The sequence below is a fragment of the Pleurodeles waltl genome, chromosome 12 (genome assembly GCF_031143425.1).
Source record: "Pleurodeles waltl isolate 20211129_DDA chromosome 12, aPleWal1.hap1.20221129, whole genome shotgun sequence".
Classification (NCBI taxonomy): Eukaryota; Metazoa; Chordata; class Amphibia; order Caudata; family Salamandridae; genus Pleurodeles; species Pleurodeles waltl.
This window is the reverse complement of record NC_090451.1, coordinates 252,849,056-252,993,234: the sequence shown is the minus strand read 5'-3', so window position 1 is coordinate 252,993,234 and position 144,179 is coordinate 252,849,056. Positions and strand designations below refer to the sequence as shown.

Genomic DNA, 144,179 nt, shown 5'->3' with positions numbered 1-144,179 from the left:
GCAGGGGATGGGCTGGAGCCTCCCCCCACCACCACCACCATCTCCACCAGCAGCACCACCACCACCACCAGCAGTGCAGCACCAGTGGGCAGCCAACCGAGGCTGCAGGGGATGGGTTGGAACCTCCCCCTACCACTACCAGCAGCAGCACTACCACTGCCACCACCGAGCAGCCATCACCGCCGGCAGACAGTGTGTAGTCCTGCCTCCATAGGCTGTTGTGTGGCCTGCCCCTGTAAATCCTGTGGGTATGACACCCAACTGAGAGACTGTGACCTTGCATTCCCAAAGCTCAGCATCACAGGGCACAATGCCCCCGCCAGAACCAGTGGAGAAGCCATCCACTCACCACATCCTCCCCAAGATGAAGATCACAGGGCACGATGCCCCCTCCAGAACCAGTGGAGAAGCCATCCACTCACCCCATCCTCCCCAGGATGAAGATCACAGGGCACAATGCCCCCTCCAGGACCAGTGGAGAAGCCATCCACTCACCCCATCCTCCCCAGGATGAAGACCACAGGGCACAATGCCCCCTCCAGGACCAGTGGAGTAGTCATCCACTCACCGCTGCTTTATCACCGACCGCCAGGGTTGTAATGAGGGCCTTTACATATTACCTGTTGGAATTTGCCCTTTTGCAGGGCCATCCCCAATCTTTTTGCCTCCTTCCTCCTATTTTTGTTTACCTGTTTTTGTTGGCTTTAGAACTCTGAACATTTTACCACTGCTAACCAGTGCTAAAGTGTATATGCTCTCTCTATAAATTGTATGTGAATGGTTCATCCATGATTGCCATATTTGATTTACTAGTAAGTCCCTAGTAAAATGCACTAGAGGTGCCCAGGGCCGGTAAATCAGATGCTACTAGTGAGCCTGCAGCACTGCTTGTGCCACCCACATTAGTAGCCCTGTAATCATGTCTCAGACCTGCCACTGCAGTGTCTGTGTGTGTAGTTTTAAACTGTAAATGTGACTTGGCAAGTGAACCTACTTGCCAGGCATAAACCTTTGCTTTTCTTCCATGTAAGACACACCTAAGGTAGGCCCTAGGTAGCCCCATGGGCAGGGTGCAGTGTGTGTTTAAGGTAGGACATATACTAATGTGTTTTATATGTCCTGACAGTGAAATACTGCTAAATTCGGTTTTCACTGTTGCAAGGCCTATCCCTCTCATAGGTTAACATGGGGGCTACCCTTAAAAATGATTAAAGGGTACATTCCCTTTGGGAGTGGATAGACATGTGGAGTTTGGGGTCTCTGAGCTCACAATTTAAAAATACATATTTTAGTAAAGTTGATTTTAAGATTGTGTGTTTGAAAATGTCACTTTTAGAAAGTGAGCATTTTTTTGCTTAAACCATTTCTGTGACTCTGCCTGTTTGTGGATTTCCTGTCTGGGTCAGTTTGACAGTTGGGCTGTTTGCAACTCTCTCTAGACAGTGACACAAAGGAAGCTGGGGTGTAGTCTGCATTTCCTGATGATCCATCTTACACCTGAAAGGGCTGTGCCTGCCCTCACACAATGCGGTCTCCAAACCCCTGGTGTGTGTCTGGGGCCTGACCTGGGCAGGATTTCACAAACAAGAGAGAATTTTATTTGAAGTAAGCTTACTTCAAAGGACAAACTGGGTATAAGAAGGGCACCCAAAACCGCAGACTTAAGAACACTTCTGGAAACCAGGAGGAACCTCTGCCAAGTGGTGCCCATCCAGTTCCTGGGACCCTGAAAGGAGAACCTTGCAGGACAAGAGTGTGAAATCCAGGCACCGACCACTGTGCGGGGAAAAGATTGACGCGACTCCGATCTGTGGCTGAAAAATCAACGCGCTGCCGGCTTCGCGGCTGAAAATCTACGCTTGCCTGCAACGCGACCAGAAGATCAATGCCGGCGGCTGGAGAAACGCTGACGGAGGCTGGTGAGATCGCAACCCGCGCTGCGTGGTTTTCAGATCATCGTGCGGCAGGATTTCTGACACAAACATTGCTGGGCGTGCAAATACGGCCAAGGCCTGTCCAGACCCAAGAGTGCTGAATCGATGCATCGCTGTCCTGCGGAGAGAAGAAATAGCACACACCGACTCGACTGAAGGAGAAACGACACACGGTCTTGCTCGTGAGTGATATTGACGCATCGCAAGCCCTTTTTCACGCACACTCGCCCATGCTGGGTTATTTTTGATGCATCCAGGTACATTTCCACACTAACAGCGTTAGCGTTTCGTTTAAAATTACATGAAGACTCTTTTTGGTTTTTCATTGATAACTTGACTTGTGTATTATGGATTTTTGTAATTTTGGTCTTGTTTTGTTTAGATAAATATTTTCTTTTTTTCTAAACCTGTGTTGTGTCATTTTGTAGTATTTTCATTAAGTTACTGTGATGGTACAAATACTTTACACCTAGCACTCTGAAGTTAAGCCTGCCTGTTCGTGCCAAGCTACCAAGGGGGGTGAGTGGGGGTTAGCTGAGGGTGATTCTCCTTTACCCAGACTAGGGTGAGTGTCCTTGCTTGGACAGGGGGTAACCTGACTGCTAACCAAATACACCATTTCTAACATTGCCTGTAAGTTAAGCCTGACTCCTTTTATGCCAAGATACCAGAGGGTAAAGCACAGGTTAATTTAGTAACATTCTGTGGTTCACCATAAAAACGTTTGTGGATGTTGCTAGAGTAGGGTTTCACCTCCCCAGCCAACATCCTAATTTCTCACAACATGTAATCCCTAACCTCCGTTTTCCAGCAAGCCAGCCTACCTCACCAACTCTACACTGCTGGCACTCAATTTTACATCAAAATCTCTCTTAATGACATGCTTCACATGAACCACTCCCTAAAGAAAGTACAGTGCTGGTTATCCTATGGCCTCTTAAAGCTCAACCCACAGAAAAAGTAACTCTTCCTGTTCTCTCTACAATGCAATTGAGCATCATTCCATGACTGGACCGACTATCTAAACATGCTAAACTGCACCCCCAAAATCATTGACAGTACTAACCCACTAAGAATAGCTCTGCGGAAGAGCACAAATAAACACGTTGGCCAGAAGTGCCACGCATAACTCAAGACTTTCTAAAAAAGCCAAACCATTAAGTCCTGAACACAATCTCGAAAACATAGTCCTGGTGCTTATCATAACCAGACTAGACTATAGAAATGCAATTGCACAGGCACCCAAAGAATGCATCTGGCACTCATCAAAGCCACTCTCAAAGCAGCAGCCAGACTCACCTGAGAATGTGACGATTGTACCACATCACACTCACAATGCTAAACTGTCTCCTAATACAAGCACAATGTATCTCAAAATGGCATGCATTACACACAAAGCACTGCCCCCCGGAGTTCGAAAATACCTTGCTAGGAAACTCAGCAGATTAGGGGGATAATGCTTTCTATGCAGCACCGACTTACTATTACTCGAGCCATACAGATTCAAAAAGGAAAGCTGTTATATGCACTTGTTCACTGGAAGTCGTCTCAACATCTGGAACTCCCTCCCACCCGAAATACGAACAAACCTCTCTACAACATTCTTCAAGAAAAAAGGCAAAGCAGTCCTGATTGAAAAATAACTACCACCTAGGCAATCCACTAGCCCATCAGGAGTATGAACCTGGATACACTGAGCATGTCAATAGTACTGATTCATACATGGATGGTGCTCAAGCATTTCAGTCCTACCAATGCATCCCACAGATCAAGCACATTCAATGTAGAACAGAAGATGTGACTTTCCTACACAGAACTATATAGAACAGTGCAGAGAAACTTTTTTCATGTATATGCACTATATATAATTACTATGCATACTAATCAGCCTATGCTCTATGTAAACTTCACCATATGATGGCAAGTTTGTTGTTATTACTGTACAGAGCTATGATAACCGTGGGTCATATTCATGATTAACAAAACTCCCAACAAATAAATATTTATTATAACTTTCTCTTTAACATGGGCATCTGTGGGGGTTGTTGTAGCAGTGGTAGATCATACTCGTATCAACTGTCAGTGTTATGGCAGTGTTTGCTACAGAAAAAAGTTTTTTATATGAATGCTTTTGTAGCTTTTCATTGATTTTCTTCTACCTAGTACAAGGTCTAACAAATAGTTTACAAAAGGCTATTATTGTTGTACATTATGATGATTTGTACTGCATTCAATAGAATGACCAAGTCGAAGTGTGTTCCTCCTTATTTTTTAATGTCTGCAGAAGAATAAAACTGTGAAGGAGGCAAGTCCATGAGTTTTCTATTACCAGAGTCACAGACCACCTTTATAAGTGTTACTGCTAACCATAAGATGTCAAAAGATGGCACCGAAAAAAGGCTCATTTTATGAAAGGTTAAGTAGTCTGTCACCACCTCTGGAAGGAGTAATGGCATCAAACTGTGCAAAATAGCATTCCTGTTGCACCTCTTCTGGGAAAACAATGGAATCAACCATAGATCAACAATAGCACCCCCACTAAAAGCAAATGTCCCTCAGTGCTTCAGTGACCACAGTTATGGCTAAGGCAAGTGAGTCTGAAATTGAATTGGACCAAAGATCCAAATCTTTCTGGAAAATTGAACAGGAACACACGTCTGCTGCACCTTATTTTCCTGGGGTAGGTGCAGGTTAGAATGTTGTCCACAAATTACAACAAGATGTTGTGCCTGCTCTTACACTGGAAACATCTTTTTCGCTGTTTCTTCCTCCATGAAAAGAAAGAAGATTTCAACAATTGTCTCCAAGTCCCTTTCAAATGAAAGTATCATGGAGCAGGCCCTGGAATCCTGTCATGGGAGACAGATCAAAAGAAAGATTCCTGAAAGCTCAATTGGCAATAACAAAGATAAAACAGTCACTGGTTGTGTCAAGAGTAGCACTGTGGAAGCATACATTTCCTCTAGTCTGCCTACTCCTGTACCACTCCTGCTTGCTTCCATCTTATAAAAAGCCCCAAAACAAGCACCAGCGACCTCCACCAAAGGCCCAGCCCAGCATAAGTAAAAGCAAATGCTTGTGCATGTTCCTCTGGATTTGGCTCCGTAAGGAAGCTCTTCTTCTTGTCTTGGGCATCATTATAATTAGGCCAAATGAGGATTGCAAAAAAGACTGCATATTATAGTGAAAATCAGTGTGTCATGGAAGCCAGGCAGATGTCTTGGTGCCAGGGGCCTGTTGCCCTGTATGAAAATCTATGTGCCTGATTACGACCTTGACAGATATGGAACTTGTAATATGGCAGATGGGATATCCATCACATTTGATACGGAGTATCCCCTCTGCCAAGGTTGAAATCAGGCCAAACATTTTATTCTACAGGAACAACACCTAAAATAAAACTGATGTTCATGAGAAAGAAGAACCTGAACTGATAGAAGGAGATAATAATTATGAAGCTGAAAATGTTGTCAACAGAACAAGGAGCCTTTCTGCTCCTAGTGTGCATTAAGCACTAGCAGCAACCTATTTTTGGCATAAGGACGTGGAGTATATTGTGGTTACACTAAAGTATCCAAGCAACCTACTTCCATGAAAGTCACTTGAGGGCGGACTGTCATTATTGACAACATTGCCACAAAAAAAAAGCACTATACCACTATGTTCAAGGGGTGTTTGGGCAAAATATCAAGTTTTAAATATCGAGATACAGAAATATTGGAAAAAATATTGTGATGCAGATCTATTGTTGACGAGAACATCAATTTTTTCGGTGAATAATATAGTTTTCAATAATATCTGTGTTAATTTAGTTTTAAAAAATATATTTGTAAAATTAATTGTTTTTAATTATTTTTATGTTTGAGTTCATATAATAATTTTAAATTGTAAACATTTTTTGTACAATTGTTGACAATATTTTTAAATATAGTTTGTAATTTTAAGTTATTTATACATTTTAAGTTAATTGTAATTTAGAGTGTTGTAGCGGGTTCTAAGATTTGTAACTGTAAAGGGTGGGAAGTTATTTCAGTGTAATTAATTAACAATTAATTATGAATTCACTAATAATTGTCTAATTGATTAATAACTATGCTAATTGTGTAATTGTATTTTAAGTTATATCTTAAGTGTGGGCTGCTGGGTTTATGGGACTATATGGGTGGAAGTTATTTAAGTAAGAATTTCTTAATATTTAATTATTAATTTATTACATATTTAATTGATTATTAACTGTGTAATAATTATATTTTTCAAGTTATATAATAGATGCGGGTTTTTGGGTTTGTAGGGGTATAATTAAATAACAATTGTAACTTGTATAATAATTATGGGCCTGATTTAGATTTCAGCAGATGAGTTACTCTGTCACAATGGTGAAGGATAGCCCATCCTCAGAAATACAAGTCCCATTAGATCCTATGGGATTTAGATTTTGGCGTATTGGTTATCCATCACCGTTGCGACAGAGTAACCCGTCTGCTGACATCTAAATCAGGCCCTATATTTTTTAAGTTATATATTAGGTGTGGGCTGTTGTGTTTGTAGGGACATAGGTAGTGACATTATTTAAGCAATAATTACTTAGCAATTAATTGTTCATTAATTAATAATTATTACATTGATTTTTAAATATGTTAACTGTGTTAAACCAATTTATTTTTGTTGCATTTTAAGTCTGGGCTAGCAGGTTTGTGGGAGTATACTGTGGGAACTCAAATGATAAATTAATATGCTTTTAAATTCATAATCAATTAAAAAATGTAATATTCACGAGAAATTTTAAATGGTATATATATATATATATATATATATATATATATATATATATATATATATGCTATTCCTATTAAGAGTTAAATATTTCTGGTCAACTAATAGGGTTATTCAAATATGTTATGTGTTAGAAATGAAGTACTTTCCACAATGTTGCATAGACTGGAAATGGAATAGTAAATTTTACCTCTCTGGAGTCCAACACTTTCCCTAATGTTACACAACTGGAGTGGGAATAGTAAAATTAACTCCTCCCAAGTCCACAGATTTCCCTACTGTTGCACAGACTGAAGATGGAATAGTGAATTTACCCCCTCCAACAACTAACACTTTCCATACTGCTGCACAGACCGACGTTGGAATAGTAGATTTTACCACTCTGAAGTCTAGCGCTTTCCCTACTGTTACACAGACTGGAGTTGGAATAGTCAATATAACCCCTCCGAAGTCCAACACTTTTTCTACTGTCACACAGACTAGAGTGGGAATAGTACATTTCACTCCTCTGGAGTCCAATGCTTTCCCTACTGTTGCACAGCAGACTGCAGAGGACATAGTGTATGTTTTATTTTCTGATTTAAATACTTTTTTTTAAAATTGTTGATATATATATATATATATATATATATATATTGTGTGTATACATACAATAATACATACACACACATATATATGTTGTTTGTTTATTTAATTTTAAGTTGTTTGCATATATAGATTTTTGTGTTTTTTGTAAAAAGAATTATAAATATTTTTTTAATTTGATAGTTTTTTATATGTCAGGAATTGGGTAATTTATTTTGATCTTTTGCACTTGTGTTTTATTATTTGTTATGTTTCATTTAATATAAATATGTATTTATGCTTTTTAGAGCAGTAAAATAAAGAACAATCTAAAATGTATTATAAATTAAAAATATATTTTGGTAATAGTGTTACATTACATCTATGTATATATAAAAATGTATATAAGTGTGTGTTTTATGCAAGTATATATTGAGAATTATTTTAAATATCACCTAAAATTATTTTTTTACATTTTATTAATGTTATATGTTAAAATATTTAGGATTTACTTTTTTAGGCTATATATATATATATATATATATATATATATATATATATATATATAATGAAAATCGATTTGTTTGTATTATTTTTAATGATACTAGTGTAAATAATTTTGTTACAATATTTTTAACTTAACATTGTAAGTATAGGTAGACAATATTGTTGTCATCAATATGTTTGACTTGATATTTGTGTGTCTCAAAATTTGTTGTTCCTGTATTCTGTCAGATGTCCCTTCAGGGATGGAGGGAGGAAATATATTTTAAATATTTCTGCATTTAAAGTATATATAAATTGTAAGAAGTTGGGTTTTTGGTTAAAAGGATAGCAACCCCTGATCAAAAACACCAGCCTCAATCCCTGTGAAGGTGAACCACAAAAGTCACTAAATTAACCTGTACTTAACCCTACGGTACCTTGATACAAAAGAAGTCCACCTTAACATAGAGGCAATATGTAAAGTATTTATGCAGCACTCAAGCAGAAATGAAGTTACTGCTAAACATGAAAAAACAGTAAAAAATCTCACAAGAATTTTTTTTTAAAGTCAATTTTCATAAATTCTTTGACACCACAATGACAAAAAAAACAATCAGTAGAACTGGAGTTATGCATTTGTAAAGTGTAAGGTAAAAGCTAGTGCCTAAAAGATCAAAGTGCCAACTACAGACATTAGTCATGTGAGACCAGGTCAAAGTTGAAAAATATTGGCAGATCACGATGGAGCGCAGGTCAGATACAAAGAGTGATTTTGAAACAGTCAGCTCTTACCTTCAGATTTTGAAGAAATGAAAAGGAAAATGTTCTGAGAAGGTAAAGATCAGCAGGATAAGACAGGGGTGGTGTGGGAGGTGGAGGAGATATTGTCAGGAGATGCTGGCTGAAGTTGTGGTGAAGACTACTATGTTGGGACTTAGGGCCTGATTAGGAGTTTGGATTTCCGACTGCCAGTCTGCTTTTGCAGTGAAAGGTACCAAGCTGGTGCCATCCTGACTGCAGCATTACAACACTACCGCCAGGCTGGTGGTGTGTCTTTGGCGGTGGCACTGTGGGGGCATGCTTCAGCTCATAAGGTGATCCTGAAACACATGTGCCACAGTGGAGCACCAGATGCAACTTGGGCGCACTGTTGCCCTGCACAATGTTGTACATGGCAAACAGTGTGCATCAACAGTGCAGACACAGGGGGTTTCAACATGTGCCCCCAGCCACACTATCCAATGGGCCCCTTCCCTGCCTTTATGCCAAGCTGTTCGGGGTCCCCACCATTAACATCTCAATTAAAAATCAGTTTGTGATCAGCATGACTGTGCTGGCATTGGCACTGCCACAATTGATCACGCCTTTTCTTACCGCCGCCGCTGCAGTATTCAAGAATTTGGCAGTTGTGTCAGACGTTTGGAGGGCCGACCGCCATCTTCATGTTCTGGCAGTTGGACCGCCGAGGAGGTGGTGGTCAGACTGCCACCGTAGCTACGGCAGTCCCAGGACTGCTGTACTTGTAACCAGTCGGATAGTGATTTTTTGGAAGTCAGAAATCTCCAGCAGGTACAATGCTGGATGCTGTAGTGACAAGAATTCCACAAGGCTGTTTGTGAAGGATTGCTAAGCAGAATTTGCTTCTGAGAAAAACAGCAGAAACAGGGTTCAAACAGCAGGGCAGGCCTTTGATAGTTCAAGGCAGTCTTCCAGCAGAAAAGCTGTCCATACAGGTGCAGTAAAGCAGTACTGTGGAATGCACAGAAGGACACAACAGCAGACAGTCTTCTGATAGTCCTTCCACAGGTCCAGAAAGTGAACTGAAGTATGGGTGTTTTATACCTGCTGCCTTCTATGAAGTAGAAGAAGCTTGTGGATGATTTCTTTTCAAGTACTTAAAGTTTCCTGACTCCCCTGCCCTGGTTCCAAGCAGGCTGCATGAACAATGCAGGTGAGATAAGTCCTTTATGTGAACCAGGGCACAGCCCTGAGTAGCCTGTGCCCAGCTCCACCCTATCCCCCATCATGCCAGCTGATAGCTCATTCAGGTCTGGCACACCTAATTCCTCAATTATACGACTTTCCAAAGTCCAACTGACAACTACACCCAGTCATGTGACCCAAGAACAGGCTGCAGGCCCCAAATACTCAAGGAAATAAATTACACATTTCTAAAAGTGGCATTTTCAAAATTGTGAGTTAAAATCTGACTTTACCATTAAAGAATGTCTTAAATTAAAATTTCTCAGACACCAAACACTAAATATTTTCCTGTTCCCAATCAAAGGTTAGCACTTATTAAATATAATAAGGCAACCCAATGTTATCCTATGGGAGTGGCAAGCCTCATAGCAGTGTGAAATATATTTAGGAGTCTTTCCCTACCAAGATATGTAAAACGTAAACGTACATGTCCAACCTTTTAACCACAATGCACCCTGCCCCATGGGGTACCTATAGTCTTAGTAGTGACTAATGCAATAAAAGGGGAGTGTAAGGCTTAGCAAGGGAGTTATATTGCCAAGTCAAATTGTCACTTTAAACTTGCATTCAGTCTGCAATGGCAGGTTTTAAACATGTTTTAACAGGCTATTTGGGTGGGTGGCACAATAAGTGATGCAGGGCCGATAGTAGTATTTATTTGCAAGCCCTGGGTATATAGTATATCACCTTACTATTGACTTATAAGTAAATTAAATATGCTTAAAGAGTGTAAGCCAATGGTACCATGTTTAGAGGAGAAGAGGAGGGAGCACAAGCACTTTAGCACTAGTTAGTAGTAGTAAAGTGTACAGAGTCCTAGAGCCAACAAAAACAAATTTCAGCAAAAAGTGGAGGGTAAAGGCTATATATACATATATTTATATATATATATATATATATATATATATATATATATATATATATATAGCAATTTCTATTAACGATAGTTCTAACACCTGTAGTATATTATTAATGAACAATTATCATACATTTCAACAATCCAATTGTCATTTGCTTATAACACTACAGGTGTTAGAATTTTTGTTAATAGAAATTGCCACATAGTTGTTATTTTAAATGTTTATTTTTAGTATTTGTATATAATAAGTGCAAGGTCCAGAATGCCACATAATGGGCATTAAAGACCGACACTATTTAAAGCAAAAGAGAAAAAGGACTCACTAGCTGTGAGCAAGACTTAGAATTCAAAACGCGTTAGTGGTTGCTGGAAAAAATAAAATAGAGTCTTCAAAAACCTCCTGGAGTGCGGTGAATATTTAAAATTTTCATATATATATATATATATATATATATATATATATACACACACAATGCAAAGCAGATAATTAGTAAACATTCATCCCCATGGGGTACAGCTGTTTCCTCATCTTTATGTTAGTAGCTTCAAGCCATAGACTCCAAGATCGGCTGTGGAATAGAAAAAGAGGGATGTCAGGTATTTTGACATCTAAATCCTAACTGAAGTCTCTGAATCTCCCCACTGTCAATCCTGGGTCTCTTATATATCTTAAGCAAACCAGAGAGGAGTTTTCTAGAACCCCCTTCTCCTTGTTATTCAGAAATGCTGGGTTCTTCAGGTTAGTTTTGAAAGGAACACGTCGAAATTGGCCAAGATTCCAAGGTGCCCTCTCTCAAAACAAAACTGTTCCCTGCCATACCATAAACATCATCCTAGTACATTCTTAGCACCCTAAACCCTTGGTAAAGAAAAACATGCAGACACGCAGAATAAAAACATGAGCAAAAAGCACATTGTACAACATGGGCATGGAAAAATACTAGCAGCTTTTAACGTGGCAGTGGCTAACGCTAAAATAAAGTCAATGGGCAAAATGAAGCTGGTGGCCACTAATGTGATGGTGTGCTGCTAAGCTAAGTGCAACGTGGAGTCAGTGGTCAAAACACAAATATCATTACAGGCGGTCAGACCGCCATTGAAAGGCTGGCAGAGTACAAGTTTGTAATCGCTGATCACAAACAAGACCACCGTCATCCTGTCAGGAACAGAGATCCTGGTGGAGATGGTGGTCCCCTTGCAGTCGGACCGTCAGAGTCATAATGTGACGGTTGACTGCCACCGTGAGTCTGCAGGCCCAAAGTCATTGAAAAACAGAAAAGTAGAGTTAAGTCAAGAGAGTATAATAATAATATTTTGAATGCAGCCTCAAATGGAGTGAACCATAAGAGAGAAGTGGTACTTTTTACAGCACAACATTTAATAAACAGCATATTGGCACCTCATTAGGAGCAAACCTATAGTTTGTCAAGAGATTTCCAGACTTAATATTAAGATATTTAAAACACTGTTCAATGGGAACATCGAGGTTCCTGGCAGACTGACATGTAAAAGCATACATGTGGTATACCAGCTACCTTGTCCTTGCCCAAGAACGTATATTGGTAGCATTACGCTACTAGTGCACAAGAGAATCATCGAGAATCAACATCATAGGGCAATCAAAAATGATGATTTTAGTTACCCAGTTACCAGACATTTTAGTAGATTTCATGGAGGTGATGAGTCTCAGTTGAAGTATGCCTTAGCACAGGTACCTCAGAATGTGAGGTGAGGTGAGAGCATAAACTGAGGTGATGGTAGACTAGGCCTATTCTAGGCATGGACAGTAAAGAACAGCATGATCTTAATATTGCTGAAGAATCACACATGTACTTGAGATAAATGTGTTGCTAGCTTTCATCAGAACAGCAGATTTCCACAAGTAGGTACATTTTGATGATGATGTAGAGCTTAGTAACTTAAGGAATTTGGTGATAAGCCACTTACTTTTATTTACCAAAAATTATTTTTGCTTACTTGTTTATTTCAGATGCTAACACAGAAAAATGATCTAGCATAGATGTTTTGTTAGTATGCCCACTTGGGCTCTATGTGAGAAAAAGAATTAGACTAACACTTGTAAATTCTGTTATTTTTTGGTGTTTCCCAGTCAGTCTAATCATGACATATCAATGTCTAAGATTTATGTTCGATATATGGAATTGTAATACACTTGTGCATTACAAGATGGTGCCCAATTTTCACTATTGTAATTGTCCTTTGTTTTTGTGCATGTTTTACGAATGGTTTAAATGTAGTAAATATAAAAATAAAAAGATACCTTTATTGTGACTGAGGCTAAACAGTGAAGCTGAAACATATACATACATGCATTATTATTGATATATATATATATATATATTCACTAAAGAAACAAAGGTTACAGGGACGTCATAGTTAAGTACAGTTTTAACACGCACAAAATTATAGAAATTCAGCTGTTAGAGTTTTTTCCAAGTAATTATGCCCTAAGGTAAATATAATTTGTGCACTCACAATGTACAGTTTTCTCATCAATAATTTTACTGCACTAAGTAAATATTATCGATTATGTCATAGAAGATGTCATGAGTGATGTAATATCTGGGGTAATTAACAATTCATGGTGAGGGCGCGGGTTATAGTTTCCTTATAGCACAAGTTATAGTTACTTGAAATAACTGTAAGTATAACAGCTGAATTTCTATGGTTTTGTGTGTGTAAAATCTGAACCTAACTATAAAGTCCCTGTAACTTTGGATTTTTAGTGAATTTCTAATGTTTTTTTTAATTCTATCTCCAAGCTATAACATCCCTGTAACCTTTGTTTTTTCAATTAATTTCTAGTTTTTTTTTTAACATTTAGTAAAATGTCCATCTGAATACACATTGCGGGGGGAGTTGAATGCAGGACCTGGCATTGTGCTGCCCCCTACCTAAGCTTGCTGCTCCTGCCCCCCTTCCTTGCCATCCATTATCCAAGTCCATGCCCCTGTTCCTTCATTACTGCCCTGTGTAGCCGTTGTTCTGCCACTGCCCTTTGTAGCTGTCCTGAACAGTTATATTGCTACCCTATTCACCTCCACCCTACCCTCTGTTGTCTGAGTCCTTGCACCAGCACCCTCCATCCTGCCCTCAATGGTCCGATGTGCTGCCACTAACCTCCATTTATTTTGATGTCCATGCCCACTCCTCCTGTCTTCAATTGTCCAATTCTATGCCCCATCATTGCCCTCTGGTTTAGCCTTTGTGCTTAGTTTGCTACACCTATCCTCCTTCCCCCTGCCCACCAATGTCTGTGTGCTTACCCCGGCTCCCTCCTCTTTGTTTACCATGTTCCATGGACCTGCCACTTACCCTCCTATCTACTCTGGGAGCTCTGTTGAGCTGGCACTGCCCCTCCTACATGCTGGGCATGGTTACATGACTGCCACCTGTTGCTGCCACCTCTACCCTGCCTATCTGAATTCCATGCCCCTATCTCCTTCCTCCTGTCCTCCATGGTCCATTTTGCTGCCGCTCCCTTCTGCCCTCCTTACTCTCTTCTGCTGCAACTGCTCCTCCTGCTTACCCCACATTGTTTGTTGTAAAGCTCCTTCTCTGCTCTCTCTTGCCCATGTCCAGCACCTACCCATCCCTCTGTCCTCCATGGTCCTTTGTGCATTGCCCCTGCACCCTCCCGCCTGCCCACCATGGCCATTGTGCTGCCACTAACCCTCCCGCTTGCCATGCATGGAGTTCTGTGCTGCCACAGCTCCTCCCACTTGCCCTGTGTGGTCGGCCTCCTGCCCCTGTCCCCACCTTATCTCAGTTGATTGTGTGTATGCCATTATAGTCTCACTGACTCCCTCTGTTGTGTGATGTGCTTCCAGTAGCCATCCTGTCTACCCTCCATGGTCAGTTTACTGATCCAGCCCTCCCCCATGTCCCTGTCCTCCTTTTTCCATGTGCAGGCCCCTATCCTCTCCATCCTGCCTGGTCTGGTCCGTTGTCATGCCCCAGCCCCCTCCCTCCTGCCCTTCATTTTCTGTTATGCTGCAACTGTCCCTCCTGTCTGTCCAGTATGGTCAGCCTGCTTCCCTTGCCATTTTCCCTCTGCTCTCTGTTGTCCATGTGCATGGCCCTGTCCCCTCCCTATTGCCTTCCATGGTCTGTTGTGCTGCACTGCAGTATCCCTTGCCTTTTGTGGTGTATTGTGCTGCTGCAACCCCTTACGCATGCCCTGTAAGGTCAGGTTGGTGTCCTTGCCCATCTCCCTCCTACCCTTTGTTATCCGAGTCAATGTCCCTACCCCATTCCTCCTGCCCTCAGTGATCCAATGTACCGTACTTACTAACATTTTGAACTTAGTAAGAGGGATATTAAAACATAGAATTGAGTTTCCCATTAACTTACATTGAAAAAGAGGAGAGTTTAGGCATGAGACAGATAGAATAAAGACCTTTTAGACCTAAATACAACAGGAGTCTCCTTCCTGGAGTGAGTCTTCTGGCATCGATGGTTGTACTGGCACAGCCTCTTTCTTCTGCCCCCAATGGTCTGTTATTTTGTCACAGTCTCTCTTGCATGTCTTTCTTGGCTGGTTTGTTTCCCCTGCCCCGTCTTCCTTTCCTCAGCACCTCCAAGGTCCCTTACGCTGCCACTGCCCCTCCCGCCTGCCCAGCGTGGTCAACTTGTTGTCTCTACACCTTCCACCTTGCCCCTAATTATCCGAGTCTGTGACCCTGACATATGCCTCCACATAGTAATTTAATGAACAACTACGTTGCTAACATTCTATATGTATTACAAAAGTGTGGCACGCCTGACATCATCTTGATGTAATCAAAACTTTAGTAACTAAAGCATTTCCTTTACAAATTATAAAAATTAGAGAGTCTTATTCCTATAGGAATTTTGGTTAGTGCTCTATCAAAATAAAATGAGGACATATTTTCTGAGTTCTCAGCAACAGCGCACTTTTAAATTATTTGTATATTGATTTTTTTTATCCAGTTGATCACTTGATTATATTTTGCATTTAGGGGACAGAATGAGGTGTTACGGCCACAGCTGCAGACTTTGCGGATGGGGAACCGGGTTCAAGTTTCAGCGTCAGAAGGTATTACGATTTCTCCACCAGTCTGACTGGTGGGGAACATTGCATTACGATGTTTCTGCCAGTCAGACTGGTTAAAACAGTGCCACAGCATTGGCCTCAGCTCCCTTAAGGGAGGGCACATCAGCACCCTCGGAATACACACTGTCTACAGTTCTCATTCCAAAGGTGCTGGTTGGGGGCCCATGTTCTACCCATGTTATAGGTAGTGCAAGGGCTACCATAGGGCCCTCAGCACTGTCTTTCCACCAGCCTTTTCATGGCAGGGACCATGCCATGAAAAGGCTGGCGGAAAGAGGACTTGTGATCAGCATGGTGCCAATGAACTAAGCGCCGCTATGGCTGACCACGACTTCAAATGCTTTCAGTTTTCCACTTTGATTCCATCAAGCTAGAAGTCAGATATACCACATTTTGGCATACATTCAGAATGTGTATGTTGCAGTCTGGATGTCAGAATGTTTCAATTGAATAGATGAGGAAGATATTTGAGAACTTATTTAAAGTGTGTCCAAATGTTTCTACAGCACTAACCATAATTTCTCTGATAAATAAAAACTTCTCATTTTGTTACTTTCTAAATTAAATGTTTACATTTTACCAGTTTGATTTAATCAAGATGACTTCAGGTATGCCACACAGTTGTCAAAAGTAAGGCTGTTAGCGCTACAGTTGTTCTTTAGAACAGTCTAGAGACTGCAGTAGAACACAAGGGAATTAGCTGACAAACTGTTCGTGTTGAAATACAACAGGAAGATATTTGAGAACTTGCTTAAAACTTGTCCTAATCTTTCTTTCTACAGTACTAACCATGACTTCTATAACAAAGTGAACCCCCTCATTTTGTTCCTTTCTAAATTAAATGATTTAAGATTTACCGGTTTGATTCAATCAAGATGGCTTCAGGTGTGCCACACTTTTGTCAGAAGTAAGACTTTTAGTGCTCTAGTAGTTCTTTAGAACACTCTAGGAGGCTGCAATAGAACACAAGGGAATCAACTGACACACTGCTCCTGTTGGAAGTTAATGTCTTACTGAGAATGGCAGACTTAATTCTCATATAGCTGAGAAAGATAGTGTGAATTTACAGAAAGTATGCTTTCATTTTACCTTCTGGAGCACCTTCCATATCCTCTATGGGAAAATCATGAGAAAACAGTTTTCTCTCAAACACGATTCATGATATCCCAGCAGAAAACAGTTTTACAGGGTAAAGTCACCTTAGTAACAAATGATTTATATAATAACTAAAAACTGTTATCACCCCTTATACGTTCTCCTTATTGTGACCTTCAAAAGCTCTGTAGGAGAGGGGGCATCAGTGTCTTAGTGAGTACATCAGTGTCTGTGTGGGTCTGTGAGTGGGTGCTTGATGGTTTCATTGGGTCTGTGACTGGGTGTGTGTGAGAGTGAGTGGGTCTGTGAGTGGGTGCATGAGAGTCTGAGTGGGTCTGTGAGTGTGTGCGTGAGGGTGTGAGTGGGTGCACAAGGGTCTGAATGGGTCTGTGAATGGGTGCGTGAGTGTCCGAGTGGGTCTGTGAGTGGATGCATAAGGGTCTGAGTGGGTGTGTGAGTGGGAGGAACCTTGAAAAAGAAAAACTGAGAGAGAGAAGGAAAGTGAGAGGGAGAGAGAGGTAGTTTTTTAGGCTTTGGTGAACAATATACTTGGAATGAGATATTTCCGGACAAATAAAGTAGAAACATGTATTTGCCAATTGAAAAGAGTGAGATCACCTTTCAGTATGAACCTTAAACTTTTAAAGTTAAAAATAAATTAAAATAGTAAATGACTACAAACACACCTGGACTAGAACCCTCAAATGTCAGAGTGCAAGTCTGTGACCTTAACCATTATGCCACAGGAACCTCAACTGTTAGAGTCACTGCATGTAGAGACCATTGCAATGACTATCTCTCTCTCTTCCATCCCATTATGGGGCCTCTTTCTGGACCAAGAGCTACCTTTCTGTCAAATCTGGTGTAATTCTGTCCAATTGTTTTGATGCTGTCACTGTTCAAAATCCCAATGGAACAATTATTGGGGAAACCTGAAACCTTCCAAACAGCAGCTGAAATGACCACGCTTTTTTGGGGAAAATTCTCTGAAGAATTATCAAACGGTGTCAAAGTTATTAGCCAAACAAAAACACTTTTTTTATAGACACTCGATCCTAACTATAACTACCTAGTGGCCACTGCCACTATTTTTTTTTAAATATATATATATATATGTATACACACACAATCTCACTTATATGTATATACACACACACACATATATACATATAGGTACATATAAAAATAGACAGATAGGTAGATAGATAGATATAGATATAGTTATAGATAAATATATATAGATATAGACGTAGGGAATGCCTTAACAGTTCTTAAGGCCAAAGAGCCTTAAAGGATGCAGTGCATGATCAAGTAGATTGTAGGCCTCATTTCATCTTAGGTTAAGACCGCCGCATTGCTGCCAGCTATAAGACCGCCATGTTGGCAGTAATCCGACTGCTGTATTAAGAGTTACACTGTGAAGTTCACCAAAAACCCGCCAATTTTCCGAAACAGCCAGGACACTGGAGGATGGAAAAAAGGAGGTCCCACCACCAGCACCACCACTCCGACAAAAATCCTCCCATCAGATTACGATCCATAAATCACAACACCGGTTATTCCATGGCAGAAAACAATTGACGATGCGAACCGTGGTGGTCTCAATTCACAACACCACATTGGATAGTTTGAATACCCCACACCTAACACATATCCACACACCCAAAACACCTACACACTCACATAAATAACACTCCCCTACACGACCCACAATCCTTTGCAAACAAAACACCACACACAGCCAAACACAACCTACATATTACACAGATACAAAAAGTAAGAATAGGCACCCATAAACACTTCACTAAGCATACATCACATACCTATACAACATATGCAACAAACAATTTACTACCAAACATAACCCACAACAATCGTCACCCACTCACATCACAGCACCTTCCCCTCACCATTTACCTAAGTCTGGAGCCTTTCACTTTGAACACTACCCCACTGTCATCACTACCACTACCATTTCCCCACAAAAACACCCATGTTTCACGGATGAGGAGTTGAGGGTCATGGTGGATGAAATTGTAAGGGTAGAGCACACGTGTTCGGAGTACAGGTCCAGCAGACATCAATAGCCAGGAAAATGGAGTTGTGGCAAAGGATGGTCGACAGGGTCAATTCTGTAGGCAGCTATCCACACACAAGGGAGGACATCAGGAAGAGGTGGAACGACCTCAAGGGGAAGGCACATTCCATGGCCTCCAGGTACCAGCTGGTGGTAATGAAGACTGGTGGTGGGCCCCCACCTCCTCCCCCTACTTTCACATCTTGGGAAGAGAAGGTCTTGTACATATTGCATCCTGAGAGCCTGACAGGAATACTTGGGGGAGTGGAATCTTGTAGTCACTAGAACATTCATGTCCTTCAATTGTCAGGTACTGCACGCTCCCTCAACAACTTATCTCACCACAGTTAACACAACACCCATGACATCTCTGTCCAAATAACCTAATACCCCTCCCTGGCATACCACATGTCCACTAAAGTCACCTGGCCCCACAGCCCTTGAAAATGGCACATTAAGTACTGGCAAATGATAGCACTACACCTCCCAGAATGCAATATCCCATCATGGTGAAAACCTGGAGAGTGCACCAAATATGAGATGTCATGCATGATAAACTATCTATCTAAACCTTCTTGAATATCATAGTGTGGAACAGTATATGGCAATGACAGCAGTGCAATGACTCACTCACACCATCATCACAAGCAAAACACAGCTATAGCTAAGTGCCCATTCATAATGGTCTCAGATTAAAGATTTATAAGATAAAAATGTATACATCTGGGTTGGAAAGTGAGTGGATGCACATGCAGTACATCCAGATACAGGTCAATGTCTATTGCCTACTTACATACTGTGTCCCTCCAATGCACTGATGTGCATTTTACAGCTCTTATTTGCACTATCTATCATGCCAGATAGTTCACTAGGTAACAGATCTGAACAGACATGTCAACAATCAGACAACATCAGATGGCATCAGCAGTACAATCATTACCAACACAGTTTAAAAACTCTAAACATGGAGTATGGAATTCAAGTCACAAAGTTTAATGTTGTTCTAAGTTATTCTGTGCAGCAGCTGTCATTGTCATTGCTAGGGATCATGTTAAGGCACTGTATGCATCTCACACTACTGCAACAATACCCTCAATGTAACCACTTCTTCCACAGGTAACCTTGCCAGTATCACCATGGACAGGATGCCAGAGACTGCCACTACCCCTCTCGATGAAGGCCCCAGTGAGGACAATACCTCTGGATATCTGGACACTGACGACGAACCTGGCCCATCAGGGACATCTGGTCAGTCAACAACTGTCAGTCTCACTCTGCCCACATCCACTTCTCCCACCTATGTTGCATCTAAAACACAGGCAACCATTCTCCCCCCCAACCTGTGTCCCAATGACAGTTCCATCCATTGTGTGCCACACTGTACAGGTACCTGAGTCTCTTCTTGTTACCCTTGACAATGATAGTCCTGCCACCACTCGGAGTGGGCACACTCTGCAAGGTGCATAGGCACGCGGGGATATGGTGTGTGGGAGAGATGTTTGGGGTCTCAAAGGGACAATACTGACCAGGAAACCATCTTCCAAATCTTGGGAGCCTACTAAAATTCCCAAAACATGATGGGCCAGGCAATCACCATGTTGAGGGAAATACAAAAGTTGCAGAGGGACAACCACCAGAAAGTCATGCAGCAGGGGCAGGTACGAAATACCATCCCGGCTTCCAATGCTGGGGTGATGAGGGACATCAATACTACCCTGAGTAGGTATGCATCACAACATCAGGCCTCTTCCATTAGTAAAGACTCTTCAGGCCCTTCAAAATCTGCTGCATCTGGTGGAATTGAGGCCCTGCCAGAGGGAGGACATGCCTCAGACACCCCACTCTCTGTAGCAGAGGAACCCCACCGCAAACATGGACGTCCAGCCAGACATCAAGCAGGAGCAGATGCCAAGATCAAACCCACTGCCAGGAAGTGAAACTCTCCTGACTTGTTCCCCTTGTGTGCCACAGATACACCCTGTTGACTGTTCTACAGCCAATTTTAATTTTCCCTTTTTGCAAGGACACTGGACTTGTATAGGCTACTGGTGTAGCATCTGACCTCATGATTCCAGCTACCATGACTGAACTATTCACTGTTAATTCTGTGTTTCATTTAGTTACTGGTCACACATATTGTTCAACTGTCCAAAATAAATTACACAGAAACGCAGATCCTGTGTATGTGTCATGTATCAACCATGTACAATAGTTATGCATGCCAGCTCTAGTATGAATATGTCCCTCTCCATTGGACAACCTTTGTTATGGACATCACACTTGGAGGAGACTCATTACATTAGGATTGTAACATGGACAGATTCCAAAAAATGTGTATACTACATCTACACACATGTTTTAATAGATATGCAAACAGCACATACAGCATAACTGAGAGTAACATCAGGATGTTTGCTAAGGTGTTACACAATGCTGAACCACAGGATACAGACATTAGGATCATGTTAGTCTTCCTACAAGGCAGGAGGCACAAAGATTGGTCCTTTGTATCACCTGGTAAAGCCTTATCAGGTACCCATACATAAGCTCCCAATAGTCATATCCCATGGTACAGACAGAGATCAGTACTGATGTCTCCAGTCCAGGGATCTCTTCATTTGGTCACATACCTGTAGGCGTGTCACTCACCTATGTCAGTCCACAGTGACATGCACATTGGTCTGCAAAATAGGAACACACTGACAGCTAGGTTCAAGTAAGAATACATACCACAGAAACCATTGTGATGGGAGAGGCTATGGTCCTATATTTACACATGAGCCAGACATGTGTGGAGACACAAATGACACCATTTGACCACCTCCTGTACCCTAATGGTGAACTTGACGGGAAAACACATTTCCACCTCAGTGTCCTGACAGTCTGACAATGTTAGTTACACTCCACACACTCATGACTATTAGTACCTGGTTTCAGCCATGTCCATTTCTCATGTCTCATTGCAGCTGACACTGTCTGTCACTTGCAAGGTTGATTAGCCAAACAGGATCTCTGCAAATCTGTGATTGTAAGAGAAAAGGGGTAGGATATAGCAGAACACATTCTTCAAATCAGAGAAGTCATATCCTCAAGTGTGACTTTGCTTCTGTTATAACAAAACATGTTACTGTAGACCACTCTGTCCTGTATACAATACAAATTTTTGGTCTGCATGCACAATTCACTCATAGTCATTGGAGCTACCTACAATCGCACAGATGCTGCAATAAAGGAGGTGGCATGCTACCCATCAACTTAAGGTTACTAAATTAAATCACAACATTAATTAAACATCACATACCTGTTAGTCAATTGAAATACTGATTGATGAGATATGCCCTTGAGTCTCCTGCTTCATTTTCTTCCGGCTCATCATCACTTGGCTACTCTGCATTTTCACTCTCAGGTGCTGCTGGCACTCCCTCATCTCATAGAAATGGTATCTGACATCTCAGGGCAAGATTGTGGAGCATGCAGCAAGCAACAATTATTTGACATACCTAGTTGGGTGAGTAAAGGAGGGCCCCCAAATCTTGCCTTCAGGAGCCCAAAAGTCTGCTCTGTGACACACCTTGTCCTCTCGTGGGCCTTACTGTAGCGGACTTACCCTGGTGTTGTTGGGTACCTCACTGGTGTCAACAACCAAGGACGGTTAGGATAGCCAGAGTTACATGTAAGCAATTTGGTAGAACAACACAAACATATACATGGGACATGCAACATTGTGATGGCAGGAGACATACTTTGCAAACACACATTTCAATTGTAACTTACCAACCAGCCAGGCCCTCTCTGTGTTGAGTCGTGTCATCAGCAGTGGGACATTGTTGTTCCGCATGATGAAGGAATCATGGACTGATCCTGGATACTTAGCACTGAATTGTGAAATGTACTGGTCTGCCAGACACACAACTTGGTCATTGATGGAGTGGTAGTTTATTCTGTTCCTATACACCTGTTTATTAGCACTCGAGGGAACCAAGGCTACATCTATGGTCCCAACCACATGTGGAATGTGTCACATAGCATATAACTCTGCCTTCACAGAGGCCAAATCCGCTCGTTGGAGAAACCTGATGTAGCTGTCCAGTAATTTCAACAATGCACACAGTACATCCTTCAAAACCAGAATGAACACGGGCTGAGACATCCCAGCAGTTAGGGACACTGTATTCTCAAAGGACCCAGTGGCCAGGAAGTGTAGCAATGACATTACTTGAATGATGGGAGGCATGCTGTAGGGATTGCATATGGCAGGCATCAGATCTGGCTCCAACTGATCACAAAGGTCCATGATTGTATGCCTGTTCAGCCAATATGTCTGGATAGTATGTCTTTCCTCCATGGTGTACAGGTCTACAAGTGGACGGTGCACTGGTGGTCGTTTTCCTCTCCTCATGGCACGGTAACTATGTGGAAACATGTAAATATAGAATGTGACATGAAGCATGCACACATCATGTACATGTCTATATACAAGTCACACATATCTATTGTTGTGGTTGGTTAGAACCTCTGAAATCTACAGTGCAGCACATAACTATGCATCCTATGACACTCTCCTTGATGCACATTCCCTCAATTACCTAATGTATTACACATGCAGATTCATACATTGGGAAATGTGAAGTTTGATCAGGGTAGACATCATGCATAGTGAAAATCAAGGTGGTAATAATACATTGACATTGCAAAACATAACCTTGACATGTGTTCAATATCTTTTATTCTGGTGTATATGGTGTTGAGAAGGTAAGTGGATAGGCTGCTAATCCCTTAGCCCATGTATATTTTATCCATGTTATAAAGGGCAGTACCATGCCTACATGGGTGCAATATATGCTGTTGTGTGCCTACATCATGTGTCAATTGATAATTCGTGCCTACTGTTATGTTGAAACCTCTTCTTTGCCAGACTTACCTTTGCCAATCTAAGGTTGTTTGGACAGTTCAAGTAATGGATCTGCTTATTTCTTCCTGACTTAATAGTGTAACAGGGGTTTCATTTGACTAACACATGTTTCTGTTAAGGGCTATGTTGTCATTCAATTTGCTTGACTCTAGGTGTATGTGTCATTCATGGTTACATTAGTAATTGGTTATGAAAGTATTAGTTCTGTACTACTGTAACAGGATTCCCATGTCTGGACAGTTGTCCAATATGTAGGTGTTTAGATGTTGTCATGCAGAGGTTTCTAATCAGCATGTATAGTGGAATGGTATGTGGCCTTCATGCAAATTGTTTAGTTTCCATTGTATTGGAGGTGTTGGTATTCTCCCTGTGGTCGTCTGTAGTTGTATACTGTATGCTAAGTAGGCCCCTATTGCAGGACATAGAATTGTTGTCTATGTGCGAATGAGTGAGATAAGGGGGTCCAAATACTCTTTATAAATCTTTTTATAGTATTTAGATAGATGTTTCAATGTCATGCTATGTCATTTTGTGAATCACACTATTTGTGTGTGCCATATGTTGTGTATTCATCTGAGGTATATAACACTGTGAAAGATATGGACAGATTCACAAGTTAGGTATGTGACTGCAAAGCAACACGCTGTGTTGTATTTGAAGTGAGATGAGTTTACTTTCATGGAACATGGCTACTGAAGATGAACTGGGCAAGTGTGGAGTAGGGATAGGCATGGTATTGCGTTGTTAGTAAATTGCATTTCCTAAGAATGATTGGTTGATACACAGTGATGATCTGTATGGGGAGAGACTTTAGATGTATCCAGTTAATCTTGTGCATGGTCTTTTTGAGTTACTGCTGAATTGCCAGGATGGTGACATAGTGGTTAGATGGCTGGCTTATGTTGTGAGTGAGACTGTGGTCATAGGGAACGTTGGAAGTATGTAGTTGTGACATGATGTAGGCTCTAAATGGTTCCTATCTGGGGCTTTATGTGACATTGATGTGTTGTTACTGTTGTGCATGGTGTAATGTATGTATATGTTAAGAATCTGATGTCCCTTTTTCTCTCTCTCTCTATCTCTCTCTCTCTCTCTCTCTCTCATTCTGTGCATCAGCATTAAAGGGCATAGGAGGTGGGGCACAACCAAGTAGGGAAGCTGCTGGCCACGGGACCTGGAGTGATACCACTGACACTGAGGGACCCAGTGGCCCAGAGTGTGAGGGGAGTGCCACGGAGGAAACTGGATACAGTTCTTCATCATCAGAATCCTACTCCAGTGGGCACTCCCTGGTAGTGGCAGACCCATCTGGGACCACCCCTGCACCATCTAAGTCCACCTCTGCCCCTGTCACACCCTGCTGCCCTCAGTGAGGAGGCTATTGACCTCCTGAGGTCCAGCTATGTGGGTCAGTCAACCATCTTGAATGCCAACCAGGGACTGGCAACTCAAGTCCAACAGAGTAATGCGTTCCTAGAGGGCATTCACGGTGCCCTGGCTGGCCTACAGCTATCGTTTCAGGCTCTGGCCTCCAGACTGACGGCAGCCAGTCACCCTTTGTCTACGTTCCCCCCACTTTCCTCTTCCCAATCCCAAACCCCTCTTCCCTTACCCAGCCAAAGCACACAGACAGACAAGCAAACATCCACTTCAACATCCCAGGGTAGCTCAGACAAACACAAGCACCACAAGACACACCACCGGCATGCACACAAGCAATATATACCTGCACACACAGCAAGAGTCACAATCTACCCTGACAGCCCCCAAACCCCCAGCATCACAGACAACACCACCTGAAACACCTGCAGACACCACACCAACATTCACAGATCCAGCCACTACACCTATCTTACCCACAGACAGCATTACAGCAGACCCTCAGACATCCAATCCAGTCACCACATCCACAGACACCATAACCACAGACAAGTCTACAGGCAGCACATCCACGATACCTGCAGTCACCACCCCAAAAGACAATCACCCACCACATCTTCTCCCAACACCGCCACCCCCCTCTTCTCAAGATACATAAATACCCACACTCACCCACCCAAGAGACACCCACAGACATACCTCACACAAACATGCACCCAGGACATCCACACAAACCCTTTTGCTATGACCGTCCCCGATGTGTATAAAAAAGCTTTCCTTTGAAGTTTGCCCATTTCCCTACTCCTTTCCCACCCTGTGATACCCTTCAATGTACTGTGTCCCCAAATCTTGCCCTTCCACCTCCAAGACCTCCCCTGCCCCCCAGCAAGTTCCCATGCCCCTCCTCCTGCCAAGAAGTCTACCCCTCCACCTAAAAGACAACCCTCCCATAAACCTAAGCCCAAGCCCAACCCCCACCTCCCAAGCCATATCCCAAAAGCCCTCCTCCAAAACCCAAATCCCCCCTTTGCGCCCCTCCTAGATACCCTTAAAGTGCCTGCCTACCCCATTAATGCCCCTTCCTGTGGAGGTTACATGGCAGTCAGGAGTCAAGTTTGGGGCACAAGTATGTGTACTGTGTGCATTGTGTTAATTTGCAAAAGGACTGGCCTATGGCCTTTGTTTTTAAAATTTGATGCTACAAATAATAATTTGAACCAACCAGTTGTTGGTTTCCTGGTTACTCCTTTGTCATGCATTTCTTTCCGTAGTATATAGATATTCCTGGCTGACATTAGTTGTGTGTCTGTATGTGTGTGTTCTGCTTGGGCTACGTGTGTTGTTTAGACAGTATGTAGGTTGTGTTGTAGGAAAGTACCATCTTGCCAGGCATATTACCCCCATTTTTACTGTCAGTCAGTCAGTCAAATAACTTTATTCGACGTATTGCCATAAAAGTACACATACATACATATAAATCATCATAAAATACAATACTTATTGCATATTTCAAAAAGCAGGACTCTTCAATCTACAGGTCTTTGGAACCTAAACGTGCCACTTGAACCTACTAAATATAAGATAATAAATACTTATAAAATCATATACAGCAATAAAACAATACCTAGATTCCATTAAAAAATAATCACATTACTGATTCATATCGATTCCTAATAATAATAGCAGATTTGATAAAACTTAAAATGGAGCTACATATTTGTTTGGACGAGAGGCTTTGAATGCCAATCAATCCTTCTTTATAGGATGAGGTGTGCAAATTACGCAAAATGGGTAGTAAAAAAGTTTCCCTAGGAACTGAGTAAAGTGTACAAAATAAAATGAAGTGACATGTGCTTTGTTTCGAAAAATTGTCACAAGGGCATGGTGATAACGTTTTTTCCCACACGCATTTTATTGGAAACGCCACTCTAAAATGTATCATATTAAGTCTAAAAAGTACAAGTAAGGAGTATAGGGAGGGAATCGGAAACCAAATAAAATAAGGTTCTAACAAATTTGAGGATGGAATTTGTACATATGAACCAAAAGAGCTCAAATTCTCTGCCGCTTGATATCTAGAATTCATAACATACTCTTTATATCGTAATTTAACAATTTCCTTCGCATTGGCGGGCAAGGGCTCTGGTTTAAGATACATAGACTCCAAGTCCAAGTTTCGGAAGCAGTTATGAACAAAGTTTAACCATGGAATTTTGTTATGGTTTGCTAATGAAATACAATCTTTTACACACTCATGTGTTAAGGTAGCCACCGGATTTAACCATACTTTTATCCATAGCAGAAGGGGGGCAATATCTATCAAATCTGTAATGTAACCAATCCCCAGCTCCTCATGGCATATAATATTCGCTACGTTCTTAGGTACCATAAGTAGCCGGTGAAGAAATGTATTCTCTGCCCGTTGTAGAATAATAGAGCTGGTATATCCCCAGAGGCCAACCCCATAAGTGGCCGCCGAGACACATTTAGACTTATAAAGCGTAATGATCTGGTGTACCAGTCTGTGCCCCAGTCTGCGAGAGAAGCGAAAAATTGCTTTGACATTTCTTTCCATTTGTTGAAGTTTAAAATTCAAATAGAATTTCCATGACAGAGAAGAACTTAGGTGCAAACCTAAGTAGCAGAAATTATTTACCTTTGTTAGAATGTTCCCTCCCATTATAAAACTTTTAGTGCGTGTATTCTTAGAACCGCAAATCATAACATGCGACTTTCTGAAATTGACTTTCAGATCGAGATCCTGAGTGTGTATTAAAAAAAGGTCCAAGAGGATCTGTAGGCCATTGGCCGTGCGAGCAATTAAAACGGCATTTTTACTGTATGTATGTTTGTTTTTGCCTGTGTCACTGGGATCCTGCTAGCCAGGACCCCAGTGCTCATAAAGTATGCCCTGTGTGTGTTCGCTGTGTGGTGCCTAACTGTATCACTGAGGCTCTGCTAACCAGAACCTCAGTGTTTATGCTTGCTCTGCTTTTAAAATTGTCACTGCAGGCTAGTGACAAATTTTACCAATTCTGATTGGCACACTGGAACACCCTTATAATTCCCTAGTATATGGTACCTAGGTGCCCAGGGTATTGGGGTTCCAGGAGATCCCTATGGGCTGCAGCATTTCTTTTGCCACCCATAGGGAGCTCAGACAATTCTTACACAGGACTGCCACTGCAGCTTGAGTGAAATAACGTCCACATTATTTCACAGCCATTTTACACTGCACTTAAGTAGCTTATAAGTCACCTATATGTCTAACCCTCACTTAGTGAAGGTTAGGTGCAAAGTTACTTAGTGTGAGGGCACCCTGGCACTAGCCAAGGTGCCCCCACATTGTTTAGGGCAATTTCCCCGGACTTTGTGAGTGCGGGGACACCATTACACGCATGCACTATGTATAGGTCAATACCTGTATGTAGCGTCACCATGGTAACTCTGAACATGGCCATGTAACATGTCTAGGATCATGGAATTGTCACCCCAATACCAGAATAGTATTGGGGGACAATTCCCTGCATCCCTGGGTCTCCAGCATAGAGCCCAGGTACTGCCAAACTAACTAAGGCAGCGCAGTCCCTGGAAGGCAGTCCCTGGAAGGCAGAACAAAGGATTTTCTCAGAGATAGGGTGTTACACCCTCTCCCTTTGGGAATAGGTGTGAAGGGCTTGAGAGGAGTAGCCTCTCCCGGCCTCTGGAATTGCTTTGAAGGCCACAGATGGAGCCCTCCTTGCATAAGCCAGTCTACACCGGTTCAAGGATCCCCCCAGCCCTGCTCTGGCGTGAAACTAGACAAAGGAAAGGGGAGTGACCACTCCCCTGACCAGCAACTCCCAAGGGAGGTGCCCAGAGCTCCTCCAGTGTGTCCCAGACCTCTGCCATCTTGAGAGGCCAGTGCCAGCAGGTGACGTCAGAGACTCCTCCTGATAGGTGCTTACCTTTCTCTGCACCCAATCCTCCTCTGAGGGCTATTTAGGGTCTCTCCTGTGGGTATCTCACCAGATAACGAATCCAAGAGCTCACCAGAGTACCCCTGCACTTCCCTCTTCGACTTCTGCCAAGGATCGACCACTGACTGCTCCAGGACACCTGCAAAACCGCAACAAAGTAGCAAGAAGACTACCAGCAACATTGTAGCGCCTCATCCTGTGGGCTTTCTCAACTGTTTACTGGTGGTGTATGCTCTGAGGACTGTCTGCCTTCACCCTGCACTGGAAGCCAAGAAGAAATCTCCCGTGGGTCAACTGAATCTTCCCCCGCCAATGCAGGCACCAAACTTCTGCATCACTGGTCCTCTGGGTCCCTTCTCATCTTGACAAGCATGGTCCCTAGAACACAGGAGCTGGATCCAGGTGTCCTCAACAGTCCAGTGGCCCTTCTATCCAAATTTGGTGGAGGTAAATCCTTGCCTCCCCACACCAGACATTAATCCTGTGTACTGCATGAACTGCAGCTGCTCGGGCTTCTGTGCACTTTTGCAAGACTTCCTTCATGCAGAGCCTGGCCCAGGTCCCCAGCACTCTGTCCTGCATTGCCCAACTCACTGAGTTGGACTCTGGCTTTGTGGATTCCTCTTTTGTTGTGCTGAGTCGACCATCATGCTCAGATCTTCTGAACACCTGTCCAGGTGCTTCTGCGGGTGCTGCCTGCTTCTGCATGGGCTCTCCATGTTGCAGAGTGCCCCCTCTGTCTCCTCCTGCAAAGGGGGACCTCCTGGTCCTTCCTGGGCCCTGGCAGCACCCAAAACCTTCAACTGCGACTCTTGCAGGTAGCAAGGCCTGTTTGCAGTCTTTCTGCACGGAAACAACTCTGCGTCCTCCAGGACGCCATGGTACATCTTCTAACCAAAGGAGAAGTTCCTGGCACCCCCGTTGTTGCAGAATCTTTGGCTTCTTCCTGTTTACTTACCTGATTTTGGTGTGTGTATATTTTGTGTATATTACTTACCGCCTAAGGGAGTATATCCTCTGAGATACTTTTGGCATATTATCACTAAAATAAAGTACCTTTATTTTTAGTAACTCTGAGTATTGTGTTTTCTTATGATATAGTGCTAAGTGATATAAGTGGTATAGTAGGAGCTTTGCATGTCTCCTAGTTCAGCCTAAGCTGCTCTGCTATAGCTACCTCTATCAGCCTAAGCTGCTAGGACACCTATAATCTACTAATAAGGGATAACTGGCACAAAGTGTAAGTACCACAAGGTTCCCACTATAAGCCAGGCCAGCCTCCTACATATGTCCAGTGATTTTTTCCGAAAGTGGTAGGGTATGTGTTGTGTGATGTACATTTTTGTATTTAAGGGGTTTAGTTGTGTTGGTATAGTGTGTTGGTGGTGTTGTGACTTGTTTGTTGGTGTGTTGTGTGGCTTTGTATGCATTGACTGTGTGAGCGTTATGTGCATGAAATGTTCGACAAAAAGTTATTTGTAGGTAGATTGGTAAGTGGTTTGACTGTGCATTTGTATGTGTGTTTTACCTATAGCTCTTATGTTGTGAAGTCTGTGTGATGTGTCCCTGGGTAATGTCCCCTGAGGGTACCTGCCAAGTGATTGGAGATGGTGAGATTGTGTTGTTTTTGTGACGTGTTGTGGTGTTGTGTGGTACTGTGTGAGTGTGGGCCTGTGCAGTGTTTCTGTGTGTACCTGTGTGTGTTTGTGAAGTTTGTATGTGTGTATGGTGGCCTTGCCTTGTTTGTTGTGTATATTTGAGTGTGTGTGTGGCTGTCTGTGAGTATGAGTGTTAGTGTGTAGTTGCGTGTGAGTGTCCTCCTGGAACCCCCTTCCCGAATGTATGTTGTGTGTGTATACAAAAATTGACAATATACAATAGTAACTGGTAAGCATGTATACTTACAGTTGCTGTCGTCATCGTCGTAACAGATTCTGAAGTCTTTGTACAAGCAGGAGCAGTGGGAAGAGGTGTACTTCTGGTTCCATGGCAGCTGAAGGCGGGTGTCTCCTTTTATGCAATTGGTTTCCACCTGGGTTTCCGTGGTGGTGCGACTGTGGCGGAAATCTTGGTGGTGTGCAACCTCGTAATCTGTCTGACAGAAACATGGTCTCTGTCGGCCTGCAGGTGGCTACCGTCGTCTGTGGCAGCCAGACCGCACTGGAGGTGCCAGCTGTGCTTTGGCTGTATTCTGTTGGGAATACCGTCATGGTCATATTTTGCGGTCTTCTCCACCAGCCTGTTGGCAGTACGACGCTGCCGCCAACATGGCGGTCCTGGGGCCGCCAAACTCGTAATGGCCCCCTGTGTGTCCATTTCCTGTACTATGCAATGCCAGTACATGAGCAATGTGTCATAGCACTTGCAACTTTATGCAATCCTCAATACAAGACTAGAGATCATGGGCTGTTCTTTGGATGTGGCCGGGCGTGGCAAGCTTGGGTGTGGTTGAGCATGGCTAGCTTGGGTACAATCAGGTGTGGTTGGCTATTTAAGCTTCACCTAACCACGGAAAAGTGCTTGCTATTCAGAACCTTACCTGAAGGAGGAAGCAACTGGTGCTCTGTCTCCGGCATTGCAGACTGTACTCCGTCTTCAGCACTGCAGCCACGCTCCATCTTCTGCATCGGGATCCAGCATCACAGACATCCAGACGAGAAAACTAGAATCACATGTGGAACTTTCAAGTTGACAACATATTAGCCCTTGAAGTAAAAAGACTTACCTGAATAATTTAGACTCTCCAGCGTTATGGCCTAACAGCTTCTGCAAAAGAGACAAAAAGGGAAAACTCGGTTACAGGTAGCAATTATAAAGTATAAACTCACTGTCGTTTTTCAGCTTCTGCAAAGACACTTTGTTATTAGTGTCTTTCTCTTCTAACTCACAGAACAGTGGTTGTTTTACAGTAATATTGATGGATATTTTAGATGCTAAGCAATCATGTAAATTGAATACCTGTGTGCTACCTGTGTGCTATCATGCAGATGTAAAATAAAATGTGTCTAGTATGAGACTCCAAAAGTAAGGAGTGAGAAAGATTTGTGTATGAGACAGTATCAATGCACTCTAAAAGAAAAAGTTGTGAAACAACTTTTCTAACAAATCCAGTGATGACAGCATAGGTGGGGATCATCCGCATTTGAGTCCCATTGATTGTTGGGAATTATGAGCTAGAATCAACCTAATGTATTTCCCATTTATATAGAGGCAGGCCCTCTCTAAAATCATCATCAGAGAGAGTGAGGGAGCCCATTAGCCAATACAACAGGGAAGGGGGTATTCAAAGGTGAAGATAGGTATCTTTGCAACTTAGCAATAGCAGCAGTGAGGTTTACACTTATTGAAATAACTCATGACCTTCATTATATTTTCAGCCAACAGCAGACATGGAACATCAACCATCCACTCCGCCGCTTCCAATCTGATACCTAAAGTGAACTGAGAATTGACCACGTTCACAAGAGATCCTTTCCACCCCCTTTCCCCTGTCAAACTATTGGGGTCTGCAGAATTATCACGTTTTGGGGGTGGAATTCAGGTTAGTGCAAGTGATTGTCTGACAACCTTTGTTTTTTAATGAAAAAAACAAATGTTATATTTAGGTGACATTTTCAGTAACAACTTAACATTTTAAACTCTAAAAACCACAGAAATTCACCAGTTATATTTATTGTTATCTCAAATAACTATCCTAAAGTAACTACAACTTGTGCCCCGCCAAGTACATTTTTCTCACCAATAACTTCAAGGCCAATGTTGCAATGATAATATCAATGATGTCTTTGAAGATATAATGAGTGATGCACTATGTGGGGGTAATTAGCATTGCATGGCGAGTAATAGTAACCTTAGGACACGACTTATGATTATTTGAGATAACTATAACTGGTGTATTTCTGTGTTTTTTTTTTTTTAAACGGTACTTTGTTACTAAACTTTCATCTAACCACAATGTTACTTTAACCTTAGTTTTTTCATGAATTTCTAGGGGACGTGGTAATGTAAAGTATTTTATTACCAGATGTAAATCCAAACCACGCTGCTTGTCATGTGGCAGCCCCCTTGCAGTTGGTTGTGCATGGTGGAGGTTGGCCACAGGGCTTGGCCTGTAGCGAGGTCCTGTGACCAACTCCCCCAAAGGTACTTAACCCCATGCTATACAGGGCCATCAGCCATGTGGGGTGGGTGGTTGGCCATAGGGCAAGGCCCTGCAGCCAATCCCCCTGCAGGAGCCAACCCCACACCACTGTCAGCCTTTGGGGATATGGCATGGGGCTGGTGTTTGGGCCCTGAGGACCCCATCTCCTGTGGTCAAAACATATATAGTAAGGGAGTGGGTATGCAGAAACCCCTTCCCAAGCTTTAATAGGTCCTGGGACCTCATTTCCTAGGGCCAAATTAAAAAAGTGGGGGAGGTCACAATCCCTCGCCCAATGCTTAATTGGCCTTGGGGACCCCGTCTCCCAGGGCCTAATTCTAAGGGGAGGGGTCATGGGGCCCCATCTCCATGCCTTATCAGGCTCCAGGGACCCCATCCCCTGGGTCCATATATAATGAAAGGGGGAGGGAGGACTGCATGGCCCCCTACCTGAGCCTTATTAGTCTTCAGGGACCCCATCCCCCAGGTCTGACTAACTAATAAAGGGACTAAGAATGCTGTCCCTCTCCCTGAGCCCAATTAGGCTCTGGAGACACCATCACCGAGGCCAAAATATAAATAAAAGTGAGGGGATCTGTGGGGCCCTCCTTCCTGAGCTTATTTTAGCCCAGGGACCCCATCCTCCGGAGCCTCAATCACTTATAAGTGGGTTCCCCTGTGTCCACGCAAGGCACCCACAACAGAACATTGAGAGCCATGGGGGGAGTCCCTGAGGCTCCCACGGCCCCAGCCATCTCTTTAGGTGGTGCTGGAGCTGGTATTTCTCCCACCCAGAAAAGCAGCTGCATTTCTACTGCTCCCTTTGGGCGGGAGCAATATGGGTTCTGTTTTCTTCCCCACATCAATGTGTGAGGGTAACAGAAACACAAGTATTCTCTCAGCCGGTTGGGGGCACGTTTAACGATTCCAGCCAGATGGGAGCAGGCTTTGAATTCGCTCGCTTTTAGCATGGGATTTGAAAATGCTCCCACCAGGTTGGAGCAAGCACACATTTCCCTGCCCATGCTGGTGCAGGCAGGGAAACAACTGTGTCCCAGGGGTGGGCTCTAAGTAACACAGTAAGTGAGCTAGCCAAAAGGATGGGGTCCCCGGGCCCATTAAAGTTTCAGAGAGGGGGAGACGCATGGCCCCCTCTCTTCTCTTTTAAGATGTGGCCCCAGGGGATGGGTTCCCTAGGGGCGTTTTTAAGGCTCGGGCAGGCGGCTGTGTAGCCCCCTCCTCTTTAGTATACATGTCGATCCTTGGGGATGGGCTCTCCTGGCCTCCAGTTAATTTTGTAACAGTCAAATGTGTCCAATTAAATCATACTTTTAAAATTAAATAAGTAACTTTGAAACATTTTTCTAACTTGTCCCAGTGAAATGGAAAATATATATTCTAATATCAATAGGCCTGTTCAGGGCAAAGCCTAACAACACCTACACAATGAAGTAGCTTTTGAGTGTTATTTCACTGTGGTAGCACAATAGCCCTAATATAAATTATGCCCTATTTTACATTTTAGCAACCTGCTCTATGGACTTATAAGGCACACTCAAGGGGTAACTTTGCTTTTAAAATGCAGCCCATCCAGAGCAGGGTGGTGCTCCTTGCAGATATATTCTTTTGACATATATGTGGGTGGTGTAAATACACAACTCATCCAACATATGACATTTCCATGCCATAGGTGCATTTTAGGCACTATCGGCAATGGACTTAAGGATAAGTTAAATTAACCAAACAGAGACTAATGCACAGCATCTATGTTATAGGTGAAACACAGGCTCTTTACTACTGTGTAGCATTGGCAAAGTCCACAGAATCCTAAAGCCAGCAACAGTAGGTGTCAGTAAAAGGCAAATGCCTGGGGCGATAATATAGAAAAGTGAGTTTGCTACATCGACTAATAACCTTTTGAATTTCAAAGCTGTTAAAACAGAGGTGTTGATTTTAGAAATCCCCCTTAGACCTGCTAGTCCAGCACCTGGAACTGTGATAAAAAATTGTGGTATTACTATCAGCTGCCTACATGTCAACAAGCTGCTGCTATGTTACTGCCTTTTGAAGAGCTTAAATAACATTTTTGTTTGCCTCTGAATTGAATGGACAATGTTGCCATTCCAGAGAGTTAAATGTTGGTGATCCAGAGAGTTATCCCATCCTGTTTGGATTAAACAAATGCAGTTTGCTTGGCTTCCCTAAATTTCTTTTCTGACACCACCAGGCTGTGAAAAACCCACCTGCTGTGTTGTTTATTTGATTAATTTACCTTAGCACACTTCTGTTAGCTTTCCGTTTGACTTCTTCCACAGATTACCAGTGAATACACAGATGATGTTTAAGACATTATGCATGGTACAAAAGACACTTGCTGCCACTTGTCCTCAGCATCCCAGCTCTTGTCTTCAACCCTGCTTGCTTTCTCACGTGTTCTGGTCCTCTTGTGATGCACTCTTGGATCTTGCCATTTTTGAAAGATCTATTGGCTTTAGGGTGCTCTTCTCTCAAACCTATAACTGACTCCTCAATTGTTTGCTGATCTCGTGTCTGCTGCCCATAAGACTCTGCACAGTTTACCACTGCTAACCAGTGGTAAAGTTCATGAGCTCACTCCTTAATACATGGTAACATTGGCTTACCAACAATTGGCATATCTAATTCACTTGTAAGTCCTTAGTAAAGTGGCAATACATGTGCCCAGGGCCTGTAGCATAAATGCTACTAATGTGCCTGCAGCTCTCATTGTGTCACCCACTTAAGTAGGTAACCCTTTAAAAATGTCTCAGGCATGCCATTGCAGGATGTGTGTCCACTTAAGTAGGTAACCCTTTAAAAATGTCTCAGGCATGCCATTGCAGGATGTGTGTGCACAGTTTTTAAGTGCCATTTTGACCTGGCAACATAACTCTTAATTCATTTTCACACCTGCAAGGCCTGCCTCTCTCAAAGACCTCCTCCTCATTGTACCTGTGAGAGTGCATTGTGCAGACAGACCATCTGGCATTCCTAACGCTTTTAATTGTTTTTCTGCGATTGTAAGACCTCAGGTAACCAAACAAATACTTTTCAGATCTAAAACTTGAAAGCAACCAGAAAGTAATTTTCACTCACTAAACTACATTGAGAACACTGGCTAAAAAAGCTTCTCCGGAAGCGTTGTCATATAATGTGGAAAAGTCAAGCGCATCTCCACGGTAAAGGTCTGCGCCTTCACTTGCCGGCACAAATAACTGTTTTGGTCAGAAATTGGCGAGCCACGATTCTTTGCCCATTCGAGCCTCCAGGAAAGCAGAGCGCCAGTTGGTATTTTCACAAAAGTAGAGAAATAGCAAGATAATTAGACGGCTGCTTTCTATGTAACCTTTAAAAAATTGCAGTGAAGAAACAAAGAAGCATGCTTTTCTACATCATTGTGGCCTGACATGTTCATGAGTAACAGCCGACGGAATGTTAATTTTCAGGACATTGAGCACACACCTTTCTGTACAAGGACTCTGTAAAAAAGCATTCTGTAAAAAGGTATTCCGTTCTGTTATAATGGTTGTTTTTCTCATCATGACCCAGCAGCCTTATTGCTATAAATGACCCCATAAGCTCATTCAAAAGTACCTCAAGGCCAGGCGTCTAAACTAAAGCGTCTTGCTTAGCATGAATGGAAAACATCCAAGGTTTTCATATTTTACTCGAATTTTTGCTGTCAAGTGTACTTCCATTATTTGAAACACATTTCTCTTCTCATAACCAATTTGAGCCTCTATGCATAATATTACTATCACAATGAAACCTAATTTTTATCATGTTGTTAGTTGTCAACGTAAAGAGGGAAAAATATTTTAAAAAAGTGAAGGAGAATGGTGTCTCAGAAAAGGAGAATTGCCACCAATCTGACATAAAAAATATTCCATTTCATTTGGCAACTGTATAAAACAATATACTCCAATGTCTAGCTTTCTTTCATTTCTTATGCCATTAGAGTTTACTTTTAGGTGGCTGTTTCGTACAACTTAGAGGGCCACATTTGGTAAAATCTGTATCCACTGCACTTAACATTTCTGGTACTTTAGGGGAGTATTTAGGATTTGCCAGAAAAGGATCAGGGTTCGGACCACTGTGGCAACACTACATTTGGGATAACGGTACTGTCACATATTCTCAGTTTTCTGAAGATAGTAATGTCGGCAGCAGTGCTTAAGTTGTAAAAACGATTCGTGCAAGGGACCTTAGCAAGGGGCCACTGCAGCTTGCATCACCCAATGTCCCTGCCAGCACTGCCAATGACAGAACCACCTAACTACTAAAACGTACATGTGCACAAGTGTGAGAAAGCAGGCTATTGGGACACCCAAACTATAAGAATGGCTTGGACAGTGGGGTGGAGGAGGGGACTGAGGGGGGAGGATATATGTCAATTTTAAGGCATACTGATATATTGAATTACTGTCGTGCTCATCTCAAAATTAGGCAAACAGCGCCATCATTTGGTGGACAGTCATAACTGCAGATGTTAGCAATTAAGTACCAGTGCTGAGCACTGGAAACTACAGGCTCGAATTAAGCAGTGTTTATAGCACCAGAAATGGGAGAGTGGTTTCCCAGCAGGCAACCAGAAGTCAACGATAGGACCATGGACCATGCACTGCTCAAAAAGCATCTACAGCGTGGCACATGATCACAGTAACTAAATTATACAAAGAACTTCATTAAAGAAGTAAACATTAACTGAAATAGAGCTGAGATACCACTTATATCAGATATCTAAATGGAGTAGATCACATCACTAGATTAACAAAGGATATCGTCAAGGCAAATAGCATAGCAACATGTCCTCCCGACACCTAATGGTTCAGGCTCCGGAGTCTTGGTAAAATGGTGGCATGTGCAGCTTCAGGCTGCCGAGAAATAAATGTGCCTCCTTTCTCCCTGACTAAACAGGACCATCGAGAAAAGTAAAAGTCTGATGCAGTAAATATATAATCAGGAAGGTAGCAAGTGAAAATAACAGCACCAAGCAAAATTTGAGGAAAGAATCAGTCCTAATATTTGGGGGAAGAGCAAGGTGAGAAAGCAAGGCAGGAAAAGAAGAGTACACAAAAACGTGCCAAGGAATTAAAAGCAGCATAAAGCATTATGGGAGATCATTGATGGGAAATGCAATCTGAGGATTTGCCTTATAATGGATTTCTTTAAGATGTTGCTGCAAATTAATAAAAACAATAGCACAGCCACAGCAGCTATATAAACTGAGACCAACTTTTGTGTATGCTCAGAATATATTCCGTGTATTCCCCTAAAAGAGTTGTCATTGGACACACTTTACATTCACAGTCATCATTCTAACATCTGGCAGGCCGCAGACAGACATAACACTCAATGGAAATGCTTTGCAAATATTGCTTGCTCAGTTCCTTTCACTATAGGTGGCACTCAATGCACACACCGTTGCCTAAAAACCAGAAAGGTATAAAATGATATGGAGCTAGTATATATTCACACCATTCTATGCACCTTGTCGGGCACTCGAACAAGGAAGGTGTCTCATTTAATAATGATCAAAGGTCCTGCTTGTCACAGATTGAATGGCCATGCACACTAGGAAGACAATATTCACTGCACTTTTATTTAGGCACAGAACACTAACAGCTATGTATTTTGGCCAACTTGCCATTTTCACTGTCAGAAGCCATGTTTTTTCAATGAAATATAAACAAACCCCTCACAGGGCAATGATTATAGAAAGTGAAGACATACTAGCGTAAGGCCAAGTGATAATTAACTATAGCTTAAAATATTTATGTGTACATGCACCAGTGTAGTCAAACTTTAATACAGCAAATACACCAAAAATGTCAATCAATTATTCAATATTGTCAAAATAATTCCAACAAAAGATATTTTTGTTATCAACACTTTTTAGCCACATTAATGTATTTATTCATGTATTTCAAATGCTGATTCTTCAAGTTTAGTTTTGCTCATACACATTTGTCATGGTATCTCGCTGCCATAGCAAATTAAACTTCAATTAATGGCACAACACTATCAGCAAATAGATGATTCCTATGCAATAAACACAATTTCACTTCAAAGGTGCTCATATTGCATACTCATTCAAATATAGTAATGTATGCACGTTATCTAGATTTGTGTCTGCATTATCAATTGACAAACTTCTAATTCAAATTCTGCAATATACTAAGTAAACAGTGTTTGTGACAAAGCTTTTCTAGTCAATCATGCAAATGAGGGCAAAAATACCTTGAAAACATACTTTTTTCAAAATTCATTTTGTCTTTTCATTTCTCTTTGATACTGGAGACCCTTTAGCACAGCAGTTGCAAACACCGAAAAACTAATAAATAACATCTAAAAATACTCAAAACACATCATCATGTACTAGCTTCCAGAAGAGACTCATTAGACTATATTACAAATGTATGTACATTTCTTATTCCAAATAGAGACCTCTTAGTTCATTAATTACTAGTAGAATCATGTACTTCAACTCAAGTCTACTTAAGGTCAATTCTCTAACATCACCTCTTCTTTATGGTAGGCAATGATCTGTTACGGAAAATCCCATTTCACCCACATTGCCCTCATGATACTGGTGAAAATGATGGGCTCCTGGATAGTTCTTATCATAATTTTAATGGCCCAACATGTTCTAATATGTATTTATGAAATTATAAATGTGTGCTCCCCATATATTGTTTCTTACATGGGCACAATAACATGTGTACAGCATATTCTGTCTTGCTATTGATTCTCCACATTTTCCCTAAGTTAGGGATATATATTTCTGTGCAATGAATGCTAAACTTCCAAGCTAAACATTTGTTGGATCCTGTGACTCGCCTTGGTGTTTCAGGAACCAGTGTTTTTTTTTGTAAGCAATTAACTCCCTTTTTGTAGTTTGTCTCTCATAGATGTGGTTTGTTGAGTAGTAGACTGCCAATAATAAGAGCCACAGTAATTATATGCCACAGTTTTCTTATTATTTTTACTCATCGCATTATTTTTCATTGAAAAGAAAGTTATCAATCTGGATGCACTTCATGTCTTTCTCCCATTGAGTATTGTCAAATATCAAAGGTTTCCTTTTCTGTCCATTCACCTTTTATAATGCATTATGTTACATTATTTCCTGCATCCCCTTTAACCTAACCTTCTGTAAATCACTTCCTGTTGATTATTATATGTGTCAGAAGAATTACAAATATATTTGCTCACAGTAATTCACAGTAGGTGACTTTCTGTTTTGGGGGTTCTGAGTGAATGCTTTGTACATGTAGAATACTGGTCCCAGAAGTTAACTTTCTAAAAAAGGATGTATTAAATTTTGCTGTACACCACCTTCACTTTCACAACACAAGAAACAATTTCTCTTTTAATGCATATAGCAATGAAGCTCAAATTCAGATCATTATTATTGATTCTTGTCACAAATGCTCTCAGCTTCTTTGTCATTGCCCTTTCAAATCACAAAGAAGTCATCGATGTAAAGTAACCAAAGCACCTCCTTGGCTTCAAAGATTTCAGTAAATGGATAATAGAGCACCTGTCCCTCCCACCACATTAGATGCAAATTGGCAAGGCTGGAGGAAAAAACAGGTGCCCATAGTAATGCCTTCTGATGGTTTGTATAAGTGATTATTGAAAGAAAATATTCTCCATTAGGCAGAGCTTCAAGATCTAAATCAACATGTTGTGTATGTAAAAGCAAATAGGTCCAGATCTCAGGAACTGCACAGAGGCCCTAACCTCATCTTAATGGTGAATATTCACATACAGGTGGTCACATCTAAAGTTACTAGGCGGTAGGACTCTTACCACACTATGTCATAAATATGTACAAAAAAAGGAGGTATTTTGAATGTATATTGGTAGTGTCTGTACATATAGTCTTAAGAAATAATCAATATAGCTCAATACATTCTCAAGAACATTCCCATTAGCAGATATGTGTTAACTCCCTGATGGTCATTTATTGTCCTTGTGTCCCTTTGGGAGTGACTATAGCACTAGGATAGTTGGATAATCAGTTTGTACTTTACTTCTTCATATGAAATAAACTCTGAACATACTGTTCTTGTGAATTCATATAGACTCTTTGTTTCACCTTTTTATATTCATCCATATTCACCCTATCCTACTGTTCTGGTTCGTTCAGCTTGTCTGCCTCCTTGATATACAATGTCTCAGGCCATAGCACAATATTTTTGCCCCTGTCTGAGCGCGTAATGAAACTATGAGATTCATTTAATAATTTCTTGATTATACTCAGATATTGTTCTGTCCTTATGTTCACAGTATCTTTGCTAACTTCCAGTTTTCTCAGATCTATTACCATTAGACCTAAAAAGGTATCTAGAGAATATAAACATATGCATGGGGTGGATTTTGATTGTGATTTAAATGGTTTATCAGCGCCATCACTAAATGTAGTCCTGGTACTCTGAAGGGAGAGTTCTCATTCTCCAATGATCCAGTTTCAAGAGCAGCTAATGTTTCCATTAACACAATATTTCCAATTTGTAAATGAATTTGTGTAATATTACTTATGTGTTGTTCTATTGGCTTAGGTGCTTTCATTGTATGTTTTAACGGTTTCAATTTCTGTATGAACATGAACACATCTATCCTTGTTTGAACATAATCAAAACATGATGCAGCACAAAAAGAAAGTCCCAGATCCAGTATTTACTTCTCTGCATCTATGAGAATTTTACTGCTCAAATTAATAATAATATAATTATCCATTTTTATATCACATATGAGATTTTGTTCCCATTTCTCCATTGATTTTGTTTGGCTTTCCTTTGTTTCCGTCCTGATCTTGATTGCTCTCTTCTTCTTGCATATCGATCCTTCTCTTCCACATTTCCTTTTCGTTTTGCACTCCTTGATGTTGCCAAATGCATTTCAGACTGTTTGTTCAGTCTGATCAGGTGGACTTCCTCTAAAACTATTATACATGTGGCAGCAGTGGGAACCACAATCCAGCACAATCCTTCCTAGCAATATGGGCAGTAAATAAGACTACAAATATAGGTTAATATGCTGCTACAGACAGCAACCCTGCTGAAAAAGGTGCAGCGAGAAACACTGCCTTAGCAGGGACTGATACTACTTTCAATGAATGTCTGGAGCACATACAAGAAAATGGCAGTTGAAACCTACAAAGAAGAATAGGTCTAATAAATATGCATTACAAAAACCTTCAATGAGACAAAACCAAAATGAATAGGATGTATATCATTGTTCAATACACTGTATAAGATGAATACATCCCTATTTTGGAATAACATTTGCATATAGTAAAAAATTCAGTTTGTTCAAAAATATCCAATGTAGCTGATTAGACCTATTCTTCTTTGTGGTGTTTTACTATTACATGATTGTGATTTAATAAATTACTTCTATTATGATTAATTGTGCTTTCAACTAACTTTTCCTCTTATGTGCTCCAGACATTCATTGAAATAATCACTGGGTGTATTGTCCAATGATGCTTTCAATGACATCTAACAACAGCATACCATGTCTGCATCTAAACTGATATCAGAGCCTGATTACATGGCACTGGACAGGTCTTTCTTTAATTTATTTTGTGCTTCCTGGTGTTATTTATTCAGATAATCAACCCTTCATGTGAAGGTATCCCCCCTCACCTTATCACAATCTAATCATTTTTCTCTTTTTAGTATTTCTCAGATTTGCGATTTCTGATATCTTTTTCTCTTTTATCAACTGTTTCTCCATTTCTTTACTCTAATGATTAATGCATTCCTTTTGAAGCACTTTAACTTTTTCTGTAGTAAGAATCCCCAATTATTGCATTATTTTCTTTCTTTCGATGATTGCATATTTCATTAAGATCTTTAGTGTAGTCATGGATGCAGCTGCATTGCTCTGTTCCCACTCATTGAGCATATTCAGGTTTGTCATTGTAGCTCAGTATCAAAAGTATCCAAAGTTCCAGAGGGATTCTACCAACATCAACATATCTTTTTAGTGATATACTTTCCAACCATTTTGTTAGTTTCAATTGACTTTATTTCTCCAGTTTATTCATTTTTATTTTAAAATCAATTTGCCCTTTTGTATTGTATTAGAGGTACCACCAGGTCTCGATGTACTGATGGCTAGGTCATTAAACATTTAATTTGCAAGTGCTTGGCATCTCTCCATGATGGTTTCTGTCATTTTGATAGTCATGTACATAAACTGTAATATGCTGGTCACAATTCTAATCACACAGTACCATCAGTTATGTTATCTTCTCCCTCTTAATACGATTAAATATGAGAAGATAATGTTGAAGTACTCGCCTCCCTGGGGAGCTGATTGTGAGCCGAAAGACACCTGAAAAGCATAAACTATATATATATTCACTGAAAAAACACAAACATTAAAATGACTTTATAGTTAAGTCAAAATATATGTTAAAATGCAACATTCTAAACTGAAATACCCCTGAAATTCACCAGTTTTTTTTTTTAATCAAGTAACTACTGCTGTGTAGCCATTTTAGCTATAGCTTTATGCGTGTGATTTTAGCGAACTAGGCATGCCGTTGTGCACTTTAGCCTAGATGTATTTTATTCAGCTTCGTTTTTATTATTTTAACAGTAGCCACATTTGCAGTCTTGTTTTATTTTCTTTGTCTAGCTGTTCTTCGCCTAGGCCAGCACTGCATTCTCAAACAAGACATTTCTTTCACTCTGTGATTTTCCCAAGGCTGCAGTAAGATAGGTTGCTAGCAAAAGTGGTACACTTTGCCTCTAATGTGCACAGAAAAATACACTCTCTTATGTTGGGATCCTTTCTTGGAACATCAGTTGTTTTATTAAAAAAACACTACTTTGACCGGTGTACATTAGAGGGAGATTCTAGCCAGATGACCATGACTGTATGCTGATTGCTGAGTGCTTGTCTGCAGCTACTTATGTAGACTGCAGGCCTCTTGCTCAGGTATGAGGGATGATGTCTTCCCAGGGGAACAAGAACAGCAGAATTAGAGCTTAAAATGTTGTGTTCCAACATAGCCTAGGTAGGAGCTATTCCTAATGATCCTAGTGACAACATGGTACCGTTATGTTTATGATTTACTCTCCTTGTCGCAATTTTAATCCTGTAATGCTTCATCATCCTAGTTATTGCAATACATGCTTTATTATCTAAGATGCAGTTGCTTCAATAAAATCTTACTGGACTATACTCTGCCTCTGATTGTCCTTGCATATGTGAGACTACTGTAACTGAGAGAAACGGATGAGATCCGAGTGACCACGATTCCCCTGAGGAGTCATTTATGTCCTGCGCCCGGTTGCCCTAATCATCCCTACTCTCAGGTGGAGATGAGGCACTGCTAGTTAACCAGAACAAACCCAGATTAGGCCCACAGGCGTCACATGGTGCGGGATCAGACTCAGTCTCCCGCAGTACAGACGATTCTGCTGTCCGAATCCAATAGTCTCATTAGGATAATGAGAACCTACACAACACTTCAACTTGTACACTTGCCATGCACAGTGATATCATTAATGGTACAAATTCAGTGGTCATCAGTGATGTTATCAATGATACCATAGAACATATCATGAGTGATGTAATATGTTAGGTCATATGTGAGTTCATAAGCAGTACATTAAATTTTCACTTACATTTTCACTTAACTATAAATATCACTTTGATCTTTTTTTTCAGTAAATAGCTGATGTCTATTTTAATGTAAAGCAAGATATGTTTACCACACCTAACTATGACATCACTTTAACCATTGTTTTTTCTGTGAATTTCTAGTTTTTTTTTTTTTTTAACACAAAGTAATATGTTATTACCATTCCCACCCTTCTACAGCTGTCCTCATCGTAGTGTTGGGGTCAGGTCCTGGTCTATGGGCAAGCCCTCAATCTAACTCCTGATGGGTGGCCAAATCCTTAACATGCATGTCCTTCAGCCATGCACAGCATAGAGCCTAGTGGGTAGCAGGTGGCTTAGGTGTTTGTCCTTGGGCCTGGTCTTCCCCAATTGACACCCACCCGCTAAATTATTTGTTTAATTGTTTTCCAATCTTGCTAGAGCAAGTAGGTTGTGCTGACTTCCACAAGAGTTCATAAGCATCATAGGAATTCATTTTTTTCAAAAACAATTGGCCCCTGTGGAGTCCTCTTCTTAGAATCCATAATAGTAGTGAAATGCATGTCCCCAAAGACAGCAAGGACTGAACTGTTATATTCCACGTCAGTCAAGGGAAACAGACGTGTACCCTTTTTTGGAGGGTGATCAGTACCAAAATCCATCAACTGATCTGCTAAGTATGACTAAAAGGTATCATTATCCAAAAAGACAAACTCTAGGAATGGACACATGCCAAATAGCAGAATCCAGGGAGGCTTTCCTTAAAAAAAGACCACCATGTAAACCACTGAGTTAAGTAAAAGTGAGTCTTCAATATTCATAATAATGGCTAACCAACTTGACACCAAACTAATATTAGCTATTGATCAGAAAGAGGCAGTAATGCAATGTTGATTTGGTAGATGAAAACCCAAGTTTCTCCATTATTGGAGTTCTGATCTCAGAATGCTTCTCTAACCTTTCAATATAACTTGATTTCAGAGGTGAAGCAAGCAGATGCAGCAGTTATTTGTCCACTATGATAGTTTTACCATTAGAGAGGTAAGAGATGATTGCTATATTTCTATAGCTTCCTTGTAATTACAAAACTGTCTCATCCTTCATGCTGAGGGCTGCAAACTATTAGTTAGTGGGAAACAAAACCCATAAATAAGTGGATGTGATAAATCGGTCATCAATTTGATCCTCTGGGGATCCAAACAATAACAACATTACAGTGAACATTGTGAAGTATATCTGGGTTAAAATAGCTCCTTGTGGATGAAGTCTTCAAATAAGTCACATATCTCTGAATTCTAACAATTATTTCTGAATAATTGTGTCATTTAATTAAGGAGTGTTTAGATTGTACAAATTATATAGTTTCTAAGGAAGTAGGGTTTTTCTGAAGAGGGTGAAAGCATTTTATTTAGTCTTGTTTATCAAGCAAAGTACAATTAGAAGTTACAAGATGTTTATAGTCACTTTCAAGTCTGCCAGCCATACAATTATTTACATGTACACTGCTTAGCTACATATTAACAGTTATGATAGCCTCCCAGTACTGCTGTACCTGTCAAGGGGTGAATTCTGCAGTGTACACAGACATGAATTGTTCATTGGTACCACAGGTTATCACTAAAAAAAAAAATCAAAAATTTTGGTGAGAAAGTTTTAAAAACCTGCATCATTTATGAAAGAACGCACAAGCATACTGCAAAGTTTGCTTTTAAATGCTACAGTAGCAAAAACGTTATTGTGGTAATGAAGCATCCGTGATACAACAATGAACATGGATGGCAGGTTCAGCAATGATTCTAAATACCTATTCTATACACACTATGAATAGGATAGTCGAATGGTAAGAGAAAGAAACGAAGACACTGAATATCACCACAGTCAATCATCACATGCTGGGCAGAATACCTTTCTGTATTCAGCTTTAACTTCAAACATGCTTCCAAAATGAAAACAAACACACTCCTTTTCTCATTTTCACATGGTCTGGTAACAAGGCCATGGCTAAAGCTACAAGGTATCTCAGGTGACTTGCAAAGATGTTCTGGATCACAAGGAAACGTATACTTCAAACTTGAAGATGACCACCGCCATTTGCAAACATTATGAGAATTCTGTGGCCTCATGGGAGATGTAGCTTTGTAAATTGAGCTCTGGGACTAGTGTATCTTCCAAAGATGTCAAGTCTTTTGCCAAGTGGCATCAGCACTTCATGTGCACCACTAGTCTTTCCTTTCCTAGAGTTCAGAGCACTGCAGTCACACAATAATAGATTTCTGAAAGGTACATATAAAAAACAGACCATGACAGTGCCTGCCTCTCACCTCAAAGTATATTGTCTCAGGAGTGGGGCTCCTGGTTTGCAGGTTTCATGGCATAACATATAAGCGACATGAAGACTGGAAGCCTGGTTGCCATAACTGATCATCCTGGCTGAGTCTTTTCTAGTCTACCAAATATAAAAGTTTTTTTTTTAACAATTCATACATCAAGAACTTGATATACTTCATATTGTTTTTCAGCTTTCACCTGAACTGGCACAGGATTTAAGTCAAGCCATGTTTGCCCAGAACAGTATTTCAAGAAAGATACATGGGATGCAGGCTGGATTTCCATGGACAAGGGCAATTTAAGCAGTACAGTACAGGGACTCATATTCAGTTTAATTTAAAATAGCCCAACAAGTTATAGTTGAATCTTAGAGGATTTTGTTTCAAATGTACATTCTTAATGAGCAATCATACTTGCACATTCCCAATGTATTCAGGTGCAGGGATAACTGTGAGATCAGCATGGAACTTGTTATAAGCTTTAGATCTATTTAAGGCTCCTCAACTCAGTTCTTGTACTGAATTAACTTATATAGATAGCAAAACATCTAGTGGTAATTTTCTAGCATGATGCCATTACTTACAAAACAAAGATGGCATGAAGGTGGCTGATTGTTTATTATTTGATGTGAATTCTGCTTCCTATATCTTACTCCAGTCTTCTTCTTTTTGGAAGACTTGGCATTTCAACTGTTGTTTGTTAAACTGATTTAATCTCTCTACGTTTCATCTGCTCTGAGGGTGATAACAATTATACAAATGAACTTCCATATCTAATTCTTTACATAAAGCAAACTAATATCTTGAGTGGAATTCAGGCCTCTTGCAGTCATTTAAACTTGGTAGCATTCTTCTTTGTTTACATAGACGATATTCTGATTTATTCTGATTTTCTGGAGACATACAGTCAACATTGGTAGGGTATATTTAGAATTTTTAAGAGATCATCATCTTTTTGATAAGTTGGATAAGAGTGTGCTCTTTATTAGTTCTTATTACTACTGCAGAGTTCGGCTTTACATAATTACATTTAAAGGCATTAAGATGGACGAGAAAAAAGTTGCACCAATTGCTCAATAGTCACACAAACCACAGCCAAGGCTATACAATTTTTGGGGGTTTTGACATTTTCTATATAAGCGTCATTCATCATTTTTTCTGAAAAAATAAAGACCATCATCAAGTTATTATGTAAGGGGTAAAGAAGCAATTATTGGATGGATTAAAGAAGCTGAACAAAAGCTCTTTTTCTCAAAGAACATTTTTAAAGCTGTGAGAAATTGGGTTATTAGAAGTGCAGGATATGAGTCCTGCTTGAGTAATAGTTCCACAATTATCTCCTTACTTAGAACTGGGTACCCTAATGTAATACTTTACTCTCTCAGGGTAGTGAAGCAGAGCAGTCCAAGGCCTACTCCGGGGAGATGGTATGTGCTAGTAATCTCCACTTTCTGGTCCAGTCAGTGCTTTTTCTATAAAAAAGGAAACATACATATTACTAAATATTATGCATTAATTTATACAAATATATATAAGGTAAGTGGGGAATACCTTTGGTGACATTCTTAAATCACATTTGATCCCTAGTGGGTCAATACCCAATAATCATAACACCTTGAACCCATACCAGATGCAACATCACCATGTAATGTGGTGTAAAGCAGGCCTATTGGTTTTGTCAAAAGGTCATGACATCAATATATAAGGAAAGCCTTTTGTCTTTGTCAAAGGGTCACCACATTAAAATCTAATGCAATGAGATGGAGCTCGAGTCGGTTAAGGGGACCAGGTTAGTCTTGATGAAAACTTACCGTCTCAAGTCTGTTCGCAGTGCAGGAGGCCATAGAAAGGAGGCAAAGCATCACAGATGTACAGCACTGTAGCAGGAAGAGCACATTCTGCATTGTGGATGGGTGCCACTGTAGCGTGAACAGCCAATCAAGCATCGCAGACAATTGCTGCAGTAGCTTCATGCTGGTGGGTGTCACAGGATGTCGTTGCTGTCCCGTTCCTCCTCTCTTGCTGATGGGGGCTTCTTGTGCGGCCCCTCAGCTACTAGCCAAACACTGTCCTGCCCACCCTCTCAAGCCCAAGATCCCTTTTGCTGTCTTGCAGGACACTTGGATTGGCAGTGGAGACCAGCTCTTACCCCAACTAACCCTGAGGGGGTGTAAGGGAGCCAGTGCCACTGGCCATATAGAGATTTGTTCGGCCCTGGAGCTCAACTGCAGGCAAAGTCCTTAGGGCATCAGAGGAATTCTCCTTCTAGCTGTCCATGGTATTGCTGCTGTTGCTGTCCAGGTCAAGAGTCCTGTTCACTGTTTCTCTCTTGTACAAGAGTGGGTGGAAAATTCTAGATGCCAGGCACCCCTGGCTAATCTTAAGATGCCACATCATTCCTCCACCCCATCTCAACCTTCCTGCACAGTGTTGTGGGCCAATACAAAATGGTGCTGTCAAGTATTCTCTATGAAGGGGTCCACTGAGGGCCTTAGCTCCACCCATAGCTGACATCACAGCCAGATACCTTGCCAGTAAACTTCAAAGGGGATCCCCTCCATTTTTTGCTTCATATATATGGCTTCCTCATTTGTTCTGCAGGCCTGGGCTGAACAAATCCAGGTGCATTGTGGCAGCTAATTATCAGATGCAGATTTTCCTCCCTACCCCTTCCTTTCCCGAAACGGAGTCAATGACTAAGAATTGCTCCCTTTATATGGAGAGGCCTTTGATCCCTTTTCTGGGTAGCAGAGAATCGCCACTAATATTATAAGGCCTACCCCGCGTTAGCACGTACCCTGGAAGGTTATTGTCTGTGTCAGGCTTCCTGTGTGCAATTACCAATCTAAGCACAACAATAGTCTCACACGTATAGCCTGTATCATAGAACATATTTTTAATTGCTGGCTAGAGGGAGGGGAGTTAGAAGCAATACGGAGGGAGTTAGAGCATGTGAGGGGCAATATAGACAACACAGGAAGTGGGAGAAAAAGTGCTATGATGCATCCAGCAGTGTCCTTGTCAGTGCTTGTTTTTTATTGTTGGGTGGGAGGAGACATGGAGGGTAGGTGGAGGTCAAGGCAGACAACAGAAGTGTAGGAAAAAATGCACTATGACAAGCCCAGCAGTGTTTGTGTCATAGTGCTTATTTTTATTATGGCGGGTGGGGGAGCAACATGGACAACAGAGGGGGCAACGTGGACAATGCTGCAGCATAGCCAATGGAGGAAGGCGAGGTGTGGGGGAAACATTTAAAATGCAGGCAGGGTAGGTTGTTGGAAACAGTGACAATGGAGGGAAGGCAGGTGGGGAGAAAAAAAGACACAACAGAGGGGGTTGGCAGGGGCTGGCGGCAAGCAGACAGACAACACAGAGCAGGAGGGAGGCACTGGGGCAGGCAGATGGACATCAGCAAGTGGGAGGTAGTTGTTGTAAGCATTCAGATAGACAGCAGAGGGTCAGCGCTCACTCTTGTGGAGTGTTTAAATACAAAGAAAAAAGTAGAGCTTAAAAAATGAGCAGTGAAGGGACTTGAATAACGCATCCTCGCTCCAGGGAAGGGACAAACACACAAAGATGAAGGAAGCATATAGCAGCTGACAGATAAGAACCAAGCAAATGAGGCTGCCAATGAAGCCAACCAATGGTAAACCATGGACTGGCTTTAAGTCCACTTAGAAACCTAAAGGTCTCACAAGAGAGAGAGCCAGAGCCTCAGGTGAGACCTAAAAAGCAGGCACTATGCACTCTCATTCAAATCCCAGGTTAAGCGTAATGCTGCAAGAAAGAACATTAAAAGAGTATGAAAGAATATAGTTTTGTGGTTTCTCAAAGTGCTGTGAAATAAAAAGATAGAGAGGAACTGAAAATGTATAATAACAAGCATTTGCAATGCAACAGGTCTCACATTTTCTTGAGTTAGAGCTATTGGCATTGTAAATTCATAACTGGACTTTTCTTGCCACATAAATTTGTCAACACTGCCTCATACTGTTGTCTTTTCCTGCCATATAATTCCAGTAGCCCAGCATTTAACCAAAGTACTTAATTTACCTTCTTCCTCTATCTTAAACCATATACAATTATAATATAAACCTTTATCAGAAATAAAGTTTTGGCATTAGAGTGTAATGCTCAAAACACCATAACAAAAATATAATTTGGGATAGTTTGGAGGGTGAAAGGAAAGAAGGATTCGTGAGTGGCGTAGTAAAAGTGTCAAGGGCCCTGGAGTAAGAAAGGAAAATGGCTAACTGGAATTTTGGTAGAATAATTAGAGTTGAGTGAGGTCTGTAGGTCTTTGGGACCCAGTGCCACTGCACCTGTTGCTCCATTGATAACTAGGCCTCAGGAGAGAAAGTGGATGGAGCAGAAAAAGAGAAGCAAAAGGAATACAACAGAAAAATGGAAAAATAAGGGGTCACAAAGAAAAAAGAAAGAAGGGAAACAATGAATTAAAACATTAAAACACAACTGAGAGAAGAAATAGAGCAAAAGTGCGGGAAGAAAGCTAGCAAACAAAAGATAAAGAGGAAAAAATAATGGAAAGGTGTGAAAATAAAAATAAAAATTAATATTAGAGAACAAAAGAGAGATGGTGAGAGAAACAAGCAGCGAAAGAACCAGGGCATGTATGTACTGACACATTGCCCACAGACATATAATGGGAGAACTACTTTGACACTTCGGGTCCCAACAAGTAACTTAAGAGGGATTAATAGTAAAATGTGAATTAACAGATAAAGATAAGAAAAGCACCAGAGAAAGTAAGGAAGCAAGATCTAAAAAAAAAGTAAAAGAACTCATTCCGAGTCAAAAGAAAGAGCAAATACAAAAGACAAAGAAAGAATGAAGGGAGGAAAAAAATAGTGAAAGAATAAACGCTTAGTAAGGAAAAAAGAGAGGAACAAAACAAGGAAAGAAGTAACCAAGTTTTGCGATCTTGAAAAAGGAGGTAGGAAGAGGGAAATAAAAAAAGGGAGATGAGTAGAAATAAACAGTTGAAAGAAAGAGAGAAACTGTAAACATGGGTATTTAAGAGCTGGAATGAGAAAGAAAACATTGAGAGAAAACAGAGTGAAGGAAAGAACGGAGTGAGATAGGTGAAACAGTCCTTCCCAAATAAAGATAGCAGCTTAGAATAGATTTAATTGGCTCCCCCACTTCCTCAAGCAGAAGTCAGAGTGTGGGACAGCAGGGGACACTGCAGAACAGTAGGATGTGCATTAACAGAGATGTATGTGATACAGCAATATTGGGGCACTTCAGATCAGCATTGAGGGTATAGACAGAGCTGTGTCCCGACCCAGTGCTGGAATAACAGAAAGGCAACAGATGAGGCCTGAGAATCGGGGCACCATGTAATTCCTGGTATTGGAGTAATGGGGCACTACAGGTTAGGGTTGAGGTGCAATGACAGAGTTGTATGTGGGCTGCAGTACTGGAATAGTAACGGGCACACAAGGTCGAGAGTGAGGTATGTTAATGGAGCTATGTGTGGAACCTAAGATTGGCGTGCCAGTGTTGCAGTGTGTTAGCCTAGAGGAGCCCTGGTAAAGCTGCGACTGGGGCCCAGCATGGAAGTGACTTTGCCTCTGAACAACAGAAACGAGGTGTGTGTGTGTGTGTGAGCCTTAGTGCTGAGAAGAAACATGCACTGAATGTTAGAATTGATGGATACTGGCAGAGCTGTGGTGGTCCCCATCAACAGTGGTGCTGGATGTTAAACTTGAGGTACACTGGCTGATATGTGTTTTGCTCTTTTGTGTCCAGTATTGGCTTGGCAGTGGGACTGAATATTAGAATTGAGCTGCTGTAATGGAACTGTATGTGAGCGGGGTCCCAGTATAGGAAAGAAAGTGACCTCGTTGCGGTAGAACTGAGGTGCACTGATGGAGCTGCACACGAGATCCCAGTACTGGAACATCAGAGAGTACTGATTGGAAGAACCGAGGTGCCCTGGCAGACAGCGTGTGTGGGGTTCTGGCACAGCTGAGGGGCTTGAAGTGTGTGAACTGAAGTGCACTGATGGAGCTGGCCCGAGGTCCCAGTACTGGGCCAGCAGTGTGTTCTGACTGGAAGAACTGAGGTGCTCTGGCAGACAGCGTATGTGGGGATCTGGCAGGGCCAAGACTGAGGGCCTTGGAGTGTGTGAACTGAGGTGCACTGATGGAGCTGCAGCCGCGGTCACAGTACTAGAACAACAATGTGTACTGACTGTAAGAACTGAGGTGCTCTAGCAGGCACAATGTGTGGGGTTCTGGCACAGCTGAGGGGCTTGGAGTGTGTAAACTGAGGTGCACTGATGGAGCTGCGCACGAGGACCTAGTACTGCAACAGCAGTGTGTACTGACTGTAAGAACTAAGGTGCTCTGACAGATAGCGTGTGTGGGGTTCTGGCATGAGCATAGCTGAGGGCCTGGAATGTGTGATGGAGCTGCGAGTGGGATTTCAGTATGGAGAAGTGGCCACTGTCTCCAAGGTCTGCAGAGCCCTGGTAGTGCTGCATGTCTAGGCCATAAGCAATTACAAACAATCCTCTGCCATGGGGACCCAAGCAGGCACACTTGGTAAAGAAACAAGCAAAGGAAGGAGCCAGGCAGCTGAGAGAAGGTGCAGAGAGCCAACAAAGACCAAATGTGGCCAAGATAACAGCTTGATTTATAGCCTTATTTACAGCTAAACTCAGAGCAAGAATGCTTTGCAGATGAAAAGGGAGGCCTCCCTGGACAGGAGCAAGAAGCAACATAAAAAATATGTCCCCTACAGGACAAAGTTAATTTTACAGTAGTTGGTCCCTGCTCCCACACATCAGAAGGAGGGACAAAGAGGCATGACTGACCACTAGCAATCAAGGATTTTTAAATGACACTGAAACTAACACATGAAATAGCTGGAGGCCCACAGAAGAAGTATACTTAAAAGTATACAAGAGGTCGCAGGCTTACGCTCAACCTAATAAAAAAAGGTTGTGTATGCCACAGCTGGGATGAGATGCTTGCAGTCAAGAGTCTTGTCTCACCTGGCATGGGTAATTATAACTTTAACAGAAGTGATGCAATGTTTTAGCCTGAAAAGTGAAAAGAACAAATAATGCAATTGTATGGAGTTTAGTGTCAGTCCGATTCTTTTTATGCGTCAAGCTGTAATTTTGAATGACAACTAAAACTCTAAAATCTTCCAAGATATAGGGGTTCATTCTGACCCCGGCCGGCGGCGGTAGCCGCCGGCCTGGCTGGGACCGCCAGAAGACCGTACCGCGGTCAAAAGACCGCAGCGGTCATTCTGGGTTTCCCACTGGGCAGGTGGGCGACCGCCAAAAGGCCGCCCGCCAGCCCAGTGGGAAACGGCCTTCCACGATGAAGCCGGCTCCGAATGGAGCCGGCGGAGTGGAAGGTGTGCGACGGGTGCAGTGGCACCCGTCGCGAATTTCAGTGTCTGCTGAGCAGACACTGAAATTCAAAGTGGGGCCCTCTTACGGGGGCCCCTGCAGTGCCCATGCCATTGGCATGGGCACTGCAGGGGCCCCCGGGGGCCCCACGACACCCCTCACCGCCATCCTGTTCCTGGCGGTCGAAACCGCCAGGAACAGGATGGCGGTGAGGGGGTCGGAATCCCCATGGCGGCGCAGCAAGCTGCGCCGCCATGGAGGATTCCCATGGGCAGCGGAAAGTCGGTGGTACACCGCCGACTTTCCGTTTCTGGCCGCGGCTGTACCGCCGCGGTCAGAATGCCCAAAGGAGCACCGCCAGCCTGTTGGCGGTGCTCCCGCGGTCCCGGGCCCTGGCGGTTTTTACCGCCAGGGTCGGAATGACCCCCATAGTTCCTAGACGGGTTAGCAAGTGTAGCATGTTGTCTTACTCCAGATGGTGACTACTGGGCTTGAAGCTAGTCTATCTTCCTGCACTTTGTACTGACATAGTTCCAGAATCTTGGTAGGTCTCTGTACTGGTCCCCATTTTTGAGAAAGATGATCCTTCAAAACCCAGTAACTATAGGTTTTGAGCATGTTGAGTTCAAATAGCAGACTTTTATCTTCACATGCTAGAGTAGACACAGGACCGTTTTACTTCTTCTTTTGATCCCAAAAAATCAGGTATGTATATCTGTTTGGTGGTTTGTAGCTCTAGCTGTACTTGCTAGATGCCTTGCCTCCATTATACTTCTGTTGACTTTAACTCTTTAGTGGGTAGAATAAACAGGGGCATTTGTGGGACAAGTAGGTGAATTTAAACATTTTCAAACCGTTGTTGAAAAGTCTTTGCCTTCTTTATATCAACAGATGGATAGTAATTTGAAAGTCTAACAGTGGGTTTACCATCAGTTTTAGAAATGGGGTTTCTGGTTGGCTAGGGTATGCACCAAAGCCTGGCAGAACCCAACCACTCTAGTCAGGGCAAAGGAGTTACACGTCCAAGATAACCCCTGCTCACCCCCTTGGTAGCTTGGCACGAGCAGTCAGGCCTAACCCGCAATGTGTAAAGCGTTTGCACAACACACACAACACACGTGATGCAAAATGTACACCACAAAGTAAACACAACACTAAGCTATGTAAAAATAAACTGTATTGCACAAAACATAATGAAACCAACATTACATATTAGTAATACCCTGCTACCTTAGCAGTTGTCAGAATGTTACACAAGTTACTAATAGTCTGCAGGAATACGCAGTTGTCACATTAGAACACGTAAGTACTCAGGATTCTGCAACATAAGCAGTAGCTAGGAATTACAGTAAGAATTCTATGCACTTGTCATGAATACCTCATAAATACCCATAAAAGGAACATTAGAGAACATATCAAGTCATAAAAATACATATCAGCATGTCATGCCCATAAAAGGAACATCAGCACATGTATGTAATGGCTGGAAAGCAGGTAGGAAACCTATAAACCACCCAAGGTCTATACTAGGCTCCTGGAGCCAATATCTCCCAGAAAGTACCTGGTGTCCTGAAGAAGAGACACTCCCTGTGGCTAAAAGAGGAGCATGGGGTGCCCCCTGCGCTCCTGTGTGCACAACGGGGGCCAAGCGGTGCTCGTGGGGGAGAGGGGTGGTCGGCACCCTTTCCTTGTGATAAACTCTGGGGGCCCGCCTTGGCCTCCTCACACCCTGTCTGTGGGGTGAGGGCCAGGCAAGGCCCAACAAACAAGTAGGGGGGCGAGAGGAAGGGGGCCTCCGTCGAGGTCTCCCTTCCCCGTTTTCAAAGAAAAATGCCTGTTTCCAAAAAGAGAGGAGCGTCCTGCTCCTAAGACAGAGACCGGGGGAAGGGGGCACGCCCCGCGCCTTCCCCGCATCCTGCTGGTCTGTTTTTAAAGCTCGGTCCCCTCCTGGGGCCCGAGAAGACACTCTCCTGCACCCGATGCGGTGCGTGAGTGTTTTCAGAAGGTTCCCGGGCCGCCGCAGTGATTCCTGGAGAATCGGAGGTGGCTGGTGCCCTGGCAGCACTCTCAAGTGCGTACCGTGCCCCGGGAGCACCGACAGGAGCACGCTTGCTCCGCTTTGCTTCTTCTTGTGCCCCGGGGGCACTGGAAAGAGTGCAATCCTCGCACTTGATGCTAATTAGATGCCCAGGTTGCGGCGGTGATTTTGGGGCATAAACAGAGCGCTTTTAAAAGCGCAAAGGCCAAATCTGTAGCCCGGGCTGCAGGGGTGATTTTCTCCAGTCAGCAAAACGCGCACTTGGAAAAACGCTTTATGGTCACAAATGAGCGCTCCCAAAGCGCCAGGCAGCAACAGCAGCACTCCTCATGCTGGAGAGAGTTTACAGAGGTCAGGGACCACAGCACCCTGCTTCTGGAGACTACAGATGAAGGGGGCGCAGGACTGGAGAACCCAGCAGCAGGTCAGCACTACAAGGGGGTGCAAGCAGTGGCAGTTCTTCCTTGTGACCAGGCAGGTCACAGGTCAGCACAGCAGCAGCAGTCCAAGGTGGTCCTGGTGAGTCCTTTCAACAGCGTCCTGTCCAGATCCAGGTAAGGTTCCTGGAGTTCCAAGAATGTCCAAAGTGATGTCTCCAAATGATGTCTGAATGGGGGGAAAATTCCCCTGTTCTTATACTAGGTTTACAGTGTGTTTTGCAATGGGGAGGAGAGGTGGTTCCAACCAGTTACAACTAGTTCTGTGAGTGCCATTTCTCTACTCCAGCACAGGCTCCAAACATCAGTGGGGGATAAACGACCCCATTGTGTGAGGCCAGGGAACAGCCTTTACAAATGCAGGTGTGTCCAGCCTCTCCCTTCTCTCAGCCGAGGAAGGCTTTACAATACGTAGATGCACCTCTGTGACACCTCCACCCTCCCTGTGTTCAGGCTGTCTGAAAAGTATGCACAAAGCCCCAACTGTCAGTCTGCCCAGAAATGGATTGGAGGCAAACTGCCAAACACCAGAGTCATAAGCACAGATAAATGCACACTTTTTAGAAGTGGCATTTCTGTAATAGTAATAAAAAATACACACACACCAGTAAGCAGCATTTCTCATCACTATCGCAACCATACCAAACATGCCTATTCTACCCCTCATAAATGAGAAAATACCCCTTATACATAAGGCAGGGCATTTCCATTGTAATCCTATGAGAAGGCAGTACTCACAGCAGTGAGACACCAAGTTAGGCTGTTTGTCACTACCAGGACTGGCCACCCACTCTGGCACATGTCCTGCCTTCTACATACATGGCACCCTGGCCATAGGCCTAGCTAGGGTGTACCTTAGGGGTGACTTATATGTAGTAAAAGGGGAGTTCTGGGCCTGGCAAGTAAATTTAGATGCCAGGTCCCTGTGGCAGAAAATTGCGCAAACAGGCTCTGCGCTAGCAGGCCTTAGATAGGTTTGACAGGCTACTTCAGTGGATGGCGCAAGCAGCGCTGCAGGCCCACTAGTAGCATTTAATTTACAGGCCCTGGGTATAGGGATACCACTTTACAAGTTACTTATTGGTAAACTAAATATGCCAATTAGGTTTAAGCCAATCATACCAATTTTGTAAGGGAGAGCACATGCACTTTAGCACTGGTTAGCAGTGAAAAAGTGCTCAGAGTCAAAACGTCAGCCAACAAAGGTCAGAAAAATAAGGAGGCAAAAGGCAAAAGTCTGGGGGATGATCCTGTAAAAGGGCCAGGTCCAACAATTAGCATCTTGGTGGGGTTTAAGCAACGATGCATGATTTCACCTTTAGCATTCAACATATTTGTAGCTTGCATGTACGCGGCATTACTCGATCCCTTTCTGTGCAATGCCCTGCAGAAGGTGTCTGTGATTTTCCTTCTCCCATCTTTACCGGATACATAACCTCTAAAAATCTAAGAGCTGCTGCATGGATCACAGACAGTCTTTCTCAGAAACACAGGGCTGAAATTGTCCCTATGTGTTTTGGAGCTTTGCTGTCAACAGCACATGCACTAACCCGTTGATTTTTCGAGATAATGGGGGTCATTCTGACCCTGGCGGTCTTGGACCGCCAGGGCAAGAATGACGGAAGCTGCTTCATTCCCTATTCTGACCGCGGCGGTAAAGCTGCGGTCGCACGGCCGGGGCTGGCAGTGTCCCGCCAATTTTCCCCCGGCGCTGCCCTGGGGATTATGACCCCCTTACCGCCAGCCTGTTTCTGGCAGTTTACACCGCCAGGAACAGGCTGGCGGTAAGAGGTGTCCTGGGGCCCCCTAACAGGGCCCCGGCCTGCTTTTCACTGTCTGCATGGCAGACAGTGAAAAGCGCGACGGGTGCAACTGCACCCGTCGCACGGCCACAAAACCACCGGCTCCATTAGGAGCCGGCTCCTGTGTTGGGGCCTCATTCCCGCCGGCCCAGCGGGAATGTTGGAATGGGGGCCGCGTTATTGCGGCCGCCTGGTGGGCGGCAGTAGCCGCCCGCCTAGGTTAGAATCACCCCCAATGTGTGAGCTCTAAATGGGAAAAAAAACGCCCTGACCACTTCTGAGTCGTCACAGTACAAAGAATGGGGTCATGATACAGCACTGGATATCAAAAGCTACGAACAACCAACTCCAAGAATAGGACTGGTAGAATTCTATGTTATTATATATTGGCGATACTGTGCTACTTACTCAGTCATTCTCTCATTGGTTTGTAAGTTATCCTGACCAAATTAGTTAGATTTACAGAGACGTTTTACGGTGTGTGCAAAGTGGACAATTACCCAGGGTCCCCACCATTGAGGGGCTCCCTGGGCAGGGGCTCTTTCTGTCTGTAAATGTAACCTCTTTCTATTTATTTATTTCAACCTCTCTCCCTTTCTGTGCCTATCTCTGCTTCTGACTCTGCCCCTCTCACTCTCTCTCTACCCCGTGTCAATGTAAGGATTTCTAGGGCCTGGGAAAATCTTATTTGGCTATTCCTATGTGAGCCCATGTCACAAGGTTTAGGCTATAATTAAATATTGTGTGGCATTAGCAGATAAATGAAAATAAAATTCAAAGTGGATGTTAACAGAGGAGTGCAGAAAATGTCTGACTCGGGCCTCAACAACTCTTACGATGACACTGGGCAGATATTGGAAGATAAACTATCTAACATTTAGGAGACGGGTCAAGACTTGGTTGTTTCCGCAATAAGTCTGGTTGTCTCCTTATTAAGTCGACTCGCTTCACCCAGTTAGCGCTTTGATGCCCTTGGGCCGGAATGCGCTTTATAAATACTCAATACATACATACATACATACATAAAGAACCTTCCAGTGAATTTTATAAAATTAGCCTTTAAACTAGCAAATTAGATAATAATTTATAATAAAAACACTTCATGCCATTTTACCCAAGGAAGTAGAGCTCTTGGTTATTGCTAACTATGAAATTACGAATCTGCCATTTATATGGGAGAGAAACAGAAATTCCTGATCACATTTTATTTGTACACATCTGAATACCTCAAAAGAATCTATGATTCTACAATTCTTCAATAAAAAATCATGTTGAATTGATCGCCCAGACATAGTTGTTGCTAATAATAAACTTAGAAAATGTGTTTCTTGTAGGAAATTGTGTGCACCTTTTAACAAGGTATTGAGAGAGATGAATCAGTGATGGAAAAAGGGATAAAGTTACATTATTTTCTGGGGGCATGGCCTGATGAGCCATCATGGTGGACACACAGTAAGCAGGCTCCCTCACAGTCATATCTAAATCCAACATCATCCTTTCCACACTGCAAACATCGACACATCCTGCAACCACCATGGCAGCCAGAAACCCAACAACAGCCTCGGAATGGCCAAAAATAGAAGCTCTGGCCCCAGGAATGGGAAGAAGACCTGGGACAGCACTGGTGGTGGCATGGCAAAGGTCCACGTGGCATCTTTGGACGGGCCATGCACTGAGACGTGGCCACAACTTCGGGCAAGTGTAAACGAGGGTCCAAGAGACCTTTGGCTATGGGCCTTTTTGCGGTCCAGACAAGGTAGTCTCACGGCAGATGAGGACACTACTGCTCGGCAACCCCCACTGTCTTGGGGTGGCATGAGGTAAATGTGGCCAGGCATTGGTGGAGGCCGGGGCAGCTGTAGCTAGCTGCTATCATATTGCCCCGGGCCTTCTGCTGCCATTTGGGGCCTGAGGCATGCTGCTGCACAGCGCATCAGTGTCCCTTTGTTTGCCTCCTGTTTGGCCTGGTGGGGATCTGCTGGGGCCGCGCTGCAGGCACCCAGAGAGCTAATGGCCTCCCCTGTTTGAGGGACTGGACAGATTATGTCCCATGTTGCGCTGCCCTGGGTGTGTCTAACGCAGCCACGATAACATGCCTCATCATACATCCCTATTGGAACTGCCTCATTGGGTTGTTGACGGCTGGTGCCCGGGCTGTCTTCATACTACCTGCCTTTTTTCTGGGGTTCTCACCCCTCGGTGTCCCTGCGAGGTGGCTGAGGCTGTGGGGGCTCCAATGGGGTCCCCCTGCTTCTGCCACACCACATACAGACATCCAGCAGAGGGACAACAGACACCTGAGGAACGATAAAATTCCACCCATTCGCTACAATCCTAATAGCTCACTACTTGCGCATCATTGATGTTGCGCCAACTGAGGGACATCATATACACATCCTGCACTGGACTCTGCCAGGAAGCCATCTGGAAGGCCATGGCCCTGGTCGCAGAAGCAGTCAGGCTGGGTCCTGGTGCAGCTTGTGATGGGGTGGGGCAACAGCCAGGTGCTGAACATCGGGCGCTGGTCCTTGTTGAGTGGGCCACCCTCTTTCACAGGTTGTAACTGATAATATTTAGCCGCTGATTGCTCTTGCCACTCCCGACGTCTACCATTGGGAGGCCTGGCAGGTTATGCTCTCAGTGGTGAAGACCAACACAGCATTGGTTCAGATGAATTGGCTGCTAATCATGATCAAGGACAAGCCACCTCCAGCAATGGCCAAACAGAGTACCATAGACAAATACACCAACATTGCTTCTGCAACACTAAATATGAGTGGATCAGGAAGTGGTGAACTAAATAACACAGCACTGCTGGCAGCCATCACACAATCCAGGGACATGCTGGATTCCAAGATAGGTGCAGTCAGCTCAGACCTCACCATAATGTACCAGGACCCCAGGAAGGTGGTCGAACAGATCACTGAAGCGAAGACCAGGGTATCTAGCATGAAAGACTCAATTGCGGCACTACAGCAAAAGGTTAACACCCTGGTGGTTGTCACAAGGGAACTGGCTACAAGTTTAGAGGACACGGAAAACCATGCCCAGTGCAATAACATGCGATTAATGGGCTTTCCAGAGGGATGCGAAGGCCCCCTCCATGACATGGACAAATTCCTGACCACCTGGCTCCACTATGTGGTCCCACCAGACTCTCTCTCTCCCCCTCTAGGGAGAGAGAGAGAAAGAGAGAGAGAGAGAGAGAGAGAGAGAGAGAGAGAGAGAGAGAGACAACAGGCCCCTTGTAAGTAAACCTCCTCCTGGGGCAAAACCACGTCCAGTTATTGCCTAGATACTCAACTACATGGACAGAGAGGCTCGCCTTAAATGAGCCCCAAGCCAAGGCAAAATCATATATGAATCATGCCACATAATGATATTCCCAGACTATAAGAAAATGGTACAACAACAGTGCCAATCCTTCATGGCGGCGAAACAATGCTGAAGAGAGCTCAAAATTCCCTACATGCTGCTTTACCCAGTGCACCTGAAAAATGCCTATAAGTCCTTTATAGTTTTCTTCGACTTCCCAGAGGAAGTCTTTGACTGGACAGATGAATTACATTGATGAAACATATACCACCCCGATAGACTCCGACTTGTCACAGGGTGACAGACGGGCCGGCCTAGTCAAACCCACTGGAAAGCATTACAATCGGTACCAATCATCCTGGTGAAGCTCAGGCCGTGAAGATGCATCATAACCGTATCATACTATAAATGGTTCTGTACCATATCTTCACTATAATGCTTTATAACTTTAGGGACCCCCTGTTGTAAAATGGGTTATTGGTAAGGGCAGGTAAGTACCTACACTTAGCAACAGGCCACTAACCTCCACTTAGGTCCAGTTAGGTCTCGGTAAATTAAACTCAGCTCAACCCTTGGTAGCTTGGCAACAAGCGACAAGGCTTAACTTAGGAGACAAAGCATAAAGCATTAAAATAACACAAAACAGTAATTAAACAAAAAACAGGAAACAGTTTAAAAATTCAAAATCAATTTATGAAAATAGGAAATATTTTTATCCTTAAAATGACACCAAAATGTATAAAATCGGATAAGGGGAACCGGAGATATACATTTTTTAAGAATTATTGCTTTCTAGCGCATAGAAACAAAAAACGCCAATCTGATCATCTGGTCGCACCTCGACCGGGGCAAAGTCAAAGCTTAAGGCCGACCGCGATGGAGCTACAGCCCGCAGGAGGCCTCGGTTTAATATTTACCTTAGGACTTAGGGGCATATTTATACTCCGTCTGTGCCGAATGTGCGTCAAATATTTTGACGCACATTCGGCGCAAACCTTGCCCCATATTTAAACTTTGATGCCTGCGGATGTCAAAATCGTGTGCGTCATTTTCTGGATGCAGGAAAGCGCCTTGCATTAATCATATGCAAGGTAGGCGTTCCCGTCCAGAAAATGACTTAAACGCCTGTGCGTCGTATTTATGCTTCCGGGCACAAATGCCGCACAGCCGGGAGGCGGGGAAGGAAAATGATGCACAGCCCGATTTGCGTAAAAAAATAATGCCTGGGTCAGGGCAGGCGTCAAAATGGGGCAAACACACCTGTATTTAATCGGAACACACAGAAGCAACAGCAGAGCAGCAAACGGGAGACATGGAGGTGCCTCTCATCCAGCGTGCACACAGATGCAGAGCCCAGCAACAACAACAGCAGCTACCACAACACCAGCAGGGATCCCAAAGGCAACGCAGGAGGCAGGAGAGGATATTCTGCACCAGGACAACCCTTCATGGCCTCAGGGAACATGACATCATCCAGAGGTACAGGTTCAATTGGCAAGCCATTCAGCAGCTGCTGCGCAACATTGAGCCACAGTTGGCACCCACCTTGCTGACACCCCGCACCGTCCCAACAGAAACCAAGCTGCTAGCTGTACTTCACATGTTGTCAAGTGGCTCCTTTCAAACTACTGGTTGCGGGATATCAAAGCCATCATTCTCTGCCTTCTTGCCCAAAGTACTGGAGGCCCTCATTGGACTCACACCCCGCCACATCTGCTTCCCATATACACAGCAGAAGCAGCAGGAGGCAAAACAGTGGTTTTACCTCATTAATGGATTCCCATACGTCCTTGGTGCCATTGACTGAACACATGTACGCCTTGTGCCACCTGCAGCAACTGAACACCTATACCACAACAGGAAGCACACACACTCCATCAATGTGCAGGCCATTGTGGATCACCAAGGATTGATCACCAATATTGTGGCAAAGTATCCTGGGAGTGTCCATGACTCATTCATCTTCCGTCACTCTACCATCAATCAACACTTCCAGGATGGACGATATGGCAAAGGACTACTTGTTGGTAAGTACAGATTTACTTATATACACACTGCACAGCAATCCTCTAGGACACACAACACATACACCACGACAGCAACATGGGGACAGGAACACACTGAGGTTGTCACACCGCTAGCCATGTTTGATAGGTCTGCAGTGAACGTGTCACACATCTGAAATTAGTGTAGTCTAATGTCAATACGTTAATGATCACAACGTATGGAGAGGCTTGGCTAATTGTCACCTTCCAAAATGTAAGCGTCTCACTGATGTTTAAATTAATCCATTGCATGTGTCTAAAGGTATGGGATGTCCAGGGTACATAGATGCTAACGTGTTACCACCACTGTGAAATTGAATCTGTGTATGGAACTATCATCTCACCTCCAGTGAAGACACAGGGACACCTGTATCACAAGTCACAATGCTAGGGAGTGCACACTGTACTGCAAATCCCAAAACATACTGCTGACAACCGGTCAGCAGGCAAACACTTGTTCAGCCAAGGAAACAACCCAATGCAGATGGTACATCCTAGAAGCCTGGCAATCAACACAATAACACAAAAGAGCCACAGACAACACAAGAAAACGACTGCCATGCAAGGTGATATGAATGGGGCAAGATACGTCAACATGATCCCAATCATTTTCTCTTTCAGCTGATCAGGGGTATGGGATCCAGCCATGGATTATGACACCATTTTGCAACCCAAGCACTGCAGCAGAGTGTGCCTACAATGAGGCACATAGGAGGACACGCACCATAGTCAAGAGGACCTTCGGCATCCTCAAGTCGAGATTCAGGTGCCTCAACATCACTGGTGGCAGCCTCCTATATTCACCGGAAATGTTCTGTAAGATCATTTTAACATGTGCTATCCTGCACAACATTTGTATACCAAGGAACATTCCCCTACTAGAACCAGAGCCACAAATGCCTGAAGAGGAGGATGATGGCCTGCAACATGAGGGGGAACAACAAAACACAGCTGCTGGATTGCGTAGGCGCCAACATATTGTGAACAATTTCTTTTGAAACAACTCACCATCACCACTGTAGCAACATATGTAAATAAACACCGATAATAATCACCATATCATGGTCTGGGTAATCCTTTTTGCTCACCTTTATCTCTAACTATCAGAATAAGAGTGTAGCCTTATGGAGAATTGCTGATATACCGATCAGGACACAGAAACTTACAAAGAAATTGTGATGCATATAATTCAACAGTCACATTCACACACACTGTAAATGACATATATCCTGTACATTTCACCTTTGAAGGGCAATAGCAGAGGCCCACACCTATTTCACACATACATGTTGGCAACATGGTTAATCGCAGCATATGGCACACAACTAAGACATCACCAGTCTATAAGGGAAGAATATGCCTCATACATGAGGCAGTGGATGTGCTATTGCATTGGTAACAGGAATGTATGACCAGACCCTTGACAGCAGTAAGTCGTACAGCACCTATCTTTGCAAGGACTATCTGTGACTAGAGTTCCATATAAGCAGAACATAGACAGCACAAGTGCCACACCTATGACAAGCATTGCACACATGACAATCCATGTACATGTCAGCCCATGTCCTAACTCCTGACACGCCCATGCTCCTGATCTCACCCCACCTGTCTGAAGAGGTCCCTGGAATGGTAATGTGTACCCAGATATTCCCTCCTTTCCACACACAGACTAACAATAGTAATCCAGTGTGCTTCACCCTTTCGTATGGTATGCCATAGTCATTGTACATCTGACTGCATGGTCGTCAGGTCAATTAATACACTGGCTTGTAGTTTCTAAGCCCTGTTCTCAGCTGTAGATTGCTTCCCATGTGAAATTTTAGTTGGCCATTTGAACTAGAATCTCACCTACAGGACTTATGAGAAACTGATGCAGTACACACCTGTGAGCACCTCCATGCACACCACCCATTTGAACATGCACTGCCCTTACAGATGCTTGGAACAGCATAGAAGCTGCCATTTAGTCGATTACACTGTTATGCATTGCTAGAAAAATAAGCCGTGTAACACAGCCCTTGAGTTTATGTCTCACCTTCCAAAACACAGAACAAACACAGTCTTCCATGTCAACTGTCTTGTTCTTCCTCCGACCAGTGTAAGTCAGGCAACTGAGTATGTACCGTGTGAAATTGCTGAATCCTGATTGACCCTGTATCCTGTCAGCCTGACTGGCACCTGTCTGTGCGTTACCCTAAAGGTTCCTTGTGTCTACATATGTACCACACTTGCTTTCCCAAACCTCACATTCCTCAGGTGGTAAAAGACAAACAAACAAGAAATGCAGCAAGCTCATAAGCAACGCACAATCCCTATTAGTACCCAATAGTAAAAAATGCAAATAGAGAACAACAATGATACTATTAAGTTTCAGTAAGCGTGCAACTTCACCAAAGTTCCTGCTGCAAGAAGGAACTAAAACAGGCAGCCCCACACGAAAATACTCAAATAGTCGGTGCACCGCGAAATGGGCAAATGAATAAATAATATAAGGAAGAAACCAAAGTCCAGAGTTCCAGTAGTGCAGATGAACAGTCCTTTTTTAATGTTTCATAACAAGTCCAAGGTATTGATTCCACACCATTCCATGGATGAAAAAGTTAGAGCCAAGAGAAATAACATAAAATAACCATATGTTGTTGCAATTCCGTAAACAAATTAGATGACACTCGAGATGAATAGCCAACGCGTTTCGCCCAACAGAGGGGCTTCTTCAGGGCATCAGAAGTATCTAGTCAGTGGTAGTGATATCAAATATGTAGGTAGGTTCATAGCCGCAAGTGTTGTACAGCGGTTTATCACGTGTTCAGAAAGGGTTGCATCAGTGCGATCAAAACGACCGCGAGGGATCGTGCGCATCTGGCCCAAGTGTGGAGCCGGACGCCAGATAAACAAACCCGTGGATGAAAGCCTCCGGTCCGGGTGTGCCGAGGGGGTATTTTGTCAGGTGCTTCCTCAATGCATACTCAAATACATTGTATAGCATCATCTGCTTTTTTATCGTACCATAATTGTAAATTTGCCTCCAAATACCAAAATCATGGCCTATCCCTTGTCTGGATCTCATGTATGCATGAACGACAAAGTGTGACAGTGTACCAGGGCCGTATGCAGGGATTGGGTATGGTGCCTCCAGCAGAACCAGCAACCTCTGATAATGTGCATGAAAATTCCACACATGTTAGGACCCTGACAGTCCACACGCTGAATCAGATTGCCCACAATATATTGATGGTCTGCGCGTGCTGAATAGCTGCAATATTAATCAACACAGAGGCTATGATGTTCCCAGATGCAGTGGGAACTTTACAGGCCAACCTGTGTACAAATGTTGTAATGACACCTGCCGGAACATGACTCCTGAGATATGATCTCACTCAGCCCACTAAGGTTGCCCTGTTGACAGTCTCATAACATGTCTGCAGTGACAGGGTGGGACCATCCCCATGTAGGTTCTCATGTCCTCATCGAATTTGCTTCCATTGATCTCCGAAGGATACTCAGTAGATACAGGAATAGCCCCCACTGACTCATGATGAGACCTGAAAGTAACTGTGACAACATAGATCCCTAAAAATATATAGGATCAACTTTGGACCACACACATGAACCAGACACCTCTGTGCAATTGATCACTGGAAATATGTGGCCACGTGCTGCCTCGTCTGCTGGTCCACCACTGCCACAGGAGAGTGGTGATCAGTCATATGTCCACAACTGTGGGGTGATATTACAGTTGTGGGTCACCTTTGGCTTTCCGTGTCAATAACATGGTTCACCAACAAGTGGCTAGAATGCAGTTTCCAAATTTCCAAGACATGTGATGGGCAACTTTTGGGCCATTGACATGAACAAGCGTCTGCCATCTATTCGGTGCATGCTTTGTCATTTGTGGTGTCTAGGTTGCCCAAAATCTTGGAAGTTCACACAACAGATGTTGCTACATGTATGAGTAACACATGTCCTCTCTCATTTTCACACTGACTTGCACCTGAGGTTTGGACACATTGACTTCACATTCATACAAGCATATTTTCAATAATGCATCTTGTGATGCACACACACTGGGTCAACAACTCCATTAGTAGCCAATGCACACACATTGAGCCATAGGCATTGAGGTATTGTACTTATGTGCGTCACATTGCTATCCTCTCCTGACGCCAAACATCCCCAATTTGTGCAATACATATATGAAAATCCTGTTAAGGACGTAACGGATCATGGTCCACAGCAGTATGATGTCTCACATGTGCCCATACACCGTCAAGACCAAAGTGGGTGCAATCAGCCTATCTCCGTTGTGTCACATATGTTACATGACATTGAAATGGTAAAATGACCCAAACCCAGTTAATGCCCTGAAATTAGACGCATACGCATCAAAAAATGACGCACAAGTGTCAAAAAATGACGCTTATGCCCGAAAAACAACACATAATGCCCTGAAAACACCATTGACTCTTCCACACTACCTCAGAAAATTGGTTAAGTATTAGACTATTTCCAAATATATGGATGCGGGCTCATTTTTACTCCTGTGCATTGAAAAAAATGACGCCCAGACTGTCTATGTCAAACATTTTTGACGCATAACGATAAAAACGGCCGCCATTTTAGGCAGGAAGTGATGTAATAGGATATCCTGTTTACAGAATATGTACAGTAGGTGTACTTTCACTTTGCTCTCTGTGATTCTTCTAGACTGTGTGGCTGTGTATTGAGTTTTGTCTGGTCAAATTGTGCTTTTGTCTCCTGTGTGGTCCATTACTTGTCATTTTGTTAATAAAATATTGTTGTTGTATCCTGTCTGAGTGTTTATTGTGTACAGTTGTCTAGTATTGTATTGTCTTTTTTGTTTTTAGGAGTCTCTTCTGGGTAGTGATAGTTTGGGGATAGTTGGGCTGTTTTAGTTGTTTAGTTTACGTTTTTCATATTCTACTTTCCCCCTATTCTCCTTTGTTCGCCTTTATCCCCTATTACCCTTTTTTCTGCTAAGATGTTGGGTAGGCCTCGTCTTGGCAAGATGGGTGAGGAGGAGCTTGGGGGTTTCATATGGCTGGTGTGCCATTTCCTCCCCTTATGATTGAGGCAGGTGGGCGGGTGATACAGGGGTATCACACCGAGGCACGGAGGCTCCGGTGGGGAAAGGTATTGCATCACTTGCAACGCGTCTATCGGACCCCAATGAATGACCACCAGCTGATGCACCGCTGGGCTGACCTCATCTCCAGGGAGCAAGATCTGCTGGACCACCTGGGAGTTGTGATTGGTGGCCCTGTTGGTGAGTACAAATCATGTAAATGTGCACGATTAAATGCTCTGTAGTGACATCAGATGATTTGTGCAAAATCTGCCGGCAATGTTGTTGAGTGTGTGAATGCTTTGGAAACATACAGGGTCATTCATGGACTAAGTTAAGGACCACAATTGCAAGCTGTTAAGAAGCAAGTGCTCTACAAACTTACTGAATACTTTTGCTTAATGTAAGTTGGTGCCGCCTTTGTGTCAAACAGCAACACAAATCAGGAGCCAATTATGTGTAGAGATAGGTCACATTTGCCTGTGAGATATAGATTTTCTAAATCATTACCAACATTTGTTGACGCAGCAGCTAGACTGACTTTTGAAACACTACATTAGGCGGAAAATGAGTGCAGGCTTCACGTCAATTGATGATAGCAATGTGGCCCAAACATATGCCTCATGTGTGTCTGGTGAGTGTGTAAGGAAAGTGATCACGGAAATTCGAAAATTCTTAGAGATTATTGTGGCCCTTCGTCTTTTCAGATACATGTCAGATCTGGATTTGGATCAACCACTGAAGGTGTGGGGTAGTTGAAGTTGAGGGTGGAATTCGACCAGTGTTCCCTCAATTATTAGTACCGGCTAGGTAGGGATTCATGATAGGAGGAGAGGAATGTGTGAAGAGTGTCTCTAAACGGGTGGCTGTGTTAAACAACGGGGGGAGTTCCTTTACGGACTAAGTGGTCTCACACACATAATAGTGTCCTGCTTCATCATTTGACCACCTAGCCCCACCCAGGTAAGATAATACTACCTGGGCGGACTCAACCTCTTTGTTAAAAGAACTAGAGGGAGTGCTGAAATTAATCTTACTGGATAAATATCAGGGATCCAGATAGGGTTAGAATAAAATTACCATACATGTCACCTATTTCAACTGATTAAATTTAATAGAGGTGCATGTCGGTAAAGTTAAAACAGTGGGGGAAGACTCAATAGAGATTCATGTCTCTTAGAGTCTAAAAAGAATCATGACCAACATGTTTCTGCCCTCTCAATGTGCTGGAAGGTCAGGGGCATTCATCAGGGTCTAGGATCCCAGAGCACTACTACTAAAGGGTGTGCTTGCTAAGTGAAATAAAGGAGGTCTAAAGGCCTACCGGAATAGGTGGTTAATTTTAGGGTAGGTCTGTAAGGTAGGATAGATAAACTAAAAGTTACAATTAAGTAAAAACAGGGTGACACACCACTGCACACAACACAGCAAAACATGGTGGTAACACACACAGTAAAAGTAAATAAGTCTTTACCCGTAGTCACCCGTTTAGAGACACTCTTCACACATTCCTCTCCTCCTATCACGAATCCCTACCTAGCCGGTACTAATAATTGAGGGAACACTGGTCGAATTCCACCCTCAACTTCAACTACCCCACACCTTCAGTGGTTGATGGATATATAGATTTCTCTTGGGAGTTTGTGTGGGATAGTATCACTCCCATAACTCTCTCTTTCTGTTTTAAGATCTGGATTTGGAGACATAGGGAAAAAGTTCAAGGTGCCCTCAGCTAACATCTTAGATTGGTATTTGGTGTTTGTTGTTCCACCTTTCGTTTACGGATGGCTGGCCAAAGGTTTGCACATGGGTTAATTTCTCTATGGTTGGTGCAACTCATCATAGCTGGGCCACATCAAATGAAGAAAATGTAACAACATGAGGGCTTACAACTGTCCCTGCCCCTCTGTACATTGTACCTGTGTGTCATAAATTTGTCATGGCCACAATGGCTGGTTTAAATGGTAATGCACTCCTCAAGGAAAGTGGCTTTGGATGTCTCTCTTGGGTACACATGATGAGACGAATACACTCCATTAGTATGTCTGCTCACTAATGAAGGAGCATGTTTGCCACCACATGATGGTTAGGGCCACTGCATGTGTGTAGATATGTGGGTAAAATTCACAGGAGACCAATGGTATGTACATGTTAGCTGTGCTATATTGGATGCAGTATCATCATGTATGAGTGGCTTTACCTACTTATGTAATCTTACACATAGTATTTGTCTTTGGAATTGTTGAACAGTGCACAGAATTTGAGCACATTTCTCCCTTCCATGCCTTACAGGTGGACCCGCACCCTACACTGTGGGCGAGGTGGCTTCATTCTAGGACCCAGACAACTCCAGTAAGTGTTGATATGTCTGTTATGTGTTGTGTTTGCTGGTGATGTGTGATGGACTCCTGTGTGTTGAACACATAGCAAGGTGTGAGGCGCTGGCCAATCATTTGTCTTGCTCCATGAGTGGGATTTCATTTTATCACCATTTTAGAGTTGGTCAATGCTTATCCTATTGTCTTATTTAGAGATTCTAGGTCAGTCCTGTAGGCCCCGCAATGCGAATGGGGATGAGTCATGTGGATAACACTTGTATCAGCAAGAGTCGCACTGGACCTAATCTGTGATTCAGTCAGCCTGTCAGACCCACATTCTCCCAGAATGGGGCTGCTAAATGCTTACCCACATACTTTGGCTTCCCTATTCACTAATGTATTTATTAAACTGTAGGTTGAACTTCCTAGCAGCATGTAGCTCCACATGTAGTGCTACGAGTATGTGGCACTTGAGTGCAATGGCCTAGGAGTGCATGCAAATCATGGCCAGGGGTGTTATTGCATCTCTGTGTTAGTTGTAAGTCATGGCTTACTGGAAGTATATGATGTGGACAAAGGTCTGCATTTCCAGACATGTGTGGCGCTGGGAATGGTCAAGGGTTTGCTGTCTCCTATTTGTAGATACACCTTACCTGTGGTGTGTGTGTAGAGCCAAACACATGTCCAGCTTTCATAAGCTTCCTGGGTGTCCATGTTGTTTGAAATTGTTAGTTGTTACTCCACCCCCCACCCTCAAACACAGGCATGGGTTTGTGAATAGTGTACCTAGGACTGATGATACAGGTTTGGTACACAGACATGAAAAAAGGGAAATCTTTTGTCTGAGTTTAGTATGCACAACCACTTTTCTCACATGAGTACTATACTAGCAAGTCCATTTACAACTTGCAGATCATGTGGCCTTAGATTTCCATCCTGTACAATGACATTTGTAGCCCTGACATTGGCGGAGGACGTGCTGCATGATTGTTAGCTGACAACTGGCAGAACTCTGATGCCAAAACATGCCAGTTGTTACCCATCTTGTAGGGTTTGGATGTGCTATGTGTGATAGAACCTTTGTAGGCTGGCCTGCCATGTTCTTCCTCAGGGACATTCAATGATCTGTATGATGATATGAGCTGTTACAAGTACAGTAGATGTATTGTCTGATTTACTTCTTGTGTCATTTCACACAATGCAATTCCTATTGTTATTTTTTTGTCTTCACAGCTGCAAATATGACACCCATCCAGGTGCTGGAATTCCAAAGGCGGGCAAATGAGGTACCAGCATACACTTCAGGTAGAGTCTCAGTACCGAAGAATGGCCCGCAGATACCAGATCGAATGGGCCTCCAGGGTCTGGAGGGCATTCCCACAGGGCGGCCCCACTTTGTCCACCACAGCCACCACCAGCACCACAACCACTACCACCCAGGTGGCACCACCAACAGCTGGGACCGTTGTGGCAACCACATCAAGTGCTCCAGGCCCGAGCACAGCACCACCGGCAGGGCAGCCCACAGACATGGACACTACACGGCCCCACACTTCATCAGCTGGCACCCAGACCACACCAGCTGCAGCTATTGACCCTGCTGCTTTTGTTGATATGCAGCGTAAATTGGACCGTGTCCTGCGAAAAATGAGTCGCCTGCGGCAGGATGTCCGACATATAAACCGGCGGGTGCGGTACATTAAGCGGACCCTCAGGAGGGCCAACCTATAGACATTTTGATGGACATGATTTCCTCCCCTCCCTCCTCTTTCCTTATTCTTATACTTTGTGGGTTTAGGGGGCTTAGTGTTAGGTTAGTGTAGGCTGTTAATTTAGTTAGTGTAAGTGGGTGGTGGGTCTTGATTATTTCTACTGTTTCTTTTTGAGTGTGTGGGTGGGTGTGCGGCAATGTTGGGGTTCTTGTGTGTTTTAAATATATATATATATATATATATATATATATATATATATATATATATATATATATATAGATATATATAGATATATATAAAATTTTAAAAATAAAAAAAATCCCAAAATATATATATTTGTTTAGTATAGGATAGTATGTGTTTAGGTTAGTATCTGTTGTCCTCCATGTGTCCCGTCTCATAATGGGGGTTGATGTTTAGAACTTTTTGTTGCATGTGATAAGTAAGTTTAGCTTAGGTTAGTTAGGAGGTTAGTTAAGGACAGTTGTGTGTAATGAGTAGTTAGGGTAGATTAGGGTAGGTAAGGCTTTTCCCCAAGTAGTCTCTTCTGTTTTTACAGTTTAATAAATATGTAGTAAACCCTTTACAGTATGTGTGACATGCTTGTAGATCAGGGCCTTGGCATGAGTGTATATGATTTCGTTTGTATTACAATTTGTGTCCTATGCTACAAACAAATCCCAAATTAGCTGTAACATTGGCAGCTACCCCAAAGCAACCTTGCAAAGATTGGACCATTCATTGCAACCAACAATCACAGTTACTATGGATCCCAACGTGTTTTTTTCAATAAGTATGTTTTCAAAGTCACATACAGTGCTTCCAGATTTGGTATTGGGGACACTGTGTTATGTCTGACTGCAGTCTGATGTTCAAGGAAACCCTTATAAGGTGAGTGATAGTAAGCACTCTTGTGGTATTGTGTTCATGACTCACACTGATCATTTGTTACACTGTTCTGCATGATTACTTATTTGGGTGTAAACTCAGACACCTCCATTCATGCAGTTTGGTGACTGTTCGCTTAGATTTGTGGGTAATGTTATATGTGTTAATTTTGCATGGAGGCAAAATTTTGCAGGCACTATTTAATGGCTTAGATGTTCCTTGAGGTAGCATTATTCTGTCCAACACAGCAATATGGTGTATAGTTTTGCTTTTCATTAGATATTACCCTTAGGAAGGGCAGAGTATGGTAGAATCCATGCCAATGTGTATAGTAAGCAGACTACATTATTTCAGGACAGTTGTATTGACAACCTATGTAATTTGACAGGAGGCAAATTTCAGTGGTGTACTGCACGGTTGATGAGTCACATTACACAGAGACAAAGTGGTTGTGTAAGTGCTATTTATTGAAAAGTGCTGTAGTGCTATATGTACATTGTCTATGATTGTGAGTCTATTATAGTGACATCTTCCATTGTGATCCTACACAAGTGCTAAAGGAAAATGCATTTGACATGCTGGGGTGAGGTGTCAGACAGTGCAGAGGGACAAGATATGCCAATGAGTAAGTGAGAGACAATCACAAGGCAGGCTGACAAGATATACAGTGGTTTGCAGAACAGTCGTTGAGTACAGTTGTTGTAAGACTGGCATGTTACAAAGCGCAGGACCTTGGTAATAGTGTAGTGAATCCTAGTTTGTTTTAACGGGATAACAGGAGTTAGCTTAGCCGTAGGCTTGTAAACTTGCGCCCCCGTCACCCAGTGACTTTTAACCTACTTAGCTTGCTCTGTCTTAGTCCATTTAATTATTTATTTCCTTTAAGATGGCGGCCTTGTTTATAGTTAGGCCACTTGTTATGGGTTTTATTATCAGTGTCACTGCGCCAAGGCGTCAAGATCAAGCACGAAAGACAAACATACAGTAGGTATTCACACTTAGGGATTTTCCCTCTCTATACTTTCGAGGGATTGTTGATATTAATTGCCGTCCCAAGCATGCCTGTTATCTATTGTTATGAATAACACTTATGTCAGGGGACCTTGTAGATCTGTATAAATACAACACACTTTTAGACAGATAATCAGAGGGATTCCGACCAGAGGGCATCGCCACCATCGCTGATACCGATGCTGCAGTCATCTTGACGCTGACCCAGTCTTCGTGTCCCTGCGGAGTCTGAGATAGAGACCTCATCCCAAGGTAACAAGATTTGGGGGCTCCTCTCATGGACACGGCTTTGGCAGATTAGGTTTAACGAACCCAGCTCTCTTATTTAGGTAGGAGGTTAGACCTATTCTCCTTAGGGTATTAGGGCTTATTCCATCTTATACATATACATATATTTCTTTCATATATTTCACAATGGTGGGGGTCTTTATAACAATGACTCTCTTCTTCACAATACTATTGCTTGGTATATTCATTATCCTAATCATTGCAGTTCATGCAACTTATCACAAATTACAGTTATGTTGAATAAAAACTATTATAACTACACTGCATCTGTGTTATTGCCTTTGTTTGTATGAGACATAATAAATCTGTGAGAAAAGGGTAATTTCCGTTTAACCACAATAACCCTGAGAGATCTTACTTCGAGTCCATGCGTAAACGACTGCTACAAATCACCTTTTACTATTTTGTTTTTGGTGAGGTACTGCTAGTAAGCCGGTAAGGTTTGGACAACAGTTACAACTAGTTGTAGGAGGAAACTTAGTCACCTACAAACGAAAGTACTGTAATCCTGAGACCAGCAGTCTTGCTCAGAGCAAGAGTCCAAACTACGACAATAGGTGGCCATGTGGCAGGGACTAGTGCTTCCGGGTACATTTACGTGTGAAGGTGATCTGTTCCATGTCTTCCTCTTCTGATGTGTGTGTTGCCTCCTCTGCCCTAGGTGGTGGTGGTTGTGAAGGGGCAACACACACCTCAGTGTTTGAAGACATGGAGTCAGACATCCCGGTAGCTGCTACCTGTGAGGGTCTTAAGGGCAGTACTGCTGCAAGGAGGATCTGCTGGTTCTTAAGAATAGCAGCCACATCACGATGGTAGGCAGCCAGGTCAGCCCTGAGGGGTTCCATGTTGCATTTGTGCACGTGTTGACAGGATTGCTGTTGTAGGTGTTGGGTCAACTGTATTACGGCTGTGCTGATTTCCTTCAGTCTTTTTTCTACTTTCTGCAAGATGGTTGTTCGCCCTTGCATAGCTGCTGCCTGTTCTTTAGCTGACATCATGCACGAACGCACCCCCTCTAGGCTGGCTGCCATATTTTGCATCCCCACCCGCACCTCCTTGGCCAGCTCCCGCTGTACTCAAACTACAGTTCTCTCAAAGCTGGTGCCTGTGTCATCTGAGTCGTCAGCGGTATTGGAGCTGGCAGGTCTTACAATTGGGGTGGTGAGTGGGTCCTCTGTGATGGCTGCTTGTTCTGTGCTCCTCCTTGTGACTGAAGGTGGGGTCTGGAGGGTTCCAAGGACCTCTTAGAGGGTCTGGTGGCTGATGTTTGTCATCTCGTCATCCATGTCATCAGGATAGTCCTGGACAGGCATATCCGCAGGAGATCCATCGTCCTATGCAATGAAATAGGGTACAATTAGTGTGTCTGTGTTGTGGCATTGGTGATGTGACATGCCTGCCTTGTGATGATTTTCACATTGTGATCTTGTTTCCTGTTCATTGCTCCTGTCTTTCAGATGGGCATTCTCCCAGGCCTATGCCCCACCTGCACGTCACATGTATTGTGGTAAGTTATTTGACTTGTCAGCATCATCTCCTCTAGGTGTTGGTTTGGGCCAAACAGTGATTTGCCACCTTCTTGTCCTACTCAACCCTCCCCCTACTTCCATTCTTATGGTGAGACCTTTCATTGGCTGTGGGTGCTCTGATGGCACTAGCAGCACACTTAACAATCTGGACCTTCCCCAGTCTCTGAGCTTTCACATCCACTTATATGTAGTTGAAATGTAGCATATACTATGCATAGCATTGTTATGGCACAATATGGATGTCAGCATTGGTAATGTGTATAGCTGATGTTGGGGAATGTGTGGTACATTGGATTGCCCTGATAGTTGCAGCAGTGTCCTATTTCCTCTTCTGACTGTGCAGGTGTATATCAGTGACCAGTTACATGTGTCCTCCCCCTCAATGCTGTTGACTGAGCAGTATGACATTTGGGATTTTGCATTGTGACCCAGGCACAGGATGGACCCGGACATATGCAGCATGGGTGTGAACTTAGTGCTGTGTAGCTCCTAATGTTGATGACATTGGCTGATGTTTGCGGCAACTATGGGCATTGACAACTGACAGGACTGGAACATTTGTCTTGTTTCAGGGGATTGTTAAGGTTGTCATCCTCAACCCTCACATTTAGGTGTGTGTGATCCATGGGGACGTTACTGCCATTGGCTACTTGAGCTGCACACACAGCGGCAGTCGTAGTGGCAAATGTTGTCACTGTTACATTCCAGTTGTCGGTATGGCTAGAGGTTGTTAATTGGGCCCTAATTAATGTAGGGGGTATAGTGGCTGACGTGTGACAGGATGTCAGTTTGAAGTTGTGCTCTTCCTTCCTGGCGTGGCTTTACTTTTGCTACATCGTTGGCATGGCAGCATACCCCCATGGAACTGTTGTTGGTGTTGTGTTATGGTGTGCCCCAGCTTTGCTCTGTACAGGCCATGCCCCCATGCCATACCCCTTTACCCATGTCACTCCATGTATATGATGACTTCCATGCATTTTGTAGTCGTATCCCCTCCCCCCCGGTTGTAGTTGACATTAGTGCATTTTAATTCCCCATGCGTCTTACCCTGTATGTGCGTTGTCTCCGGGTAGTCTGCGCTGTCCTATCCTTGAATCCCTGTGATGATCTCCTCAGGGATGACAGCTGCCACCATCTCCTCCATGTGGTCCAGGGGCTCCTGGTGTGCTGGACTCCCACCTCCAGTCTGCAGTGCTGCCTTCCTGTTCCTGGCCATCTTTTCCTTGGTCCTGCGCTTGCAGTCATGCCAGCGTTTCTTGCAATCGATGACTGTTCTATGTACTTCTGCCACACTGTTAATCTTGTCAACAATTTGTTGCCAAATTGCCTCTCTCCTACTGATTGGCAATTTAGAGGTGACAAACAGTTGGTGCTGGTGTTCTGTCACCTCTTTTACCAGGATTTTCTGCTCCTCTGCACTGAAGCGACACTTTCTTTTCTTCTTTTCCCTGTCCTGGGTCTTGTGTGGGTCCTCCTGGTCTGTTGTCATCTTTCTGGGCTCTGTACAGGCATCTGGAATCCATTTTGGCTCTCCTCTGCTGAAATGGCTGTGTTTGCAGGGAATTGTGACGCTATTGCGTCAAAAAACGCTGCATATCCGGTTTGCGGTGTCGTAAATCGGCTCACAGTCATTTTTGCTGTGTTAATGTCGTTTTCCTTTACGACGTAACGCTGCGGAGTGCATAAAAAAAAATGACTTACACCTGTGTCGTTAGAAATGGCGTTAGCCAGCGGTAATATTTTTGACGCAAAACTGCGTCAGCGCAATTTTGCGTCAAAAAGTATAAATATTGGTCTCAGTCGTTTTTCTGGAGATTTTCTTCAGCAGGACGAACCTGCCAGTCCAATCCAACCTCCTGGAACTCTTCCTCGGATACGCGTTGCGTGAGCCGTCGGTGGAGATTTAGTCGTTTTTTCTAGGTGAAAATCCTTCGACCGGGGCAAACCTGAATCTTGATCCGGATACGATGGCTGGTAAGTCCCAGTCAACTTCCTACGTTCGGACTAAGTCACTTTTTGGGAGATTTTCTTCACTGGGACGAACTTGCAAGTCAGGCCAGGTCGCGGTTGAGGCAAGCCGGCTAGAGTTGCCACAGTGGGTCAGTCTCTCTATGGAGCTTTTTTCCAAAAGTTCTCCAAAGTTCTCCAAACTTCTGGATCTTCTTCCAGATGTTCTTTTAAGGTTCTTTTGAGGTCCACAGTTCACCCCAAGGTTCCAGAAGCTCTGAGATGCTCCTTGAGGGTGCGGACTACAACTCCCAGAACGCACCTGGCGTAAACTCCTTTTTGGCCACTAGACAGTGGTCAGCTGGTTGGTTTCTTCAGGAGTTGGTGCAGGGGAGTCCGGTTAGCAACTTTTCACCTGTAGCAAGCAGGGAGTCCCTCCTTGAACCAGTTGAGGCCAGGTAAAGTCCTTCTTGTAGTGAAGCCCAAGTGTGCAGCTGGTGCAGTCCTCCAGAGTGCAGTGTCCAGGTGCAGGCCAGGGGTCCAGCAGGGCAATCCTTCTTCTTCTGTAGTTCTTCCTTGTTGGAATCTGAGAGGGATCTGAGGTGTGAGTGCAGGTCTGCTAGTTTTATCCTTGCTCCTGGGTGAAAAACAAGGGGGTCCTGGTTATCCAATCAGGGGCAGGGTCCTTCCCCTGTGATGACCACTTCCTGGAAGTGTGGCAAAAATCAATCCCAGGGAGCAACATTCCTCAAAAACCTGAAAGCGATTTTTGGAGGTTACATCTGGCTGAGCCCACCCACTGGTATGGCTCAAAATCCTAAACACACCCCTCTCCTGCCCTCTCCTAATCTAATCAAGGGGGCACCTAATTGTCTGAGTTTGCAGGATGTAACAGTGTTGCAGGGTTTCTTCAAATGTCCTTCCTTGCCTTTGAAGACCAGTTTGGCAGCCCTCCCCCCTCCGTCCTGCTTCCCCAACTGCTGAAGGGAGATCTCCTCCCCCAGGGACATCTCTTTGTGTTGAGCCAGTTCACTTCACACCTCATCCAGGCAGCCTGGCCAGGCTGCCAGAGGCTGGCCAATAAGAGCAAAGCAGCAAAAACACTACAGGACTGAAGTTGGCAACTTTTCAGGTAAAGTTTAAAACTCTTTACCTGAACAAGTTACATTAAATCCCACAACTGGAAGTTGTGGGATTTATTACAACAATTAATTTGATACTAAAATTGTATCAAATTAAGGGGACTTTTAAAATTAAAATAAAGTCTTCCCATTCTAGCCTATGGAGGCCATTCACTACAATGAGGGAAAACAAATTTGGCTGTTTTACCTCACCAGGGCTTGTAAAACTATTTGTATAAGGTCCCTGCGTATAGCTATATGGCATCCACCCCTAGGGGTACATAGGGCACACCTTAGGGGTGACATATGTAAAAATATGGTAGTTTAAGACTTTGGAACTACTTTTAATTCCTAAGTCGAATTTGCATGTAACTTTAATTAAAAAGCAGCCAGCAAGGCAGGCCTGCCTTTAAAATGGCACTGGGCACCTCAGAAGTGCACCTATGAGTGCACTACCTATGCTGAGGTTCCTAAACCTACATACCCTACCATATACTAGGGACTTATAGGTAGGTTGACTTAGCCAATTATAATTAGCCTAATTTGCATACTGATTTTACACAGAACACAGGCCCTGGGGCTGGTTAGCAGTACCCAGGGCACCATCAGTCAGGAAAACACCACCAAAAATTGAAAAATGGGGTGAAAAAGTTAGGGGGCCTCTGCAATCAGCCCTGTTTTCTCACACCCCCCACGGGGCAGTCACCTAAGTGTTTATCCACGTGCAACACAGTGTGGAACATACCTTATGACTGCATTCCTAAGGATAAAGGGTTTTTCCTCTCTAGTACGAGTTTCTATGGGTGGTTATGGGGATCCATTGACAATGGTCCCCTAGGGTTCTCCTCTGGGGCTCCTGGTCAACCTCTACCACAACAGATACTTCCTGTTTTCTGAAGTATAGGGATGGAGGGAGGGGGGGAGAGAAAAGTTTAATTGTTCTTGTTTGCCATGCACAGACCGAATATACACACCTACTTTGACTCATATTGGACTACACACTTACCCAGAATCCTAACAAGAATGAATTATACAGGCTCTACAGGCACCCTAGGCCAGATCTATCTCCTCATGTGGAATATGCAGGGGTCCTTGACAAAATAAAGCAGGGTGTTATACTGAAACAAGCTAAAAGGCTTGGGGCAGACATACTTTTTCTCCCAGAGACACACCTTCTGGGCTCCAAAGCTCACTGTCTTGCCAGGTATAGCTACTCACAAGTACATCACTCAGATCTGTGTGGGGCTCACAGGGCACAGGCATTTTGATTCACTGCAGAATCCCCATTCTACTCACCAAAATGTGGTTAGACAAATATGGCAGATGCACACTATTGACAGGCACACTCTATGGGGAACCCCTAACTTTTGGCAGTATATACACCCCCTGCCTTTAGGACAATCATTCATAGACCAGGTTGTTAAGGCTGTGGAGGGGTCTAACTGACAGCCCCTCCGTGATAGGGGGAGAGTGGAATGATGTGATGCACCCGGAGCTAGACAGGTGGTGTGCCAGGTGGGTGGAACTATTCTGGGCTGGAGAGATGTCTGGAGGGCGTATCATCCAAGTGAATTGGGGTATACATTCTACTCGACCATCCGCTCACTCTGAAGATTAGACTATATGATGGTCCCTGGCAAATTCCTCCATAGGGTGTCACAAATAGGCAAACTACCCAGGTGGCTCCCCGATCACTCCCCAGTGGTACTGCAGCTTCGGGTGGGACCCGCATGCCCTTTATTCCACCGACCCATGTCCCCCTGGTGTCTCCGGAACCCACCTTGTAAGACTGTGCTACAGTAATCTATAACTGAATACTTTGCCCATAATAGTACATCAGCGCCCTCTGCAGAAACATTATGGGAAGCCTTAAACCGACAATTCGGGGCATGAACATCAGCTTTTGCACTGGACAATGCAGAAATAGAAACAACAGCCTAATTGAGATAGAGGAACATATGATTACACTAGAGGAATGTGGTCGATGACCAGATGGTGAGGAGGCGCAACAGCAACTAGGCTTAGTCCAGCAGCGAAATCAACAACTGCTTCTAGATGATGCCAAACAGATATGACAGGCGACCCAAAGTCTTATACATCAAGGGGCTGACAAATCTAGCAGGTTATTACACCAACTATGCCAGGCTGAATGTAACATTCCCCCAGTTCCAGTGATGACCAATGTGGGCTCCTCTTGGACCCCCATGTGGTGGTACAGAGATTCGCAGCTTAATATAGGTAGGTACATGCCCAGAGAGTGAGCACTGCCTCTGATCAAATAATCAAAGTATTTGAAGCATTCCACCCAGGGTCCCTGTCTCATGAGGCTCGAGCCTTAATAGACGAGGCTGTAATGAAGGTTAAACTCTTGCAAGCCCTGGCAGAGATGCAAGCTGGGAAAGCCCCAGGCCCTAACTTGTTCCACAGGGAATTTTTCAAAGCATTTATGTTCCAGCTGAAGAAGCATCTCCTGGGAGTGGTCCACTTGGTGCTGAAGGAATCAGTACCCCCACTAGAATGCAAACACTCTAAGATCATGGTCTTTCTTACCCAGGGCCACCATTCAGAGAAACACGCCTCTTACCATTCAATCTTGCTCCTAAATATGCAGCTGAAAATCCTCGCCAAAGTCCTAGCTAAGAGATTTATTAAATACATACTTGATCTGGTCCACCCGGATCAAGCTGGCTTCATGGCCTACAGAGCCACACTCCACAATATCAGACGTACAGTATATGTAATGCAGTGGCTCTAGCAGAGTGACTGGGGACACCAGCAATGATGTTATTGGCAGATATTGACAACACTGTTTACTCAGTTGGTTGACAGTATTTGTTCACCCTCTTAGATCGCCTAAACATAGGCACAAGATTCTTAATGTAGATTTAATTGTTATATACAGACCTGACTGCTACTGTCCAAGTTGCTTGAGTGGTCTTTGAGCCCTTACCAATATGCCAGGGACGCGACAGGGATGTCCCCTGTCCCCACTTTTGTTCGCACTAGCCATGGAGCCACTGGCTACATGAGTGAGGGCTGATCCCCTGGTTTAGAGGTTTCAAGTGGACCACGACGTTGTCGGACAGAATAGCCCTTTATGTCGATGATGTCCTATTCTTCCTCAAAGAGCCCGTGATTGCAGGACCTCTCGCTCCACAGATCATGCAGATCTTTGGAGAGACCTAGCAAAATTGGTTGTATTCCTGATTAGAGACAATGCTGGAGCCCCAAAATGGGCATCCGGTTTACCCTGGACATCAGGGTTTCAGATACTTAGGCGTATATGTTTCTCCTGACCTAGCCCTGGCATGGACGAGAAATGTATCCTCCGTGTTAACATGTCTCAAAGAGGAAACAAAGAACTGGTCCCTACTGCCACTGTCCCTACACGGCAGGTCAGCAATCTTTAGAATGATCACCGCAGCAAGGCTGCTTTATCAACTCCAGGATTATCCCCACGCTATCCCCCCTTCATGGTTCAGAGAGCCTAATGCCATTCTATGCAGGTTTGTATCGGGGGAGGTGTGACACGTGTCACCTTCCATACGTGCTTTCAATCCAAGTATGATGGGGGAATTGCTGCCGCAGACGTATGGTCTTATTATGCCGCCTCCCATCTATAAGTGATCAATGACTGGTGTTAAGGCCATCAGAGTAACCCAGTATAGGCACTGAAGTAATGGGTTTCGGGCGACTCCTCCCTGCTCAATTACCTCTACAGCAACAAGAAGACAGGGTTGCTGCCCCCGGCAACCCGAGTTGTCATAGACGCCTGGAGACGGTCACTCCGGTAGATGGGGTGGTGGGGGAAACTGACACACTGGCACCTTTATGGCAGAGCACCCCTCTACACCGGGTCGCCCTTTTAAATGGGTTCCAGAGATGGGACTGTATCGGAATATCCAGGCTTGGTGATGTCATGCATGGCACGATTTGCAAATCATTCCAGGAGATGCAAAATTAATTTTAGCTACATCATAGACAATTCTATCAATATCTGCAATTCAATCATGCTCTATCCCAGGACATCTGAGTGCCCAAAAATTAAATAAATATATAAATCTTTGAGCACACGCAGTTCTACCACATTATCGACTCTACAGCAGATGTGGGTAGAAGATACGACGACACCCTAGATGACGACAAATGAACTGAGGCTTTAGGTGCTCTCTTGCAGCTGCGATATCTGTCCACATCCGTTTGATACGATTTTAATATCTCCACAGAGCATACTTTACACAACGCCATCTATGGTGCATGGGCGTAATAGCCTCCCCAATGTGTTTAGGCTGCAGAGATGAGGAAGGGACTTTGTCCACACCGTGTGGAGCTGCACTGCAGTGGCGAACTTCTGGCTCAGTATCACAACCTGCCTCGGGGAGATCCTCCCCTAGGATATTCTGCTAGATTACAAAGTGTTCCTCCTTCATTGCACAGAGGGGGTTGGTGGGCGCCGCTATAAAAGACAAGTGGTATTCCTGGGACTCACACTGGTGAAACGGATATTGCCAAAATGTGGAAAGCAAATACCTCTCCATTAGTCACTCCACTGTATGGTCCTTGAGGTAGCTGTAAACCAAACTAGAGGATGCCCCCAGAGACACCCCAAGGTATAGCAGCACTGGGACGATTATAGGGACATAATTCTGGCACCCTTTCATGCCTCGACCTCCCTAGGTCGATACGAGAATACAAATCAACAAGACAACGTCCAAACTTGTTAGAATGAAATGTGTATTGTATATTGGGCACTCTGGTGATGAAGGACACATGGGTGGGTGGTGCAAAATCATCTGTGCATGTTATTTTGATATTGTTTTTGTGGTTGCTGAAGGAGGTTTACATTCAAATCTCATCTCTGTAAATGTTAAATCTCAATAAAAAAAGTACATTATTTTCCTTGAAAATCATCGATAATGGCAATAAATGTAAATTGACCTTTTAATGTTTGTTTTGTAAGGTGATGTTATGAGATTTTGTTATTTAAGATATTTTATATCAATAATATGTTTATAGTAATTTCTACATCAAATGCAGATTTTGAAAGTAAAATAAAGTAAAAAACTCGAGGGCATCCTTAGTGAAGCTGACATAAAAGCAATTTTGACTAACCTCCTCCTGGTAAGTAGCCCACGCACAGATCTTTTAATGACAATAAGCCCTTAATCTCTTAAGTAAACAATATTTTATCCAGTAGATCACAAAGGGCTTTTCTGACAGCAAAGGCAGTACTTTTTTTCAACCCTACATGCTATCTTTCCCTCTCCTGTGTGTCGATTCCTTTTCAAATCCCACATCCACATTTATTGTTGCTTTACCTGCCTCTATCCATCTTGCTTGTTTTTTTTTATATTCTGTATTTTATTTTTCACACAAGTCAGGAGCTTAAATGAGTAGATTCAAAAGAAGGTGGGCGACTGATCATTATACTGTACGCTCTTTATTGACCACCTATTCTGAATTTAATCTCTCTCTTTGATGGCGGGTGCAGTAAAAAGACCTGCAGACATAGACATTGGGCCAGAGTCAGAAAGGTAAACTTAGACGTTCGGCCTAAAGTTAGACCAAATGTCTAAGTTTACAAGTTTGGGAATTTACAAAGTGCATTAACGAGTAGTGTCTTTACGCCTGCACTCGCGGCAGGGAGCTTAAGATTTTTTTTTCAATCAATTAGGCAAATCCTAGGTCTCCTTAGCATTGTATAGATTCCTGAGTATTTCAATTTGCAACAACATAATATAAAAGTGATTCTAAACTTTTATTTGAGTGGTGTTTTTCATATTTTTTTAAAATAACAGAGGCTGTGTTAAGCTAACTACTGGACATAGGGCAGCGAAGCGCTAATAAGCAAACACTGCTTCCTTTACTTGATGCCTGGTTACTTATCGGAAAATCTCATTTTCCTCAGTCCCCTTTGTCCTCATCACAGTCATTATTTTTTAATTCAACTCTATCTCAAATAGGAGGAAAAAGCAGGAAGTGGTGGGGCACCCACCCTTTTATCCACATCACTGCCTGCAAGCCACATGAAGTCAAGCTGCCAGGGTTGGAAGGGTGGGTTATAATGGCTGTGATGAGGACAAAAGGTTCTAAAGATATTGAGATTTACCGGTAAGTAACCAGGATGATCCTTACCTTCCATGTCCTCATCTCAGTCATTACTTTTGAGGTTTACATTAGCAAATGCTGGCCTTCACCACCAACCCAAAATCTTACTCGAATACTGAAAACACATTACACCCACCATGCTCACTTCATTTTAATCAGTTTAGCAACAAATATTGAAAACACACTACACCCATTATGCTTACTACATTTTAATCAGGTTAGGAAAGAAAGAATATAACCTGTGTGGACATTTATTCACTCCGAACATTTCCCCAAATGGTTTATGCCCCCATAGCACTCGCAATACAATAGTGTTTCACAAAAATTTTAGCTGAAGCCAAATAGCTGCTCTACAGATCTCTGACAGGAGAAATCCCTGTGCTTTAGACTGCAACCCTTCTAGCGGATCTACCTTGGATTCCTTCAGAGAGAGGAAATATTAGACAAAGAATGTTCCAAAACAATACTGGACCTAATTCATCTACCTAAAGTAACATTAGGAACTTTGTGTTCTTGACTGGCATTACCAAAGTTACAAAAAAGTTCATACTTCCTACACCTCTCAGCCCTCTGGAAGTACAGTGCCACTGCTCTTTTAACATTGAAATTATTATTCCTTCACCTTAGTTGACAGAAAAGGAAAAAAACACAGGTAACAATTATTCTTGTTCCCTATTCATATTGAATGCTACTTTGGGAAGGACAGCCTGATTGTACTTAAACAAGACCCACAGTTCACCAATCCTCCTAGCAGATGTATTAGTCACTAGGAATTCCATCTTTAAAGACAAGTACTTTAACTCAATAGAAATCAGCAGTTCAAATGGCACACCTTGCAGTGCTTTCAAGACTAAAGGCAAATCTTAAGTGGAATAGAGGATCTAGAAACCAGTCTAGAGACAGAAAAACTCTTTCGTAGCCTGACGACCATATGACAGGCACTGCTGGAATAGGAGTAGGGCTCCCTAAAGGCTCTTATTGCAGTCCACCATGCTCTTAGCATAGTTGCAGCCAATTTCTCCTGAAATCCATCCAGCATGAATTGTAAAACTGGGGTTATTTCAAATTGAACACCTGAAAGGGATTTAGAAGCGTACCATATTTCAAAATTTCTCCAGTGTTTGTAGTCAGACGTTAAAGTAGAAGGACGCCTAGAACCCTGACTAATCTCAGCAAGGGCTGAGGCAACTCTCTTCTCTAAAGCTCAAGCCTCCCGCTCTCCAGACTGACAGAGCCATTCTATGAAGAAGGAAGGCATTCTCCTAACTTGAGAGGAAAAGGAGATGATGGAATTGTCCAAGTGGGTAGTACTGTCAAGCTCTCTAGGAGGGGAAACTATGAGCACCAGGGCCAAAAATGGAGCTTCCATCACAATTTCAGCCCTCTCCCTCTGGAGCTTGAGAGCAGACAAGGGATGAGTAGAATAGGTGGGAATGCTAATAGCAGCTGAGGTGGCCAAGGGGATGGTATTACAGCTACCCCCATTCCTTCTGGATCCTGATACCTAGAGAAGAACCTTAGAAGCTGAGTGTCCTCTCTGGACACAAGCAGTTTTAAAAACCACTCTCTAAACCTCTGGCATAGTTGGGAGAACACAAGAGGTTGTGAAAGACAAGATTTGAGATTAAGAGTATTCCCTGCTTAGTCTGTGTGCCAGTATATTGTCTTCTCACTGGATGGGAATTGCTCTCAGGGAAAGATGTTTCTCTGTCCATGCACCAATCCTCAGGCAACCATGTTGAGAGAGGCCGACTTTGACCACCCCCATCTGTTCACATACAATACCACTGTTGTGTTCTCATTCTATCATCACAAGCTGAGTCAGAAACTCCTCCTTTCATGACCATCTCCCCCTTAGCCTCTTTGTTCCAAAATGTTGGACCCCAGTCCAAATGACTGGCATCTATTGTTATGACAATCTCTGGTGGAGAATGAAAACATGTATTCCTCTCTTCATTGACTTCTTTTTCAACTACCTCAGGAATTGACCCTTGATAAGGTTTGTAACTCTGAAACTCTGTTCCTTGTTCATGAAGATGGTTTCCAATATTTTGCTAGATGAGACTATAGAAGTCTCATATGAAGCATTGCCCGAGGAACTAGAAAGTCACACAAGGCCATGTGGTCCTGGACCTTCAGCCACAATCTTGCTGCTGCCCCTTCAACAGTAATAAAGATGAAAAGATTGTAGTCAGTCTCACTGCTCTATCTGGCAGAATGCCCATGTCACAATCTGCTGAAATGTAACATTGCCTCGACAATTGCAGACAACGTCTTCCAGTTCAAAGTCCTTATTGATCTTGTCTAGTTCCTTCCACTCCCTTTTGACCACATACACAATATGTTGGTGGCTAGGAAGACCCAATACCTTAGGCTAATGGGACTGCTTAAAAACATGTTCATCAGAATTACAAGGTAAATCCCATATTGTGGCATACTCTGGCTACAATCTCAGGTAGCATCTACTTACCAATATATGTGCCTTTAAAATCAAAACGAGGACATCAACACTCTCCTCTCCATCTCCAGAACTGGAAATAGAAGAGTACTGATCATCATTCAAGGGTCCAGGAGCCAGAGGAACATTAAAAGAGGCCATATTTTCCAGCACAATCCTTTTAATATTGTCCTCAAAGGATTTGTTTTCTTTCATAACCCTCCTTCGTGTCTCTGAGATGAGGATGCAAAAGAAATTCTCCTCTTCCTAGAATGTTTGCACATCCTACAAAAAACACATAAATCTGCTGATAGAGTGTCTCGAAATACAGCTGCATGGAAATGCCTTCAGCAACTCTGCCTTCGACCACCATACAGAGCGCGATGCCGCAAAGAAATGCCCCAAAGCATTGTTTAAAAAGCCCACGTAACTCAGGCTTAATGAAAAAAGCAAGTGAACTTGACATAGCAACTGATTGTATTTTCCTTAATTACAGGCAGCGCAGGGAGACAATGTGCATACCAGTGGTGGCCTGTCCTTTAGGGCAGAGAGGGGCCACGCCCCCCCACCTTTTGCCCCTCATGAAGAGTGTCTGTCAGGCTGAACAAAGGCCAGCCTGACAGACACTTCATTTTCAGCTCAGGCAGCCAGGAGTGAGCCATGCGCGATTTGCGCAGACTCCTGGCTGCCTGAGCTGAACTTTGCTGGGCTGAGGAGGTCACAGCTCCTATGGGCGTGACCTCCTCGGCTCAGCAAAGGTGCCTCAAGGCCCTCCCCTGGGTGACGAGGAAAGCGTCACCCATTGACATTCGCCCTGGGTGCTTCAGGTTTAAGCCCTGAAGTGCCCAGGTCGAGTGTCAATCAGTGACACTTCGTCACAGAGTGGGGAGGGGTCAGCAGTCTCACTGACCCCCATCCCACTCTGTGACGAGGCTGGGACTGCTGCCTTCCCTCATTGGCTGACCGAAAGTCAACCAATGAGGGAAGGCAGCAGTCCCAGCCCTCCTGGGACCTTGAGGCTGAAGGTAAGTGTGTGTGTTTGTGTATGTATGTATGTGATGTTTGAAACTGAATGTTTGGTGCGCGCGTGCATGTTTGAATGTTATGAGTGCTGGTAATGGAGGTCCGTGCGTGTGTGTGTGAAAGAATGAGTGTGTGTGATCTTTTAAAAAGAATGTTTGGTGCATGCGTGCATGTTTGAATGTTATGAGTGTTAATGGCTGTGCGTGTGTGAAAGAATGAGTGTGTGTGATGTTTTAAAATGAACGTTTGGTGCGTGCATGCATGTTTGAATGGTATGAGTGTTGTTGATGGATGTGCGTGCGTGCGTGTCTGTGTGTGAAAGAATGAGTGTGTGTGTGCCTGTGTGTGCTTCCTGCCCGCCCCATACCTCCTAAACCTGCCGGCCGCCACTGGTGCATACACGAAGTCACAGTCCTCATGCATACCAGAAAAGGGATTACGCACATGCTCCCAGAAAAAGAAAATAATAAAATAGAACTATAACAACGTGTGACACTGGCTGGCAGGAAAAGGTTTGGTGCACACAGAAACAGCCTCTTCTAACAAGCCCTCAAATTACAAGACAACAACAGGTCAGTAACTGAAGCAAGAAGAGCACGGCAGGAGTACTGACATTACTCCGACGTCCTCCGTCAGCAGCCGGGTCCGTTTGAAGGACTCTTCATAGGAGAACGGCAGAGACAAATTCCACCTCCTGTTTCCTTCATCTTTTGATGTAATGCCTTAATCCCCCTATAACTGGCACAGGAGGAGCCCAGGTATTTCGGGGGAAGACTGAAGCCCAGGAGAAGCCCACATCACATTTCCTGTCCTGGTGAATGAGGTAAAAAACACAGGTAGTGATATGGGTAAAAGGGTGGTTATACTACCCTTGGGAGGAAAAGTTTACTCCACCACATCCCATTTTTTTCTCCTGATAGAGGTGTAGTTCACATCAAAAGTAATGACTGGGATGAGGACATGGGACATATGGCTAACGCCTGTTTACCTACTCTAGCCACCTCTCGATTCTAATAAAAAGCAAACAAAAAAGTATTAGACTTTAGGGAAAGGGAAAAATTAAAGCAGTGTCTAACAAACACTTACTTTACAGAGGGAGTGCGCAAAAGAAAGCATATTTTCAGTGCTGGTCACAGAAAATATCCACTGACTCAGAGTATGTGTGTCCAACCTACTATACCCCCAGAAAACCACATGCAAAAGCTGCGGTAATCTTTAAATTATGCATACATGCTTTATCAACTCATGCATCATTGTTAACACTGCATTAGGGTCAATGAGCAATAAACTAGCGAAAAACCATGCAAAGCATGTAAGAAGGTGTTGCTGTATCATATAACACACATCTAGGGAAAAATGTAGTTATAGCAAAGTCAATAGGTGTCACAGGCAAGACCTAACGGCTTTGTCGTGTGCTTGTTTGCAATGCATGCTGTATAGTGGATAAGTTGCAGTGCCATGCACTGCTGTTTAAAAATGCCATCTCACCTCTCACATTTGCCACAGATGGATCTGTTGCAGAAGTGTAATGAGACTGTCAAGAGCCGCAGTAAGTGCTGTGAATAAGTTTATATGTCCAGGTATGTGATGATATTGATTATGTTTGACCAATGACTTTGTGTTTCACCACTGCGCATATTAGTTGCTCAATGTTCACCAGTAGCACATTATGGGGGTCATTCTGACCCTGGCCGGCGGCGGAAGCCGGCGGCCTGGCTGGAACCGCCAGAATACCGTTGCGCGGTCAAAAGACCGCCGCGGGTATTCTGGGTTTCCCGCTGGGCTGGCGGGCGACCGCCAGAAGGCCGCCCGCCAGCCCAGCAGGAAACACCCTTCCATGAGGATGCCGGCTCCGAATGGAGCCGGCGGAGTGGAAGGGGTGCGACGGGTGCAGTTGCACCCGTCGCGATTTTCAGTGTCTGCATGGCAGACACTGAAAATCATGGTGGGGCCCTGTTACGGGGGCCCCTGCAGTGTCAAAACCGTCAGGAACAGGATGGCGGTATGGGGGTCGGAATCCCCATGGCGGATTCCCCAGGGCAGCGGAAAACCGGCGGTACACCGCCGGTTTTCCGTTTCTGACCGCGGCTGTACCGCCGCGGTCAGAATGCCCAAGGGAGCACCGCCAGCCTGTTGGCGGTGCTCCCGCGGTCGTTGGCCCTGGCGGATTTTACCGCCAGGGTCAGAATGACCCCCTATATGTTTTATCCAGTTTAGCTGCCTATTGGCTTTGACATTGCATTAGCCATTACATTCTGTATTCTGCCTATTGGCTTTGACATGCTGTATTCAGTTTAGCTGCCTATTGGCTTTGACATGATATTAGACATTGCATTTTGTATTCAGCTCAGCTGCCTATTGGCTTTGACATGATATTAGACATTGCATTTTGTATTCAGTTCAGCTGCCTGTTGGCTTTGACATGATATTAGACATTGCATTTTGTATTCAGCTCAGCTGCCTATTGGCTTTGACATGATATTAGACATTACATTTGATATTCAGCTCAGCTGCCTATTGGCTTTGACATGACATTAGACATTATATTTGATATTTAGGTTAGCTGCCTATTGCCTTTAACGTGGAGTTAGACATTGCAGTTGAGAATCCAAGCTGTATTTTTCCAAGCTGTGTTTTTCCACAAGATGAACCAAGCTGTTTTCTTCTCACACTAGACTAGACCTGATAAGAGAGGGTACATTTGGTGTATTCCTTCCTGCTCAGGCTTGGGAAGAGGAGGAGTCTAGGAGATCTAGCCAGTCTCCAAAGGCTTGCGTAGTTTTCCCAGGTCTGAGAGGAGGGGGCACGCTTTTGTAACGGATGGCTCGGGCTTCAGAGAATTAGATTCTTTTCTGCCTGACTTCGGACTGGAACTTGGCGCCAGTTGCCAGTCTCCCGTGTGGGTAGATAATCTCTTTCTCGCAGTTGACCGGAGTCATCAACTTGCAGACCCCAAAAAGATGAAGCTGTAAACAGTTTCTCACACGGTGAAGTATTTGTTTTGCTTTGCATTCAATATCTTATCAATATCTTATATATATATAACCTGCTGTGTACATTGCAACTGAGATCTATTTTGTTTTAATGCTGTGACTACTTTTGTGCTTGAAATCTAATAATTCGTCTCTCACGAACTTGTGGGTGGGGAAGAATTAACAACAATAAAGGTCTTCTTTGAACTCAGAAGTGCATTCCTGATATGTTCTGTAAGCTCTGATTATGAGATAAGAAGGAAAGCAGAACATTTTGGTACCAGGAGTGGGGTAAGAGGCGAATAGATTTAGATTTCTATGTGCACAATTTAAAAGTATAATTGTTTTTTGTTGTTTGGAGAATTACAGAAGCACGGCAGACCATGTTTGAAAATGCATGTGTAGCTAAACTGCCTGATGGTGCTTTGAGAAACATGTTTTGTTGTGATGAAGCATATTTAGAAAATGTGCCTTTTGAGAGCAATGATGTTCCTTTTGTTTTTGACAGAAGGGTTTGGATACTTTTATCTGCTTACAGAGAAATGCAGGAGTAATGTAGGCAGTTGGAACATGAAAATGAGAATTTACGTGAGCAAATTAGCCAGAATACATTAATTCAAGATAATGCTGAAAGTTATAAAAATGCTGTTTTAGAAGAATCTTTCTTTTCCCATTCCAGTAATGAGGGGGTTAAGACAGCTTCGAGCTACTCTGAGCCTCCGTGTGAGCCCGGTTTTTTGGCAGTCAAAGTGCATTCCTTAACTGATAACACAGAGAGCGATGCTCAGAATGTGATTTACGAGTTACCGTTGCAAAATGAAGTAAAACGAAAGATTTTAGAGTTTCTTACTGTTTGCATTAAGCAAGAGACACCGAGTTTCATTAGCTTGTTTGATTTTTGGAAACAGAATAGCCCTCATCTGAGTGAAATCCTAACACTTTGGTATATGGTCACTGGGAAAAATTATATGCAGCTGTGCGCTTGTGATTTGGCAAATGAAATAATGCAGACTTTAGGTTTCTGCGCAGTGCAAGAGGTAAACACTGATGTACATGTAAATCAAGAACAAGGGAAGAAAAGAGTGCCCCTAGCTAGGATCATACACTGGATCTGGTACCTGCAAGACAGGGCTAGAGTACCACAGGTAAAAGAGTCACAAGTGAAATTGAGTGCACCTTTTGAATTCGTGTCCACTGAAGATAAAAAGCATGTTTGTTTTACTAATGATTCATTGACTGAAATGTTGTTTTCTGGCACAGGAGAAGGAACAGCGTTGTACAATGTGTGTCAGATTTTAGAGCAACAGCTACGTGAGATGTGTCATTTTTACGCTGATTCTTGGTTCATTGCCAATGGTTTAGCAGTTAGGTTTTCCACATGGCTTGCACCTAACTGGTTCAATTTCCTTGCAGATGTTAAAGAGAAAAATTCAGAGAGAGAAGTGTTCACCCAGAATTCTGACTTAGTGGGGATGGCTAAGTGGGTGCACCAGAAATGTGAACAGCTGGGAGAAAAAGCCACTTACAGGTGGGCAGAGATGAGAGGGATGCACATTCCCCTAGATTTGATAAAAACTGTGCAGCACGCACAAGAGCAATCTGTCCCACAAGCAGTCACAGAGCAGTTGGGGAGAGGAAAGTTACCAGAACAGGAATGGCAAATTGATCAGGTTTTAGGGGGAGTGATTGCTGCAAATTACCAAGGAGAAATCGAAATTATGCTGATAACTAGAAAAGAATCTGATTCATTCATACAAATTGGAGACAGAATGGCCCAACTTGACAAAAGTGCAGTGAATGGAGGTTTGGTAAAGAAGGAGTCTGCCCAAGCCCTTCTGACAGTGCAAGAAAAGGGAAGCTGTGGTGCAGCAGATAAAAACATCAGTGCTGAGGTGTGGGTTGAAGCCCTAAGTGACCCTCCAGAATCTGCAGAAATTATACCAAAGGGCCCCAAAAACGTCCTGCTGATTATAAAACAGGGAAAGAAAGAGGAAGGGTACATTTCAAATGACAAATGTTATTTGCAAGAAAAGTCATACTTTTTTCTTTTGCAGATCCTACCACGTTTCGCCACTGTCCCTGAGTGTGCTGTGTGGTCCCCCTTCGGGTGTGTGCGTGTGGGGTTGGGGAAGGGACCGAACCCCCAACCTGAACCTGGCTGAGTAAAGTACAAGCACCATGGATCCATTTTGCGCAAATGGCGCCTTCAGTTCAAGTTCAACTTGTTTGATTGCATCAACCTTAACAGTTAACTTTCTGTGTTTTTTCGTGTGGAACTCTGACTTTCGCTTACATTCCAGCAAACCTTTCAGGTGGACCGTGCACCTTTACATGAGTAGAACTCATGCTACATCAAATTGCTATTTTAGAGACACTATCATCTCATTCAGAGTATAAAAGTTTCAGTCTTTTCTTTGTAGATGTTTCTGATGTGAAAGGTTATGAGATCAATATGTTAATCCACTTTCATTGCTTTACAGGTATTGGTTTTATCATTCAAATCTGACTTGCTGATAATGTTTTTTTTTTGTTTTGTGCTGATGTTTTTTTTTTTTTTGTTTGAAACAAGAGATGTGTGAAACAAGAATTCATTGGTCATAGGGTGGAATGTGATGATATTGATTATGTTTGACCAATGACTTTGTGTTTCACCACTGCGCATATTAGTTGCTCAATGTTCACCAGTAGCACATTATATGTTTTATCCAGTTTAGCTGCCTATTGGCTTTGACATTGCATTAGCCATTACATTCTGTATTCTGTCTATTGGCTTTGACATGCTGTATTCAGTTTAGCTGCCGATTGGCTTTGACATGATATTAGACATTGCATTATGTATTCAGCTCAGCTGCCTATTGGCTTTGACATGATATTAGACATTGCATTTTTATTCAGTTCAGCTGCCTGTTGGCTTTGACATGATATTAGACATTGCATTTTGTATTCAGCTCAGCTGCCTATTGGCTTTGACTTGATATTAGACATTACATTTGATATTCAGCTCAACTGCCTATTGGCTTTGACATGACATTAGACATTACATTTGATATTTAGGTTAGCTGCCTATTGCCTTTAACGTGGAGTTAGACATTGCAGTTGAGAATCCAAGCTGTATTTTTCCAAGCTGTGTTTTTCCACAAGATAAACCAAGCTGTTTTCTTCTCACACTAGACTAGACCTGATAAGAGAGGGTACATTTGGTGTATTCCTTCCTGCTCAGGCTTGGGAAGAGGAGGAGTCTAGGAGATCTGGCCAGTCTCCAAAGGCTTGCGTAGTTTTCCCAGGTCTGAGAGGTGGGGCACGCTTTTGTAACGGATGGCTCGGGGCTTCAGAGAATTAGATTCTTTTCTGCCTGACTTCGGACTGGAACTTGGCGCCAGTTGCCAGTCTCCCGTGTGGGTAGATAATCTCTTTCTCGCAGTTGTCCGGAGTCATCAACTTGCAGACCCCAGAAAGATGAAGCTGTAAACAGTTTCTCACACGGTGAAGTATTTGTTTTGCTTTGCATTCAATATCTTATCAATATCTTATATATATATAACCTGCTGTGTACATTGCAACTGAGATCTATTTTGTTTTAATGCTGTGACTACTTTTGTGCTTGAAATCTAATAATTCGTCTCTCACAAACTTGTGGGTGGGGAAGAATTAACAACAATAAAGGTCTTCTTTGAACTCAGAAGTGCATTCCTGATATGTTCTGTAAGCTCTGATTACGAGATAAGAAGGAAAGCAGAACAAGGTATCAGTGGCGGATGCCACTGAACGGGGGTGGCGGGCGGGGATTAAAAAAAAAGAAAGAAAAAATATATATATATATGTATATATAAATATATATATATACATCTCCAACACCAACAATTGCAAAACAATTGATTTGTATGCACTCCAGGAGAGTTTTATTGCTTCTATTCAAGAAAAGTGTAAGAAGACACCACCAACGCGTTTCAAACTCTCGGTCTTGATCACAGTTTACAAAAAAGCCTTCCCATGAGTCTCTATTTATAGTTCGTATTCCTACCACCACCCAAATGCATTCTGGGACACGTAGTCCCCTATAAAAACTTATCACAATTACAACATAATCAGAATTCACTAACCTTCACTATTACTACTAAACATCAAAAAAGAAGTTGAATGATTAGTCCAAGGCAGATTAATGATAGTTTACATATATATCCAGAGAAATAAATAACGATTGTGAGGTAGATGTTACCATACTTGTCATGTCAGTGGGATGTTGGGCTGATAACTAGATCTTATGAACAGTATATTTAGAGAAATATTCACATTATAAGATTAATAATGTTCCCCCAATTCTCGGAACATTTATCTTCCTTGTGTCTATCAATCTACTCAGTATACTCAGTATACCTGGTATAATATTTGAAGCCTCATATTCTTTGCTTCATATATCTCTCTCATCTAGACATAATACTCATCTTAATACATGTGAATGCCTTCAATCTCTATACCTTCAGCCTCATGTCTCCCTATGGTTACGCAATGTCTATTACCTCACAAACATTAAATGTTTATTCATCCTTCATAATGTCACTACATTGGGTGGCCTCTAATTCCACTGATTGCTTTTATAGCCACAAGTCATCATAAATGGTAATGAAGTTCTTCATCGCCATTTAAACCCCTCAGAGTCTTTGTTTTAAGTTGTACTATCAGTCTAGACTCCAACTGTCTAAGCCTGAGCTCACAATCCCCTCCTCTTTCATTTTGCTCAATGGTCGCGATCCTGAAGAACTTCATATTCAACCAAGTTTTTCCTTCATGTGTGACTAAATGTTTAGCCAGAGCATAGTTGACATCTTTGTTTTGCACAGCCCTGATGTGTTCAAGTATAGGTTTTTTTAAAGGACAGATTGTACTTTGGTCCTTTCCTCATGTTCGCACCCGTGAAATCTGCGCGCCACAAGGTGGACCTGTGGATGGTATAAATTATATATATGTTTGTTTCCTCCATCCTCCTGTTTGTCCCGAAGCACACAGGCTTCCAGACTCCTCTCAGCCAATCACGACACTGCTGTCACCAGCATGGCAGCAGCACCGTGATTAGTGTGCCCTGCTCGACAACCTCGGTCTCAAGCAACTGGTGAACACCCCTACCCACATCGCCGGACACACGCTCGACCCCATCTTCTCCGCCAGCAACCACGTATCCTTCAGCCACTCCTCCGTAATACACTGGACCGACCACACATGTGTCCACTTCACCTTCCGACGCGAGACTAGCCACCTCCGTGCACAACCCATCACACGCAGACTTTGGAACAAAATCCCCACGGAACAGCTTCTCTCCACTCTCAGCGAGAACCAACCCACCTTCTCCACCGACCCCAACGACGCAGCCCTCAGTCTCACGCATTGGATCACCAACTGCGCAGACAACCTCGCACCCCTCAGACGTCTCCCAAGACAGACCAACACCAGGAAACCTCTTTGGTTCACAGACACCCTCAAGGAATCTAAAAAAAACTGCTGCACCCTCGAGAAAGCCTGGCGCAAGGACCACACCGCAGAAAACATGTCTGCCCTCAAAAACGCCACCCGCGAACACCACCAACTGATCCGTGCCACCAAAAGAACTTCCTTCATAGACAGACTGGACAAGAACACTCACAACAGCAAAGAACTCTTCAACATTGTCAAAGAGCTCTCCAATCCGAACGCCAACGCCATCACGCCCTCACAAGAACTCTGCAACTCCCTCGCCACCTTCTTCCATCGTAAGATCACCGACCTACACGACAGCTTCCTACATCAAACACAGCCAACCACCACAGAACCTACAACCCCAGCCATCCCCCTCAACGCCTGGACTCACATCAGCACGGAAGAGACCAAAGCTACCATGAACTCCATCCACTCCGGTGCCCCCTCGGACCCCTGCCCACACTTCATCTTCAACAAAGCCGACGACATCATCGCCCGCATCTCCAGACCATCATCAACAGCTCGTTTGCTTCTGCCACCTTCCCCGAGAGCTGGAAACATGCAGAAGTCAACGCCCTACTGAAGAAACCTACGGCGGACCCCAGCGACCTGAAAAACTTCCGCCCCATCTCGCTCCTCCCCTTCCCTGACAAAGTCATAGAGAAGACCGTCAACAAGCAACTTACCAACTTCCTTGAAGACAACAACCTACTCGACCCCTCTCAGTCTGGATTACGAGCCAATCACAGCACAGAAACCGCCCTCATCTCAGTCACAGACGACATCAGAACTCTGATGGACAACGGAGAAACAGTCGCCCTCATCCTCCTCGACCTCTCGGCTGCCTTCGACACCGTCTGCCACCGAACCCTAATATCCCGCCTCCGCTCCACCGGTATCCAAGGACAGGCCCTGGACTGGATCATCTCCTTCCTCTCCAACCGCTCCCACAGAATCTACCTCCCACCGTTCCGCTCAGACCCCACCAAAATCATCTGCGGCGTCCCACAAGGCTCCTCGCTCAGCCCGACTCTCTTCAATGTCTACATGAGCCCCCTCGCCGACATCGTACGCAAACACAACATCAACATCACCTCCTACGCCGACGACACTCAGCTGATACTTTACCTCACCAAGTACCCCACCAGCGCCAAGACCAACCTGCAAGATGGAATGAAAGACGTCGCAGAATGGATGAAACTCAGCCGTCTGAAACTGAACTCAGACAAAATGGAAGTTCTCATTCTCGGAAACACCCCATCCGCCTGGGACGACTCCTGGTGGCCCACGGCCCTTGGCACCGCACCAACCCCCTCAGACCACGCACGCAACCTCGGATTCATCCTGGACCCACTTCTCACCATGACCAAACAAGTCAACGCTGTATCATCTTCCTGCTTCCTCACCCTCCGCATGCTCCGAAAGATCTTCCATTGGATCCCCGCCAACACCAGAAAGACTGTGACCCACGCCCTCGTCACGAGCCGCCTGGACTACGGTAACACCCTATACACAGGCACCACCGCTAAACTCCAGAAACGTCTGCAGCGAATACAAAACGCCTCCGCCCGCCTCGTCCTCGACATACCCCGCAACAGCCACATCTCCGCCCACCTGAGACCCGTCCACAAAAGGATCACCTTCCGGCTCCTCACCCACGCACACAAAGCCCTCCACAACAAGGGACCCGATTACCTCAACCGTCGCCTCAGTTTCTACACGCCCCCCCCCGCCAATTTCGCTCCGCCAACCTTGCACTTGCCGCCGTCCCTCGCATCCGCCGCACCACGGCAGGTGGGAAATCCTTCTCCTACCTTGCAGCAAAGACATGGAATTCCCTCCCCACTAACCTCAGGACCACCCAGGACCACCTCGCATTCCGGAGGCAACTCAAGACCTGTCTCTTCGAGCAGCAGTAATCCCACTCCCACTAGCACCTTGAGACCCTCACGGGTGAGTAGTGCGCTTTATAAATGTTGTTGATTTTATTTGTGAGTGGCCTGGTTCGGCACTCACAGAGGGAATGGCACCCTATGCACTTTCTCCTCCCGGCTGTGAAATACAGCCGGGTGAAGAATTGCAAAGTGTGCATGTCTTTTTGGCTGGCCCAACACAGCCGGCCAAACATACATGGGCACCTAAGATACACATACCACCACTCCTCCCTCCAGCCCCCTTCAGCCCCGCCCGCCCTGTCACGGCTCAGCAAAAAATAAAGTTATAATAACAATCTGCTATTATCATTTTATTTTTCTTCTGCTGAAAGTAGAGGGGCAACATGTCTCCACCTTAGCCACCCCCGACAGGTATCCTTGTAGTGGCAACAGCAGCAAACAGCCACAGCCAACACCGCCACAATCTTATCACAACTGTCACTGTTGCAACTCCATTCTCTTGCCGGGCATTCCAGAACCTGTCCACACCACTGGGTTCTGGAATGCTCTTGATACCAGAGCGCGTACCAGACACAACTCCTTCCTTCCCGATGAACCACCCAAAATAAAATGAAACACCAAAAAATAACATATCAATGAAAATACAAATAAAATGAAATCAAAAGTGGAAATACAACAGGTGGGACAATAAAAAAACTAACATTAATGAAACTGCCAAAAATAAAAACTTTATAAAGCTCGTAACGAAAATACATCACAATAAAACATAATCATTGTATTTCAAAGGAAGATGGCGACTTCTCTGCCAAGCCTGTCTCTCCTGATAAATATACATTTTCTTCCAAGGCTTACCTTTAGAAAGGAAAAGTGTAATCATTGACTCTGTTTTCACTACCCATGTCATCAGTTTTCTTCACTTTAGCCACACGCTCACTGTTCCACCACTGGCCATTATCAATCGTTTGCGGTAAGGAAATCCCAAAAATGGCCGAGCAACTGAAAATCACGCTAGAGGATGCCAGTTCTTGCTTGCATTTGCCAACTTACTGCTGGCGAGCCACACACAAGAAAAACTACGCTAAATGAAATGCATGAAACAGTGTATTCCTCTAATAGCCATTTCCACAAATGCATACATGCCCTCATCCCTGTCACCACCTGACACCCTTCCATGGCACAGAAGAGCAAGGAATGTTCCTTCGTGCCAGCATACTATCTCTGCTTGCACTCAACCCTCACTGCCCTACCTGCACTCCAATTTACCACCATGTCATAAATCAAAGACGGTTTTTCCTAAAAAAAGAGACACTGCATCTAGATTTGGACCTGGTAATGCTGGGCCCACGTTATTCCCCATTCTGAGGAAAATAATTGTAAAAGACAGATTTATGTACAAGGATGCTGACCAGGAATTGTTATTGCTGGTGACATTAGGTAGTGTGATGATGGTCTTCTTCACAGCCCAGATTTGGCCACTGTTAAAGCGCTTGGCATGACAGATACAGGTGGCTAAGCATGTGTAATGTCGAAAATAGCTGATCGTATTTGACAGCTTTAGTTTTTTTATGCAGTAAATATTAGGGCCCCTGTAATAAGGGTAAAGCATTTCTGGGACCATGCAAGAGATTTCTTGAAAGACATGCAGTGGCTGGCAAACTGTGTCACTGTAATGTGGATAACCTGAACAAAGCATGGGACATGCATTGTCTTATCAAGCATTAAGGTGGGATTCACATTGGAGCTGTTGCCAGTCACCTCAATTCCAAGCTGGAGTTGCTGTAAGTTGTCTACTTAAGCCCCACCTACTCCACTTCCTCTCATTGGTTAATCCCCATTAGTATTTGCAATCCATCCTGTGCATACTTACAATAGCTTGTTGGTGTATAGCTTGCACTTGACCATGTCACGATGCATGACTAGTCCAAGGGACCGATTAACATCCACTAGGTTGAAACTATTCCACCTACCAAATTTGGAAATGACTGCAAAGCCTCTCCCATGGCAAGTGGAGAATTTAACAGTTTCCACTGCCCCTTACCACCAGGATTTTGCTGGTGGTGAGGGGTAATGAAAACTGAGCTCTTACTCCACCCATCCAAATTAGGTGGTCACAGATATGTAACGTAGTGCCCTGCCTGTTTAGTGAAGGCAGCAGTACCTGTACTTCAGTATGCCAAAGGTCAATTCCATGATGGACCGTGTTGTCATATGTGACCTGTTGTACTGTCCTTCAGTTCTGGTTCTTGGAGTCAAGTATAGTATCAGTATCTACGAACGCAAGTCATAAGCACTGTCTCCTTAAATAACATGAGAAGGATAAACCATTAGGTTACATTACACAAACAGTTCTGGCCACGGTATGCAGTCACCAATTCTCTTTACCAAGTAATAAGCCATCACCAAATTCACCCTGAGACAGCTGGTTAGGTTTTCCACTGTGGCGGAACATGAAGGAGTCATGGGTGCTGGCTGAGAATCTGCCTACAAGGTCAGTTATGATGCATGAGGCATCACACTACCTGTACATTGTGCGAATGGGTGCTTTTCATATTTCTGTATATAAAATCATTTTCACTGAGTCATATGGCAATATGTGTGCAATCAACACTGCCAATTACATGGGGAACTGTACTACCCTTTAAAATATTTCTTTGGTCTGTTGCAAATATTAGGGCATATTTGGTAAACGTATATTTGTTTACTTTGATAACTACGATGTCCAGAAACATTTCACAAAACCTAGAAAATGCACTTTGTGACACTCACCCTGCCACTGCTATGACTCCTTAATGACTGCCTGAAGCCAAAAGATGTAGACAGCACTATACCTGCAGATGTGGTGGGATTGCGCTGCTTCTAGCTGTTGGGGTCTGTAGTTGAGGTTGTAACTCAGCAATTAATTCCAAAATTACCTCCCGACTAAGTCTGTACTTCTAATATATATCCCCCTAAGTCTGTTAAAAAATAGTGACCCTCACCCTAAATATCCTCTCCTATCTCCTCCTCCTTCTCTGCCTACCAGCCAAAATCCTCATCTTACCCATCAAGACATACCTAACCGCCATTTTGAGTGAGCCAGGTGCATTTTGGGTGAATATTTTTTAGTATGCACCTGGTTACCACCAGATCCAAATTGATGGTAATTGCATTTTCTAGATACCTTTTTTGCTACTACTTGCAACTAGGAAATACTTTGTACATGAGGTTAGCGAATCTCAATTAGGAAATCCCTATTTTGCGATTTCTAAAATTTGATTTCTACTAGATAGAAATCGCATTTTGCACCACCTCAAATGCCTTCCGTACATACCAAAATGGCATTTCGCATTTCCTAGTTGCGATTCACACCATTAGGAAATGCTAAATGCCTTCATACATATGGCCCCTACATCTCATTTAAACTAACTAGCCTTAAGGAAATCTAAATGTATTATATTCACCAATAAGAACATGCATACTGTGCATCTTCTGAGGTAGCAACAGAAATGTGGTATTCAATAATATACTTTGTAACTTGAAATATACCTCCGTTTTTTGCTTAATAAAAGCAATTAAGAGTATTAAACATGAAAAAATGATAACGTCAGAATTGCTTATGTATTCTTCTACAGCTTGCACAGACATTCGTATGACAAGTTCTGGCCATTGTTTAGCTTTGTTCATTAATTTCAAAGTACTCCATAACACTTTACATCAACTCACTGTATAAAAGTATTTATGATATAGTAAATAACGTTATTCAAAAGAGATATAGAAAAGCAAGAAAATATATCCAATTAGAAAAAAGGGATTGCAACAAGAAAGAGAAGGAAAAATAGCATGACCACAAAGAGTGAACATGTGGCAATTGTAATTCAATGTCTGTTGTGAAAAAAAAACATAATTCATATACTTCTCATTAAATGAGGAGAGAAAACAGAGTCCACCTGATGGAAAGTCATGCCTATTGTCCCAAAGCCTGGCCTTCTGATGACCGAAGAGTTGGAACTGAAGTCCTAAAGTCCAAAGCTGAAATGCTACATGTACACAAACGTTGAAGGACTGTTGGCAGAACCAGCCAAACAGGGGGTCAAGAAGCGCAACATAGGAGAAAAGGAAGAAGTCCCCTAGCTGATCAAAACAAGCCAGAGATTCTTTGCTAATGCATGGTTATGCATCGGAGCCGTGAGGCTGGCACTCGCCACAGTGGCAATACAGCAGCATACCAGCCACAAGCACAGCAAACAATGCCGTCTTTCTGCTAGGATACCAATGGGATGTACAAGAGCAGCACACTCTGTGCGTCCTGCCTGCTGGACTGCCATCGGGCTGAAAAGCCAGAGGCCTCCATCAGAAACTAGCTGACCACTCCACCCAACCTTCCACCATGATGCTACAGCATATTGGGACCAAGAAAGAAGGACCCCGGAACAAGGTGGCATCTAAATAAAGCTGACTCCACGTTAATTGTGCTTCTGTTAGAGAGGGCAGGCAGACTAGCAGTAAAATATATATTTATTTCAATACACTGTGATCAGCTATATTTCAGGATTTTAATCACCTTAAAGTAGATATCTTGTCATTGTTCCAATGTGTATCACACTTTTTCGGGGAATTTACAAAAAAAAAAAAAAACTCTAAGGCTAGCATTACCGGTGGCCGGGATTTATATCCACAAATCATCACAAAGGGCAAAAAACCCACACCAACGGGTATGGAACTTATGGTGTATGCAACAGTTATGACCTACGACAATTGCCCCTAAGTAGGGCATCAAATGTGGAGGCTGCTGCTTACCACGCCAAAATGTGCATGTCCCTGTATTTTCTGGCATTTTCCACGGTAAATATCGACAGGTTTGATATGCTGACTTTTAAAAGGGGCGAGGTTTTTATCGCACCTAATACAAACACGGTCTACAAAAGAGGTAATAAATACCCATTGAGACATTACAGCACACATCGGAAGTTATCAGGGAACTCACAGTGAGGGCTTAAATAGCATAAAACTCATTGAAGCAGTCCATGAACCTTATAATACTGAATAAATGGTCTTCGGTCTAATTTTATATTTTTTATATTTAAATGTCCTGTTTTGTGTTGCTTCTTTCTTGTGAGAAGGTGGAGTTTCTCTCAACATAAACCATTTCAAAATTGTAATATACATTGTTCATGGATGGTGTATGCAGAGTGTTCCTCACATAAAGGGGTATAACACCCAGTTTTGAAACTTTCGTAGTCACCATGCTTTGTACGAAAACACCCATTATTTTGAAAGCGCCTGACACCCGCCTTTTCTCCATCTGCCAGCTCATTTGTAACGAAGATTGTACCCGTCGCTAAATCAAGCATCATCTAATTGTCTGAATGGCATTCGTTGGCCTTGTGCTGTCAATACAATAATCAACGCGGAAAACGTGTCACTTTTTGCCTTCGATTGTTGTGTTTCTGCTGCTTCGCACTGATTTTAGTAACTGAGAATAAAGTCTAACAGACACCTCCGGCAAAGTGTCACTGCGTTCAGAACGCACACTACGTGCTCGGAGATGGCTGTGACTCTAAGGCCTACAGTCTGCACTCGGCAGCTCGTGCCTTTGCAATATTGTTAACGTTACCAGGGTTAAGAGAAACCCTTCACAACACATTTATGTGAATTCTAACTTGTAATAGTTGCTAGACGTCTGCAATAGCGAAGCCATTGTGTTATAGACCCCGGTGCAAGGAAGGAAATAGGCTCCCTGGCAGCTGTTTAAATGATAAAATCCAGCAATAATCAGGGTTCAGTAGGCCCTCAGGCCGCCGGCATTGGTGCCACTGCACCCCAGGCACCATTGATTGTGACGCTCCTAGACTTCTGCAATCTGCAAACGTTTTGCAAATCCCTCCTGTGATTTGAAGAGGGAAGGACAAGTGCTCATATAATTTAGCAGTTGTGTATGTAACAGTCAAGGAAGCATGGCCACCCTTCATCACCACCTAGAACAACCATTAACATTGGTTGCTGGTTGGGTCATTGCACACGTTATTTCACAGCCACTTTCACTGCACTTAAGTAACTTATAAGTCACCTATATGTCTAACCTTCACTTGCTGAAGGTTAGGTGCAAAGTTACTAAGTGTGAGGGCACCTTTGCACTAGCAAAGGTGCCCCCACATAGTTCAAGGCCATTTCCCCAGACTTTGTGAGTGTGGGGACACCATTACACGCGTGCACTACATATAGGTCAATACCTATTTGTAGCTATACAATGGTAACTCCGAATATGGCCATGTAACATGTCTAAGATCATGGAATTGTCCCCCCTTCCCAAATCTGGTATTGGGGAGCCAATTCCATGCATCCTGGGGGCTCCACCATGGACCCCCAGTACTGCCAAACCAGCTCTCTGAGGCTTGCACTGCAGCTACAGCTGCTGCCACCTCACAGACAGCGCTCTGCCATCCTGGGATCTGGGCAGCCCAGTCCCAGCAAGGCAGAACAAAGCACTTCCTCAGAGAGCAGGGTGTTACACCCTCACCCTTTGGAAATAGGTATTACAGGCTGGGGAGGGGTAGCCTCCCCTAGCCTCTGGAAATGCTTTGAAGGGCACATATGGCCTTTCTTGCATAAACCAGTCTACACCAGTTTAGAGACCCCTTCTCGCCTGCTCTGGCAGGAAACTGGACAAAGGAAAGAGGAGTGACCACTTCCCTGTCCATCACCACCCCAGGGGTGGTGCCCAGAGCTCCTCCAGTGTGTCCCAGACTTCAGCCATCTTGCTTTGCAAGGTGTGGGGGCACTCTGGAGGGCTCTGAGTGGCCAGTGCTAGCAGGTGACATCAGAGACCCCTCCTGATAGGTCCATACCTGATAAGGTAGCCAATCCCCCTCTCAGGGCTATTTAGGGTCTCTCCTATGGGTTCTCTTTGGATTCTGCTTGCAAATTTCCTTCAGGAATCCTCTAAAACAACTTCAGACTCTTCTGACCTCGGATCAACCGCAGCCTGCTCCAAGTAACGCTGTAACTGCAACAAAGTGTCTACAAGAGACACTTTTCTTCAGCAACCTCAGCTCCAAATCAGCAACTGCAACAGTTTTCACTGTCTGCATGCTCTGGGGACTTCCTAACTTCGTCCTGCACCAGAAAGACCGAAGAAATCTCCAGTAGAGTGACGGAGTCACTCCCCTGCTCCAAGCAAGCACCTTCCAAGATGACGACTGGTACCCTGGGACTCCTCTCTCAGTGACAAGTATGCTCCTAAGGACACCGAGGGTGGACATTATCAACATAGAATGTCCTGGGGTCCTGCTGACGGTATTTGGAGGAGGAAAGACCTTGCCTTCCCCAAGAGCAATGGTACCCATGTGTACTGTGTCTTCTTCACCTCCTGAGGCCTCTGTGCACTCTTTGCAATATTCCTTCGTGCACAGCTTGACCCAAGCCCCCAGCACTCCTTCCTGCGATGTTCAACTCGCTGAGTTGTTCTCCAGCAGCGTGGGACCTTCTTTTGTTGTGCTGCATCAACCGTGTTTTGCACCTCCTTTGAACCCGGGTCCTGCGGCTCCTGGGGGTGCTGGCTGGCACTCTGAGGTCTCTCTAAAGTGCTGAGAGCGTCCTCTTCCTCCTCACACAGAGCTGAGGCTCCCAGGTCCCTCCTGGGTTAATCCAGTGCCATTTTGACGCAAAAAGCACTTTTGTCGTGGCCAAGGCTTGTTGGGGCCTTCTAACACAAAATCTCATCTGCAAAGATCTTCAAGTCGTGGGACATCTTTTGCAACATGCAGGAACCCACTGGCATCTTCCTAGGGTGCATTTCTGCTGTGTTCGACTAACCGGGGACTCTTCTTTTGCACCCTCTTCTGGGTTGGAAGGGTCTCCTGTCCTTCCTGGAACTTCTTTCGTCTTCTGGACTTGGTCCCCTTTCTTTGCAGGTCTTCAGGTCCAATAATCCAGCAGTTGTTCTGAGCAGACTTGGTTGGTTGCTGCAAAATCCCAAAAACGAGGTGTAGTGTGTCCTAAGGAAACTTGCAGTACTTTACTCCTGCTTTTCTGGGCTCTGGGGTGGGGTAATTTACTTAACCTTTACTGTATTCTTACTCTCCCAGCGATTCTGCACACACTACACTTGTCTAGGGGGGAATCTGTAATTCACATTCCACTTTCTTAGTATATGGTTTGTGTTGCCCCTAAACCCATTTTCTCCTATTGCATTCTATAGGATTTCCTACTGTTTGCATTGCTCTTTGACTATTTACTTGTCTAATTTTGGTGTCCAGTGTATATATTGTGCATAATACTTACCTCCAGAAGGAGTATTGTCTCTAATACATTTTTGTTACTGTGTCACCCAAATATAAACCTTTATTTTTGGTAACACTGAGTATTGTCTTTACTTGTGTATACGTACTGTGTAACTATAAGTGGTAATTCATGAGTTTTGCATTTCTCCTAGTTCAGCCTAAGCTGCTCTGCTATAGCTACCTCTGTCAGCCTAAGCTGCTAGAACACTATTACATTCACTAACAAGGGATAACCGGACCTGGTGTAAGTACCCAAGGTATCCACTACAAACCAGGCCAGCCTCCTACACCAACCCTGACCCTAATTGGCTATTTTTCCTTCCATCCAAGATAGAGGAAAATTAAATGGAGGGGTCAACTCTCCTGCCACACCTGAGGGGTGGTGCTGGCTGAGGGTGGACACTCTTCCTATTCTTTCAATTTTTCCTGTCCTTTTTCCCACCTAAAGTGAGAGCTAAACTGGGGGGGGTTGCCTTCTGCTAGTAGCAGCAGAGGCTGGGGTTGCATTTCAAAGATGGCTTAGCCTTTGAAGCTTCCCATCTCAGTAGGATGCCTGCCTGAGGGAGGAGGTGTGACATCTCTGCCCAGGAAAGGCTTTGTCTTCTGGATCCAGAGAGCAAAGGCTCTCACACCAGGAGTCCAGAATCATGTCTGGTGGTGGCAGGCTGGCAAAGACCAGTCAGTAACCATGCCAGGGCTGTTAGGTTAATAAATCCAACACCGGCGCCAGCGACGATTTATTATGCTAAGTTATTTGATTCCAAACAACGCAGTGTTCAGAGAGGCCATCATGTAGCTGGGGAACTCGTAGTGACCAGTGTCCAGCACATGCATTTACTATGGACTCCCTGTACACTTACTATATCTAATAATTGACAATGACACAGTCGGGACATATTTGTTCCTGCACATATGCCCTTACATGTAATAGAGTGCACCCTGCCTTAAAGCTGTAAGGCCTTCTAAAGGGGTGACATATCTATATTGCATGCAGAGTTAGGGTACATGGCACCCAGGCTAAGTGCCATGTCATGTCATGCCGCCTGCAATGGTAGTCTGTTTAAGGCTGGTGTGGGGCCTCTCAGAATGACACAAATGATGCTGCAGCTCTTGAGAGGGGTCCTCTTCAGTACCCATGCCTTAGGTATCAAGAGGACCATTTACTGTGGACCTCCAAGGGTGGCTAAAGTTGCCAATCACAGTACAGTTTTGGGGAAAGAGATCTGGCCCTCAGACCCTATTTAGCAGGGGCCCGGGGCGCTTACAGTTCGAAACCACATCATGTTGCAGACAAAAAGTGGGGGTTAACCAGGTCAAAGGAGGCACTTTCTCACAGATTGGAATTAAAACTTTCTTCCTTGATTTAAGAAATGCATGTTGCGGTCATTGGTAGTTTAAAACACATAATTATGACATGAACGTGTACTGTACAACTTGGTAATTATTTATAAGAATAAAAAGAAAGCAAAAGCCACAAGTTAATTCAATAACCAAGAGCAGATTTGCTAGGTTTTTCTAGGTGCCGGCTGAGCTAGAGGCCAAAATCCACAGCTAGGCACTTTGCAAAAAACAGCTCTGTTTTCTTTATGAAAATGTGATGTGTCAACGTTGTGTTTTGGGGCATTTCCTGTTGCGGACGATAGGCATACCCCCACAAGTGAGGTACCATTTTTATCAGGAGACATAGGGTAACACTGGGTGGAAGGACATTTGTGGCTCTGATTCCAGAACTTTCTGTCACCGAAATGAGAGGAAAAAGTGTTTATGGCCAAATTTTGAGGTTTGGAAAGGATTCTGGGTAACAGAACCTGCTCAGAGCCCCACAAGTCATCCCATCTTGGATTCCGCTAGGTGTCTAGTTTTCAAAACTACGCAGATTTGCTAGATTTTTCTAGGTGCTGGCTGAGCTAGAGGCCAAAATCCACAGCTAGGCACTTTGCAAAAAACAGCTCTGTTTTCTTTATGAAAATGTGATGTGTCAACGTTGTGTTTTGGGGCATTTCCTTTTGCAGGCGCTAGGCCTACCCCCACAAGGGAGGTACCATTTTTATCAGGAGACGGGGGGAACACAGAATAGCAAAACAAGTGTTATTGCCCCTTGTCTTTCTCTAAATTTTTTCCTTCCAAATGTAAGACTGAGTGTAAAAAAGACGTCTATTTGAGAAATGCCCTGTAATTCACAGGCTAGTATGGGCACCCCAGAATTCAGAGATGTGCAAATAACCACTGCTTCTCAACACCTTATCTTGTGGCAATTTGGGAAATACAAAGGTTTTCTTGATATCTATTTTTCACTTTTTATATTTCAGCAAATTAATTTCTGTATGCCCGGTATAGAATGAAAACCCATTGCAAAGTGCGGCTCATTTATTGGCTCTGGGTACCTAGGGTTCTTGATGAACCTATAAGCCCTATATATCCCCGCAACCAGAAGAGTCCAGCTGACGTAACGGTATATAGCTTTAAAAAATCTGACATTGCAGGAAAAAGTACAGAGTAAAACGTGGAGAAAAATGGCTGTTTTTTCACCTTAATTTCAATATTCTTTTATTTCAGCTGTTATTTTCTGTAGGAAAAACTTGTAGGATCTACATAAATGACCCCTTGCTGAATTCAAAATGTTCTCTACTTTTCAGAAATGTTTAGCTTTCTGGGATCCAGCATTGGTTTCTCACCCATTTCTGTCACTAACTGGAAGGAAGCTGAAAGCACAATTTTTTTTAAAAATGGAGTATGTCCCAGTAAAGTGTCAAAATTGTGTTGAAAAATGGGGTTTTCTAATTCAACTCTGCCTGTTCCTGAAAGCTGGGAAACCCTTTGTTGGTGCCATTTTCAAGGAAAAAAACCACAAGCCTTCTTCTGCAGCCCTTTTTCCCATTTTTTTAAAAAAAACGAAATTTTCACTGTATTTTGGCTAATTTCTTGGTCTCCTTCAGGGGAACCCACAAAGTCTGGGTACCTCTAGAATCCCTAGGATGTTGGAAAAAAAGGACGCAAAATTGGCATGGGTAGTTTATGTGAACAAAAAGTTATGAGGGCCTAAGTGCGAACTGCCCCAAATAGCCAAAAAAAAAGGCTCGGCACAGGAGGGGAAAAGGCCTGACAGCGAAGGGTTTAAGTGAAGTTCTGTTTACATGACAAGATTAGTGTATTTTCATTTTGTTTAGTTTTTTTGTATAGAGGATCAAACAATCCAATGGGAATTAAAATTGGAAATTTTACTTTTAGGTCCCTGCTGATGGATATGCGCAAAACTAACCATGAAGAATCCCAAGATGGATGTACGTTTTTGAAGAAACATTTTGTCTTTTTAATTCATCAAGAAGCGCCAAAGGTATTAGGAAAAAAACGCACACCCTGGAGCCTCGAATGGGATTTCCTTGCACTGTCCTTCACTTGTTCTCCTCTTAGCTTTCTAAATAACACTTGTTTGTTCACATGGTTGCCTAGAGGTTCCAAAAGATCTACATCACCTGCCTAGTCCCCTAGAGTTCTATACTGTCCCTGTCAGCTTCAATCCCTACACATAGATGCTTGGTGCTCTAATCACAGATAACACCATCATGATTCACCAATATGCCAATGATACACAACTCTACTTGACATTAGCATCTGCTTCAGACATCCAACACATCAAATGCTGCCTGCACATCATCTATACCTAGATGTCCAGCGCTTACCATAAGCTCAGCCCAGCCAAGACAGACTTACTTGGATTTGCTAAAAACAACAAACAAGAAACAGGAAAACCTGGCTCAATTACATGAAGCTTGTTGCTATTGAGCCTCCAACATTCACCAAATGCCAAGTCACCTGGATTCACCCTAAAAAACAGCCTTATCCTAAAGGAGCCATTGCCAAAATACAAAGATGGCAGGATACCAGCTCTCTCTCCAAAATGAAAAGTGAAGGAGTTTCTTCCAGAAAACAACTGCAGAACTGCTGTTCAAGTCCTCATACTCTTAGATCTGGAAGGTAGCAACTCTCTGCTCCATGGCCTCCCAGAGACCATACTGGCAGCCTTTATGGACATCCTGCATGCAGCAACATGTCTCCTTCAGAGCCCTCAAGAAATATGATCACATCATCCCATCCTGATGGAACTCCAGTGGCTCCCCTTCCAGGCCGACACCATCTTCAAAACCAGCTGCATCATTTAGAAACGCATCACAATCAGCACCCCTGCTTACCTTGCAGACAAGTTCACCATCTCTGGTGGTTCTCGGCACACCCTTAGCGAGGACACCATCAGACTGCAGACTAAGATGCGTAAAAGGCAAAAAAACAAGGCCACCTTTTCCATCTACACACCTAGGATCTGGAACAGAATCCCTATATCAATTGGGACCTCCTCAGAGCAGCTCTAATTTAGGGATGATTTGAAGACACAACTCTTTAAAGAACACATCACAAAGTATTAACCATCCAAAACTAGCTAGCTTCTCCCTATGCTTGTGCTCTCTAAGTCTGTCTTTGAGTATGTACTGTGCTTTGCTGCCTTTTGGCTAGGTTCACACTATAAAAATCCCACATACATATATATAGGTACATACATACAAACAAAAAATGTATTTTCAGTGGAAAGGCTTAACCATACCACAAAGGTGCTACCACAGTCTGTGATATTCAACCATATGTAAGGAATATACATTTAAGACCTCCTCCAAATCAGACTGTTTTGGAAGATCCAGGCTTGTAATGCAACCATATTATTTATATATCTTGCTGAACCATCTTAATGGAGACTTGCAATTTGATTTAGAGGTTGTTATTGGACAACCTTCAAAACAAAAGATTGTACTTACCATCAGTGTATTTGGTACTGTAACTACTGTAACTAACCTATTCATTTAGTCGCTTCTGGCAGGCAGTCTTCCAGCAGAGGCTCCTGTGGCTCATCCAGTGGAGTGACCAAGGTTCATTGTTTGCTATGTCAAACATGGGAGTGGAAGAGCTGTCATAAGGTAACTGGTCCGAACCCATGGCTGATAGAGATCTCTTGGTTAAGGGCCACCATACATTTGATAGTGCACTTTCATGGATCAGTAAGAATGATATTCCAAATTTGCTAGAGAAACATCCCAGCATGAAGGGGAGACCGGACATTTAAACACTGACAAGTTGCCCCAACGTTGAGAAATATTTCCAATGTTATTGGTTGGCTGCGGACATTCTGCCGGCAGAAATGACCCTCAGTGGTTTTTCCACCAGAGATGTTCTCTACAAAGTAGCTCCTCCCATTGTTGATACAACCATCTCAGTAGGGAAACCTCTGATGGAAGCGTCTAAATATGACACAAGTTCTATCGCCATCTTGACAGAGTAGAAATTCTGACACCCAAAACATAAATCTAACAATTGATGTGTAATAAACTTGTCCATTTTGTGGGACACTTTCGATCTGTGGTTACGAGTCCGGGGAACCCAATTAGACTTGTGTTGAGCCACTGGACTTCGGAAATTGTTCCTCCCGTCTCTTTTAACTGAATTCTCCTGTGAACGAGGACCTTTGAGCGACAAAGTGCACCATTGGTAGGCACATCCGTGTGCAGTGTCAGACCCGGTACATCAGCAGTCATGAAGCTGCACACTAAGTGCTGCTCTGTGAATAAATGGGTTAATATAGACCAAACTAAAAAATGGCTGAACAAATCAATATTTGATTTTTAGGATTGTAGTGTATAAACACCCATATGTTAGGACATGCATACCATTGTCCAGGACATTCGACGCATTTTTTGCACGTCTTAGCGGTAGAGACAGAATACAGATTAAATGCCACCCTCAATCAAAAAAGGTCCCACTAGACAACTATACTGTCAAGTGATGATACACGCTTTTACGACAGATTTGCCTACTAGCCTCTAGGGAGCAGGGGCATTGTGAGAGTTGAGGTGGAGGGCGTTTAACCCACCCGCCCCTCTGGACAGACGTTCTGTCAGCGGGGATTTAATTATAACAATTAAGCAACATTGAAAAATATGTTAATTAAACACAGATTTGATTGTAGTAATATCGCAATGAAACTTATTTCATTCGCGTTTCTCGTCGCTGAGCTATGAACCTAGCGGCAAAACGTAAAGTTTTCTCTACAATGGTACGCCATGTTGTCGCCTGTGTCTCCCACTGAAGGGCTATTAGTACTCTCCCAATATTCATCCCTTGTATCCGATACACTGTGGTCCACAAATCTATCTTTATTAGTCAGTCGATACCAAAATTGGATTTGCTCCGATTTTAAACTGGGCATGGAATGAAAGAGCTCTGTAAATCTGTGCGTTTGGGGATTCTCTTTGTCGGCATTTTTTGTAAGACATGGTCCAGTGTAAGTAAGGTCAGAAAAACCAAGAAGGTATTCGAACAGAAAAAAACCGTGGCAGTTTATTGGCTTGATCGAAAGTATATGATTCTTGTAATGCTAAAATCGTGCGTACCCATTTAAAGGAGATGCCAACATTATCTCGCAGGTTACTTTAAAGTACGTACTATTTATAACAAAATGCAGCGTCAAAGCACAAATCAGTTACTTTATATGTGAGAGACATCCGGTGTGTCAAATTGAAATGCAGTGTTGTTTTTTAGAGCGGAGGGTTTTATTTTTTCGAATTCATGTCAGTTTTCAATTCGATCTTATTTTAATTGTTTACAAAAAAAGAACGCCTGTTCCAATTCATGTAACGGTAAAATCAAAGGTGCTTGACTGAGATATTCGTATACAAAAAAGTTGATATGCGCATCAGTGCCGGGGTGAGTTGTGAACAGGTAGAATTCTAGAGCAGCGCTTAATTAGAAAGCTCTGTATATCCATTCCATAAATTTGGTGCACTTTGCAGGGCACGTGTGTTGAAAGTGACAACCTCCACGTGCTCAGAAATGTAATTATGAAGGAATGGTGCTAAGCTGAAGGATAACACCCTGTCTGCGAGGAAGTAAATGCACAAACACAGCTGAAGGCTGTTCTTTACCAGGGTACTCGGAGAGGCTGGGAGAACCGTGGAGTTATCAAAATCAAATAAAAGTTCAATATCGAATCCAATGAAAGAAAGTAGACGGCATCTGAGAGAGAAACATTGCCCCTGATTACCGCAGTCCCGGGATCAGTCTCTGACAGACCGGCGACAGGGCAGTCCACGGGCAGTGAAGGTGACCCCAAGCACAAGACGCACCCTGCATCTGTGGATACAAGAACTAGGAACAGAAAACAGCCAAGTTCCGAATCATTTTATAAACAACACTTGTAAAACTACCCGAGAAAGGATAAATTGAGCCACAAGAGCTGTGAGACACCACTGTATGGGGCCATTAACACAGATTAGAGGAAAGATATATTTTGGGGGAATATTTAGGAAAACATCTAATATTTTATTCAGGGTACCAACACCTCTCCTCCGCCTCCGCTCTGACTCGTGGCTGAAAACAACGTTTTGTTTTTATACGACCAAATAGGTCGTGCATCATAAAACTATATTCATGGTTATTCTGTAAAATCTAGAGCAGTGCTTAATTTGTGCCTGTGGTTTCCTGTGCGGGGTACAGGCACTTATTCTTCTGCCTCAACCATTTACTGTGAGCAAAAGACACATATGGGAAAGACGAAGGAAGAGAAAAACGAAAAAGTGTCACAAAGGGAGAATGAAGAAAGTTGCAAAAGTGAGGGGAAGGGAGTGACTGTAATGGATTAAAGAGGCCCGAGATGCCTTCAGGATTACACTGCCTCAGTATTCCCTGCTCGCACTTTTAATTGCAGGAGCCGCGTCTTTAAGAAGAATGCTTTGGCACTGGCACGTTTTTTATTTACAAATTAAGCACTGATATAGAGTCATACCAACAACAATGAACAAGCAAGAAATATTCATGGTATGAAAATATGAAAATATGAAAGTGTTATACTTTCTTGACTGAAAAAGGTGGTGTAAAAACCATGCAAGGGTGGCGCTTACAGACGCATACAGTAGTGCATTAGACCAGCATACCTGTTCTGGTAAATTAATAAACGCATAAAGGGACCTAAGAAATGCTCAAAGATTTTTATTTTAAGAACCTACGGGGCACGTGATGGAACTCTTTTCAATCTCCATTTCTGCGCTATTTTTAGCAACCAAAGTCCCGAGATTTTTGGAGGGGCACTCGTTTTTTTGCATTTATTTGTGTCCGGAGAACAAACAGGAAAGAAGTTAAAGTGTTAAAGTGTATCTGCAAAAATAACTATTGCCGTTGGGGAAACCTCGAATTCAACTGAAAGTACATAAAAACATTATGATTAGAATATCCTGACACTGCCTCTCTAACCTCTTTTTTGATCAGAATTTAATACTTTTGCCACTGTATTCACCAACAAGTAACCAAGAGAGTTCCATATTTTTAAACCTTATATCCTGGCCTTTCTGCTTTTGCACTCAGACTTAGGGCCTGATTTAGATATTGACGGACGGGTTACTCCTCACAATGGTGAAGGACATCCCGTACAAAGCGGACACATTTCCCGTTTCTGGCAGACGGGATATCTGTCACTTTTGTGATGGAGTAGCCCGTCCATCCAGTTCTAAATCAGGCCCTTATTTCAGTATGATAACGTGCAAGATACTGTGCTATCCAATTGGAGATGTTTTAAGGCATGGGCAAAGTGGGCTTTGGCCCAGGGCCCCTGCGTTTTAGCCCCCCCCATACAGCCAGCTCTGTTACAAAGTCCTGCACTGATAACCTTGAATAAGTCTTGAACATATTGTTTCAAATACAGTTTTCTTTTAATTTATTTTTAATGTGGCTGATGTGTGAGAGTCTATTGCAGATATTTTGCAAAAAAATGGTATGTTTATGTTTCACGCAACATCCATAAATAAAGTTCTTTTAGATCAAAACCGGACCTCACATTTGAGAAATGGGAGGGTGTCACAGAGACTATAGGGGTCATTCTGACCCTGGCGGCCGGTGACCGCCAGGGTCAACGGCCACGGGAGCACCGCCGACAGACCGGCGGTGCTCCGAAGGGCATTCTGACCGCGGCGGTTCTGCCGCGGCCAGAAAGGGTAAACCGGCGGTCTCCCGCCGGTTTACCGCTGCCCTTGGAATCCCCCATGGTGGCGCAGCTTGCTGCGCCGCCATGGGGGATTCTGACACCCCCTACCGCCATCCTGTTCCTTGCGGTTCGCCCGCCAGGAACAGGATGGCGGTAGGGGGTGCCGCGGGGCCCCGCAAAGTATTTCAGTGTCTGCTGTGCAGACACTGAAATACGCGACGGGTGCCACTGCACCCGTCGCACCTTCCCACTACGCCGGCTCCATTCGGAGCCGGCGTCCTCGTGGGAAGGTTGGTTTGCCCTGGGCTGGCGGGCGGCCTTTTGGCGGCCGCCTGCCAGCCCAGGGCAAACCTCAAAATACCGTCAGCGGTCTTTGGACCGCGGAGCGGTATTTTGACGGGGGAACTTCGGCGGGCGGCCTCCGCCGCCCGCCGAAGTCAGAATCACCCCCTATGTGCAGTAATATCAGTGAGCCGCTGCTGTGTTGCAATATTGAAAACACACATCACTATCCCTGGATATTAGCTAAAAACACATTTAGATGTTGGAGAGTGTGCCTATGCATTGTGAGTGGCCTGGCCAAAGAGGGCATGAAAGAGCTGAAATTAGTTTATGAATTCAAAACTGAAGTGAACAGGGGCCCCCAAAGTACGTTTGGTCTAGGACCCCAAAATCCTTAAGATGTCCGCGCATCCACTGATAATAAAATGTGGGATATGTGTTTACTCATTACCTTGCTAAGCAATTTCTGTGACCGCCATTGCCATAAGCCATTGGAAATTTATAGCGCAGTCTGAAACTGTTTCTAAACCAGAGGTCTTCAATCTGTGGGGCACGACCCCCAGGGGGGTGGAGTCCTGGACAGAGGGTCGCACATTCCCCCTCCCTTTCTCTGATCGTGAACTTTTCTTCAGGGAGTCTCCTGTGCTGTGAAACAAAGCCACGCAGACAGCTAAAGATGTCTTTGTGCCAGGCGCCTGGTTCCTGAATGAAATGCAAATCTGCACTACAAGTTGATCTGCAACTGTAAAGGATACTTAGGAGCCAGTTCTGACTTTAATTTACCTAATCTCTCAAAGCTTTGTGATGACAAGCATTTATTCTTTTTTACTGGAAGTGCAAAGAGTTAACAGTTGTGCTGTGAAGTATGTGCTTTTAATTGTAATCCTATTTATATGTAAGGTGGCAGCAGCTGTAGCTGCAGTGCAAGCCTCAGAGAGCTGGTTTGGCAATACTGTGGGTCCATGGTGGAGCCCCCAGGATGCATGGAATTGGCTCCCCAATACCAGATTTGGAATGGGGGGAACAATTCCATGATCTTCGACATGTTACATGGCCATTTTCGGAGTTACCATTGTGAAGCTACATATAGGTATTGACCTATATGTGGTGCACACGTGTAATGGCATCCCCGCACTCACAAAGTTTGGGGAAATGGCCCTGAACTATGTGGGGGCACGTTTGCTAGTGCAAGGGTGCCCTCACACTTAGTAACTTTGCACCTAACCTTCAGCAAGTGAAGGTTAGACATATAGGTGACTTATAAGTTACTTAAGTGCAGTGAAAATGGCTGTGAAATAGTGTGTGCACTATTTCACGCAGGCTGCAGTGGCAGTCCTGTGTAAGGGTTTGTCTGAGCTCCCTATGGGTGGCAAAAGAAAGGCTGCAGCCCATATGGATCTCCTGGAACCCCAATGCCCTGGGTACCTAGGTACCGTAGACTAGGGACTTATAAGGGGGGTCCAGTATGCCAATTGAAATTGGTAAATCAAGTCACTGACCTACAGTGACAAATTTAAAAGCAAAGAGAGCATAAGCACTAAGGTTCTGGTTAGCAGAGCCTCAGTGACACAGGTAGGCACTACGCAGGCATACACATTAGGCCATAAATTATGAGCACTGGGGTCCTGACCAGCATACATGTGAAAAATGGTGGTAACATGCCAAGGAAGTTGGTACTTTCCTACGGGGGCAATATTTTTTTATATGTTTTGCCCCCCCCTGGGACTAGATTGACCTTGTTTTTGACCGATCTCGCCCCTGGGGGGGGGGTCAAAACCCACTAGGCCCCAGGGATTGTGTGGTGTGTGTGTTTTGTGTCTTGGGGGCACCCCTTGGGCAAGGGTCATCCCCCCAAAAGGGGGACATTAGTGTTGGCCATTTCTGCCCCCCTTGGGGGCAGCTCGGCCTATTTTTTTAGGCCCATCTGCCCCCAAGGGCAGCAGAATCCACTTAGGCACCAGGGATCTTGTGTGTGATTGTGTGTTTTGTGTGGGGGTGGCCCCTTTGGCAAGGGTCACCCCCCCAAAGGGGGCACATTACTGATGACCATTTGTGCCCCATCGGCCTATTTTTTTTTTAGACCCATCTGCGCCCAAGGGGGCTGAATCCACTTAGGCACCAGGGATCTTGTGTGTGTGTGTGTTTTGTGTGTGGGAGCTGGCCTCTTTGGCAAGGGTCGCCCCCCCAAAGGGGGCATATTACTGAAGGCCATTTCTGCCCCCGTAGGGGGAGATTGGCCTATTTCCTTTTTTTAGGCCCATCTGCCCCCAAGGGGGTTAGAAGCCACCAAGATGCCAGGAATTTTATTTGTTCCCCTATGTTTTTTTTGTGCTGGGGGACGCAAACTTGGGCAAGGGTCAGCCCCCAAAGGGGGCACAGAACTGTTGGCCAATTCTGCCCCCCTTAGTGGCAGATTGGCCTATTTCTTTGAGGCCCATCTGGCCCCAAGGGGGGCAGAATCCACTTAGGCACCAGGGATCTTGTGTGTGTGTGTGTTCGGTGTGAGGGGTGGCCTCTTTGGCAAGGGTCACCCCGCAAAGGGTACACATTACTGATGGCCATTTCTGCCCCCCTTAGGGAAAGATCGGTTATTTGTTTTTAGGCCCATCTGTCCCCAAGGGGGGCAGAATCCACGTAGGCACCAGTGAAAATATGTAAATTCTTGGTGGCGGGTGTTTGTCAACTGGCAAAGTAATTGTATTTGTGATTATAACAGTTTATTTCTTCTTTGTATTCTAGTTCCAAGCTTTTGCTTCCTTTGCTGTGGAGCCTTGAAGGTTTGGCAGTAGTTGACATGCGGTTTGCGTAGCTGGATGTTTTGGGTAAGTAAAAGCAATTTACTCCAAAGAAGTATTGTTGACATGCACGAATGACTTGTTTGTAGGTGGTGTACTAAATGCAGGATTGCGTGTGAAATTGTCATTAGATTTGTACACAATGATATTTGTGTTTTCTTATGTCTAATTTGCTTTTCTTTTTTTAATTTTTAGTGGGATATCATTAGTGATTGCTGTGTCTCTGCAGAGTTGTTGCTGGTGAGTCTAGCTTTTTCAGGCACGTGAGTGGTATAGTTTTTTAGTACATAACTATTTGTGATAAAGCCACACTTTGTTTATTACTTGTTTTAGACAGTGCTGGTTGTTGTTGGTAATCCATTTGTTGTTAGAAAGGATCATGGCTAGCTGCAGAGTGACAGCTCAGCAGGTTGCTGGCATGCTTTTTGAGTCGTCTTCTGACCATGATTTTGAGACTGACTCTGCATCTGAGGCAGAGGAGGAAGTGAGAGATTCTGGCAGTAAGTTTTCTGTCCGAGAGGAATCTTCTGATGAGGAAGCCACTCTGAGTGCAGATGAAGGGCCTGTTTTAGGACGTTGATGTGCCAATAGTGCACCAATAGTGCAGCAACCTGGGGCTGAAAGGTTTCCCTTTAGAAGACCTGATATCTGGTTTGCCTGTAGGAAAGTACCATCCTGCCTGGCATGTTACCCCCATTTTTACTTGTGTGTCAGTTTGTTTTTGCCTGTCTCACTGGGATCCTGCTAGCCAGGACCCCAGTGCTCATAGTTTGTGGCCTGAATGTGTTCCCTGTGTGGTGCCTAACTGTGTCACTGCGGCTCTGCAAATCAGAACCTCAGTGAAAATGCTCTCTCTGTCTTTCAAATTGTCACTGCAGGCTAGTGGACATTTTTACCAATTCAGAGTGGCACACTGGAACACTTTTATAATTCCCTAGTATATGGTACCTAGGTATTGGGGTTCCAGGAGATCCCTATGGGCTGCAGCATTTCTTTTGCCACCCATAGGGAGCTCAGACCAATATTACACAGGACTCCTATTGCAGCCTGAGTGAAATAACATCCACGTTATTTTACAGCCATTTTACACTGCACTTAAGTAGCTTATAAGTCACCTATATGTCTAACCCTCACTTGGTGAAGGTTAGGTGCAAAGGTACTAAGTGTGAGGGCACTAGCCAAGTTGCCCCCACATAGTTCAGGGCCATTTCCCCGGACTTTGTGAGTATGGGGACACCATTACACGTGTGCACTACATATAGGTCAAAACCTATATGTAGCTTCACAAAGGTAACTCCGAATATGGCCATGTAACATGTCTAAGATCATGGAATTGTCCCCCCATGCCAAACATGGTATTGGGGTGCAAATCCCATGCATCCCCGGGCTCCAGCACGGACACCGGGTACTGCCAAACTAGCTTTCTGGGGTTTTCACTGCAGCTACCGCTGCTGCCAACCCACAGACAGGCTTCTGCCCTCCTGGGGTCTGGGCATCTCAATCCCAGGAAGGCAGAACAAAGCATTTCCTCTGAGAGAGCGTGTTACACCCTCTCCCTTTGGAAATAGGTGTTAAGGGCTGAGGAGGAGTAGCCTCCCCCCAGCCTCTGGACATGCTTTGAAGGGCACAGATGGTGCCCTCCTCGCATAAGCCAGTCTACACCTGGTCAGGGATCCCCTAGCACCTGCTCTGGCATGAAACTGGACAAAGGAAAGGGGAGTGACAACTCCCCTGTTCATCACCACTCCAGGGGTGCTGCCCAGAGCTCCTCCAGTGTGTCCCAGACCTCTGCCATCTGGAATGCAGAGGTGTGAGGGCACAATGGAGGCCTCTGAGTGGCCAGTGCTAGCAGGTGATGTCAGAGACCCCTCCTGATAGGTGCTTACCTGACTAGGTGGCCAATCCTCCTCTGAGGGCTAATTAGGGTCTCTCCTGTGGGCTTCTCTTCAGATAATGATTGCAAGAGCTCACCAGAGTTCCTCTGCATCTCCCTCTTTGACTTCTACCAAGGATCAATCGCTGACTGCTCCAGGATGCCTGCAAAACCACAACAAAGTAGCAAGATGACTACCAGCAACATTGTAGTGCCTAATCCTGCTGGCGTTCTCGACTGTTTCCTTGTGGTGCATGATCTGAGGGCTGTCTGCCTTCACCCTGCACTGGAAGCCAAGAATAAATCTCCTGTGGGTCGACGGAATCTTCCTCCTGCTAATGCAGGCACCAAACTTCTGCTTCACCGGTCCTCTGGGTCCCCTCTCATCTTGACGAGCGTGGTCCCTGGAACACAGGAGCTGAATCCAAGTGACCCCGAAAGTCCAGTGGTCCATCTGTCCAAATTTGGTGGAGGTAAGTCCTTGCCTCTCCACGCCAGACAGTAATCCTGTGTATTGCGTGAACTGCAGCTGCTAGGGCTTCTGTGCACTTTTGCAAGGAATTTTTTGTGCACAGCATAGCCCAGGTCCCCAGCACTCCGTCCTGCATTGCTCAACTCGCTGAGTTGACCACCGGCTTCGTGGGACCCTCCTTTGTAGTGCTGAGACGACCACTGTGCTCAGTTCTCTTGAACCCATGGTCAAGTGCTTCTGCAGGTGCTGCCTGCTTCTGTGTGGGCTCTCTGTATTGCTGTGCACCTCCTCTGTCTTTTCTTCTAAGGGGCGACCTCCTGGTCCTTCCTGGGCCCAGGCAGCACCCATTTTCTTCAAGGACAACCTTTGCAGCTAGCAAGGCTTGTTTGCAGTCTTTCTGCGTGGAAACAACTCTGCATCCGCCAGCACGCTGTGGGTCATCTTCTGTACAAAGGAGAAGTTCCTGGCATCTTCCGTTGTTGCAGAATCTTCAGCATCTTCCACCTGGAGGCAGCCATTTTGCACCTTCATCTGGGGTTTAGTGGGCTCCAGCCCCCCCCCCCCCGGACACTTTTGTGACTCTTGGACTCAGTCCCCTTCCTCTGCAAGTCCTCAGGTCTATGAATCTGTCTTCAGTGCTTTGCAGTCTTTTGTGGTCTTTGGAGAATCTCCTATCACGACTTTAGTGCGTTTCTGGGGAAGTAGGGTAACTTTACTCCTACTTTTCAGGGTCTTGGGGTGGGGTATCTTGGACACCCTTAGTGTTTTCTTACACTCCCAGTGACCCTCTACACACTACACTAGGCCTGGGATCCCTAAGTGGTTTGCATTCCACTTCCTTAGTATATGGTTTGTGTTGCCCCTAGGCCTATTACATCCTATTGTATTCTACAGTAGTTGCACTACTTTTCTAACTGTTTACTTACCTGATTTTGGTTTGTGTATTTTACTTACCTCCTAAGGGAGTATATCCTCTGAGATATTTTTGGCATATTGTCACTAAAATAAAGTACCTTTATTTTTAGTAACTCTGAGTATTGTGATCCTTATGATATAGTGCTATATGATATAAGTGGTATAGTAGGAGCTTTGCATGTCTCCTAGTTCAGCCTAACCTGCTCTGCTATAGCTACCTCCATCAGCCTAAGCTGCTAGAACACTTCTGATCTACTAATAAGGGATAACTGGACCTGGCACAAGGTGTAAGTACCATCAGGTACCCACTATAAGCCAAGCCAGCCTCCTACATTGCCACAAACATGTTGCCTGCCTTTACTGGTCTCCCAGGGTGCAGAGTAAATACGGTAACCTTTATGCCTGTCAATTTCTTTGAGTTGTTAATGGACAATGTATTTTTGGAAGAGATTGTGGAGCAGATTCATTTGTATGCGGAGCAGTATTTGAGGGACAACGCTGCCAGACTTAGGCCTCAGTCTAGAGCTACCCAGTGGGTTCTCACAAATCTGGAAGAGATTAAAAAGTTCTTAGGTTTGACTTTTTTGATCGGGTTGATAAGGAAGCCGTCACTGACTTCTTATTGGTCTACTTGTTCCTTGATGGCAACGGCTATATTTCCTGCAACCATGACTCGTAATCGTTATTTGCTTCTTCTTCGGATGCTGCATTTTGTTTACAGTGCTTTAGTCTTGCCACAATATCACCCTGATTGGGATCGTCTTTTTAAGGTTAGGCCTGTCCTTGATCATTTTGTAGATCGGTTTTCAGTAGTGTATGTTCCAGGCAAAGAAGTAAGTGTGGAAGAGTCTTTGGTCCTGATCAAGGGGCATTTGGTTTTTAAGCAGTACATTCCTAGCAAGAGGGCACGGTATGGAATTAAATTGTATATGCTGTCAGAACGTAGTACAGGATATGTGTATAATTTACAGGTCTACACTGATAGGGATTCCAGTACTGACCCCCCTATTTGTCCACCCACTTTTGGAGTTAGCAAGAAAAGTGTGTGGGAACTTGGTAGACGACTGTTTAACAATGGTCACCATTTGTACAAAGATAATTTCTACACTGGAGTGCAGTTGTTCAAGGAGTTAATCAGAGTGGACACTGTTGCTTGTTGCACAATCAGTTCTAACTGGAAAGGCTATCCAAGGGAGGGATGTGGTTAGATTGAGAGATCGTCACTTTCCTGATCACATTCCTCCCACTCCCAAAAAAGACTTGCCCACTAAGAAATGTAGAGCCTGTGCCCGAACAGGAATCCGGAGGGAGAGCCGGATGTACTGCCCGATGTCCTTCAAAGCCTGGGCTGTGTGTGGCTGGCTGTTTCAGGAGTTACCACACCAAAAAGAATTTCTGGGAAATACCGTGAGTGTAAACTACCTGTTTTATATTTTCATATGTTCAGTTTCACGGTTGGCATTTCTGTCATGTATTCAGTTAAAGCTTTTCTGTTTCTTGTTTTGTTCTTATTTATAATTAGTTAGTGGTTTATATGTTGTTTAAAAACAAAAAGAAGCGATGTCAGTGTGCATGGTGTGGTGCTTGGCTGGTGGTGTGTGTGGAGTGCCACTTGGCTGGCAGTGTGTGTGGAGTGGTGCTTGGCTGGCAGTGTACATGGGGTGGCACTTGGCTGACAGTGTGCATGGGGTGGCGCCTGGCTGGTGGTGTGCTTGGAGTGGCTCTTGGCTGGCGGTGTGCGTGGGGTGGCGCTTGGCTGGCTGTTCCAGCCAAACGTCAGTCCACACACTCCCATCAGCTGGTTTGATTGCTGTATCAGACATGTGGGCGCATGTAAGTGATGGGCCCTTGAGTGGCGTTGTCTGTCGATGCGAGTGTTGTAATGTGCTGGGCCCATGGCCGGCAGCGTTAATGGTCCTGTGCATGCCATGTATGAAAGGTGTGCAAATAGACTGTAAATCGGTTGGTGCCTTGTCGTGGCTTTACAGCTCACGAGTTGTGAGGCATTGGTTCCGTTTTTTGGCCTTTCAGTTATTAACAGTGAATTTCATAATTTTGAAATCTCTTGCTAATAAATTTCGATCTACTGAACCATCACTCACCCTCATGCCAAATCCAACCAGTATGTGTGGTAAAAATGACAAAACCTGCTCCGCTGTAATCAGGCGTCGCAGCACATCCGTGACACGCTCGGTGTCTCCTGTGGGACCCCAATGATGAAACGTGCCACCAACTTGGTTGGTGGGCGAGGGGTCTTTTTAACATTACCTAAGTGCGTTTCTTTTCACTATTTTAGTGTTTGGAACATCACAGAAGTACGTAGACACATCAAAATGATCTATTACAAAATTACCTGTGTTTGGGGGGGCACCTATGTTTTTGATCCAGGGTGCGGCCTTCATCTAGGGAAACCTACTAAACACAGACATTTGTTTAAACTAGACACCCAAAGGAGTCCAGGAAGGTGTGGCTTGCGTGGATCCCCCAACATTTTCTTACCTCAACTCCTCTGCAAACCTCAAAATTTGCTTAAAAAAGCATATTTTCCTCACTTTTCATTGTAGGATCACCACTCCGGCACAGTGTTCCCCTCAGTCTCCCAAGTAAAATGATACCTCACGTGTGTTCTCCCAAAACAGAGTCAGCCTAAAGATGTATAAAAGAAAAATATGTGCTTATCAACTTGCTTTGCTATCCCCTCAATCTCTACAGGTTTTTTGGCCTTTTTCTGTTGCAGGCACCTGGGCTACCCACACAAGTGAGGTATAATTTTTGTCAGGAGACTTGGGGGAACTTTGGGTGTAAGGACATTTTTGGCTCATTTGAGGTTCTGGAACTTTCTGTCACCGAATTGTGAGGAAAAAGTGTTTTTTTGGCCAAATTTTGAGGTTTGAGGAGGATTCTGGGTAAGAAATCACTGGGGGAATCCATGCAAGTTACACCTCCTTTGACTCTCTCAGGTGTCTAGTTTTCAGAAATGTTTGGGTTTGGTAGGTTTCCCTATATAGCTTCTGATCCCAGGACCAAAAACGCAGGTGCGCCCCTGGCAGAAACAGGAAGTTTTGTATTTGATCATTTTGATGAGTCCACGTTGTGTTTTGGGGCATTTCCTGTCGCGGGCACTAGGCCTACCCACACAAGTGAGATACCATTTTTATCGGGAGACTTGGAGGAGTGCTCGGTGGAAGGGAATTTGTGGCTCCTCTCAGATTCTAGAACTTTCTGTCACCGAAATGTGAAGCAAAAGTGTTTTTTTGCTAAATTTTGAGGATTGCAAAGGGTTCTGGGTAACAGAACCTGTTGAGAGCCCCACAAGTCACACCATCTAGGATTCCCCTAGGTGTCTAGTTTTCAAAAATGCACAGGTTTGGTAGGTTTCCCTGGGTGCTGGCTGAGCTAGAGGCCAAAATCCACAGCTAGGCACTTTGTAAAAAACAGCTCTGTTTCTTTGGGAAAATGTGATGTGTCCATGTTGTGTTTTAGGGCATTTCCTGTCGCGGGCGCTGGGCCTAACCACACAAGTGAGGTACCACTTTTATTGGGAGACTTGGGGGGACACTGGATAGAAGGACATTTGTGGCTCCTCTCATGTTCCAGAACTTTCTGTCACTGAAATGTGAGGAAAAAGTGTTTTCTTGCCAAATTTTGAGGTTTACAAAGGATTCTGGGTAACAGAACCTAGTGGGAGCCCCACAAGTCACCCTATCTTGAATTCCCCTAGGTGTCTAATTTTAACAAATGCACAGGTTTGGTAGGTTTTCCTAGGTGTCGGCTGAGCTGGAAGCCAAAATCCACAGCTAGGCACTTTGCAAAAAAACAGCTCTGTTTTCTTTGGAAAAATGTGATGTGTCCACGTTGTGTTTTGGGGCATTTCCTGTTGCGGGCCCTAGGCCGACCCATACAAGTGAAGTACCATTTTTATCAGGAGACTTGGGGAACGCAGAACTCTCTGTCACCGAAATGTGAGGAAAAATGTTTTGTTTGTTACATTTTTAAGTTTACAAATGATTCTGGGTAACAGAACCTGGTGAGAGCCCCACAAGTCACCCCATTTAGGATGGATTCCCCTAGGTGTCTAGTTTTCAAAAATGCACAGGTTTGGTAGGTATCCCTAGGTGCCGGCTGAGCTAGGGGCCAAAATCCACAGCTAGGCACTTTCCAAAAAACACATCAGTGTTCCATGTAAAAATGTGATGTGTCCATGTTGCGTTTCCTGTCGCAGGCATTAGGCCTACCCATGCAAGTGAGGTACCATTTTTATGGGGAGGCTTGGAGGAACACTGAATAGCAGAACAAGTGTTATTGCCCCTTGTCTTTCCCTGGATTTTGTCCTTCCAAATGTAAGACAGTGTGTAAAAAAGATGTCTATTTGAGAAATGCCCTGTAATTCACATGCTAGTATGGGGACCCTGGAATTCAGAGATGTGCAAATGAGCACTGCTTCTCAACACCTTATCTTGTGCCCATTTTGGAAATACAAAGGTTTCCTTCATTCTTTTTTTTCAGTCTTTACATTTCAGCAAATGAATTGCTGTATCCCCGGTATACAATGAAAACCTATTAGAAGGTGCAGCACATTTACTGGCTCTGGGTACCTAGGGTTCTTTATGAACCTACAAGCCCTATATATCCCCGCAACCAGAAGAGTCCAGCAGACGTAATGGTACATTGCTTTAAAAAATCTGACATCGCAGGAAACAGTTACAGAATAAAACGTGGAGAAAAATGGCTGTTTTTTTTTTTACCTCAATTTCAATATTTTTTTTTCATTTTAGCTATTATTTTCTGTAGTAAAACCTTGTAGGATCTACACAAATGACCCTTGGTGAATTCAGAATTTTGTTTACTCTTCGGAAATGTTTAGCTTCCCGGGATCCAGCATTGGTTTCACACCCATTTCTGTCACTAACTGGAAGGAGGCTAAAGCACAAAAAAATAGTAAAAATGCGGTATGTCCCAGTAAAGTGCCAAAATTGTGTTGAAAAATGGGGTTTAATGATTCAAGTTCGCCTGTTCCTGAAAGCTCGTAAGATGGTGATTTTAACACTGCAAACCCTTTATTGATGCCATTTTCAGGAGAAAAAACACAAGCCTTCTGCAACCCTTTTTTCCCATTTAAAAAAAAAAAAAAAAAACTTTTTGCTGTATTTTGGCTAATTTCTTGGACCCCTTCAGGGGAACCCACAAACTCTGGGTACTTTTAGAATCCCTAGGATGTTGGGGAAAAAAGGGCACAAATTTGGTGTGGGTAGTATATGTGGACAGAAAGTTAGCAGGGCCTAAGAGAAGAGGTTAAAGCAGTGGTTCCCAACCTTTTGGCTTCTGTGGAACCCCCCCCCACCCTTTATCATTACAGGTTCCCGGGACCCTCATTGAATCATTATTGGAATCCGGGGACCCCCACTGAGTCTTTACTGAAAGCTGGGGACCTAATCTGTTAATATTATTTAATTTTCTACGTAGTCGCGGACACCCAGGGATCCTCGGACCACAGGTTGGGAACCACTTGGTTAAACAATATGTTTTTTATTTATTTTTTATTTTAAAAAGACTTCACATTTTTGTTGCGTGGAGCCTCTTTTCTGATTGAGAAATAACAAATTAAATGACAAGCCGGATCCTGTGATCTCACAAAACGGTGGCTGTTTGTGTGTAGGCTCCAGTGTCCTCGCACACGTTTTAACAGCGTTTAATATCTGTTAATGAAACAGTTATATGAATACTAAACAGCAGTCCTGGGAACGCCACGCTGCTTTGAAAATATTAGGTCCAATTAGGCAAATCAAAAAACAACTGAAGAATTTGGACAGCTTAGAAATAAAGGGAAAACAGTACCCTTACCTGCACAGCCATGTCAAGAGGAAGTTTCCAAACAACCAATTAGCAAAATAGACCTTTCAACTCGGTGGACACATGTAAAGGAGGAACGTCCTCGAGAAGCCGGCACCCTAATTAAAATGTAAAGGTTGCTGATCACTGCATAATTAAGCCATGTGGCGTGGCGCACTGGCTGCCTGTTGCAAAACAAGGAGGCCAAAAATCATTAATGACTTCCGTAGCGCAAGACGATCCCAGAGACTGCAGAACTGCACACTGTCAGAACACACAGCAACTTATGGCCATTATGGAGATGATATGCTCCAAAGGGGCTGTTATGTACAAAATGGTGAGTTTCTTTTCTTCAGAATGACGACTGCTTTCTTTACATCAAGTTTTCTGCACTAATTAGTCTGAAATAAAAGGCTAGCATGGCTAATTAACTCCCAGCAACTGCAATCTAAATAAAAAGCTTTGGACATGAGGGTTTTCCCTGCGGATGGTTCTTAAAGTTTTTACGGCAGCGGGAGCACTTCTAATGAATATTCAAATTGTTGTCTGCAACTCTATGAGAATCCTGGCGCGTGCAGGCGCAGAGCGTCCATTGGCGCTTCAGACCAATAACAAGTGCGTTTCACCTGCAGCCATTTAATTGGATGTTTATAATTGTGAAATTATCCACTTTGTGCAGTTCAGCACAATCAGAGCAGCGGTGCTTCGTCTGCACTTACAGACACGTATTGCTTCGCATGATGGTAGAATGCGAGTGGCGACACCGGGCACTGCATTTGAGGCTGAGTCACAAAACGGCAGAATAGGCTAAACCAAGTATAATATGAACAATGTAGATTGTGTGCGCTGACGTACTGAAAACGCAATGCTTGCTCAGAGGGCGGTGTAGCTGGTGTGGGGAGCCCTACCAACTTCCAAAACAAGCATTTGCAATGCAATGGGTCTTGCATTTGCTCGAGTTAGAGCTATTAGCGTTGTAAACTCTTAACCGGACATTTCTTGCCACATAAGTTGAAAACGAAAAGTAAAACAGTTTCACATAAGCGAGGCGATTCAAAGCGCAACTGCTTTAGCGTGAAGCAGCACACAAAAGGAGACAGAAGTTCGCTCCAAGTCAAAGTTATTGGCAAAAGTGCAATTACCCATGTAACAGGGGCGATGTCCAAGGCATTAACTAAATGACCCCAAGGATGGACAAACGTAAAGCATTTACCTACGAAAAGAAAGGATTTTTGAAACGCAAGCCCATGAACGAGTGATAGTGATGGGTGTACAGTGGACATGGTTAAAAGCCCAGATACATACCAACATGTCGGAAAAGCAGTGCTAGCGAGCTGCTTTGCTCCACCTAAAAACATCTACCTTTGAGTAGGGGGATAGGGCTTTGGAGGGGCCGGGCTTTGTGACATCCATTGTCTAAAAAGTCACTACCAAAAAAAACACATGAGCTTCAGAGACTGGCACTGACATCCTAAGAATGTTCTTTAAAAATCTGTAATGGACAATAGCTGTGCAGATCCACCTCTTCACATGAGCTGAACAAACACTTACTCTCAGCGGGTTTTCAAGCTCCCTTTGTTTCATGCTGTGTGATATTGGCTACTCATCTAGTGACGTGTAAAGGGAGCTGATATTGTATGATGGTCAGAAGCACAATGTGTGTTGACAGGTCTTTGGTGGAAAGCAGGGGTGGTCACTCATATTTCCAATATTTCTGTGAATCGAATGTATCTGCCAAAATGTTGTGGTATCTAGTATGCAAGCTATGCATGTGGTGGTGATATATAGATTTACATGTCCATTCACCTAGAGCTCTCCAACTACCCCAAGTTAAGTGCATGCACCTCAATCAGTCCTTTGCTTCTCATTTCATCTTGGTGCTTGATTTGTTCCTCCTCCCCTCCTACCACCATGACCCAAGTATAACAGCAGGGCTCCTTGAAGCTCAATTGAAAGAAAGAAAAAAATAATGGGTTATGTGCCATTGGTCAGGAGTACAGCATGGACAACAAATGTTTAATTAGGATTTTTAAATTTATGAATTTAAAAAAGCACAGAGACATTTGCACATTAACAAGTTGTACAGAGAACTGTGCAAGCCAGAAAAGGCAATAGGAGTTTTAACTTTACTATGAAAAGCACTTCTAAAAGGCAGGATTGAATGCTGCAGTTTAATAGTTTCCAGATGACCATGGTGCGGGAGACTCCTTGTTACCATCCTTTTTAGCCTGGTGTCTTAGTTCTGCTACATCCACTGAAGGGAACCAAAACCTGTTGCTTGCCTGTTCACCCACTGTGTCTTAGTTCCCCTTCTTCCACTGAAGGGAACCAAAACATGTTGCTTGCCTGGTCACCCACTGTAGTTGCAAAGTGCACGTGTCAGCAGTGGAGGGTCAGTGCGCTTGGAGACATCATCAGATCTCCAATTAGCCAGAAAGTGCACAAATGTGAGGGATGTTTATCATTTTTCTCCCTTCACACAAGTACCTTCCGAAACCAACTTGTTGCTTGTCACACATAGGGGCCTGTTAGCCCAATTTTTGTACATTTACACCCTGCCCTAACAGAAGTTGAAACAAAGCAGAGGAGTGGCCTTTAAGTAAAGAATGGTCAGTCACAGAACCTGTCCAGACTTTTGATGGGGCTTTAGACATTTTCTTCCCCTGGAGAAACCCAAGCTCTAGGTTCACAGCTCAGGAGAAAAGACATGCAGAAGCCCAGGAGGGGACATGTGTGTGTGTGTGAGAGCTTCTATATGTGTGTGTATGTGGATGTGCCTATGATAATGTCTGTGTAGGTATTTATACATGTGAATTTGTCCATAAGAACAAGTGTGTGTGTCTGTGTAAGTAGTGACATCTGCTGAACTTTGAAAGCGGTGGGGCATAAACAGTTGCCTTGAACTGGAACATGCACAGGAGCAAAGGAAGAGCGAACATTTGGGACAATGCTCCCACTAAGAAAATAGTAGATTATACAGCACAATCATAATTTTCACATACATGGTCTAAACATGCAGAGGCTCAGGATCCACTATTCCAACATTTTGTGGTGTGCCAGGCCAAGCTTCCATACTTACTCTCTTTAGAAATGTTAGGGTCAATTCTCCCCAATAAATAAGCCAAAAATAATAACAAAACAATGGTATTTCAGCCCAATTTCCATAAAAATGTGTTAAATAAATATATGTTTTGCAGCCAGATCAGGAAATTTGGCTATGCAATTTCACACGATCCATCATTTATTAATTATATGGCATCATTTTAGTGTCATTTCACTGTGTTTATTCATTGTAGAGACTCAGTCGCATGAGGTGTTATAGCTGATCTGCTATTTAGTGGGTAGGCATGGAGTAAATATTTGAGTAATAAAAATCATGGGCTAAATTACTAGAGGTGCACAAATTCCAAATGCTCAGATATCATTGCTAAACCTCAATGGCATAGAGCGTAAGGTAATAGCGAGATTACGTTACTTGAACTTGTGCTGACTTCAAATAATAGCTGTGACAATAATATAAAAAAAACCTTGTTATTATGGACAACAAAATGTGTCCACGCATATTATAGTTATTAGCACTAGCAGTGATTACCCTTTGTTATCAAGGAAACAAAATAATCAATAAGATTAACAAAATCAGCATAAATTATTAATCAAATACTGTTTTATACTTTGTGACTTAAGTCCTTATTTCCAAAGCATCATCTTGCTTTTTTCTGAAAGTACAGACACATGAGATATAAGATGGTCAGTTTTTTAAAGCTAGGCTTAGTTCCAATTTATGTAGCAGTTTTTAAATTATAGGTAACAAATCTTGATTATGGGAATTTGAATGCAAAAATGAGGTTTTGGAAGCTCTGCAAAAATCCGCCACTTTTAGCAATCTGTCCAAAAACTGTGAAAAATCAGCCTTATGCTAACACATTTTTACACAAAACAGTTACAAAGTGATTCATCAAAGTGTCACAGCTATTACTGAAACAGAATTTCATGATTTAGAGGTACCATTTTCCACTATTATTATAATATATATTTATACTATGCTGGTTAAAATGCACATGTTATTTGAAACAATTACACTCCGTGTATCTACTTTTCTATACTATATACTTCACCAATATTATCAGAATCATCTCGTTGGATACATTTATTTGGAAAAAAATGTGTTTGCCTGTGTGCTTTTGTTGGCCTTATTAAGTATCGATGTGTTTTGTTTTCTTTGAACAAACATATATATTGCCAATATCCTCTGAAAGCAGTAGACATGCCTTTCCTTCAGTTTGCCGGAGGATGATTCTGGAATGTATGTGTGCTGACAGATATGAGATTACATTTTTGAGATTTCTTTGCTTCTGGCAGCTAAAAAAGTGATTATGGCAAATTGAGAAATATGAGTCTCTTCTTGCCAAGTGAGATACCTGTGCACTCACAATAATGCGTAGCCTCGGTTTGTGAAACTTAGAGTATGGCTCTTCTGAAACCAACTGATTGCTTTATGTTTTACCATGTGTGTTTAATTTCATCTCAGGATCTGTAGCTGTGCCCCTTTCAAGCTAATTTCCCAGAACTCGAGGCAGCCTGTGTTTCAATTCGAATACATCTTCATGCGTTACTTTCCGCATATTTTATTTTTTCAAAGGAGATAATTTAATCAATAAAGAGCTTGATACACATTGGCATGTCTCTGTGTTCTGTGGCAGATAACAACAACAACGATGAATGGTTAGACAAAATGAATACACTTTTACATTGGCAATCGGTTAAGTGTACACTTTTTAAACAAAAAAAATAAATAAGGAGACATTTAGGGCCTCATTAGAAGTTTGGTGGATGGTTTGCACTGTCCACTGAACTTCTGATGGGGAGGTTGCCGCCACACTGGCTACCTCACCACCGAACCCATTAAGAGTTTCCCGCTAGGCTGGTGGGTGGAAATCTCAGTTTAGCGGGAAACAGGCTACAGCATTGTTTACGGCTCGTAATCGAGCCGGCGGAAATGCTGTAGCCAGCAGGGTGCACCAGCACCCTCACAATGTTCACTGTCTGCAAAGCACAGCAGACAGTAAGCATGGCAATCGTACTGAGCAGGAAGGCTCCTGCACTGCCCATGCTGAGTGCATGGGCAGTGCAGGGGCCCCCTTGTACCCCCCCTGCACCTGTTCACCACGCTGGAGGAGGACTAGGTCATAGTCAGCAGGGCGGTGCTGACTTTGGCGCCGCACTGGCTGATTCCGACCTCTGCCACCGTCAGCCTGGGGGGATCACCAATCCCGGGGGGGACGGCAGTACCTTGGGGGTCTGACCACCAGGGTCGTATTGTGACAGTTAGACCGCCACAGCAGTAGCGTTCCTGGCAGTCACAGCGAGTATGGCAGTCTAATGACCACCAGACTCGTAATGAGGCCCTAAGTTTGTAGAAGGAATAGTAAATTTCACTCCCCAGATTCCAATACTTTTCTTAATGTGGTTAAGTTTGGAGTGTGAATAGAAAATCTTGTCCCACTTCCCCCAGATTCTAGAGTGGAAATAGTAAATCTAATTCCCCCCAAAGACCAACATTTTCCCAAACAAAACTATGTTTGAAGTGGGAATAGTAAGTTTTACTGCCACACAGTCTAGCACTTTCTTCAATGTAGTTAAAATTGCAGTGGGAATATTGTATCTGACTCGTCCCCCCTCAAAAAGCCCAATACCTTCTTCTATGTGGTTAAGGTTGGTGTGGGATAGGAAAATCAGACCCGCCTCACAGTCCAACACTTTCCCTACCATGGTTAAATTTAGAGTAGGAATAGTAAATTTGACTCATCCTGATCCAACAGTTGCTCCAACTTGGCTAAGTATGGAGTGAGAATATATCTCATCCACCCAAATTCCAGCATTTTCCTCAATGTGTCTAAAGGTCTGATTGTGAGTGGTGCAGTTGAACCACCACAACTCCAATACGGCGGTGGTGAGGCAGCCATCAAGGTGGTGGCCACACCACCATCATATTATGATGTTTCCACCAGGGTGGCTTGTGGAAATGTTCTATTCCAATGTTTCCGCCAGTCAGCCTGGTGGAAATAGTTTGGCGTCATTTGCCTTGGCTCCACACAGCACCCTCGGGACACACACTGTCTTACATAGCAGACAGTGTATATTCCAACGTTGCTGACAGGGGGACCTCTGCACTGCCCACAACCTGGTCATGGGCAGTGCATCGGCCCCCAGTGGCTCCAACTCTGCTGGCAAGGACCCTGGCATGGAAAGGCTGTATAAAGAAAGGTCATGATCAGCACGGCAGTGCCAAACCCGGCACCGCCGTGGCTGGCCACGACTGTGACCAGTGGCAAACTGTCAGTATCCCTGATCCTGGTGGAGGCAGCAGTCTACTGGTGGTCTGACTGCCAGGATCGTAATCTGGCAGTTGGACCGCCAGGATTGCAGCAGCCCGACCACCACCATGGTTTTTGGGGTCCAAGGACTGCCAAACTTGTGATGAGACCCTAAGTTTGTAATGGGATTAGTAAACTTGACCATTCAAGAGCCCAACACTTCCCCTAACTTTGTTACATTTGCATAGAACATAGTAAATTTAACACTTCCAGAGCCCAGCATTTTTTTCAATGTGGCTAAATCTGGAGTGGGATTAATAAATCTTAACTTCCCCAGAGTCCAACATTTTCACCAACATGGTGAAATCTCGAGTGGGAGTAGTACATTTGACTTCCAGAGACTCCAAAATTTCCCCAATATCGCAACGTCTAGGGTGGGAACGGAATATATTTACCCCTCCTCCAAAGTCTAAGGTTTTTCCCAACTTGACTAAGTTTGGTGTGGAATATTAAATATACTCCCCCACAAGGTTCAACACATTGCCCAATATTGTTATGTTTATACTGGTGATAGAAATGTGACCTCTCAGAATCCAGCATGTTTTCAAACATGGTTAAGTGTGAAGTGGGAATAGTAAATTTAAATTTTGCAGAGTCCAACATTTTGCCCAGCATGGCTAGGTTTGGAATGTGAATAATACATTTGATTCCCCCTAAGTTCACATATTTCAACATTTTCCCCAAAGATGATACATTTTAAGTGGTAATAGTAAATTGACCACCAAATATTTAAAACAAAATTCTCAATTTGGCTATGTTTGTAGTAGGTATACCTAATGGAAGATTGGATAGTGTTAAACATTTGAAATTCTTCTTTTGGATTCATACCTTTAGTAAAATTAAGGACATGTTTATCACTTGTAGGAGTTACCATATTTTGTTTTTGATAATGTGTAAGATTCAAACAATAGGTCTTTGAAATATGCATTCATTAAGAGTCGAAAAAGATTAATGTCATTTTATCAATTGGATTGAATATGTAAAGCATTTCTTCTTACGACTCTGTTGTCCCGTCGCTAGGGGGTGCTGTAAACGAACTATCTGTAGCCTGGGTATCATCAGTAACACTCACCCAGAGTCCCTTTCTGACTCCTGTTTGCTTCCTTTTTCAATATGGCATGCTATGGAAGAACTACATTTGCTCCCATGAACTTCAGGTCCCATAATGAACTGCCTGGTAGTCAGTAAGACCTGTAATCTTCTTTCCACTGCTTCCTATGGGAAAAGTCCAGCTACTCCTTTATACTGGATTCTATCCTCCAGGACTTGTGAGAGACTGAAACTGCACACATCTGTGACCTCTCTTGTGCAGCCCAGCCATGTGACTCCGCCTTGGGGTTGCTGCTGCCTGGAACTGCTTATAAGCAGCCATTTCCTGAGGCTCTTCGTTATGCATCGGAGTTCGATTCCTTTGTGTACCAGACCCCTTGATGGATTGTGTTCCAGTCCTGTTCCTGTTCTGCTTCAGCCTGAACCTGCTCTCTGTTTCTCAGCCCTGTTCCTGCTTGTTTCAGCCAGAGCCTGCTCCCTGTTTTCCAGTCCTGTTCCTGCCTTGCATCAGCCTGAACCAGCTCTCTGTTTCCCAGTCCTGTTCCTGCTTGTTCCAGCTCCATGTATTCCAGTCCTGATCTTGCTTGTTCCAGCCAGAGCCTGTTCTCTGTTTCCCAGTCCTGTTGCTACTTGTTCCAGCCAGAACCTGTTCTCTGTTTTACAGTCCTATTCTTGCCTTTGCTTCAGCCTGAGCCTGTTCCCTCTTCCTGTCTTTGCCTCCTAGTTTGTTCCTTCTGGTTCTGTTTCCTCTTGGGTTATCGTGTCTGGTAAGTGTACTATCAGTCCTCACCTGTGTATAAGTGTTTTTCTTTGTACTGGGATTGGCTCTTGGTTTCCAGGAGACAATTCCAGCCCTATCCTTTGTCTAGTGTTTTATGTAGTCTTTAGTGCCTAACAGTGACAGTGTGCTATTGCTGTTTTCCAGGAATTGTGACTGTTTTCCCAGCTGGACCCACAAGGGCTGGTCTCATGTATGTAAGTACAATTCTTGTGTGTGCCCTAAAGGTCCAGAGGCAGAATCACTTCTGCTGCCTCCTTGCTGTGGGATTTGCGGGGTGACTATCTGTAAGAGTAATTTGCACAGAGGCATTGACGGTCCCTGTTGCTGTGGGAAGTTCTGAGCCCTACCCTGTGTACAACCTTAGTGGTAACCCCAGTGTGTTTGTCCTTCACTAATCCTTTCCCTGTGTGTTCACACTAAGGTTGCTCTGCCTTCACTTTCCTGTTTTCTGTGCCTTATCATAGCTGTCCTTTCCTCGTGTATGCCTTTAGCTGCTCTTCTGGTTTGATACGCTACCTCCGTGGGAGATATTCTGTGAACTCAAGGGGTGCCCCTACCAGAGTTCTGATTAGACCTGCCCGAAACCATGACATTTCTCAATGTTTATGCTTTAATTTTTAATATTATAACAGTCCAATACCATTAATGTATATTTTAGTTTTGAATTGCAAAGTATTTATCTACAATTAGATAAATAACTTTGTATATTTCAACAGCATAAAATTATACAGAACAAGTTTATCATTTTTTATAATTTCCAGGTAGATATTACATTTTATGACATACGCATGGCCTTTTTAAAAAAAAAGTTTCACATTCTCTTTTTTTATACATTTATTTAACGTTAATATACGATTGCAATATATGGCACGTCAAAATGTTTACATATATATACAAGACCAAAAAATACATTTCTTCTACATTTGTTTGTATAATTTATATGTGTGTGTATATATATATGTGTGTGCATATGTAAATATGTGTGTTGTTTAAGTTAACATCATAGAACAGTTTAAAAAAAAAATTCTGACAATGCCATTTTGTATGTTGCTTTCTAGTCTTTTTTTGTCTGTTTAATTTAGGCGATCACCTTGGGAGATGAAGTTGAAATCTCTAAGGATGAGGTCAGGATCATTTTTATTTTAATGTTAACATTATTTAGATGATGGATTGTGTCTGATTTATGTTTTGTTATGTTTAGGGGTTTGAGTTTTAGGTTATGTGTATAGGTTAATCTTGAGTTTTTGTGTTAGCATTGTTTTTTAAGTACAGTTAGGTTTATAAAGTATATTTATGTTTTAGATAGTATTGTATTACAGTTGTGTTATAACTATTTCGAGGTTATGGGTTGGAAATGTGTTTTCTGAGTTTCATTTACAGGACAGCTGAAGACCTCTAACAATAGGCATTTTGGGCCTCATTCTGACCCTGGCGGTAAAATCCGCCAGGGCCGCGGCCCATGGAAAGCACCGCCAACAGGCTGGTGGTGCTTCCTGGGCCATTCTGACCGCGGTCAGAAAACCGGGTCCGGCGGTTTCCCGCCGGATTAACCCCGGTTGGCCCAATCCTCCATGGCGGCGCTGCAAGCAGCGCCGCCATGGGGATTCCGACCGCCTTCCCGCCAGCTTGTTTCTGGCGGTTTTCACCGCCAGAAACAGGATGGCGGGAACAGGTGTCCTGGGGCCCCCTAACAGGGCCCCATTAAGCTTTTCACTGTCTGATTAGCAGACAGCGAAAAGCGCGACGGGTGCTACTGCACCCGTCGCACACCTGCAACACCGCCGGCTCCATTCGGAGCCGGCTTCTGTGTTGCAGGCCGCTTTCCCGCTGGGCCAGCGGGCGCTCCCTTGGCGGGCGCCCGCCAGCCCAGCAGGAAAGTCAGAATGGCCCCCGCGGTCTTTTGATCGCGGAGCGGCCATCTGGCTGTTCCCGCCAGAATGAGGGCCTTAGTGTCCTTGTTTTGGGGGGTTTTGTTTGGAAAGGGATTATTGGAAATATGTTTTTATATCTCTTTGAAAGTAATTCCCTTTATCGTGTGGTTTATGGTAACCAACTTTTGTTTTACATTTTAAATTTTTCAGAATTATATAGGTTATTTCTTGTTGTATTCTTTTTTTCCCTGGAAAGGGTTTCTTTTTTTTACAGTTTTTTGCAGTATCTAAATTAGACTAATGGCTGTTGTGGAGGATTTCTGAAGACCCATCCCCCCACTGCTACAAAATTGTATCAATTATATTTTTTTTTTAGTAGTTGAGGATATTTAAATTGCATATTTTTTATGGTTTGATGTATTGTTTGTTTTGCAGTGCATTTTGTGTATTGACAAACGTTTTAATATGCTATTGATTTTTATGTACTGTTATGAAATGTATTATATATGTTGAATGCATTGTGCTTGAAGTTATTTTTTATATCTAATTATTTTGTGGTTTTAAAAGTTGGATTTGGTATTTTAGGGTGTTTTCTTATAGGTTTTTGTAGTATTTGTTTAATATGCTATTTTATATGTTCAATAAATATGAGAAGAAAACGTATTTGTTTTGTAATGTTATAATTTACTTTTTAATGTAATTTATGTGTTAATTTTATAGCAGTGTGTATGCTATTGAGTCTCAGCCAGCCTAGGGGTTTAATTCTGTGTACAGGTTGGCATTTTTGCATAAGATGTCATGCATATGTGGTATTTGTTTTCATAAGTTTGGTTTTAGTGGTGGTGATAGGGATTGTTGAAATGTAGTTTCCAATAGCTGCGTTGTTTTGGTATAGTTTTGATTAACTGAATTAATGCTGGATGGTGTCTGGCTACTGTTGCAAGAAATAAGTTGTGTCACCTTCCTGCTGCATTATTTGGCGTTAGATTGTTTGTTTAGGGTACTGTCATGTACATTAGACCGCCCTCTGTGTTACCTGGCTCGGTGCATACAGCCAATTCACATGTCCTCAAAGAAAAGTAGAAGTGGACTTAGCTTTTCTTTATTCTCTTTGTAGAAGATGGAGTCAACTAATATGTTGTAGGATCTGGTCTCATGTTTAGGAGGCACAAGGATTGAGTAAATATTATTTCTAATTTGAAATTGGAATGTGATCTTTGTTGAGCACCCAATACTTATGGTTAATTTTTAAGGTAGTGCATTATGGCTGTATTGTAGTGTATATAACAGACTTGTTTTTAGATTTTGGGAAATCCTTTTTGCTATTGTGTGTTTCATAGCCAATTCAAAATCTATGACTATTTTATTTGTGGAATAGTTGTTTTTTCTTTAATTCTGTTTAATAGTTCTGGGTAGGTTGTGTTTTTTTTTATTTGGAAGACATGCATATATGAGTGGTATATTTTTTCTTGTAATTGCCCATAGATGGTGTCAAACGTGACATTCTTGATGTTGTATTCCCACAAACATTTTGCCTTCACCCCTTCTGTTTGCTGGATACATTTTTGTTTAAGAATAGAATAGAATAAGGGCCTCATTACAACTTTGGTGGTCCCACAATGGGACAGCCAAAGCAACGGGGAGGATGCCATTACCACGGCAATGAAGACCCGCCTGAGCGTATTACAATGTTTATGCTGGGCTGACCAGTAGGAGCAGTGCTAAGATATTGGCCTTGGCTCTTTTAAATCAATTTCCTAGCACTCCAGCACCCTTGGAATGGCATTCCAAGGGTGCTGAGCAGGGGGCCCCCTACCCTACTCATGCCATGGTCATGGGCAGTGCAGGGGCCTCACTGTGGCCCCTGGCACAGGCATTCTGCCAGCCTTTTTATGTTAGGGTCTCTACCATGAAACGGCTGGTGGAAAGAGGGGTTGTAATCAGCCAGGTGGTGCTGAGTTCAGCACCGCCCTGGCTCAGTACAACTCAGGCTGCCATCACCACGTCAGGAACCATGTTCCCAGCGGGGATGGCCGTCTCCTGGTGATTGTGCCTGCCAGGTTCGCAATGTGGTGGTCAGACACATCTAAAATCATGTCATACCATAAAAGAGAGAATGTGCACAATAAAAAATAACCCCACACACAATAAAACCAGCATAAAACCAAAAGTGAGCAAAGAGCTTAGATACTTCTTAGCAAGTTCATAACCTGATAATTTCCTTCATATCGGATACCAAAAACATTATTCTAAAATACAAAAGATAACAATATTCAACGCCCTACAAGGCATCACATTTTCTGTTACAAGATTACTCCCTCAGTGCAGTTGGTAATGCAAAGTTCCAATGCACGTATGTCATGGTTGCTAGTTTCAACAAGTGCAAAACAGTCATTATAGTCTGCATTAGATTTTTCGTACACCCCTCCTGTTAGCTGGATTTATTTTTGATGCCTTTAAGACTCTAGCCCTTTTAGTAGCTGTAAAATGCACAAAGTGCTCTCACCTTCAAACATGGTAAAACTGGACTACTTTTACTTAGCACATTTAGTTTACCTGTAAGTCCCTAGTAAATGGTACTACCAGTAGCTGTAAATTAAAAGCTACTAGTAGACAGCAGCACTCATTGTGACACCCACTAAAGTAGTACTTTAAAATATTTTCAGACCTGCCACTGTAGCCTGTAGTGGACTTTACAACTGCCATTTCAACTTGCCAAAGTAAACCTTTTGCCTGGTCTAAACCTTTTTTTTATACTTATAAGCCACCTCTAAAGCTGGCCCTAAAGGCTTACAGGGCAGTTTGCGTTGTATGTAGCAAGAAGGACATGTTTACTTAAGTCCTCCTAAAGCCTTGTTTTCACTGTTGTAAGGCCTGACAGTGAGACAACGGGGGCTTAGGTGTGGACAGGATGGATGGGGATGGGCTGTACCCAGCCCCATGTACACTTCAAAAGGCTTTGCCTACAGCACACACACAAAGGAACCTGACACTGCCCTGCCTTTTGTCACCCCAGATAATTGAGAGCCTTGACCATGGAAAAGGAAAGAAATTTCCATAACCTGTGTTGGGGGTAGGACAGATAGGTCCTCCACACAAAGGCTGGCACCAGGTATAAATATTAGTCCTCTCAAGCCAGTCATCAGAACACTCCTTGATCTGTGAAAGATTCAGAAGAAGGACTGCTCTGCTGCCTGTACAAGGAAGATTGGACCTGTTTGCCTTGTTCTGAGGCTACTTAGAGTGACTTCAAGGGTCAATTGACTTACCTCATATGTGAACTATGGGGATACAATAGGCTTCAGAGGTCTCCCTGGAAATGCCCAGCTGACTGGCTGCAAACTGACCTGCCTGGACCTGCCTGAGCCCTTTTGCTGGCCTTTGTTGGAGTGAGTCCTGATTCCTATTAGATGCTCCCAGGTCCTGCAGGCATGGCTGGCATCAATCGAGACTCCGCACCAAAAAAAAAAAAGAAGAAAATCCTGAAGTTTGGGCTCCTTGTGACCCTGAGAGCACCCGATTTTACTGAAACTCTGCTACCCGTGACAGCTGTCAACATAAAGCTCTGGTGAGACCTGCTCTTTACACTGATCATCCATGATCACTTGTGATGACTGGCAACTCAATAACTGCATTTTGTGTCAACAGTGACTGTCCATGATAATTAAACAATGTGAGGCTCCTGTGATGACTGGCTGTTCGTGCTACTGTACTGTTCGTCCGTGAAACTCAGCCTGCTCTTCACCACAAAAACATCCTTCACAATATGCCTTCCAATGCAAACAGAACTCATTATGCCAGACTCATAAGTAACTCTTCAGCTAACCTGGTCTCTGTAACCTGACCTGCACTCATTCACAGTTGGTCTGAACTTGTGATGCTTCTCCAGTCTAGCGCAAATGACACTTTGTGCTTTTAAGAGCTATTTACACTTAACACTGTAAAAATTGAATATCCCTGGTTCTACTGGTTGGGTGTTTCCCTTTATCATTTTATTTATTAAAAGTTACTCTCGTTTTTTCAATTGGTTTGGGATTTTTCTTGTTTGTATTTTCACTCTATTACTGTTTTGTGCTACATAAATATTTTACTCATTGCCTTCAGTTTAAGTCTATTTGCTTTTGTGCCAAGCTACCAGAGGGTTAACCACAGCTTAATTTAGTGCCTTTTGTGGTTCACTCTGACAAGGATTGAGGTTGTTGCGTGAGTGGTAGATCCATACCCCTCAACCAATAACCCAAATTCATACACATGGTATACAGTTGGTAAGAAGCAGGTAAGCATGTTCTAAGCCTACTGTACATGAACCAAGTGGAGCATTGCGGAAGTGTTTATGTATTTATGGTGTTAACGCGTCCCTCTATGTCGATTTATACACATTAGGACTCGTTTTAGGCCGATGAATCTTTTGACCCAGTGGTGAGACACCGTAGAACGAGATAGCTGATCAATATATCAATGATATTATCAACGTATATCACCACAGTATACTTTACTTTAGACATTGATTAAACTGTCGGCGCAACCATGACCTTTCAGTCATGAATAACCACACCTTTATTGAAGTTTTATGAATTTTATTCCCTATTGATTACAATCTAACAATAAGAGTATCAATCTCA

At 43.6% G+C, this 144,179-nt stretch overlaps 1 long non-coding RNA gene across 1 annotated transcript; it reads right to left on the bottom strand.

The window, feature by feature from the left end:
• Positions 1–31,695: 31,695 nt before the first annotated feature.
• On the bottom strand, positions 31,696–129,979 carry LOC138268057 (uncharacterized). Its single transcript, XR_011199912.1, has 3 exons — positions 129,494–129,979; positions 31,846–31,886; positions 31,696–31,782 (listed from the first exon to the last, which is right to left on the bottom strand). It is a non-coding gene; the product is annotated as an uncharacterized lncRNA (long non-coding RNA).
• Positions 129,980–144,179: the final 14,200 nt, after the last annotated feature.